The sequence below is a fragment of the Mastigoproctus giganteus genome, chromosome 3, assembly GCF_048544385.1.
Source record: "Mastigoproctus giganteus isolate SK-2022 chromosome 3, ASM4854438v1, whole genome shotgun sequence".
NCBI classification, from domain to species: domain Eukaryota; kingdom Metazoa; phylum Arthropoda; class Arachnida; order Uropygi; family Thelyphonidae; genus Mastigoproctus; species Mastigoproctus giganteus.
Genome location: NC_143577.1, coordinates 232,055,975 through 232,177,870, shown reverse-complemented (window position 1 = coordinate 232,177,870; position 121,896 = coordinate 232,055,975). Strand labels below are relative to the sequence as shown.

At 38.0% G+C, this 121,896-nt stretch overlaps 2 protein-coding genes across 2 annotated transcripts; both read right to left on the bottom strand.

Annotated features, from left to right (window-relative positions):
• Positions 1–1,491: 1,491 nt before the first annotated feature.
• Positions 1,492–75,445, bottom strand: LOC150088839 (carbohydrate sulfotransferase 1-like). Its single transcript, XM_090370336.1, has 3 exons — positions 75,419–75,445; positions 9,455–9,599; positions 1,492–2,684 (listed from the first exon to the last, which is right to left on the bottom strand). The coding sequence occupies exons 2-3, from the start codon at positions 9,585–9,587 to the stop codon at positions 1,492–1,494; spliced, it is 1,326 nt and encodes a 441-aa protein (XP_090226462.1). The 5' UTR covers positions 9,588–9,599; positions 75,419–75,445.
• Positions 75,446–84,286: 8,841 nt separating this feature from the next.
• LOC150088838 (cysteine-rich DPF motif domain-containing protein 1) lies at positions 84,287–98,138 on the bottom strand. Its single transcript, XM_090370335.1, has 5 exons — positions 98,092–98,138; positions 97,806–97,974; positions 96,004–96,118; positions 86,923–87,006; positions 84,287–84,322 (listed from the first exon to the last, which is right to left on the bottom strand). Exons 2-5 carry the CDS (start codon positions 97,934–97,936, stop codon positions 84,287–84,289), a joined length of 366 nt encoding a protein of 121 aa, XP_090226461.1. The 5' UTR covers positions 97,937–97,974; positions 98,092–98,138.
• Between the last annotated feature and the right edge of the window lie 23,758 nt (positions 98,139–121,896).

Here is a 121,896-nt window from a genome sequence, read left to right as displayed (position 1 = left end):
AAAAAAAAGGAAACAACACTGCTAGGAAACATACAGCATTCCATGTGGAGGGATAAGTCACTAGGTGTCACTAAATAAAACCAAAATGTACTAAGGAAAGGGCAATTTAGATCAGAGAAACTGTACATAATACTAACTCAAAAATTAAATAATGAGCGAATGAAACTATATCGATTTAGGAATAAGAGAATAATAACAAAATTGCTAAAGAAATTTTGGTGCTGAGGTTTCTTGGACTGGATTTCTACATATTGATACATATCCATTATGATGAAGAGATCAGAATTAGGAATAAGAGAAAGCAATATCTATCCCAAAATAAAGGAAATGTTTTGGTCAGTATATAAGGTGAGCAGTCCAATTTTCTGAGAGGAAAAACTGTGCAGCCTTTGTCTCAGATTAACAAATTCAACCAAAGTATTGGAGAGAGAAAAAAAAAAAAGAAAAAAAAAAGATAAAAAAACTCCCACATCTTTTCCAAGCCATTTAAAAAAAATGGCAGTTATATCCCTTGTGCTAGCTGTTAGGGAATTGCATAAAAGTGGTTTTTGATCATTCTTTTTCACCATATTTTCCAGTCTGTTGTGATGACATTTTGATTTTGCTACAAATAACACACAGGACTTGTGGTATACTAATAGAGATGCAGCATTAAGTATACACATTTGAGTGGAGTGGTTAGGCAAAGATATGCTTCTTTTCATTTTCAGAAAATTATTGGTAGATTGTTATCCGTGATACATTTGTTCACAATTGGCGTATACATTTGCTCACAATTAAGAGTTCATTTGAGACATTAACCAAAGAAAACGATTTCTCTTGAACAGAACTTTCAGACATTACCCAATTGATATAATATAAAGCACTCCTAAAAGTCCATCTTGGTAGAGCTCCAAGTAGAGATAATGTTATTTTTTTTTTTTAAGGAACAGTTATGCAGATGAGATCCACCCTGATGCTGGGGTTTAAGCACATTAACAACTTAGACCATATTGCACCATTGTTTATTATGTCTGTAGAAGTGTGTTCGCAGGCTGATTTGCATGTTGTGCAGGCCGAAAAACCTGGAATAACTCATGAAGGAATCCTACTCCCTCTATCTGAGATCAGCTAATTAAAGCCTCAATTGAAGAGGACTTTAGAAATTCCTCCAGCCATTGACTGGAATCAAACCCAGACCCCTCCAAATGAGTGACAAGTGGAAAAACTACCATACTGTGATGAAGGACAGCTGAGGTCTTGTTACTTTGTGTTTATTATATGATTAATTGTAACACCAAATGGATTTTGTGTATGTGCAGTATGAGTGTATACAAATTTGTTTAACATATTCAAAATTATGGTAGCTTAAGATTTAATATATAAATGAAGATGACTTTATTTGAAATTTTATAACCATTTAAATTATTTTATAAAAAATATACAATGTAAAATATTGTACTGATATACAGATATGTGCTTTGTTTTACATTTCTCTTATATCACTAAATGTCATAAAGGACTTTTTAAAATCAGAGGAACTTCCTTTCCTAGATCCTGTGGTGATGTTATTAGTTTATAGCCAAGTTGTTGCAAAACAGATGAACACAGAGACTGAATTTTGATGATGTCACCATAGCTAAGACGGTGTTCCCATTCAAAAGGCACTTTAGAAGAGTTCCTTCTTGTAGAATATGGATCAATATTGGCTGTTTTACGAACTTGTGTGTGAGTTTTTAAGAACTTGTCCACTGTACTTGAGTAGGGTATACCAAGTTGATGATATAAATTTTGCGTTTCTTGAACAGGGTTAATACCTAGATCCTCAAACCGTAACTGGATAACATCAGTACTGTTATTTTCCTTCATTTGTTGGAAGATTTGAATATCTTGTGACATCTCATCGCATAATTCTCCTGGATCCACACATTTTGTTTTGTTGCACCAGTCAAGGACTTTTCTTGAGTTTATGATTCCACGTGGATCACGAACTAGAAAGATTACTTTGACCTTAAGACCACGGTTCCGATTGAGGAGCTTCTGAATGTGCTGAAGACTTAGTCGTGTTACTTTCATAACCTGTAGTGGTGATCGCTGGCACGCTTCTGATATAAATTTTGGTGAAAAACAAGAATTAGAGTTCATTTGACACATCGACCAAAGAAAATGATTTCTCTGGAACAGAAACTGATGACTTTCAGGCATTGCCCAATTGATATATGTTAAAGCATTCCTAAAATTGCATCTTAGTAGATCTCCAAGTAGAGATAATGCTTCAGGAATTCTGTGTTCTGAAATTCGAAGAGCTTCACTCATGTAATGTAATGGTTCAAAATGATAGAATGTCCTCCAGTTTTGCTGAAGAATATCACCAAGAAATGTAGATCCAGATCTAAAATAGGTTGCTACAACTACCCTGATTACTTCAGTGCCATTTACAGTAGGAATGACATGAAGAGGATTGAAATTGTCAGGAATTTTTGGTTGAAAATTCACATGTGTATATGCTGCATTAGGAATTACAAGTGTGGGAGTCCTGTGCAACATTTCTGGTTTTGAGTCAAAAGTAGATTGGGTGATTGTTGAAAACTCAAAAGAAACAACTGTTTCATTATTGTTAGTATCACTATAGATCTCTTCATTTAGGTCCCATGACTGGTTATATAAAGCAGAAAGATTGGCTAAGGTATGACTAGGTAGGTGCTCTGCAAAAAAAAAAAAAAAAAAACACCAAAGTTATATACTTAATTTAGTGGGATATTACAATTACTAAAATGCAAGAATACAATCAGTAAAAATACAAATATTGTATTATGAAAAGTATATTTTAATTTTCCATACATAAGGACAATTATGCAGCTCCATCTATCATGTTGAATGCTACATCATTTATGACAGTTTTAAAATAAACCTAACTCTTACAATACATCTGGTGATACATACATTTTATAATGATTTTGTTTGTACAGTATCTGCAGTTGTACAATGTCATGTTTGGTGGAAGAGGACATCAATCAATGGTAATCACGTTCAGTGTTCTTATATTCATTGCAATTGAAAAGGAGAAATTTATAGGTTCCAAAGCTGCAAAAGACTGTTTGACCTTATTCACAGATAGTAATGCAACTGGTGACTTCAAATCAAAGCTACTTTTAGTGTAAGTGACATAGGGAGAATCCATGGGCTTTCAGTAATGTTTCAGTCTTTGCTGCCAGTGATTTGGAAATATATTAAGAAAGCATAGATTACTGCTTTCTGCACTGTTTTGTATCAGATGTTAAAGCATTTGAGGCATTTTTAATCCTCGACAGTTCTCCTGGTCAGCTTTCTCATATTGTGGATCCTCACCCTCAAGTTAAAGTAGTGTTCCTTTCCCCCAAACACCTTACTTATTCCAGCCTATAGACCAAGGGGTCATTTTTACCATCAAGCAGATTATTTGAGATGAACGGTGGCTTAGGCTAATGCTGCTACTGACAGGAAGGAAGCAACAACTCTCGTGCAGTTTTGGAAGGAGTATAACATCTTTATAGCAGTGAGAAACATTGCTGCAAGCTTGAAAGATATCAAGCAGTCCACTATGAAAGATTGCCTTTCCCACAGTTTGTCCATAACTGTGAAGATTTCCAAGATAATGCAAGAAAATATCACAGTGGAATTTTAGATATAGCAAAATACCTTAACCTAGAAGTGGATACCAAATATATAAATCAGCTGTTGGAATCTCATGACCAATGATTTGATACCCAAATATCTCTTTGCATAAATATGAATTCTATTATTCCTTCAGTATGTTATTCAATTTGATCTACATTATTAATTATTTCTATTGGAAAGTATAGTGTAAAAAAATTCTTCATTTGTGTATAAAGTGTTTTGCACTCCCATGTTAATTTTCCTGTATTTCATATACTTGCTTCTCAATGCAAGCAGCCAAATGAAGCAGTCAAAAAATAAATTTTTTTGGATAACAAGATATTTATCCAAAATAGTATCAGAATAAAATTTATTCTGATACTATTTTGGATAAGATAATTGATCAGCATGACATAGCATACAAAGCCAGTTCAAATAATGCATCATCCACACCTTTTGAAAAGAAGGGAAATGAGAAAATTCTTTGTGTAGGAAACACATCCAAAGATAACATTTCTCCATAAAAACGACAGATTCTATCATTTCAAGCCCTACTGATGTTACACGTTGCTTATATAATATATACTCCAGCAACTGCTCTCATACACTTTTTTACTCGTTTTGGACATAATTTAATCGACAATGCTACTATCAACTGTTGTTCAGAGATTTTTTTTTACATCCTTGGGGTCATCTAAAACCAAGTAAATCTGATTGGTCACAAAATATGCGTCACTGAAATGGCATCTTCTGTGGCTTTCACCAGAGGTGCTTCCCATTCTCCCACCACTAGTTTGTGCTGAGCACTCACTAGTAGTGTGATGCATTTTTCATGACTGGTACAATATCTCAAGTTCTAGTGAACTGATTTACAAAATTCAAACGCCATTAGTTTGAATGTCATTGAACTGCATTAGAAAAATGCAATAAAACAAAAAAAAAAGTGCATGTGTACCTTGTACACACAAAAGATGTTTTGTTTTATGTGAAAACATGTTTGGCTTGGAAGACGTTAGCAAAATCCAAGTCTATTACCCATTTGATTGTAGCTATTTGTTGAATAGTATGATTGCAACAATACAAGTATTTGTCATATGACATATGTCGTATTTGTCATTTGACTGCAACAGTACAAATCAAAATACCTAAAAGAAACTCGAGGGATGTTTCACATAAAACCATCTACCATGCATGCTCGGCACACGTGCAACTTTTTTTTCTTTTTTTTCTATTTGTGTCAAAGTAACTATTATGTGAATTGGTTAAGCCACCTTTCAACTGTTTGAAATAAAGGGGTGCTCTTACGAATAAAGGCTTTTAAGTTCTGCAAATTGCAGAATCTGGAGACTAGGCACCTGCAAGGTGATCTGATTCAGGTGTATAATGGATTGAGCAGGTTCAATACTGATGGGATTCTTCCTCTTGCTCAGATTACAAACCTGAGCGGGCATAAACTGAAATTGAGGAAAGACAGTTGTCGAATAGATGTGCGGAAATTTGCCTTTAGCCAGCAGGTAGTTGATTGCTGGAACAAACTTCCATCTGTCATTGTGGAAGTTGATAGCTTAAATAAATTCAAGGCAGAACTAGACAAACATTTGGAATGAATGGTTGGGTGAAATGGGAAGTGTTTTTTTTTTTTTTTTTTTTTTGGCTGATGCTGTATAAGCTTGCTTTCTTGCATCGTAGGCCTCTACTAATGCCAATATTTCTTGGCATTATTAGCATATTACCTTGTCAGCTGAATTACTAATCATTTTAGAATTGTATAAATGCATCATCTTTGAAACAAGTCTGCAAAAATATTAAATTAATTATTTCATTTAAGAAAATAAACATACATTTTGCTAATCATAAGGAATATGAGCATTTACTTATAAACACAGTTACATAACAAAAGCAGTAATAAGCCCTCTTATTAAAAATAATCCTTAACCAAATCTGCCATGAACTTAAAGTAAGGGTGGACAGAGACTGTAAAATCATATGGAAGGACTATTGGTTTCAGGATGTTATCTCTGCCAGGTGGTATCCAATTCATCCATTCATCTCTACCAAAATTTATGTCATTCCTGGACAAGGAAGGATTTATGAGTTCCACTAAATTCACACTAAATCAAGTGAATGTTTTTGAACTGAATTCCATGGATTAGAGATATGCCAGTGAAACAAATTATTCATCAGTGGACATAAAATTTCTCTTTGTCAAGGCATTTCTGTGTGAAGTTGACTGACATCTGTATAGGACTATAGAACTCACTAGAACAGTACCTTCTGCCATCCATTGTCACCTCTTGGTAAAGTTTATGGTGGATTTCCACTTGGCCTCATCTGTTGAAAACACTTTGACAGTCAGGCCATATGTAGCACATTATATACTTCCAGTCTATCAATGGCTCTTCAATTAGAGATTTTGGTAAATCATATTGAGGGAGGTATCATTCAGCAATAATTTTATGAGTTTACAATTTCCCCCATTTGATTTGGAGTGATGCTTCAGTGTAGTGTTTTTCACATGACAGCCATGTCATAGCATGTTCAAGCTATTCTTTTATACCAGGAGAGGCCTAGCATGTTTCGTCCATGGCTATACTGAAATTGCCACAGTGCTTAAGAATGCACACACACGATAGTGCATTCAGATATGTGCTGCAAAAGAAAAAGCATTGTTTTCCCAAAGTTTCATGATAATAGTTATTTAGTTCTCAGTTGCTGTTGCATCCAAGTTTTCCTTCTCTGTATGGACTTAGTTCACATTTAAAGCATTACTACATGTTGCTTCCACCTTTCTGTGGAAATTTCTTTATTTAATTACATACAGTGTTGTTACAGTGGAGCTTGAAGCCAACAAAGGTAATATTAATGTTTAAAACTTTCATTTAAATCACATCCACTGGACCGAGGTAAAATTTGGGGGGGTGAGCAAGTAGTTTCTCTGCAGTGAAGCAGATTTTTTTTTTGTAGTTATGCCACAGTTTGAGAATAATTCAGGGTTTTTATAGAGGTGTAAATAATTTCATCAAGAGAAAATCTGTGCAGTAAAAATCTCAGCAATTAAAACTCTATTGGGGTTTTTTTTTTTTTTAATATTATTATTAAATTAAGCATTTTCTGGACCATCTTATAATGCTCAGTTGAGCATTCTGCCTTTCTCACATTTATAAATTGTAACAATTTACTTTTATGGATAAGTGAAAGGTAGTTCATCACTAATAATATTTTTATGTAAAAATGTTGACCAGCTTCAAGCCTGGAAATTACTTTATAGCAAAATATGTAGTGGAGTTCATTGGGGATCATGTTTTGAAGAAGCTGTAATTTACATAATTTGTTTCGGTCATTTACAAAGAATCTTATAGACACTTAAATGTGGTATGTTCAGTTGTTTTTTTTGGATGTTTTGCGAGTGGATTTGCCCAGACTTAACTGGTAGGCTGTTTAAACTGCAGTTAGCTGAGCTCCAGCAATGGTTGCTTCCTGGGACTCATCTTACAAATGCAAATGAAGAGTCCTAGAATAGATTTTTTACATAGGGAATCTTTTAGGAAAGTCAAACAAAAATCTTGACTTGCACCATTATTTTCAAACTGACTTATGCCACAAGTTGCAACATTAAGAAATTCAAGTGGAGAAACTGTCAAGCTTGATGTAAATTCATTCAACAGTACACCTATAGCAGAGGCTATATGAGCTAAATCCCCCAATAGCTCACAAACAGTAAACAAAAAATTCAAATTTCAATTAATTTTATTACAAGTCAGGGCATTTGTAGTACTAACATTTTTACTTCTCAGGGCAGTCTTCTTGTAACTCCACACACTTGGCACAGCAGTACTGGAGTGCTTTAATCCTGGCTGCATAGAATATTTTATGAAGGTCCACCCAGAGCTGCCATAAACTCATTGCCAGGGACAAGATGGACAGCTGCCAATTTGCTTTTTTAAGGTAAGGAAAGAAATTAAAGTCAGGCAGGAAGGCTGGATCAAGCAAAAGGGAGATGTTGAAGTAACTGAAGCCCATACTTGTAGACTGCAGGCACAATAATGATGGATATGTAACTTGGTATACTGTCCTGCTGAAAGAGTGACTCATTCACCAGTTGTTCTCATAGCACTTTTTCTTCATTTCGCCTTTTAATTGAATCAGAAGGTTTGAATAATATGCTCCAGTAATAGTTGTACCTTTTGGAGGAAATAAACTAACACCACTTCCCTCAGAATCTCAAAAGGCAAGTGTCATGACTTTTCCAGTTGAAGGAATGGACTTTACCTTCTTTTTTGGTTGGGAGAGAGGGTGGAAGTAGTGTTTCCACTGTTTAGATTTAGGCTGCTATATAGTCTTGGGTTGGAAGTAATGGACCCATGTTTTTGTCCATTATTATGAAATGACATAAGAAAAAGGAAAGCTGTACCTATACATGGATCTGCTGTAATTAGACACAAATTTTCCCTTGACATACTGAACTGACTAGATTATTATATAACAAATACATAAATGCTCCTTCGTGGTCAGGTGCAGAACTTATAGAGGATCCGCTATAAGTTCTATGGCTAACCAAATTGATATGAATGGTGTCTTAGAAAAAAAAGTTAAAGTAATGCAGAACTATCTGGACAGGCATGAGTTATACTGCAATCACAGCATGGATTTGTTAAAGGGTGGTCTTGTCTAACCAATCAAATAGGTTACTATGATGCAGCGACCAAGGAACTGGATGCAAAAATTATATACTTGGATTTTAGAAATGCTTTTGATACTGTTGCATGTAAAAGACTGCTGTACAGACTGGAGCAATGTGGCATTAAGAGCAAGTTACTGCTATGGATAGAGGGATTGTTAAGTGTAAGAAGACAGAGTAGTTATCAATGGGCACTGCTCTTTGTGGACTAATGTTATTAGTGGAGTTAAAAGTTCAGTGCTGGGGCTATTGTTTTTTTCAATATTTATCAATGCTATTGATGAAGCTATATCAGGCTTAATGTCTAAGTTTGCAGATGATACAAAGATTGGCAGGGTGGTTAACAACAGTCATCAGGGTGAGCTACTGCATCAAGATCTAGGAAAATTGGGTCAATCGGCTGAGAAATGGCAGTTGATGTTTAACATTGACAAATGCAAGCTACTACATATGGGTGATAGTAACGCCAGAGTAACTTATCAATTGTGTGGTACTACACTCAGGGTAACAGAGAATGAAAAAGACCTGGGGGTAATTGTGCAGTCAGACATGCTGCCAAGACAGCTCATGGGATTTTGTCAGTGATATACAGAAACTTTACTAGTAGGGATAAGGAGGTGATTATCCCTTTATATAAGACCATGGTTAAGCTGCATCTTGAATACTGTATACAGGTTTGGAGGCCTCACTTTAGGATGGATGTAGATCTGCTGGAATGAGTGCAGAGAAGGGTAACTAGACTGGTGAATGGACCAAAAGGGTGCTCTTACCTAGAAAGGCTTTATTTTTGCAAATTGCAGCATCTTGAGACTAGGCAACTGCAGGGAGATCTGATTGAGGTGTTTAAAGCCTTAAATGGTATTCTTCCTCTTTCTCAGACTACACACATAAGGGGGGCATAGATTCAAGTTGAGGAAGGATGATTGCAGGATAGGTGTGCAGAAGTTTGCCTTCAGCCAGTGAGTGGTTGATTGTTGGAACAGGCTTCTATCCGTTGTTGTGGAAGTGGATGGGTTGAATAAATTCAAGGAAGAACTAGACAAATTCTTGGAGGGATATGGATGGGTGAACTGTGTAGGTTTTTTTTTTTTTTTTCGCTGATGCTATATAAGCTTGCTTTCTTGCATCATTTCCCATTACTACTACTACTATATACTCTACCTGGTCTGTCTTTTAATTTTCCAGAATGCCGGAGAGTATTCAGAGATATCCAACGATCAAAACCCACTTGAACCAGCACCAGACATGCTGCTATTCCAACTAAATAAAGTAGGAATGTTTTTGTCCTTAACATAGTTAAGCTGCCCTGCAACAACACAATTATATATTATTACTAGCCAAAAGGCTCTTCAACACAGAAATAATATGATCAATGCAAAGATCATCTATTCAAGAATGAATTTCTATTTTAGTAAAACATTACAAAAGGTGATTATTTATATGCAAAATGCACTTCAAATATACATCTGAAATATAGAAAATTTGAACTCTGAATAATTTCAGCTTTCTATAAGAATTTAAAAAGTCGTGCCTGCACCATTTTATGTCATGTTTATGTGTAAAGGTCCACAGTCTAATAACTAGATGCTCTATTTTTATTGAAATAACAGCATTAGCATATGTTCTGTTTCATGGGATGCATGTGTATATGAACACATAAACAAATTGCATTTTGTTTTAATGAAACAAATAGTGAAGTCCTGGTAACAGTCTACGATGAAGAGCAACAATAAAATGAGCACTCTTTCATAAATGGAAGTAGGGTCTACAGTCAGTCAGCTGCCCCAGGCCTGAATATTGTTTAAGGGGCCCTGGACATTGTTGCAAGTTATGGACAAGTTTAGTTAATGTATGCAGCGTGTTACATTTTAGCACATTATGAAATAGTAATAATTTATTTTTTATAACAAAATAAGTGAACCCTTGATGTGAAAATTTTTTTCCAAAGATTCCTAAAATATTCTAAGTAAGCATTGAAATAGATTTTCCCATGTTCCAAATTTATAATAACATTTCTGTAGAGGAAATTGGGAAGGAAATGCTATGAAATTGGAGTTGAACTTAGAACCATTCAGGTACAAAGCGAATACATGTTGAAAATTTGGTATCAATCCACATTTTTCTTGTCGGTTAATACAAAAACATACCTTTATTTATGCCAATTTTTGTAGTGGAGGGGGGAACAAGGGCTATGAAATTATAACTAGACTTGAAATTTTCCCAAGGACCAAAAGAACAGGCTGAAATTTTGGCCTTTATCTGACTTTTTGTTCTAGATTAATATGAAAAATATACTTTCATTCGTACGAATAGATTTCTGTGGTTGGGGGACACTGTGATTGATCATAAAAGCTTTCCAGGGACCAAAGAAACATACACTGAAAATGCGATACTGATTGAACTTTTTTTTTCTATTAAGTAATGTCTAAACATCTGCTAACTTACTTCCATTACAAGTTAGGTAATATACAGGGTGTTTCAGTTAAACGTTTCAGAACTTCTAAGAGGGGTAGGGCACATCCTGACAACTCGAAATCATATAGCAATGTGGGGTCGGAAATGCTTTCCTGAAGTGGTGTTGTACACAGAAGCACCATAAAGAAAAGAGACCGTAAGTGAGAAATCGTTTTAATAATACATGAAAAGAAGCAAAAGGTACATGGATTAAAGTAAGTGTTCGAAGTTTCTTCCACGGGCTACAATGCACGCCTCACATCTCCGACGCATGGACATCCGAACATTCTGGAATACCCCAGGCGAATTTCGAATTTCTTCGGCAGCTACTGCGATTCTTGCAACCAGCTCCTCAGCATTGTCAACAGGGGTGTCACAAACTAGCGATTTCATATGACCCCAGAAATAAAAATCAAGACATGATAGGTCGGGTGACCGAGCAGGCCAACGCACGGGACCACCACATCCGATCCACTGTTGACCAAATGTGACATCCAGGTAGTTACGAACATCTCCGCTATAATGGGCAGGGGCTCCATCGTGTTGGAACAACATTGTCTGTTGCGTCGATGCAAAAAAAATGTGCTACAGATCCCCTTTTTCCTGCTGAAGTGTTTTCCGATGAGGCATCCTTCACAAGGGAAGGAATTTTCAACACGTATAACGACCATATCTGGGCGGTCGAGAACCCGCATGCAATACGACGTCGTGCAGCACAGATTCGATTTTCGGTCAATGTATGGGCCGGTATTATGGGAGATCACCTCATCGGACCTTACCTGTTACCGTGTCGTCTAACCGGACCTATCTACTTGATCTTTCTGCAGCAAGTATTGCCACAACTTTTGAGAGATGAATAGATTTCTGCATCGACGCAACAGACAATGTGGTTCCAACACGATGGAGCCCCTGCCCATTATAGCGGAGATGTTCGTAACTACCTGGATGTCACATTTGGTCAACAGTGGATCGGACGTGGTGGTCCCGTGCGTTGGCCTGCTCGGTCACCCGACCTATCATGTCTTGATTTTTATTTCTGGGGTCATATGAAATCGCTAGTTTATGACACCCCTGTTGACAATGCTGAGGAGCTGGTTGCAAGAATCGCAGTAGCTGCCGAAGAAATTCGAAATTCGCCTGGAGTATTCCAGAATGTTCGGATGTCCATGCGTCGGAGATGTGAGGCGTGCATTGTAGCCCGTGGAAGAAACTTCGAACACTTACTTTAATCCATGTACCTTTTGCTTCTTTTCATGTATTATTAAAACGATTTCTCACTTACGGTCTCTTTTCTTTATGGTGCTTCTGTGTACAACACCGCTTCAGGAAAGCATTTCCGACCCCACATTGCTATATGATTTCGAGTTGTCAGGATGTACCCTACCCCTCTTAGAAGTTCTGAAACGTTTAACTGAAACACCCTGTATATATGGTGCAATACATTTCAGGCACATTCAATTTTTTTTATTTGAATTAGTTAAAATTTGTTTTTTTTTTTTTTTTTTTTTTTCCTCTCTCTCTAATTAACTGAAGTGAAAAGTAAGTAAATATAGTTATCTTCTTATCAATGAATTAATAAGGTTATAACTTTAGAGAACACTTAATAAAACTCTAGTTTTACATTCTTGAAACTTAGCCATTCAATTTTAATTAAAACTATAATATTTATTACTCTCCTACTGTATATTCCTTTCTTATCAATCTCTTTTCTCTATATATACATATATCTTTTCACAAATAACACCACTTTCATGAGTATTACATAATAATACATGCAAGGAGTGAATGGACTGTCCTACAGCTACGGTGACCATACATCCTTTATTTCAGGAAGCTGTCCTTTAGATTTATTTATTTTTCAAAAACCCACTTTTGTCCTTTATTTTTGTTTAGTCATTTAACTTTTATTGTATGAATGGAACCACTTAATACATGGTCTGATTGCACAAAATCCTTTTGTAACACTTGCTTCTTATAACGTTGTGGCTCAGTTAAAATGCATAGTGTCTTTTAGTATTAAGCACGTGTTTCGAGGAAGACCTGGTGTAGCAAGTATGCTTTGCACAGAAAAAGGCTAATGAAGTTGATGTTGAAGTTGTATTAGTAGCTGATCATTAGAATAGGGTCCCCCTCCAAGCTGCCTCAGTCTTAGGTGTTTATTCCCCCCCTTCCCGCTGTTTTAAAATAGGAAAACGAGTTACAGATTTTAAAACAGCGGCAAGGGGGAATAAACACTAACTAATGCTAACCACAGTGGTTAGGCATGTCAACCACTGCCTTCCTCCTCTTCTTCTCGCCGCCATTTTGGAAGGGAACCCTGTTCTGAAGTTTTACCAAAATTTATTCATACTTTTACATCTACACAATTAGAATTGAAAACTTTAAAGAAATATGTGATGATGTACATGTTCAGTAGGTTATAGCAAAACTAGATGGTTGACTCGTTTGCCAGTTTGACTCTTGGAATGTATAAGACTTTAAAGGGAAAAATAAACTAATGATAATGGTATCATTTCCCCTCTCAGATGACATACACAAGCAGACAAACCTAAATTGAAAATGGATGGTTGCAAGATAGATGTGCAGAAATTTTCATTCAGCCAGAAAGCAGTTTATTGTTAGAGTGAACTCTCACCAAATGTTTTGGAGGGAGTATTTTTAATAAATTAAGGTTTGCACAAATTATTAGAAGGAATGAGCAAATTAAGGGATTTGAGGTGGGGGTGAATTCTGGTTTTTAACTATTATAAATCATTTTAAATACTGGAATGGCCTGATTGAAACACTAAGATTTTCATACAAATATATGCAGAAAGGTTGGCAAACATGCCCAATAGCTAAGTCCAAACTAGTTCAGCCACTTAGATATAAAATGGTCAGTCCTGGAACTTTATTGTCAAACCTCATTATGTTCCAAGAAGAAAGTATTAAAGGAATTGAAGATGTTAAAGAAGGGCAGAATAGGCAAAAATCTGGCTGCTGATTATTCATAATTGGCAGCTAGACTTTTTCAATCTTGACATAGAGTAAATAAGTTATACATGAATGAATTGGAGAAAATAGGGATACGTGGACATGCCTTTACTTCATGCAATAAAACAACAGCACTATCTGAATTAAACTTAGCCACACACTCAAGGATTGAATTTAGTATTTGTACTATAATTGTAAGAGGGTGGTGTGAAAAGTAATGCCTCTTATTGCACAAGATTTGAGAGAATAGAAATAAATCAAAAAGAAAAAAATTATACTCATAGATAAGAAAATTAGTATTGTATTAACCATACAGTGACAGAAGCCCCAGTCTTTTGCTACACCAGACAAAAAAATAAAACAAAAATACCTATGATTTCCTCCTGACACAGGCATCCATCTTGCTGACTTCTGTATTTCTCCAGTCAGTCTCAACCACCTACAGAGGCAACTTTGAACTTTACCAAAATCATTGCCTCAACCAGATTGGCACAATTTATTCCAGTGAATTATCTGGGAAATGGAGCCTAGGAGATGTACTTCAATCCACTGCAGGTCCATCTCTTGAACTTGAAGGACATCTTTTCTTTTGACTATGTAAATTTCTATGGTGAGAACCAGATCAAAGATATTACTTTTCCAGAGAAACTCTTTATAAATAATTACACTAGCCAATTTGTGTATTCTTATGATTTCCTTTTGATATGTATGCTGTTTTATTATTTACATATTGGATTGCAGGAAGTTCTTTTAGGCAGCAAGTTGTTGATTACTGAAATAAGTTTTCTCCATTGGCTTTTGCAAGCAAGTTGTTGATTACTGAAATAAGCTGCCCCCATTGGTCACCTGTGTGAGGAGGGAGTCAAACAGGTAATTTATTTTATTGTTTGTTTATTTATTTTATTTTTTGTTTTGGCTGGTGTAGCAAAAGCCTCAGGTTTCCTTACACCATATGATGTAAACATCATATGCATGCCTTGCAGTTACATTACGTACACTTAGATTTGCATGTAAATTAGTCAATACAAGCATTCTTTTCACTTTAAAAAAAAAGAGTGAGGCATTGTTATTCCATACCCACAAGTGACAGCCTTGTATTTTAGTATGTGGTGAATATAATTGTAAGGTGTATTCCTTGTGAGAGACAAGGACTACCTGATATATCTTTAGGATGCAGGTGGCATCTTTGGAACCATGGCATACTACAAATTTGAAGTCAGTTTTTTTTTTTTATTAAGAGTTATATTCTCCTAAAAATAATTATATTTGTAACACACTTTTTTTAAAAATAGTTAGGAGGTTACCACTAGATTAGAGGTTCCCAATGTGTTATATCTTGCTTCCCTTTAATATTTCATATCTGGATTAGTGGGATGATTTGTCTTCATTTCATTAAGTGACTTCATGAAAACAACACACACCCTCCCAAAAAACCAATTATGGCCACCAGTTGTTCTCACACTTTGGAAATCTCTGCACTAGACTTCTGTCAAGATTAATTGCCATAACCTTGTTAATGGCCCAGCTATAAATAATATTTTGTACACTTTTATAACTGCTTACAGTTACTGATATTATTTATTGCTTTGTACATTTTTTAACATCATCTGCATAAGTTAGAATAGTATAACATGGTTTCTAGATGGTATCCAGAAAAAAAAAAAAAAAAAAAAAAAAAAAATTGTCCAACAGTAAAGCTCCACACAGCAAAAAAGGAAAAATATGCTCAGAGAAATAGAATTCAGAAAAAGGGGGCAAACCCCCCCCCCCCCCATAATAAAAATAATGTGGAATTTTTTCCCTTTTCTACTGGATTTTTTGCAAAATAGTCATCTGGTTGATCTAAACCGACACTTTTGCTCTTCCAGGTAACAGGCTATGTGGTATCATCTTTCTTTGTTCTTAGTGAATCTCAGAGAAAAAAAAAAAAAAAAAAAACAGACAATTTAAAAAATTCATTCCTGAGGTTCTTATTTACCGGGGACAAATTTTTCCCAGGGTTATATATGAGCTGTACCAATAAAGTTCCCAGACTGGTGCTGTTGCTGTCATGTTCGATAATTTAAAAATAAACAGAAGTGGTATATTGTAATTCAAACTTCCTCCAGCAGATGGTGGCACAGAGATTATCCAGTAAGCTGACAGGTTTCAAGTAATAATCAGTTTGATGATTCATCAAATTCTGCATGAATATTTAAAGAAAGGACGGTCTGTGCAAAATTTGTGCTGTACAGCTTCATAGATGAGCAGAAGCGACAAAGAATGTCATGCAAAGACTTCATCCAAACTTGTCAAGATAGTCCTAATTTCTTTGACTATTGTCATTGGAGATGAATGTTGAGTATTTCAGTATGACCCAGAGAGAGACAAAGCATCAGAGTATGCAGTGGACTTGCAAAATCATCACCAAAGCCCAAATAGTTTTGTTTACAGAAGTCCAAGATCAAGACGATGCTGGTGCCTCCGTAGCCAGGAGCAGCAGTGCATAGCACACGCTTCTTGATTAGACCGGGGTTCGAGCCCGTGAGCCACCAAATACGGAGGATGCGGAAAGGTCAGAGAATGACCACCACATATCCCCAGAGCAATATGGCCTTAGTTGCTAATGCTCCTAAAAACCAAATAACAACAACAAGACGATGCTGATCACATTTTTCGACAAGCATTGTTTCACAAGGAATTTGTACCTGAAGGGGAGAATGTCAATGCTGCGATCTATGTACAGATGCTTCAAAAACTATTGAAGTATTTCAGTGATGAATCATAGATGAATTCCATAGATAAATCATAGAGTTCCTGTTTCCAGAGACCTCTTCAGTGAACTATTGAAGTACATTTCCTAGGAGAAGCTGAAATTGAGAGAAATGCAGCTGGATTGTATAGATCAACCAACCGTCCTACTCTTCTTCCAATCTAGCACCAATTGGACTTTTTCCTCTTTCCGAAGTTAAAAACTGCCCTCAAAAGAAAGAGATTTCAGAATGTTGAGGACATAAAGAAAAACATGACCAACGAACTGAACATCATCTCTTTGGACATCTTCACTGACTCTTCAGAAATTTTATAGCAGTGTAATAAATCAGGTGGTGATTACTTTGAATAAAAATAAAACCATTTTTGAGTTTCTTCGCCTTGCGTTCTTTTTATTGCACCAGTCTGGGAACTTTATTGTGTGTATATATAATGTTTATACATAACTATTGTCTGAACATGTGTGTGTTTCAAAAGTGATGGTCAATAATTTAAAGGTGAACTGTACAGACTACAATATGCAAAAAAAAAACCTAATAAACATGGGTCCTTAAGTGAATCGTTTTCAAGATATTACACCTTTCAGTTGGGATTCACCACTGACTTGTTTGTTTAGGTTAGGTTATGCTCATTCTCTGTTTCCCCTCTCTCAATGCTCTGAGACATAGCAGGCATACTAGTACTTGTCAAGCTGCCTCCGTGGGCAGGAGCGGCAGTGCGTAGCACACGCTTCTTGATTAGACCGGGGTTCGAGCCCGTGACCACAGAGGATGTGGAAAGGTCAGAGAATGACCACAGCATATACCCGGAGTAATATGGCCTTAGTTGCTAATGCTCCTTAAAACCAAATAACAACAACAAGTACTTGTCAAAGGATAGTCAACATGAAAAGAGGTTACAGCAATGAAGAGTATGCGGGCATGCACTTCGTGTATCGTAAAGCCAACGACAGTGCACTTGAGACTGCACATTTGTACCAAGAAGCATTTCCCCGCCGAAGGCAGCCCAACAGATGCACATTCATCAGGGTACATCAACACCTTAAAGAACATGGGAACTTTGCACATGGAGTATGAGCAGGTAGGCCCAGAAGCATAACACCTGATGTTCAGGAAAGAGTGTTAGAAAGAACATCCTGTAACAACTGTAAAATCCTGTGGTGTTGAAACCAAAAATATATTATCTTATGTTTAATAAAACCACCCTTAGCAAAGGATTCACATCTTTTTTGCTAAATTAGTGCTCCCTTAGTCAGTGGCGGATCTTAACAGAAAATGTGCATTATCTCGAAAATGGTTCATTTGCGGGCCGATGTTCACTGGGACTTTTTTGCTTATTTTAGTTTATACTTTTCACCTTTAAATTATTGACTATCATTTTTGAAACGCCCTGTATACACACTCTCAATGATCATTGCATTGTGACCACCTACCTTATACCTTGTTGAGTCACTGTTCGCACAGATAACAGCTGCTATTCACTTAGGCATTGACTCTGCTGGTTGGCTGACAACATCCATAGATTCTGCAGCCATGCTGCCTGCAAGGCTTTCCACAGTGTCAGAATAGATGATGGTTGTATGGCCATACACCTCGCTTCCCATTTCAAAACATCCCACAGGTGTTCAATTGGATTGAGGTTAGGCAAATTTGGAGTCCAATTGAGATGGACGATATCTCCACTGTGTTTCTCGAACCACTCATGCAGAGTGTGGGTCCTGATGACATGACACATTATCATCTTAGATCCAGTTTCTCTCTAGAAAAAGTACAATATGGCATGGTGCACATGGTCTCCTAAGAACTGGTCAACCTCACAAGTGAAACCAATTGATCCATATGCACCAGAGAGTTCCTAGTTCTTCCCAGTAGAACATGCACCATATTAAGCAACCACCACCGCCACCTGCCTGGAAAGCGGGCACCATGCCTGATACGTCCATAGATTCATGTTACTTGCATCACACACAATGACATCCATCAGCATGTTGCACCACAGGTATTTGGGCTCATCTGACCAGCACATTCATTTCCAGTTCTCCAGTGTGTGTTGTTGTTGACACATTTGCCATCAACAATGATCGGCGGTGAGGAGGAGGCGTCTGCTGTGGAACTCCATATGTCTCAATGAGCAGTGCATCATCATTTGGGATGTTGTTCTTGCATTTCCCTTATTGTATAGCAATGTCAACTGTCACCCAGTGACCTGCTGTTGAGCCTGTACTACGTACTGCACCCTTTGCTTAATCCTTGCATAATCCTTTACAGTTCTGTGTGGGAGGTGATTTGACCCATTCGACACCATTTGTACACCTTAACCACAACAGACCATGAACAACTGACAAGACGTGCTGTTTCCGATATGGAAGCATTCGATGCACGGCTGCCACATTCATGCCCTTTTGTAATATCTTTACTACATCCTATAACTGCCATTTTATCACTTTTAACTCGTACGATCATATGCAAATTACCAGTGCCCTAGTGTATGAAGCTGTTTGACTTTTTATACTGTGAGCTATACTGCATAGTTCATTATTAGCATTAGCATTAGTAGAGGCCTTTGATGCAAGAAAGCAAGCTTATTCAGCATCAGCCAAAAAAAAAAAAAAAAAAAAAACCACTCCCACTTCACCCCTCTGTTCGTTCAAAATACCTGTCCAGCTGAGCCTTAAACTTATTTAGGCTATCAACCTCCACTACAAGGGATGGAAGTCTGTTCCACCAACCAACCACCCGCTGGCTAAAGGCAAATTTCCGCACGTCTATCCTATATCCGTCTTTCCTCAATTTGAATTTATGCCCTCTCAGGTGATTATTCTGAGCTAGAGGAAGAATCCCATCAGCACTGAGCATGCTCAAACCATTCAAGGCTTTATACACCTCTATCAGATCACCTCGCTGGTGCCTAGTCTCCAGACACTGTAATTTGCAAAACTTAAGCCTTTCTTCGTAAGAGCACCCCTTTGTTCCATTCACTAATCTTGTTGCCCTTCTCTGTACTCGTTCCAGCAGCTCTACATCCTTCTTGAAATGAGGCCTCCAGACCTGTATACAGTACTCTAGGTGTGGCCTGACCATTGCCTTATACAAGGGAATAATCACCTCCTTATCCCTGCTGGAAAAATTCCTGTATATCATTGACAATACTCCATGAGCTACTCTTGCAGCCCGTCTGCACTGCTCAGAGAACTTCATATCTGCCTGCACAACCACCCCCAAGTCCCTTTCATTCTCTACCACTGGCAGTGTAGTACCACAGAGTTGATACGTTGCTCTGGGGTTGCTGTTTCCCATGTTTAGTACTTTATATTTGTCAATGTTAAACTTCATTTGCCACCTCTCAGCCCATCTGCTCAACCTTTCCAGATCCTGTTGCAGCAGCATAGTGTCAGTAGTGTCCTTGACAACCCTGCCAACCTTTGTATCGTCTGCAAACTTGGACATTAAGCTTGATATACCATCATCAATATCATTTATAAATACAGAAAACAATAATGGACCCAACACTGAGCCCTGAGGGACTCCACTAATAACATTAGTCCACGATGAGCAGTGTCCATTGATTACCACTCTCTGTCTTCTCCCCCTCAACCACCCCTTTGATAATCAAATCAAGAGCAATTTGCCTCCAATGTCACACTGCTCCAATTTGTGTAGCAGTCTTCCATGTGCAACAGTATCAAAAGCCTTTCTAAGATCCAAGTATATAATATCAAAGCTATTCCCTGCATCCAGTTCTTTTGTGACTGCATCATAGTATCCAATCAAATTGGTCAGGCAAGACTTCCCCTTAACAAAACCATGCTGTGTCCGAGCTATAACTGAAGTCTTGTCTAAATGATCCTGCAGTGCTTCTTTAACCAGTGCCTCCATTAATTTTCCTGGAACAGAAGTTAAGCTCACAGGTCTATAATTACTTGTGTCAGCCTTTGATCCTCCTTTGTGAATTGAGGTCACATTTGCACATTTCCAGTCTATGGGTACCTCCCCTGAGTCCAAGGAAGCTCTCATAATTATGGCTAAGGGTTTGCTTACTTCCTTTGCTGCCTCCTTTAATATAACTGGATAGATCCCATCCACCCCGGGTGCCTTTCTTGTGTTTATCTTCAACAGTTTCTCCTCCACTTTACTCCCAGTTATTTCAAGATTCTGTAGCTTACTGCTAGAGTTGAATACACCTCTGGCATTCCCCTCGCTGAATAACTCCTCATGTGTGAATGTCGATGCAAAATATTCATTTAGTTTGTTAGCTACCTAAACAGGATCATCAACAGTTGACCCATCAATATCAAGTGGACCAATCTGATTCATCCCCTTCCTTCTAGAGTTTACATAAGTAAAGAACTCTTTGCTGTTTTTCTTTGCATCCCTTGCCAAGGATTTCTCGTAATCTGCCTTCGCCTGCCTAACTTCCTTTGTAACTTGGTTGCATATCAACTTGTATCTATCATAGGCTTCTGTGTCATGTGTTAATTTGTAAGTATCCCATGCATTTTTCTTCTCTGCCATATGCCTCATTAGTTCATCTGACATCCATTTTGGCCTAAACCTTGAACAATATTTCTTAGTTGGTATGTAAAGCCTAGTAGCTTCCAAGATAAGTTCTTTGAATGCTTCCCATTTTGAATTTGCTGTTGGTAACATCATCAGTTGGTCCCACTGTATAGAATTTAAATACTGTCTCAGTCCATCGTAGTCGCCTTTACGGAAGCAATAACCCTTCCCTTTACCCCTAATGGTAGTTACCTCTGAGTAAATCCCACTTCAGCACACTGTGATCACTGCCACCTAGTGGTTCATTTATCTGCAGATTCTTAATGCATGAAGAATCACTGCTGATAATCAAATCAAGAGTATTACTCCCTCTAGTTGCCTCCCAAACAAGCTGATGTAGAAAACAATCATCCAATAAATCCACAAAAGCCCTGCTAGTGTGCGAGTGACCAGCCCCCAAATTCCAGTCAATATCTGGGAAATTAAAATCTCCCATTATAAGACTCTCTGATTTACTGGCCCACTCTATTTCCCTGTACAGTTTCTTATTATACTCATCAGAGTCATTAGGCCTATAGCACACTCCTACTCTCAATTTTGATCTCCCAATGCTTATGTCACACCAAACTGACTCAACACTGCACTGTCCAGCGATGTCGACTGGCTTCACTTCCTTGGTTTTTATGTGTTTCTTAACTAATAGCATAACCCCTCCCCCTTCCTATCCTGTCTATCCTTTCTGTAGACGTTGTACTCCCCAAATTCCAGTTCTGCATCCCTTATATCTGTGTGACACCACGTCTCTGATATCCCAACAATATCTGCCTTCGATGTTTTGAGCAATACCTCAAATTCATCAAATTTATTTACTAAACTCCTAGCATTGGTGTACACGCAAGTATACCTGCACCTGTTTCTATTCTTAGCTACCCTAACACAACCCATGTGTTTACTTGTACCGCAAAGGCTCCCAGCAGTCTCTGAAATATCATGCATCTTGTTTTTCAGGCTTCTGCTCATTCTAATAGAAGCAGTGCAAGAATCTCTTTCACCTCTGCCAGTGGCTACTGTCAATCTATTGGTCTTTGTCTCCCCCCCAAGCTAGCAGTTTTCTGACCCACCTAACACTGCCTCGATAGCATCGAGATGGGATGCTATCGATGGGATGGTCATAATTCAGCGATTATAGATGGGATGGTCATAATTCAGCGATCACAATGTATATATTGCAAATATTTTGCTTTCAGCCAGGAGTAATTGATTACATATGATGAATAATTATTTCATGAAGTGGAAAAATTGATTCTTTCCCACTGGCTCAATGAAAGTCCGTGCCCTCGATCGTAAGCATTATACAGTATCATAAAATCCTGTTACAATGAATACTATTTGAACGAGAATTTCATGATGAAAATATTTCTAGATCCCAGTCAACTTTCCTTAATATTAACACATTGTAGATCTCATTTGAGCAAGATAGTAATGAAAAAAAATTCAGTACAACTAATTATTTTCAAGCCCTATATCTAAAATATACTGGTTTATAACTCAAAAAATTATTATTATGAACACAACTATCATGTATATTCTAATACAATTTACTTGAATTAAAAAAAAAAAAAAAAAAAAAAATATGGACATTTCAAAGGACACACCAAAATAATTCATTTTCACTCCCTTTACTAGTACTGGTAAGATGAACCAAACTTTGTTTTTATGTGAACCACTGAACTGTTGTATCAGCCATGGTTTCATTTAATCACTTTTCAGTAACAACTGTGTTCAATACATCAAATGCTCCTAGCTCTATAAGCTTGAGATTGGACTACTTGCTTATATCATATTATTTTAGAAGTATTATTCATTTATTATTATATTATTAGTTTATAATATTCCACAGAAAATCACATAGCTAACAACCTCCTGAAGTCTGGAAATCGTTTCACGGACATCCCATTTGTATTATTTTTTCACTCACGTGGACAATTTTTACCTATGTAGCCATATTTTTGTGGACTTTTTTTTTTTCCCTAGGTTCCTCTAAGAGGACTAATGCTGCTGTCCTATTTGGGCCACCTGAGAATGAACTCATTTGCCATTGTGTAATGTGTCCATAAATTTCATGTTCTCTGGTCAATTTGTCTCTTTTTGATGGGCGAAAAAAAAACCTTGCTGCCCATGCCAAAGTAGTAGTAGTAGTAGTAGCAGTGGCAGTGGCACTCGATGCAAGAAAGCAAGTGTAGGAGCTTATGCAGCATCAGCCAAAAAAAAAAAAAAAAAAAAAATCACACCATACCCTCCAAATTGTTGGTGACTCTATTGTCAGGGAAACGGGGAACATGCTTTGTAAAAAGGATAGGTGGAATAGGACCAGGGTATGTCTGCCAGGGGCAAAGGTTGATGACGTTGTAGAGCGGATATCATCTTTTAAGGGCACAAAAGGTGATATAGTTGTACACGTTGGCACTAATGATATTAAGAGTAGGAGACCGGCGGAACTACTTAGCAAGTACAGGTCACTGTTGAAAAAAAGCCGTGAATTAGGGTTGAACTTGAGAGTGTCTGCAATTCTGCCCAGACACGATAGGAGGGAGTATATGATGAGAGCCTTGTCGATCAATTCGGCCCTGGAGGGATTGTGCAAGGCTCAAGGGGTAGAATTTTTTTCAGCCTGGACTGTACTTGTTAACAGGAGAGATTGCTTCTACAGGGATGGGATACACTTAAATAGAAAGGGTGCAAGAATTTTTGCTGATGCTGTCGAGGCAGTGTTAGGTGGGTCGGAAAACTGCTAGTTGGGGGGGATACAAGGACTAATAGATTAACAGTAGCCACTGGCAGAGGTGGAAGTGATTCTTGCACTGCTTCTATTGAAATGAGCAGAAGCCTGAAAAACAAGATACCGGATATTTCAGAGACTGCTGGTAGTCATTGCGGTACAAGTAAACACATGGGTTGTGTTAGGGTAGCTAAGAATAGAAACAGGTGCATGTATACCTGTGTGTACACCAATGCTAGGAGTTTGGTAAATAAATTTGATGAATTTGAGGTATTGCTCAAAACATCAAAGGCAGATATTGTTGGGATATCAGAGACGTGGTGTCACACAGATATAAGTAATGCGGAACTGGAATTTGGGGAATACAATGTGTATAGAAAAGATAGACAGGACAGGAGGGGAGGAGGGGTTATGCTATTAATTAAGAAACACATAAAGTCCAAGGAAGTGAAGCCAGTCGACATCGATGGACAGGGCAGTGTCGAGTCAGTTTGGTGTGACATAAGCATAGGGAATTCAAAATTGAGAGTAGGAGTGTGCTATAGGCCTAATGACTCTGATGAGTATAATAAGATATTGTACAGGGAAATAGAGTGGGCCAGTAAATCAGAGAGTCTTATAATGGGGGATTTTAATTTCCCAGATATTGACTGGAATTTGTGGGTTGGTCACTCGCACACTAGCAAGGCTTTTGTGGATTTATTGGATGATTGTTTTCTACATCAGCATGTTCGTGAGGCAACAAGAGGGAGAAATACTCTTGATCTGATTATCAGTAGTGATTCTTCATGCATTAAGAATCTGCAGATAAATGAACCACTAGGTGGCAGTGATCACAGTGTGTTGAAGTGGGATTTACTCAAGGAGGTAACTACCATCAGAGGTAAAGGGAAGGGTTTTTGTTTTCGTAAAGGCGACTATGATGGTCTGAGACAGTATTTAAATTCTATACAGTGGGACCAACTGATGATGTTACCAACAGCAAACTCAAAATGGGAAGCATTCAAGGAACTAATCTTGGAGGCTACCAGGCTTTACATACCAACTAAGAAATATTGTTCAAGGTTTAGGCCTAAATGGTTGTCAGATGAACTAATGAGACATGTGGCAGAGAAGAAAAATGCATGGGATACATACAAATTAATGGGTGACATGGAAGCCTATGATAGATATAAGTTGGTCTGTAACCAAGTCACAAAGGAGATTAGGCAGGCAAAGGCAGACTACGAAAAATCCTTGGCAAAGGATGCAAAGAAAAACAGAAAAGAGTTCTTTACATATTTGAACTCGAGAAGGAAAGGAATGAATCAGATTGGTCCACTGGATATTGATGGTTCAACGGTTGAGGATCCTGCTCAGATGGCTAACAATCTAAACGAGTATTTTGCATCTACATTCACGCATGAGGAGTTATTCAGGAAGGAGAATGATGTAGGTAAAGTAAACATGGGCAGTGAGCTGGATGATTTTGTAATAACTGAGAGGAAAGTGGAGGAGAGATTGTTGAGGATAAACATAAAAAAGGCACCTGGGGTGGATGGGATCTATCCAGTTATATTAAAGGAGGCAGCAAAGGAAGTATGCAAACCCCTAGCCATAATTATGAGAGCTTCATTGGACTCAGGGGAGGTACCCATAGACTGGAGATGTGCAAATGTAACCCCAATTCACAAAGGAGGATCAAAGGCTGACACAAGTAATTATAGACCTGTTAGTTTAACTTCTGTTCCAGGTAAATTAATGGAGGCACTGGTTAAAGAAGCACTGCAGGATCATCTAGACAAGAATTCAGTTATAGCTCAGACGCAGCATGGTTTTGTTAAGGGCAGGTCTTGCCTGACCAATTTGATTGGATACTATGATGTAGTCACAAAAGAACTGGATGCAAGGAATAACTTTGATATTATATATTTGGATCTTAGAAAGGCTTTTGATACTGTTGCACATGGAAGACTGCTGCACAAATTGGAGCAGAGTGGTATTGGAGGCAAATTGCTGCTATGGATAAGGGGATGGTTGAGTGGCAGAAGACAGAGAGTGGTAATCAATGGACACTGCTCAACGTGGACTAATGTTATTAGTGGAGTTCCTCAAGGTTCAGTGTTGGGTCCGTTGTTGTTTTCGGTGTTTATGAATGATATTGATGATGGTATATCAAGTTTAATGTCCAAGTTTGCAGATGATACAAAGGTTGGCAGGGTCGTTAAGGACACTACTGATGCTATGCTGCTGCAACAGGATCTGGAAAGGTTGAACAGATGGGCTGAGAGGTGGCAAATGAAGTTTAACATTGACAAATGTAAAGTACTACATATGGGAAACAGTAACCCCAGAGCAACGTATCAACTCTGTGGTACTACACTGACAGTGGTGGAGAATGAAAAGGACCTGGGGGTAATTGTGCAGGCAGATATGAAGTTCTCTGAGCAGTGCAGACGGGCTGCAAGAGTAGCTCATGGTGTCTTGTCAATGATATACAGGAATTTTTCTAGCAGGGATAAGGATGTGATTATTCCCTTGTATAAGGCAATGGTCAGGCCACACCTTGAGTACTGTATACAGGTCTGGAGGCCTCATTTCAGGAAGGATGTAGAGCTGCTGGAACGGGTACAGAGAAGGGCAACAAGATTAGTGAATGGAACAAAGGGTTGCTCTTACGAAGAAAGGCTTAAGTTTTGCAAATTACAGAGTCTGGAGACTAGGCACCGGCGAGGTGATCTGATAGAGGTGTATAAGGCTTTGAATGGTTTGAGCATGCTCAATGCCAATGGGATTCTTCATCTTGCTCAGAATAATCACCTCAGAGGGCATAAATTCAAATTGCGGAAGGACGGATGTCGGATAGATGTGCGGAAATTTGCCTTTGGCCAGCGGGTGGTTGGTTGGTGGAACCGACTTCCATCACTTGTTGTTGAAGTTGATAGCCTAAACAAATTTAAAGCTCAACTGGACAGGTATTTCGAACGAACGGAGGGGTGAAATGGGAGTGGTTTTTTTTTTTTTTTTTTTTTTGGCTGATGCTGAATAAGCTTGCTTTCTTGCATCATATGCCTCTACTAATGCTAATGCTAATGCTAAATGCCTGTCCAGTTCCTCCTTAAATTTATTTAACCTATCAACTTCCACAACGACAGATGGAAGTTTGTTCCAGCAATTAACCACCCGCTGGCTAAAGGCAAATTTCCGCACATCTATTCTACATCTATCCTTTCTTAATTTGAACTTATGTCCCCGTAGGTTCGTATTCTGAACAAGTGGGAGGATCCCATCAGAATTCAGCGTGCTCAACCCATTCAAGGCCTTATAGACCTCAATCAGATCACCGTGCAGGTGCCTAGTCTCCAGCCACTGCAATTTGCAGAACTTAAGCCTCTCTTGGTAAGAGGATCCCTTCATTCCCCTCACCAATCGTGTTGCTCTTCTCTGTACACGCTCAAGCAAATCTACATCCTTCCTAAAATGAGGCCTCCAGACCTGTACGCAGTACTCAAGGCGTGGCCTGACCATTGCCTTATACAGAGGGACAATCACCTCCTTTTCCCTGCTAGCAAAATTCCTATATATCATTGACAAAACCCCATGACCTGCCCTAGCAGCCTGTTTACATTGCTCAGAAAACTTCATATCTGACTGCACAATTACTCCCAGGTCTTTTTCATTTTCTACCACCTTAAGTGTAGTAGCACACAGTTGGTACGTTTCTCTGGGGTTACTTCTACCCATATGCAGTACTTTGCATTTGTCAAGGTTAAACTTCAGTTGCCACTTCTTAGCCCATCTGCCCAAATTATCTAGATCCTGTTGCAGTAGCACACTGCCATTACTGTCATTAACAACCCTGCCAACCTTTGTATCATCTGCAAACTTCGACATTAAGCCTGATATACCTTCATCAATATCATTGATAAATATACAAAACAACAGTGGACCTAACACCGAACCCTGTGGGACTCCACTAATAACATTAGTCCACGAAGAGCAGCACCCATTGATTACCACCCTCTGTCTTCTCCCACTTAACCATCCTTTTATCCATTGTAGCAACCTACCCTTAATACCATTCTGCTCCAATTTGTACAGTAGTCTTCCATGCGCAACAGTGTCAAAAGCTTTCCTGAAATCCAAGTATATGATATCAAAATTATTTTTTGCATCCAGTTCCTTTGTGACCACATCATAATAACCAATCAAATTTGTCAGACAAGACTTTCCCTTAACAAACTCATGCTGTGTCTGAATTATTGCTGCAGTCTTGTCTAGATGATCCTGCAATGCATCTTTAACCAGTGACTCCATTATTTTACCCGGAACAGAAGTTAAACTAACTGGTCTGTAATTACTCGTGTCACCCTTCGAACCTCCTTTGTGAATTGGGGATACATTTGCACATCTCCAGTCCGTGGGAACCTCCCCTGAATCCAAGGATGCTCTCATAATTATGGCTAAGGGTTTGCTTAGTTGCTTTGCCGCCTCCTTTAATATAACTGGATAGATCCCATCCACCCCAGGTGCCTTTCTTATGTTTAACTTCAACAATTTCTCCTCCACTTTGCTCTCAGTTATTACAAAATCATTAAGCACACTGCTACAATTTGATAACCTTCTTCCATTTTCAAACTGTAATAATTCCTCACGTGTGAATGTAGATGCAAAATACTCATTCAGTTTGTTTGCTATCTGAGCAGGATCATCAACAGTCGAACCATCGATGTCAAGTGGACCAATCATATTCATCCCCTTCCTTTTAGAGTTTATATAAGTAAAGAAATCCTTGCTGTTTTTCTTAGCATCTTTTGCCAAAGATTTCTCGTAATCCGCCTTTGCCTGCCTAACCTCCTTTGTGACCTGATTACAGACTAGCTTATATCTGCTACAGGCTTCTGCGTCGCCTGATAATTTATATGCATCCCATGCATTTTTCTTCTCTGTCACGAGTCTCATTAGTTCATTTGATAACCATTTAGGCCTAAACCTTGAACAATATTTCTTCATCGGTATGAAAAGTCTAGTAGCTTCCACGATTAATTCCTTGAATGCTTCCCACTTAGAATTTACTGTTTGTAACATCGTCAGTTGATCCCACTGTAAACTAACTCGGCACAGAGTGAAAAAAAGTCCATCCCGGGCCTAATCCACCTAGTCTGGGGAGAACAGTGGTTATAACCACTGTACTACTTGCATGGATCACGGCCTCTAGGAGTGGAAAATCAAATATGGAGACAACTCTTGATTTTATGCTTTTCCCATCAAATGGAAAAATCTTGGTACTCAGGGCCACCGCATGCAGGTGTTTTCATGTTGGAGCACCCCACAAAGCCACATAATGGTAAAGCCAACGGCAGTGCACTCGAGACTACACATTTGTACCAAGAAGCATTTCCCCACCGAAGGCAGCCCCACAGATGCACATTCATCAGAGTACATCAACACCTTAAAGAACATGGGCGCTTCGCACATAGAGTATGAGCGAATTTTTAAAATATTAAAAATAAGCATGATTAGTCTCATTTTTGTTTGTACTTTACCGTAATCTGTGAAGATAGCACAGTGGCTATAATCACCATCTCCCCACACTGAGCTGGATATCATCATTCTTTCTTTCTTGGCGATTTCCTTCTACTTCTCTCTCTCTCTCACTAATAATAATAACTAGGGGCTTTGCCCCCTGCTCGCCAACCCTGTGCATGCTTTTCTGCATAAGATGTAGAGGTATGACGGAGTAAGTCAAATCTTTTCTAGGCACCTCCGTAGCCAGGTGGGCAGGAGCAGCAGTGCATAGCACACGCTTCTTGATTAGATCAGGGTTCAAGCCCGTGACCACCAAATACGGAGGGGATATGTGGATCACCACATATCCTGGGAGCAATTCAGCCTTAGTTGCTAATACTTCTAAAAACCAAATAACAAACAAACAACAAATCTTTTCTACATAACGACACCTGTCAAAACGCACTGATAGATATCTAATCAGGAAATGACCTATGTAATTATTTACCTCTGCGTTTGTAGTGACGTAATTCCCGGCCAACTTGTACCATGTGACCCACATCCCTCTTCTCCCATTGGCTACCCCACCATGCGGCATTCTCAAAGTCGAATAAATATCACTAGGTAACCTGCATTTACATAGGTTACTTAGGAAAAGACCTTTTGCTTCATGTTCCGTAATGCATGAGGAATATTGTTGCATCTGAAAGAGTAGGACTAAAATATTTAAACTAATTACAAATATACAAACTATATCGGGACGATGGGTCCCTTCATCAGCTGACATTAATAAACAAAAAACGATACAATGGAACATCAAATGATGCCAGGCACGTGCACGTATTAGACAGCAAAGCACGTGCACGAGGTTAGTGAACATTATGGAGGCAGTTGTCTTGAAATGCAACGAACGTTGGCATGCATCCCACTTACGCTGAGCATTTGGAGTGATGTAATTGCCCCGCTCTCTTCTTCCATTGGCTCGAATAAGTGACGTAATTTCCCCGCCCTCCTTCATTGAATCGAATAAATACCACTAAGAGGAAAACTTTTTTAATGTATAGATAGATAGATAGATAATAACTAGAGTTCAAATTTCCTCAATGACGCCTGGAACATTTATGGGCTTTTTTTCATTCTTTGGCTAACTTAATATTAACCATGTAGTGCTAGGAAGCCAGAGGCGTTTTTTTTTTTTTTGCTGCACCGACCAAAAAAAAAAAAAAGTAGATGAGAAAATTCAAATTATTCTCTTCCCTCCTCATTCAATTTCTTCAAATTGAAAATGTAAACTACCTGCGGAGCCAACTTGTTCCAGTAATCACGGACTCGCTAGCTAAAACTTCCTACAATTTAGTCTAAACCTCTTCCCCTGTAATTTTAATTTATGGTCCCTAGTTTTGGAACTCTTTATAACAGTGAAAATACCGCCTTCAATGTTTCATTAACTAATCTCTGAGCCTTATAAACCTCAATCAGGTACCTGGCTGCCAAGCTCTGTAGCCCACATCACCGAAATTTTTTCCTTGTACGATCGGTTTCCTTTTTGCGGATCGCACGTCTTTTGATCCGTTCAAGAAGCTCGTCGTCTTTTTTTTTTCAGATGAGGTCTTACCTTATACAGTGGGATTATGACCTTCCTATCTCTACAAGTGTTTGATAAGTCATCATTAGGACACCATGGGCATTCCTGGCCGCCTGTTTACATTGCTCAGAAAACGTCATATCTGCCCATATCGTAACTGTCGGATCCCTTTCTTCCTCTACTGTTTTTAATTCAACCCCACCAAGCCAGTAAATTATTTTTGGGGTTGCTGTTCCCGAAGTATAAGACCTTGCAATTTGCTACATGCTTTTCTGACTATTCTTGAAGCCATCCCGAAGGAGCGCTGCTTGGCACTGCTCATAAACAACTCTCCTACTCTTAACGTCGTCTGAAAATTTTGACATCACCTCCTTCGTCGAGGTCTTTTATGAAAATGAGAAATAACAGCGGTATAAGAACCGATTCTTGGGGTACCTCACTTCTGACGTTATAAGAATCTAAAGAATATCCATTAATCATAACCTTCTGCCCTGCAACCACCCAGCATCTTAGAATCTTTTAAGTAATTACAATGTGTGCCAGCTTATACAGTAACATCTTGTGAAGGACTAAGTCACTGGCATGTTATTGTCTTGGAAACTTGGGTTTTTCGTCCAGCTTAAGTTGGTTCTTTGGTGTTCCTAATATGGTCCGGTTTTTTTTTTACTTTACTATAAACGTTACTAAAAAGTTACCAGCCCGTTATATTATTATCGTTTTAATATTCCAAATATCGTTTTTAAATTCCAAATGTATTTTAAAAATACATTTGCTTTTTTTTTTAATGTCTGTATATTGAAATAATTGTCTACAATTATTTATTATTATTATTATTTTTTTTGTTGATTTTGAGGAGCAGCACGGATAAGATATTGCACAAAGGCGCCCCATAGGCATGTAGCGTTCCTGGTTTTTAGTTGGGGGGGGGGGGGGTATTGGCCCGATGTGTTTTTTGTGGATGGTACATTGCAATACAGAAACATCCTCAATAAACCCATTCTTTCAGGAATGGCTACTTTAGTATTACATTCCAAAGAATGCCCTATACCATTTTGAAATGTAGTTCGTCCTATCCTCGTAATACTTTGGGTAACAAATGTATATGGATAGAATTTTCAACCATGGGTTTTCTTTTCACGTATCGATGTACTGGATTTCAAGTACTGTGCGAGCAGTGAACCATATTGTAGCAGATATTCTTTCAGGGGTTCACATCTGTGAGTATGGGCTTGGTACACCCAGGGTTCTGAGCTGGATATCATCATTCTTCTCTCTCTCTCTCTCTCTCTCTCTCTCTCTCTCTCAGTAACTTTTTTTTTTTTTTTTGCTGGTGCAGCATAAGCCTCAGGCTTCCTTGCACTATGTAGCTAGTAATAATAGTGTTATCAACTCTAGGAAATGAAAATATCTGAAGTCCAGATATAGCGTCATTTCCTTGATAGCTGCTGCCATTTATTATATCCTGTAGAGCTGAACAAAACAAAAAAAAAAAAAAACTTCAGTCAACATCCTTTGACGGTATCATAAGCGTTGTGTGCCAAATAGTAACAAGACCTATTGCTGCACCACTTGTGCGACATGGCCCACAGCTTAACCTAGACCTGCCCTCTTTCCCGTGTTTGAAAGGCAGTGAAGTGCAGCAAGGCACTCCAGATTTCATAAGTGAGCAATTTCAGCAAAACAGAAGTAATGGATTTTTTTTCTTCTTCAAAAGTATGCTTGGGATGTCACCTATCCAAAGATCAACTCATGTATATTAGCTTAAGAAAAAACAAAGATTCTACACTGAGTGGCCACTTTATTGGGTTACTTACTTTTCATGAAATGGAGTGCTCCTTTAGTAACTGAATACAGCTGCTGTATGTGTGCAATTCAGTGAAGACCAAACATTGAATCCGAAATGATAGTCAGTTTCAGAATGGCTGGTATGAGTATATCAGAATCTGCAAAGATTGGTCCAATAACCAAATAAGACTTGTGCAGAGTAGCAGAAAAGCTTGTCGGTCAAATAACTTCATACAACAAAAATAGCCAAACAAACATTTCAGAATGCGCAACTAGGCATACCTTGTCACATATGGGGTGTTACAACCGACCCGGATTCCAATTCTGTGAACGAAAATCAAGAAGGCGCTTTAGAGTTGGCTAATAAACACCAACACTTAACAGTGGAAAAGTAGAGAAACATTGCCTGGTTTGACTAACCCATGTTCCTCTTGTTTTAAGCTGATGAGAAGACCAGAATATAACGAAAACGGCACGAGTCCCTGGCGCCATTCTGTCAGGCGTAACCTGCATGCGTCTTAAGCGCCAAAGAAACTAAGGCTATGAGGCGTCAGTATATTGGGTCTAAATGTAAATGGCGTATATTCTTTGGTCGATTTTTTGGACGAAAAACCGAGTCTACTAATCCAACTTCATTAAATTCTCTATGAAGTGAATAAAGGTGGACCGCAGAAAAGAAAGACTACGCCAGCAACTTTTATTATGATCATAGGCGCTCGTAAAGTAGGAACTATCGTTGCATGACAGCGGATTTCAACCGTATATCAACGCAGCAGGTGGCGAGGATCTTCGATCTCTGGCTACTGTGAAAACAACCCAGCAACAAGAAGTAGGGCCAGAAAATACTTCACGACCAGAACTATAGGAGTGCGAAAAACTACATTTCCACCAACAACAGCTAGGAGCTCAGGACAGTGGGTCAACACACTATGGCAGTCTGTAATCCTGTCGTGTGGAAAGAAATAGACGAATCCGTTTGGTGGCAGTGATTGGTGGAACATTGGAAACATCAGACGAACACAAGATTCACATTGTTTAGCACTGACGGGCGCATTAGGGTACAAATAATGCTGCGTGAAACAATGGATCCTGAACACATCCTGCTTTATGTGCAGGCTGCTGCTTGTGGTGTTCTTGCCAGAACTAATTTAGTGGTACTGCATGGATCCTTTCCTTATTCTGAAGGACTCCATAACAGAAGTGTACAAGGGGAGTTGTGCATGTTGAAAAAGTTTCTAGCCTCTCATAGAAGGAATGCTGGAAAGTTGTAAAAACTCATTTGCGATCCACCGGCTTTCGTAACCCACTCAAATAAAATTCAGAAATTTTTGACTCAAACCAGTTGTTGACAGCATTATCACTCTCGAATTTCTCTCCTTTCAAGTCCTTTTTGAAATTTGGAAATAGAATAGTCCGATGAAGCCAAATCCGGTGAGTAGAGAGTCGATGCCATAATAGTCACGCAATGTTGCCTGAGTCACAAACGCTGTATGGGCCGTGCATTGTCCTCACGCAAGATGACTGCTTTGGCCAATTACTTGAGCTTCAGTTCCTCGCGTAAACGTGTCAGTAGGTTAGAATAATACTCTGCATTTGTAGTGACACCTCGTTCCAGGAAATCAACCATGATCACTCTTGCAAATCCAAGACGCTCAGGATTACAGTTACTATCGCACAGAGTCGGACCGTCCATTAGGCGAATCTAGGCGATCGCCAAGGGCGCTAAGGTCCTAGGGGCGCATTCCAACAAAATGTAATTTACTTTTTTTAGTGGTTTAAAAAATATATTATTTAAATTAAGGAGGAATTGTAGGGCGGTAAAAATTTAATTTGTGATGTCGCATGTCGTATTTCCATGTCGCATTCGTGCACTGTATTGCTATTATCACATCATACAATAAATCCTAATAATATACAGCAAGCAGATAAATATAGATGAATGGGTGGGAATAGATAAGCTTGTTGGTAGGATGGATGATACAGAATACAACTGGGGCATAAATTTTAAGTCTCGCCTAGGGGGCATGAACCCTTGCGTCAGCTCTGGACATACGTGATGCCAACTAAATCCTCGCTCATGTTAATTAAATTTGACATATAAAAAATTATTTCATAATATATTTTTAAATGGAATGTAACTATTTCTCTAAAACCAATTAGTTAAAAAAAGACTTAATATTTTAAGAACAAATAATATATATTTTATATATATTAATAAATGTATTTAATATATAATAAATAATTAACAGTAACAAAGTACTAAAACGAAAAGAAATATTTCTCAAAATCTATATTGTCAAACAAATATGTACACCAAGAATCATGGGCGCCGGCAGGATATTTTGAAAGGTGGTGCATGTGGGAATAAGTTATTTGTTCACCAAATTTTCGATTATATGCAATATCTTATGTTTCAAGAAATTAATGAAGATATTTAAAATTGTGTATTACTTCTAAATCCAAAGGTGGTGTAGTACCTTGCACCATGCTGCTGGCGCCCATGCCAAGAATTATTATTCACATTAATAAAATGTGCATTATATAACACAGCTTTTTTTTTCTTTTTTCCTACTTGGTTCAGTTTTAGAGAGAGGAATGCTCTTCGAACCATGTTCTAGTCACCATGGCTCTGTGGGGAGACGCATTGTCCTGCTGTAAGAGTCCGTTGCCCTATGGGTTCACGATGACCACAAAGGGATGCAGATGGTCTGCAAGGATAGACACGTAACCTGGATCGTTCAAAGATGCGTCTAGACGTACCAGAGGCCCCAACATGTGCAGTTGAACACGCCCCAGACCATTACCGACCGTCCACCTGCTTGAACAGTTCCTTATTGATATGACGGGTGCATAGCTTCTTGCGGTTTCCGCCAGATATGCACCCTCCCGTCTACTCGAAATAACTGGAAACGCGACTCATCGGACCAGGAAATCCGTCTCCAATCATCCAAGGTCCAGTGCTGTTGTTCTTTAGCCTAGTTGAGGCGTAGAGTCCACTTTCGTGGTGTTAGCAAAGAGACTTTGGTGGGTCGGCGGCTCCCATAACCTATTGCGGCTAATGATCGCCTGATAGTCTTGTTGAAGACGTTTCTGCCACCTCCCTCGTTGAAGTGAGCGGTGATTTGTGCCACTCGCTCTCCAGCTGTATGAAACTATGCGAGACAGACGTCGACGGCCATATTCATCCACCACCTTTCTCCACCCACAGCGCTGTCCACGATAAGATTTTATTCCGGAAATGGCCTATTTCCGATACGCTCTTGACACTTGCGAACGGGTATAGTGCAATTTCTGTACCACCCGCAGGATAGAATAACCCATGCGTCGGTCACCCACTATCATCCCTCTTTCAAAGTCTGTTAACTCACGACGTTTATTCACATTGACATCAAATTACCGTCTACTGAATGCAGTGAACCTATATACCTGCCAAGTGGTGGGTTCGCCCTCTAGCGAGAGGGTGGCAGTGTCGCGTTTCCCAGGAACCAGGTATTCCCATGAATTCTGTCCTTTCAGTGTATTTCGATTAGCCAGACAGTTTAGTGCAAGTTCGGCAAAAAATTTTTTTACTAAATTTATGTTAAATTTTGTACATCTACACTGAATGGCAGTGGCTTTAATTAATTAATTACAAATTGTTTACTTAGCTTACTATTCTCTAAAAGTGTATTTTATTTTACCCCCTCTCGGCTATAGCTGCTTAGCTCTGGTCGGAGTATGTATTCGCCATATTTTCATAACCGTTCCACCTGTTAGCCATACCGTTGTTTGTCCAGAAAAAAAAAAAAAAAATTCGTAGAAATCCCTCCAGGCCTTTGCCCACTTTATCCCACTGTTCTTTACACTGACACAGATGCATTGGTTGCTCACTGCACTGAAACCGTAACTATTCATCCTCCTGAACCCAAAAATTCTAATAATACTAGAAACAACTAAAACAGTCATTTCTATAGAAAATTTGGTTTATTATTTTTCTGTCTGAAACAAATGTAATAATAAATGCTAAGCGTTGTTCTTTACTGCTGATATCAGTGGATTCGTCCACTTGCAATGCAAACATTTTGTAAAGTGCAATTTGATACAAGATTTCCCCTTCATTGAACAAATACTTTTTTTGTTCAATATCGAATGGCCTTTCTTGAATAAGTCTACTAAATTGCGTTGGTAAAAAGAGTAATTTAAATTTCTTTTTCAGCTTCGTTCCTGAGTAAACTTTTTATCATTTAGTGTTTAGTAGTAGATACGATTTTAATGATTTTTGGAAATTTTCGCAACCCACTAGTGTTTTGCAGTGGTGGACTTGGCGCATCATGGCCTTAGTCGCCCATAAAAACCAAACTAAACCAATGAGTTGCCACTGGGAAACAGGTGTACACAAAAGTGCCGAAGACAATGGGAAAATAAATGCACATATCCTATATATAAATCTTCAGTTAAGCACCTTCCATCGGGCAAAATAAATATGCAAACAAACAAACAATTTTAAAAAAATCCAAACTTTAATATTTCTAATTTTAATCTGAAAAATCCTCTCCGTTATTAATGGCTTTGTTGTAAGCTTAAATTTCTATTTGATAAGAAGTTCTTATCGTATATATGAAGATTATTTCCCATCCTGGTAGACGAATTAAATTTCAATTGTGCTGCCAAAACCTTGCCCGAGAACAATTCTTAATTCTACAATTCCTAGTTATAGTACTGTACTGTATATTGATATACAGTGTTTCTTTTGTTTTTTTTTTTTAAATTCATATCATTTTATTATTGATTTTAGATATAAGAGGTTTGCGATGAATTTTATAGGCTTCGTCCCCAAAAGCCACACGTTCCTTAAGAATTCCAGGGGCTCACATCTGGTGAGTATGGGCTTGGCACACCCAGGATCCTGAGCTGGATATCATCATTCTTCTCTTTCTTGGTGATTCCCCTCTCTCTCTCTCTCTCTCTCTCTCTCTCTCTCTCTCTCTCACACACACACACACACACACACACACACACACACACACACACACACACACACAGGGTAACTCGGGAATTTAAAACGTTCTAGAAAAACGATGACAAAAGATGTAAATTGTTAAAGTGGGCATTCGTTCTTACTTTTGTCTTTATGTTTTTTTTAGATCGTTTAGCCTTGTTTGTCAGTTTTATATTACAGGCCAACAGCACTATTGCTCTGCTACAACTCAGTACTATGGTCTGCGTATACTGTTAGTTAAGATTTGTATGCAAGTAAAATATATTTTTAATAGATAAAATCTCTAACGAATTAAAAATTTCTCCCGCAACAGATAAAAACAATCAGCTAACTTATTAACATAAAGTAAAAGTTAAGCACTGCCGAATTCTACTGCTTTTGAAATAGATAGTACGACTAGAAATCTGAGATCACAAGAGCTGTGAGAGGTGATGCATCATGATTGCTCTTTCAGTGTGTGTTCTTTGATCTAGCACTTTAACGAAGCTGTCCTTGTCAGCTTAAAGAACATTAGGCTGTTATGTTTAAGTTCGAAGGACGATATGGAGCGGTATTTTGCACACAGTCCTGTCTGCTGATGCACAATACGGTATATAAATACGTAAGGTGATTGAGAACTCCTACTAAACTTCAGGAGCGTATTTGGAAAATCAATCAAGAAAAGTTTTGATGGACATGGGTTTAAAAACGCCTTACTGCCTATTTTTGACCTGAATGCAAGCCAGGGACGATCGTGTTCAGGAGGACCTGGTAAAAGAATTCATCCTGTGGAAAAGGACAGAATGAAATGAAGAGTTTATGCTTGCCTGGATTTATGGAATTTTCACTCCTACCCAAGAACATACCTGACGCATACTTCATATCGATTAATAAGTAATCGCTACAGACAACACGGTTGCAGTTGGAGGCAGTATACCTCTTGAGCAGCATGCGCTACCCAAATCCTGATTTAACAGCTCAATCCTTTATACCAGGTGTTTTAGATGTGTACACAAAGTAAAACTGGAGGACACGTGTCTGGTGTCTTTTGACCAATCTACTACTGAGGAAAATGCATTTAGTAAAGTCCTTTGCGAACTTCCATAATTCTGAGATGTTCATTCTTGTTCGACATCTCTAGTCTCACAATAAGTGGACGTTTTCCAGTAGGAATTACAAAATATTTTCGAGGAACTTGGTATGAGGGGTTCTAATTTCAGCAATCAATTGACCCTGTGGTAATGACTATGAAAATTTGAAGTTTAAACTCAGAAAGCTAGTTTGCGGGCTCACGTTCATAAAGAAACGTTTCTTTATTACTGATTCATCAACACGTTCCCGAAGTTTGGTAGTAAAGTTCCGAATTATCCTGTTTAGGAATAGTTAGTACATTATCGGGTAGTGGAGAATGTTCCCTTAAGATTTTTAGCTCCCAGACCCTTTTTCAGTAGCCAGTAACTTCTATATCACTTTGATTTTGTATTTGATTGAAGAAAGCCATTGATGCACAAGAAGGTGAAACAACTGTATCTTCACATACTCAAGGGTGCCTTAAAAGAAAGTTCTGGGGCCTGTATACACTGCTGATATAAATGGGCCCTTTTCCTGAAGAAAAATGAGATACAAATCATACAAGTAAATTAAACGAGATAATTGGTACCTGGGTCCTCAAAGAGACGATGCCTCTACTACAGCACTAATATCTATAGAAATATACTACAGCACTAATAGCTATAGAAATAAAGCAGTGCTTCATACACTCTTGAACTGGTTGAGAGGGTTAAAGCAGAAAGCTATCATCAGTTAGAGACCTGAACACTTGGTTACCCAACAACAGAAAGCAGACCATAGGGCAAAAACTTGTGCATAAAGCCAACTTCATCGAATGCTTTTGAAATGTCAAGAGCAACAGCTTGGGTTTCTCCAAACAGTTCAGTGGAGTTTGGACAAAGATGGATGCAGTATATCTCTAATTAAAAGAGTTCTTGTGGATTAAAACTGGCGGAATCCATATGGGCAGCCATTAATCAAATGAGGGTTGTGAAATAGCATAAGAATTTACAGTTAATGAATTTCTCCATTAATTTATAAACATCTCGAATAAGGAAGATTAATAATTGGATTGTAAAATTTAGTCTCCCTAGTCTATTGGTATCCCCTGAGAATTTTTTTTCTCATGGGATACCAATAGAATAAAAATTTAATATCCGGCGCAAAACAGGCCTGAATTCCGGAATACAAAGTTAGACATCTGAAGAAATCCCAATAGGATCTAGAGATTTTGTAGTGTCCAGATTATTATGAATTGTTTTCTCGAAAAATCAAAAGGAGAAATTGTGCTAGGTGTTTTGAGATTGTTCCTCCAGTGCAGTGCAGTGCAGAATAGTGATATTTGGTAGCAAAGAACAATATGTAACGACCGCTTATTTACACAAGTGACATTTGGAATTATCCATTTATTCTTTTATTATTTTTTCCTCTTGTTTGCATATTTTGATGATGAAAAATCAGTCCGCCCCCACTGTAAAAATCAACTTTTGCCAAAGACCTTTTTTCTTTTTAAATCTGTACTAGTTACAGGGTCCCAGACATTAGTAGTATCCACAATTAAATAAGTTTTAGCAGGGGTAAGTTTCGTACCATACTTATAGAAGCTTTCTGATTTTCCTATTAACAGAACTAATTAAAAGTGCTCATTTATTATAGCATAATATTTGAAGTATATATATATATATATATATATATATTGGTCAAAAACAATATTTTTTCAAGCGGTATAAATTTCTTACTGTTCCAAGTAATGAATATATATTGATATTTTTCTTTCTAAAAATATCATTAATATATAATTTTTTTTATTATTTATCATTAACATTTCTGAAGTAACAAATAAATTTGTTACTTTTCCAAGTGACGAATAAATAGTAATGATATCTTTTTAGTACAGATTAGCAACTAAATTTAATTTTGAATGCTAAAATAAACTTAATATCAGCCTCTGTCGAATTTGATTACTGCAATTTACGCATGCTTATATATTATGGTGGTCTTATGATTTTTCATATTGTGGAGAATAATTTTGATATTCGTGGACTGCAATATGAATTTCATTAAGACTAAATAATACATGATTCTCATGATCAGATCCATTTAATGATTATATTAATGCCAGATGTGTTTTAAAACATTTACACGAACGTTAATTATCATGGTCACGTAAATACCTGGGACACCTGGTTTTTGCTTGGAACTTGTGCCCTATGAAATACTGTAATATCTTTTACATCACGCATTACTGAAACTCCAAGCAAGGATTTAGTAAATTCCTTATTTCAGAAAATTAGCTTACAACGAGTTTATCTAAAAATATATATATATATACACTAGTGTTCAAAGAAAGTGCATCACCCCTTAAAATTGTAATTGTCGTCCGAATAACGTAAGTATATGGCAATGTTTCTTACAGATTGCATCAGATAAGATTGACACTCGTGGGTGATGACGTAATATTGCATCATCTGTTACTTTCAGCTACATAAGCACGTTCTGCAAGAGTTGCAGTCATTCCTTGCTTGTGTCAGGATGGCGAGTTACGTGCAGGTGCAGTTGACGCCACGAAGAAAGAGTGCTACTGTTGCTTTACGGGAGGAAGGATGTTCTTCCCGTCATATTGCTTATAGAGTCAGATTTCGGTGAATAGGGGAAACCCTGGAGCCCGCCAAAAAATAATAAAATACTTTGAACTTTGCTTATAGAGTGTCTTGTAATCAATCAACAGTGAGTAGATTTCTTTCGAAACTCAAGAATACTGGATAGGAAAAAAGGAACCGGATGTAAACGAGTCTCTACACCAAAACAGGACCGCGTTTTGAAGCGCTTATGCCTTAAAAACCGTAAAGCTTTTTCGTCTGAGCTGAAAAGAGAATGGGAAGAACACACAGAAGTGGTAACAAGTGCAGTAACAGTCAGAAGACGCCTCTTCAAAAATGGACTTTTAACCAGTCATCATAAGAAGCCCCTCCTCACACAAAAGATGAAAAAGGACCGATTAATTTGGTGTAAGGAGCATGTCAAATGGATCCCCGAGCAGTGAAAGTCAGTTATTTTCTCGGATGAGAAGAATTCAACTTGCATGGTGTCTACAATGAAATTTCCTACCAGCCAAATGATACCACTAAATACGAAGGATGCGGAAAGGTCAGGGAATGACCACCGCATATCCCCGGAGCAATATGGCCTTAGTTGCTAATGCTCCTAAAAAATAAATAAATAAATAACCAGCCAAATGATATGGGGGTGCATTTCTTATTACAGAGTAGGTCACCTGCAGTTTATAAAAGGCTGAATAAATGTCAATGGATACCTGGCTATATTGGAAGGCAAATTGCTGCCAACCATTAGAGACCATTTCAACCTCTCAAGTAACTGCATCTTTCAGGACAACTCTCTCTCTCTCTTGTCATAGGGCGAAAAGTGTAAGTAGGTACTTCTGTGGTTACTTTAGCTTCATTTCTGCATTTTAGCTTCAGGTTCAACAGTAATGTGTTTACATTTGTTACAGGTGAAAAAATGGTTGGAAGAACAGTCCATTACTACTCTTAGCTGGCCAGGAACCAGCCCGGACCTAAAATAATTCGTGTTTGGAACCACAAACTATCAGTTGATTATCTTGAGAAATTGATCTTGTCAATGCTTCGACGGTGTGCTGCTGTCATCAGGGCCAGAGGCGATTCAACTAAATATTAGTTTGCACCTGGTGAACTTTTCATTTTGTTTTCCATTTAAAATGATAAACTGAAGCAAATTTAGGGCTTCTGATAACATTTTAGCCATAATTGTCGTGTTTACCGAAACTGTTGTAAAGGTTGCAAATGCTCATTTTGGAATATTTTGAGAGCACCTGTCAAATATTACTTAGCTTTGCCTTAACTATTAATAAATATCTTTTGTTTATATTTCTATTTGTGATGCTAGTCATTAATGTAACATACCATTGCGAAAAAGGGTTAGAAATGTGAAATTCCTAGGTGTGCACTTTCTTTGAACACCAGTGTATATATATATACACGAGGTTTGGCAATTATGTTCCCGGCCTGTTGCAGAAAAAAAGAATCCAAGGTGAAGAAGGAGATCAAAAATGGTTTTATTTTTATTCAAAGTAATCACCACCTGATTGAATGTAGTTATTATACCGTTCTAAAAGTTTCTGAAAAGAGTAAAGAGAAGGCGTCCAAAGAAGTGATATTCAGTTCGGTAGTTATGTTTTTCTTTATGTCCTCAACAACCTGAAATCTTTCCTCTGAGAGCAGTTCTAACCTTGGAAAAATAAAAAAAAGTTTGCAGGTGCTAGACCGGGGATAATCGATAGTCGATTTGTACAATGCGTTTCGTCAGAAATGTCTTTACAGCAAGTGTGGAATGGGCGGAGACATTGTCATGCAACAAAAGCTAGCTGCCTTTCTCTCTAAATTGGGCCTCCCACAGGAAGTACGCTTTAATAGTCTTTGAAGTACCTGTACGTAGAACACAGCATTGACTCTCTCCCCTTCATATACAAATTCCTCGTGGATCACACCATGTTTGTCGAAAATATGATCAGTATCGTTTTGATCCTAGACTTCTGTAAAGGAATTTTGTTGGCCTTGGTGATGATTTTGAAGTCCACTGCATGCTCTGACGCTTCGTCTCTGGGTCGTACTAAAACACCCAACACTCATCTCCACTGACAATACAATCGAGAAAATTAGGGTTGTCATGACCTATCTGGATGAAGTCTTCTTGTGATGACATTCTGCGTTACTTTGGCCCATCCGTGAGGATGTGCAGCACAAATTTTTCACAGATCTTCCTTTTCCCCAAATCTTCTTTTCCCTAAGTCTTCTTTGAAGACTCTTCTAAAGAGAAGAGTCTTCAAATCTTTATTCATATCCAACTCATTCTGAGCGTAAAAAAACGATTTCTTGCCACAATTTCCCGAAATTGTGCAACTCTGTCCTCATTTCAACAGTTTTAGATTTCATATGACTGTTGCAGATTTTCTCAGTTTAAAGAAAAATCTGATATTCGTTCGTTGCTCCATTTCAAAATCGCAACATGGAACGTAAACGCTACCTATGAAATTAGTTGTTAGTTGCAACCCGTCGGCTTATTGGACAGTCTCTGTAGCATCATCTGTTGGAACTACAGCATACCACTTCTGTTTATTTTTCAAACTCATTGAACATGACCGCAACAGCACCAGTCCAGGAACTTTATTGCCACACCTTGTATATGTATTTTTTTATCGCCTGTTACCAGGATTGTTATTTATCACAGTAAAAGCTGTTTTATTGTCAGTTCCATAGACCACAGGTTGGGAAACTTCGCGGATAAATCAAATCACCAATAGTCACAAGGATATCAGTAGCAATTTATTGGACCATTTGGGCTGATATCATTAATAATTACCTGGTCGCTCCATTCTCCTGCTCCCTACACTCAATTGCCAAAATTACAGATATTTCTTGGAGGAAAAACTGCTTCGCTGGAAGAAGTTTTGTTGGATACACGCCGTCAAACGTGCATGCATGACCTGCATCATTCGATTTAAATCCGTTAGATTCTTAATTATGAAGAGATATCTCGGAGAAGGGAATGTGGATGGTTATCAATTAAATTCAGATTGTCTCTGGTATTTTCGAATACGTTCGGAAAGTTATGAAGAAACTCTGAGGCCTGTTCAAGGAGGCCATTTCAAAAACACTTGCTCTAATGTATACTTAAAGGAATGTTCTCATCGGTCACATAGTGTACATTAATTGCTTTAATAAAAATTTGAAGAAATTAAATAAATAAAAACTTGACATGTCAAGTTTACTTTCAATCTATAAAAAAAAAAAAAAAAAAAAAAAAAAAAAAGAGAGAGAGAAAACGGGCTGTAACTCGGAAGGGAACCTATGTCCATATGAACCTTTTTCTTTTCTTTTTTTTTTTTTTTTTTTTCATCTTTATGCTCAGTAGCGCCTGCACCCAGAATTTGACAGTAACTTTCAAAAACAAACAAACAATATATATAAATATACACACACACACACACACGTATTTATATAAATGTGCACGACTTTTTAAATATACTAGTTGTCTATGTCACATTATGAAGTTGAAACTCAAATGCCCCTAGTTCCACAAGGTTATCAACCTTTTGACACTAGTGTATTTGTACTTCCATGTACTGTGACGAGTGCACCTAGTCCATACGACTAGAAACATCTGCAGACCATGACATCCCCTCCTCCCAGTGGCGGATTACCCATTAAGGCAATGAGGCACGTGCCTAGGGGGGCCCCAGGCTTTGGGGGGCGCCAAGCCAAGACATTTTCCTATAGTGTTCTTAAATAGATTAATGTTTTCAGTAAACATCATAAAAATCTTGATTAATTTAAGCAAAAAATTCAAAAGTACAAAATTTCATTTATTTGCCAACTAACTTTTATTTATTTTTATTCTTTTATTATTATTAATTGGGGGCCCCAAATATGATTTGCCTAGGGGCTCCAACTATCCTTAATCCGCCACTGCCTCCTCCAAACATCAGATGGAACCCACACACTCAGGCATGTCTCTCAACTTCATGTTGAAAGATGCGAGATTTATTCTAGAGAAAATTTGATTTCTTTCAACATGCAAAGAGCGTGAAATCATACATCCAATTTATAGTTCAAGAAAACAATCGTATACGTTACGAGCCACAAATTCTACTTTTGTCTCTTGATTTTAATATCTCATGGAGTACACGACCAAGTACCCTCTTAGCTTCCCACTTAGAAAATAAATGTCCGATATAAATTATTAAAAAATATTACAGATGGCGCTGACCTCAGCAAGTATTCTTCCATTTTGAGACCAGTTTGCTATAATGGTATTCTGTCAAAGCGAAATGGCTATGATTAATTAACTGTCGCGCATTATAGCTGATAAAACAATAAGTAGTTTCAAGTATCTTCTTTTAGAAAAGATAATAAGCATCCTAGTACAGTGCTGTCAAGTATTAATATTATTTCTTACCCTCTGCTTGTATTTTCAGCTATTTTTGGCAAGTTATTTCATATTATTTAGAATTTAAGGAAATTTGTACAAAATGCAGGGGTGAACTGGCAGCAGAATTTTTGGTGTAAAATATTTCTAACCGGTTTTCTATTTCTGTTTGCTTGCGACCCTCTTAGTACTATTAACCTCCTTCGTAAAGTTAAATGGGGTGAATATTTACTTTCTGGTAACACACAATGACTCATCAATGGTAAAACAAGGAATTTTCCTTTATGCTTATCTCTTATAAATGAGGTCATTCTTATTGCGAATTCGTACTATTTTAAATTACACTTTTTTTTAAAAAGAAACTTCTCAAATTAAGCTTAACAGATTATTCTTGTTTATCAAAATACTTATTTTTTTTTTATTTTTTTTTTTTTTGTTTTTCTTTTTTTTTGGCTGATGCTGAATAAGCTTGCTTTCTTGCATCATATGCCTCTACTAATGCTAATGCTGATATTCTAATTACGTAAAAATCTGATTGAACTTTCGTGTTCAAATCACTGAACACGAATCTTCTGTATTAAGTGGATGAATTTTGAATTATTACACTGACATTTCATAGAAACGTTATGAGATTTACTTTTGATTGCAATTATTAAATAGGAATATTTTAAAAGTTCTAAAATTAACTTATCAACGTTTCAGTGTTATTGTTATGTAGATATGGAAATTTTTGCATTGAAAAATAGTTTAGATAAATGCAAATCTTTTCTGTCCTTTTATGATGATTACGAAAAGGCTAAAATTTGCTTCTTTTTGTTTTAACTCCATGAAAATGTTCGATTTACAGTTTTTTTTTTAAGTATTTATTATATAAAGTTAACATTCCCTTTTATTGCAGAAATCTTTTTGGTTTTTGAATGCATGTTATTAGGTTTTATTATAGTATCGTGATCTTATTTTTACACTTAATCAGACTAATACAATAATTTTTGAGTGTGTATATAGTATGTAACAGCAAATTTTATAGTTATTACTAATAGGAAATTTTCAAAACAAAAATCATTACAAAGACTACACTACGTTCAACTTGAACATGTCTAACATACAGGTATGATTGTCCTGTTGGCCCACTTACCAAACCTGTCGAGATCAGAAAGATGAGTAGGAGGATGAGTTAGTCAATAACTTCTTCAAGGTAAAGCAACATTTGAAAAATAATTTATACCACTTGAAAGGGTTCTCTTTAACTTTCGACGTTACTTTTACCATCGTAAACCCTACGAAACACCACTTCCAAATGTAAGGTAGGTTGCACGCGCGCAGCGAGACATTTAAAATTCAAAGTCAGTCGGGAGGGGATGACTACAGGAGCATGAGAAACTTGGCAAGGCACTGTAATCGAGGCTATGACTGGCAAGTCAGGTTTTCAAAAGGCTACCCCTAGTAATCACTTCCCGTCCAGCTGTGAAGTTCCGTTCTTCGTTAATTTATAATGGCAAATTTCTTGCGAGAGTGGGTGAGCCAAATGTTTGGGGAGGGGGAAGGAATATAAGTGAAGCTTAATGGTTATTTTGTGAGATAAATGTAATTTTGCCTTAAATATAATGCAGCTGAACTAATGATGTACAAAACCTCTTGAAATCAGAAGCAGTTAGGCTAACGATATACATTTCTTGAAATCAAAGGCGAAAGTTTAAGGTTTAAGTTGCTTGTTAAACTAAGGACTTTGTTTGTTTGGGGGGGGGGGGAATAGATAATATGGTGGAGGGCGATGTATAAAAATATAAATAGATTAAAAGAATTTCGTAACCTCCAAGATGTTTAATGCTTTATTAATGAAACTTGGAAAGTAGTTGGGGGCCGGGGTATTTCTTTAGCGATGAGGTTGGTTGTGTTATGTTATTACAAGTATTGAACATTTAAATTTTATTAACTAAATTAATTTTATAAAATTTAATTATACTTCTATAGACATTTATACATACGATAGCTCTAAACAAAGGGAATTCGCAAAAGATACTTCTTTAATTTAGGAGATGAAAGTTTGGTAAAGCACTACGATGATACACTCGTTGGCCAAAAAATTGGAGGCCTTTTGCAGTTACCGGCAACAAATAATTAAACGTGTATGCAAATTGTTACATGTAATCACAAGTTCATCTGCAAGAGATAAATACTGTACTCTTTCCAAAGGCTCTTTAGTCGATCCGGTCATTGGGAAGACAATTGAGCTATTCGATATTCAAAAAGCTGTTATTAGTGAAGAACGTTTAACAGCAACCACAATTGAGAAAAGGAAAGAAATCACGTGAATTACTGGTGTGTAGAAAGAAACCATCTGAAAATATACAGTGAGTGTAAGAAGAAAGAATGCAGCTCTAAAAGGAAGTAATTCGCAAGAGAGTCGGTACTCCAAGAACGAGACCGCAGCAATAGAAGGTCCAGTGTGCAGCAAATGACTGAAAAATTCAATTTAGGCAAAGAAAGACATTTTTTGCCAAACGATGCCGGGGAGTAGAAGAAACTGAGATTTTCTCCAGTGGCTTTCTTTCTGTTAAAAATCGAAGGATTCGACTGGAGATGATCCACATGATCTCTTTGCACTGTGAAATAGTGGAAAAAGACCATGTAGTCTGACGAGTCTCGATTTGCACCTTTTTTGCACCATTGGGGGATGGGGATGTGAAAGTATGGCGTGAACCTCATGAAACCCTGCATGCAGACTGGCTTGCGTCCACCCCTCAAGTGGCTGGAGATGTTATCGTAGTATTCTTTGTTGATATATACGGAGTACTGGGTCTGCTCATACCGTTAGAATATCGTGTTACTTTCAGTGAATATTTGTCTGTCTCGTATTGGACAAACTTCACTTGCAGTGCTTCATTTTTATCCTGATTGCGATGGATTCTTTCAAGACAACTCAGCTATCCACCGTGCAAAAATTGTCTGAACGTGTTGAGGAACATTTCCAACATCTACCCTGGTTACCTAATTTTCCAGATCTGAAACCCAATTGCGAATGTGTGGGGTAAGTCGGAAAGGGCAGTCCTGCTTTTCAGTTCCCTACCGACAACAATACAGCAACTAACAAATATCCTGACTGAAAAATGGTCAAATCTGGAGCTAGACTCTTTCAGACACCTAATGGAATTCATGCCACGACATGTACGCGTTGAAAAGGTGGCCATATTAGATGTTGAATAAAGATTAACATCTTAAAAAGAATACGTTTGAAAGGTTGCTATCTTCTGCAACTTTTAAAGGTAGCTGCTGTGTTTTTTTGATACAAGATTTATAGTCTAATTTATTTTAAAATAAATTTTAAAAATGGATTAGTAGAAATATATAAATCATTACTGTTAATTTATCTTTAACTATATTTTGTTACTGAGATAATCAATCACTTGAATAACCACTATCCATAAATGCATTTTGAGAAGTTAAATGACAAGTTTTATCGTTTTAAATAAAATAAGGAATGTCTCTTTGGAATATGTCTTTGGCAGTAAAAATATAAAGACAACGGATGTAAAATTGAAAATAATATCATTTATTAAACAAACACTGAGAAGCATGTATAGATTATTCTATATATTCCCCTTGTTTATCAATACGTTTTTGCCACCATTCCTTCCAACATGCTCTCTCTCTCTTTCTTTCTATGGGTAAAAGGAAGCCTATCCAAAGTCAGCGTATCACTGGATTTTTCAGCTCCTCATCACTCGAAAAGTGTTTTCCACGAAGATATTTCTTCATATTTCCAAATAAAAAAAATAATAATAATTAGAAGGAGCTTCACACAAGATGAAGCGAAACACTCCACCCTAGGTTCTTCAGTTTTCATCTGATTCATTTGGGCAGTGTGGCTTTGTATTATAATGATGTAATGTAATTTGGTGTCATTTTGGAGTTTTCGTTTTTCTGCCCAAGCTTATCAAGATTTTGGCAGTATTTTTTCCTTATTTATAGATTCGACCCTTCTTGGTCCCAAAACACTATGGCTATCATTTTTTGTGATGAACTGGCAATTCGAGGTTTTTTTCTTCACTGGGGATGACGGATGTGTCTATTCCATGAACTGGCGTTTAGAACAAGATTTACAATGGAAGAACCAGGTCATCACCTGTTAGCAGGCCTTTAAAAATCTTCAAAAGTTGTTGCTGTTGTAAATTGTTTTTAGGAGCATCGGCAACTAAGGCCACATTGCTCCTTATATACTGTCTGTAAATTGCGTGTGTTCTGTGGTCAAATTTCTGTTTGCTGGACGAAAAAACCGAGTTTCCGGGAGAAAAAAACAATGCTCTCCCCGCCTGAGATCGACCAACTCAGCCACGTTATGAAAAAGACCGATAAAAATTCCTCCCGTCATCGACGGGACTCACTCGAACTTGGGTCTTTTCCACCCAATGTGGGGAGGACGGCGATCCTACCATCTGTGCTACCACGAGGGCAAAAGCTGTTGCACTCCTACAACAGGTCTAGGAAGATTTCCTGTCTGGAGAATTTAATTTCACATGTTAACAGCGTGGGTAACCATTTACAGAATAATATTTTCCTATAACCCAATGTGTCTAAAATGGTTAATACACTTCTCTTTGAACAGTCTGGTGCTTGCATCAATGCTCATTATTTCTCTCTTTATTATTCTCACTGGCACCAATATCAGTGACTCCTTAAAAACTTGCAAGCCACCTTCAAAAATTGCTTATTTAATAGTGTCACGTTGGTATACTTTCGTCAATTTCATCTACACTGCTGCATTCGTTAAGAAAATTGAACAGCTGATCCTCAGTGACCATCTGATAACAATTAAACAGATAGTTGATGAGATTGAACAAGCTATGGATCAGTGGAGAGCATAATTCATAATGATTTGAACATGAATAAGGTCTCAGCAAGATGGATTCCTCGCTTGCTCGCATGTCTCCAGAAAGAAAAAAAAAAGGCAGGGCTGCTCTGCTGAATTGATTGCTATGTGCGACCGCGATCCTGACCTGTGTTTTACCCGATTGGTGACTATGGACGAATCGTGGATACATCACTTTGACCCAGAAACATAACAGGTTTCAAAACAATGGAAATATTCAACTCCCCAAAAGGCTAGAGTGCAACAATCTGCAGGAAAGGCACTGATGTCAGTTTTCAGGATAAGACGGGCATTATTCGCACAGATTACCTGGAAAGGGTACCACCATCAATGCACATTACTACAGCAACTTATTGAAGCAATTACATGCGCAATTAAGGAAAAGCAACGCCGAATGCTCAGCAAAGGCGTGCTGTTGCTTCACGACAACGCATCACAGCTCACACTGCTATCGCAATCACTGATCATTCTCGGAGGTTATGACTTAATATCTTGCCACACCCGCCTTATTTCCCCTAATTTTCCACCTTCTGACAGCAATTTTTTGGCAATGCAGAGGTAATTCTGTGACAAGCACATTTTCAAGAGCAAAGTGAGACTTTCTACAAAAATGGAACACGCAAGTATCGCAGAAAGTGGGAAAAAAAATGTCTCTTTGGACAGTGACTGCATAGAGGAGTAATATATGTTCCAAATCTCGACCACTAGGAACACCTAGAACATAATCAGGGGGAAAACTTTGATATTCCCTCATATAAAACTTCATGATACTCCAAATCAAAAAACATTGTCGCCCAAGAGGCATTAATTATGGACCGACATTTGCAGGGCCGCGTTAACGCTAAGGCCAGTCTGGCCATGGCCGAGAGCCTCCTCACCCGAATAGGGGTATCATTTTCAGAGTAAATATTTTCTAAAGTAGTGATAAAAATTTCTAATAATAATAAATCAAGAAAATGTGTAATATAAAAGCATATTTAAACTTAACTTGTTAAGTGCTTAAATTTTATTCTTATACCTTTTTATTGTACAATAAATAAGCTAAAAGTTTCTACCAAAATTATTTTTATTAGTACTTTTCAACTAAAAAAAAAAAAAAAAAAAAAACATTTTTGACCTCTTATTTTACAATTTTATCAAGGAATTATTGTTCACAATATAAATATAAAAACATATGTAGGATTTGTATTTATATGTATGTGTAATATATATATATTAAAGGGGCCTCAAATTTAAATATGGCCGGGGCCTAGTTCATCCTTAATCCGGAAACCTTTTCATTGTCTTTAATGCTCCATGCTTAGACCAGCAGTCAGGGCCGTGCCAAAGCATTGGTGTACGGGACGCATTTCTGCTAGGGGTGCAGAAACTAAATAAATTTTAAGTTGTACGAAAAAGGATTATGATCTGTTTGTCCCAGGTTTGGTGTCATTCCTATATATGGTGAGGTTCAGAAAATTAATTTGTCCGTCTTCTTCAAATTCTAGGGTGTACCTTAATCTATTGTGTACTGAATTGAATTTAATGAAAAGATCGTCTATTGTGGATTTTGGTCCTATTAAAAGAATGTCATCTGCATATCCTATAAATAATTTTATATCTGGGGGGTATGGTTGTAGTACATAGTTTTCTATTGAAGCTAGGTAAATTTCAGAAAGGGGGAGCTGAGATCCCCAATCCCATAGGTAATCCGTATATTTGCTGGTATATCTGATTTTATCAAATGTTTGGGAGGTATTGTTTACTTTGAATTTCGAGAATCTGGTGAGGGGGAAGATAATTTTAACTAGGAAAGAAGATAAATTAGTGAAGGCTGATTTACTGAATGATATTATAGGTCGTAGTGGGTGGTTGGGTTTATGAAGTTTGGTAATTCCAAACATATGCGGTAAAATGTTGTTCCGGATGCCAATTTTGGAGGTAAACAATACCTCCCAAACATTTGATAAAATAAAACATATTACAATAACCAACAACGACATAATAGCATCGTTCGATGTAGTCTCATTGTACACTAATGTACATTCACCTTCAACATTACAAACTGTACGTAATTTCTTACCCAATCGCACTTCCCTTTCAATTAATAGTATTCTAGAACTTACAACCTTTTTATTAGATGCTAGATATTTTCGATTTCTGAATCAGATATACCAGCAAATATACGGATTACCTATGGGATTGGGGATCTCAGCCCCCCTTTCTGAAATTTACCTAGCTTCAATAGAAAACTATGTACTACAACCATACCCCCAGATATAAAATTATTTATAGGATATGCAGATGACATTCTTTTAATAGGACCAAAATCCACAATAGACGATCTTTTCATTAAATTCAATTCAGTACACAATAGATTAAAATACACCCTAGAACTTGAAGAAAACGGACAAATTAATTTTCTGAACCTCACCATATATAAGAATGACACCAAACTAGGAACAAGAATTTTTAGAAAAAATACCCATACTGGCAAGTACCTACATTTTGATTCGCACCACCCCCTTAACATAAAAAAAGCCGTTCTTTATAATCAGATTTACAATGCTATAAAATACAGTTCTACACAAAACGATCTCAATCATGAACTTCAATATCTTACAACAAAATTCATATCTAGAAGGTACCCTACTCAATTAATTCAGCAAACCATTTTCACCGTCCAAAATAATATTAACAATCCTCCCAAACACACCTCTAATAATAATCTACGTATTATCCTACCATACCATAGTAATTTTTACAATCAGTTCCGCCGCACATTCAAAGGTACCGACATCATCCTCACATTCTCAACTTATAATAAACTTGGCTCATCATTTAATTCATACAAAGACACACAAAAATATCATATCAGCGATATGAACAATATTATTTACCTAATAAAATGTCAACCTAACTGCCATGCATGTTACATTGGTAGCACAACTTCAAAATATGGTTCTATTAAAACATCAAACACACGCGCGTACTACCACTACAATAGTTTGAAGACAGGCCAAACCAACACAGAACTAGCATTACATGTTCAATCTCACAATCACACCCCCTTAGTAGACTCAGCCATTCCCATTATCAAATTAAAATCTTCCAATATGAAGCCCTAGTCATAGAATGGTTCCGCCACCATTCCAATCTCCAAGTATTAAATACCAAACTACCTTACAACATTGCACCGGCTTGGAATCTCATGCACCTGAGATTTCCACATGTAACCAAGAGCATCATGGGAACTTAGCTTTCTTAAATATACGCGTTCACTCTCAACCCACCATTGCCAACTGAAGACGTGGATAACGAAAGCCACTTGTTATGGCTATTAGCCTCCAGTATTAACTATTTATTTTCAACTTTAATATTGACAACCAAGGACGAAGACGTGCACTTCTACTTCCTTGCGCATATTTTAACTTCTGTTTTTAAACCCCAACTTACTTACTCCTAATTTAAATTAAAATTATCATCCATCCTATTCAAAGATCAATTGCAGATTTAAAAAAAAAGGTGAGTACCATAATAAATTAAGCTATGCTATCATATTAAGTCAATTATAGATGGTATTTTAAGTAATCTACAATTATCGAATTGTTATAATACGTGCTAAAATACGTATCTAAAAGTTTTTTTCCCCCAGTTTATTTCATGTTGCTCATCTAAGGTTTCATTTCAACGGAAATTTTGTAATACGACACAAAAACTGTTTTATTTTTTCCATTTCTTTTTCATGTTGCCATCTAAGGTTTCATTTTGAAAGCCATCTTTATAATATGATACTAGCAATGAGATGTGCATTAGCATTAGTAGAGGCATATGATGCAAGAAAGCAAGCTTATATAGCATTAGCAAAAAAAAACAAAAAAACTTTCCCGTTTCACCCATCCATTCACTCCAAAATTTGTCTAGTTCAGCCTTGAATTTATGTAAGCTGTCAACTTCCACAACAACCTCCAGCAATCAACCACCCACTGGCTAAAGGCAAATTTCCGCAGATCTATTCTACAAGTGTCTTTCCTCAATTTGAATTTATGCCCCCTCAGGTGCGGAATCTGAGCAAGAGGAAGAATCCCATCAGCATTGAAGTTGATGTATTTTAATTCTGTCATTCAAATAAATCCAATCTCCAGTACCCAAGAATCATTAAAAAAACAAGTAGAACTAGGTTAAAAATAACCAGCATGATTTGCAATATGCGCTGTCTTGTATAGACGATTACAATAACCATTATGGGGTAACAGACCCTTGTGGATAGCACAGTTGGTATGATCACCGCCCTCCCCACATCGGGTGGAAAAGATCTGAGTTAGAATCCATCCCGTCAATGACGGGAATTTTTATGGGCCTTTTTCACAAAGTGGCTGAGTTAGTCGATTACAGGCGAGGGTAGCATAGTTTTCTCCTGGAAACTCTGCTTTTCCTGCAGCAAACAGACCACAAATTCACGCAATTTACAGACATACGGCGCAGTATAGCAAAGTCGCTGATGCGCCTCAAACCCTACAACCAACGCGGTAATATTAGCTGAATTGCAAATATTTTATTGTAATAAAATTTTGAAAAACACCGACACGTAGAAATGTTACTGATGTGGCATCCAACCACTAACTCACGTTGAAAGTTCCGATACACGTCTCATGCTGGCTTCTAACGTATTGCTCCTACACAGGCATTACACAATATTTCTGGAAGGAAGGGTGTCCAAATACTTTTGGTCACATAGCGTTACACTGCGTGTAACGCTATGTGACCAAAAGTATTTGGACACCCTTCCTTCCAGAAATATTATTTTAGTAGGACTACCCTTTGCCCGAATTACAAATAAAAATATTTTAGTGGGACTACCCTTTGCCCGAATTACAAATAAAAATATTTTAGTAGGACTACCCTTTGCCCGAATTACAGCCATAATTTGGGCAAAAGGTAGTGATATGAATTCCACTAGGTGTTTGAGGAAATCGAGGTCCAGACTTGACCATTCTTCCATCAGAATATTTGTCAAATGCTGTATTGTGGTTGGTTGAGAACTGCGCTTTCCGGCATATCCCAGACATTCTCTATTTGATTCACATCTGAAGAATTAAGTGGCCATAGAAAATGTTGGAAATCTTGAGAATGTAATGTTCTTCGAACCATTCAAATACACTTTTACACGGTGCATAGTTGAAATAGTGAAGTGAAAGAATCAGTTTCAATCCGGGTAAAAATGAAGCATTCCAGGATGAACATGATCCGATACGACAGAAAGATAGATATTCATTGGAGGCAATACAACTTCTAACGAACCTGATCTGTACCAACAGAACATATTCCGTACCATATTATCTCTTGATGCTTGAGTGATGGACACGAAGCAGTCTGGCTGCATGGCTTCACATGTAAACTCTACCACTGAAGCAAAAAAAGTGTAAAGCGAGACTTTTCAGACTACATGATCTTTTTCTGGTGTTCTGCAATCCAGCTTTGGCATTGACAGCATAGTCATAGTATACTGATGTATATAAGGTGGCTCCTGGACTTAAAGTCCAACTCCACCGTATGATCAGTATCAAGCAGAACATCTACCAATAGCAAAAAAAAAAAAAAAGAAAAAGTCACTCTGCAACCGGGGAGCAACCACCAAATTGGTGATTGCCTCCCGGTGCCCATCCCTAGAGCCGGGTCTGGGTCAACTATTCCTGTCTGTGCACAATGCACGAACTCCACACCCATCGGATGAAGTGCAATACCGATAGGTGTCACCTTCCCCGCATCCTGGCTGCCCACACCAGGAATACAAACAAAACAAAAAAAAAAAAAAAAAAACATGCAAGCAGTCAGGAGTAAATCCCGCATCATCAGTTCGTGATGCCTGCAAAAAAATAAATAAATAAATTTAATTTAATTTAAAAAAATTATTTTAATAATTTTTAAATTTTATTAAAATTAAACCTTTTTTCAAGTCTCCACTCTCAAATTAAACCACTTGTTCTTATAATCTACATTAAAAGTTACATCAGGAATAAACCTCCTGGTCACAGCTCCGGTCACACTGGAAATCCATCTTTCCTGCCAAATTTCTATTAGTTTTGACATAATATTCCTATTAGATATCTTTCGATCAACCTGAATATCATTTCTAACCTGGTAAAATAACAAAATGCCCTAAAAATTATAAACAAATCCAATGGAAGAGCACCCGTTGTTGTTATTTGGTTTTTAGGAGCATTAACAACTAAGGTCATATTGCTCCGGGGATATGCGGTAGTCATTCCCTGACCTTTCCGCATCCTCCGTATTTGGTGGTCACGGGCTCGAATCCCGGTCTAATCAAGAAGTGTGTGCTACGCACTGCTGCTCCTGCCCACCTGGGAAGAAGAAGAGCACCCGCAATAACCTGTATTGCGTTCGTAGATACCGTTTTACACACCGGTAATATAGTTAATAACATATATCTTTGTAATGAATTTAACTTATTCCTAAATTTAACAGTACTCACTCGTAAAAACCAAACAGATGAAGCATATGACACAATAGGCACAAATATAGCTTTGTAGTACAAGGAAAGAACTCTTCTATTCAACCCCCAGTCTTTTCTTGTAATTCTGACAATAGAGGCTGTAAAATTTTTAACCTTACTAGTTAAGTATTCTAAATGAGCCGTAAATGTAAATTTATCCTCCAAAACAACTCCAAGATATTTAACCTGAGGAACAAGAGGTATCTTTATTATCAATAACTACCTTCGGTGGTTATTGATAATATTAATTGTAATCAAGCTTACCTTTCGTAAGCATCATCACTGTTTTAGAAGGAGAAATCTTGAGTTTGTTATTCAAAGCCCAATGAGTAAGACTGTTCACCACTGTTCCAATTTTATTTTCAATTTGTTGTTTAGATTTACCCTCTACCAACAAAACCAAATCGTCCGCAAAAGCTATCTTATGACACTCAGACTTATCAAAGGCTAACCACAAGTTTAAAACCAAGTTCCAAAAAACCGGGCCCAACACTGATCCCCGAGGACATCCTCAGGCATTGGCAGCACCAATTGAATCCTTAAATTTTTTTCAGAAGTATCTTTCGTATAGTTACACGACAACTAAATCGAGATTTTTCAACTCCTGCTGCATAGTTCGGTTGGAAATTGGTCCTTCTTTGCCCAAGTTGAATTCTTCAGTCATTTTCTGCACACCGGACCTTCTGTTCTGACGCACAATTGGCTTTCAGTTCCCGCGGTCTCGTTCTTGGATACCGACTTTATGCCGCATTTCTTCCTTTTAGAGCTGCAGCTGCCTTTCGTCTTCCATTCAGTGTGCACTTTTGAAATGGTTTCTTTCGACATTCCAGTGATTTCCTTTCTTTTCTCAATTGCTAAACGTGACTCTTGCTAAACGTGCTCTACCACCAGTAACACCTGTTTTTGAAAATTGGAAAGGTCACCTCTCTTCTCCATGACCAGATAGACTAAGCCCGAGGAAAGCATACGGTATTTATCTGTTACCAAGGAAGTTGTGATCACACCCATATGACAATTAGCATTTGCATATTGTACGTTTATCCGTTGATGCCAATTATAAAAGGTTTCCAATTTGTCAGCAGCGAGTGTAGTAGTATTAGTAGTATAATATCTAAATTTTACAAGGACGCAGACTTTTTCTGCATCTGTCAAAAAAAAAAAAAAAAATTTTTAAAAAGGAAACAATTTTCTATCATTTATACCTTTCTAGTACCCAAAATAGTGGCAATCCAATTTCACTTTGAACTTTACCAAACTCTCTGCCTCAACCAATGTGTCAGGTAGTTTTCACTCTTGCCGAAAGGTAACTTCAATTACCTTCTGTTACTCATCAAAATTTCGTATTTGGTTCTCCTTCTACCAGCGAAAATATACCTCACCCCCAAAGAAGCCTAATTGTCAAGCTTTGCAGTATGCACCTTCTAAACTTAAAATATTTATAGACGACACTTCTGAACCCATATTGGAATTCTGTTATCATGTCAGTTTAAAACACTAATTATGACTTGCTTTCCGAGAGAAATGAAGGGCAGTAGAACATTATGAGTTCAATAAGCTGATTGACGTAAGTTTTATTCATTAATCTCTTTCTGTTTATTGTTGTCTTTTCTTCGTTACCTTCTTACGAAGTGTGGCAAAGTTTCACAAAGTAAAGGAGCTCAAAATGGGTTTATTTATTTTATTTATTTATTTTTTTCAAAATAATCACCACCAGACTTAATGCACTCATTACACCGTTCTAAAAGAGTCAACGAAGGCATCCAAAAAGATGATGTTCAGTTCGGCCATTAAGTTTTCTTTTATGTCCTCAAAATTTTGAAATTTCTTTCCTTTGAGGAAGGAATCTGCTGGTGCTAGGTCATGACTATGAATTACTTAATTTCTGGACATGGCTTAAGGGCCAAACTAGCATTAGCATTAGTTGAGGCATATGACGCAAGAAAGCAAGGTTATGCAGCATTAGACAGGAAAAAAAAAAAAAAAACACTCCCATTTCGTCCTTCCGTTCATTCGAAATACCTGTCCAGCTGAGCCTTAAATTTATTTAGGCTATCAACTTCCACAACAAGGGATGGAAGTCTGTTCCACCAACCAACTATGCGTTGGATAAAGGCAAACTTCCGCACATCTATCATACATCTGTCTTTCCTCAATTTGAATTTATGCCCTCTAGGATGATTATTCCGAGCAAGAGGAAGAATCCCATCAGCATTGAGCATGCTCAAACCATTCAAGGCTTTATACACCTCTATCAGATCACTTCGCCAGTGCCTAGTCTCCAGACACTGTAATTTGCAAAACTTAAGCCTTTCTTCGTAAAAGCACCCCTTTGTTCCATTCACTAATCTTGTTGCCCTTCTCTGTACTCGTTCCAGCAGCTCTATATCCTTCTTGAAATGAGGCCTTCAGACCTGTATACAGTACTCAAGGTGTGGCCTGACCATTGCCTTATACAAGGGAATAATCACCTCCTTATCCCTGCTAGAAAAATTCCTATATATCATTGACAATACACCATGAGCTACTCTTGCAGCCCGTCTGCACTGCTCAGAGAACTTCATATCTGCCTGCACAATTATCCCCAGGTCCTTTTCATTCTCTACCACTGTCAGTGTAGTACCACAGAGTTGATACATTACTCTGGGGTTACTGTTTCCCATATGTAGTACTTTACATTTGTCAATGTTAAACTTCATTTGCCACCTCAGCCCATCTGCTCAACCTTTCCAGATCCTGTTGCAGCAGCATACTGTCAGTAGTGTCCTTAACAACCCTGCCAACCTTTGTATCGTCTGCAAACTTGGACATGCAAACTATTTGAAAGAGGATTACAATCTGACCCCTACTGTTCGTGCGGTGAGGCTGAATCTTCGAAACGTCATCTTTGATTGCGGATTGTATGCCTCAGACAGGCGGGAATTACTAAATAAGTTACCCAACCTAATGGAGAATAATTTTCCTCTCTTGGTTCAGAGCCAGGGCATCTTTGTTTTGCTCCAGGATTTCTCAGTCAGTCTTTAAAAGAAGACAGGAAGCAAGAATTCTATTGCAGGATACAAGATCACGGAAGTGCTGAACATTTGACGTTAGAAAATTGTTTACTACAGTGAGTACAACTTCTTAGAGGACAAATATAAAACAGGTATTTCTAATATCAAGAATGAATAACAGAAGTATAGTGCAAGTTGATCTTTTGCTCCAGGAAACTCAACTGCAGGCTTGCATTTTTGGATGGACTCTGATTATAGTTAATGTTATTCTAAGTGTATATGTATTTGCTCTTTACATGTAAATAAATGTATAATATTGCTTACGTTTGAATCTCTTTTCAACAAATGTACATTTTTCCTAGTTGGAACCCTTTTTTTAATCATATGAATAATTTGTCCCGAGTTAACCTTTTTTTTTTTGCTGGTCCCCAGGTCTGGGCAACCTTGGGGAAAAGGTTGCTGGCACTCACCGGTATAGCACTTCATCCGGTGGGCGCGAGATTTGTGCAATATAGCACACACACACAGAGAATAATTGCTCCAGGTGTTGGCTGCTCCCTGGTGGCAAAGTGGCCTGACACTTTTTTCAGGTCCGTTTTTCAGAAGTACTGTGCTATCACAGGAGTACTATGTGGAGATTGGCTTGTCTAGGAGCCACCCTTCATAGCAGGACACACACACACACACGCACATGTACACAGGGGTTACAGCATATACACTGATGAGCCAAAACCATTATGACCACCTACTTAATATGATGTTGATCCTCCATGTGCAGCCAAAACAGCTTGTACCCGACGAAGCATGGACGCTACAAGATTTCTAAATGTCTTGTGGTATCTGGTACCAACATGTAACCAGCAGATCCTTTAACTTCTGGAAGGTTTGTGGTTGAGACGCCACAGATCAGAGTTGCTGTTCCAACACAAACCACAGATGCTCGATGGGATTGATGTCTGGGGAATTTGGAGGCCAGGGCAATACCTGGAAGTCGCCTCATGTTCCACGAACCAGTCTCAAACAATCCAGGCAATGTGGCATGGCACATTATCCTGCTGAAAGACTGTACCGCCAGAGGGGAAGACCGTTGCCATGAAAGGGTGTACCTGGTCAGCAATGTTTAGGTGGGTGGTAGATGTCCGAGTGCCCAGCACATGGATGACTGAACCCAGGGTATCCCAGCAGAACATCGCCCAAAGCATGACACCGCCGCCACTGGCTTGTTTTCGTCCCACGGTGCATCCAGGCGCCATCCCTTCCCCAGGTAAATGACGAACACGTACCTGGCCATCCACATGGTGCAACAGGAAACGTGATTCATCAGACCAGACGACTTTCAAATCACCCAACGTCGTTTCGATGCTCACTCACCTGCCCATTTTAGGCACTGTCGCCAATGAACCATGGTTAGCGTGGGCACTCGGAACGGCCTGCAGCTACACAGCTCCATTTTCAGCAGGGTTCAAAACTTTACTGTGTTGTGACACATTACTCCCATCACCAGCATTCCAATTACCAGCGAGTTGCGCCACAGTCGCCCTTCTGTTGCCACGTACCATCTGAGAGAGCCTTCGCACACCTTTAGCATCGATGAGCCGTGGTCGTCCAACACCTCACCAGTGGTTCGTGGGTTTCCCCTCCTTGGACCACTTTCGGTAGGTACTAACCATGGCTGATTGTGAGCACCCCACCACCACCTGTGCCGTTTCAGATATGCTCTGGGTCAGAGCATATCTGAAATGCCATTACAATTTGGCCTTTGTCAAACTCGCTTAAGTCCGCTGCATTTCCCATCCGAAGAACAAGAGTAACATTGATTAAATGGAGCTCAATATCAGGTGTTTTTGTACCGTATCCTGACATGCACACGCTCCATAGTTCACCCGCAGTTGGTTCGATTTGTATGAATCACTTGTCATAATGTTTTGGTTCATCGGTGTATACGAGTATGTATCTACGATTAATATAAATCTTGAGAGAATGTATATAAAATTGTGTGTTAATAAATGAAAATGAAATGCTGGTGCTAGGGTTGATAATTAAATGCATTTCACCTGAAATATCTCTTAACAAGTGCGAAACAGGTGGGGGCATTGTCATGCAAAAATAACCAGCAGACTTTCTCAAATTTGCAGCTCACCCGGGAAATGCGCTTCAGTAGTCTTTGAAAGCACCTGTATATAGAATGGAGCATTCTCTTCCCTTCAGGTAAAAATTCCTTGTGAATTACATACATTTTTATCAAAAAATGTTCGGCATCTTGATCCTCGACCTCTATAAATGAAACGTTTTGGGCCTTGGTGATGACTTTGAGTCCACTGCATGCTCTGATGCTTTATTTCTGGGTTGTACTGGAACATCCAATGCTGATCTTCAGTGATAATACACTTGAGGAAATTAGGATTGACTTGAAGTCTTTGCATGCTGATACTGTTGTTTCTGCTCATCTGTGAAGCTGTGCAACACAAATTTTGTAGACCCTCCGTTTCCTTAAATCTTCATGCAGAATTTGACGAATTGTCTCCTTATTCATCTCTTCTGAGGGTTCAATGACGATGTCACCACAATTTTCTGAACTTCTGAAACCGTGTCATTTCAAGAGTGTAATAGATGCCCACCTCTTGGGTCATTGCAAACAACCTGTTCGTCTTTAAACCACTGATACCATTTAAACACACTGGCACAATGTAGTTTAATCACCATAAAGTTTTAACATTTCATACGTTTCTGTTGCAGACTTTTCCAGTTTAAAGCAAAATATGATATTCGTTCATTCCCCATTGCAAAATCATACGGAACGTTGACGCTACAAGCGAAACTGGTTGTTACAGCTGTCAGCCTTGTCACATGATGTAGTTCAAATGTTCGCAATCTGCCAGGGGAAGTCTGAACTACACCATACCACTTCCGTTTATTTTCAAGCTCATCGAACCTGACTGCATCAGCACCAGTCCGAGAACTTTATTGCCACACTTCGTATGTTTAATGTATCAAAAACGGAATCTCATTATTTGCCATTTATGCAAATAATGACAACAGATCAGTTGTTAAAACATCCCGATTTTAGGGTAAAATAAATCCGTTTTTGTTTCTTTCCTCATATTCTGCTGGATATTTTTCTATAGACCGTTTATTTTAACTTATGTTTTAGTAGGGATATCTGAAATACTGTAATGTCATATTATATTTGTATGTTAGCAAAAAAATTTTAACCACTTTCCAATTTCAGTTCTGTTCTCTGATGAATACCCTTTTAGCCTACAGATTCTACATGTTAATTCATCTGTAGATGAGTGATTCCGGTACAATCACTCCATAAGAGAAAGGGCCACTTACAGTAGAGGCGGTGTTCTCGTCTGGGATGATCTGCAGCAGATCCTCGAACCTTGATTTGGCGCATTATGGCCACAGCTGCCAATGCGCCATTAAAAACCAAACCAAATCCAAATCCTCGAACCCGATGTGCAACTTTTTAGGGGTGCAGTTGGCCCAGATTTTATTTTCATGCACGACGCCACTGCACATAGAGCTGAAGTGCTGGAGGAATTTCTTGAAGTTGAAGATATCTAACTGCCGTGGCCAACATGATTACCACTTAAATCCAATCAAACATGTGTGGGATACCCTAGGGCATTGGTCGGCAAGCTGCGGCTCTTTTAACACGTAATTGCGGCTCACTAACTTTTAGCCCACATGTACAAGCACAGCAGGCGACGACTTGAATATAGCATTAGTTTCAAGCATTTTCGAACATGAACTGTATTTTTAATATCATTACCCGAGAACTGTTTGACAACAAGAAACCGTCTGAACAATGCGAATGAAACTGTCTTAAGTTGCAAAAGCACGTTAATCCATATCTAATTGGAAGTTTGTTACGTTTTTTCAGTATTCATAAATATTTCGAAAAATATAGTTTTAATAAAACCCCTTCCCACTCTATTCCATTTCTTAAAATACTGCCACCCCCAGCTTGAGCTGAAGTGCGACTCTTGGATTTTTTTTTTTTTTAATTAGATCAAAAATGGCTTTTTACTCAAAAAAGGTTGCCGACCCTGGCAACCTTTGCATTTGCATTGTGATGGCATGCATTGTTATGCCCTGGGGCATCACAATGCATGCCAACAGCCAACTCACTTGTTGAGCTAAGGTGTGTGCTGGTGGAAGAATAGGATTTGTTGCAACAGAATCTTATGGACACCCTTATATTGAGCATGGTTCATTGCTATCAGGCCTGTTTAGCCATTGGAGGGGATCATATATTGTAGTCATGTGACCATATTTTTGAGCATCTTGTATGACTTCTGTAATGTGACCTTTTTTGGTAATTCTTATTATATAAACCCTATAAATGTCCCATGTACACATCCGAAGTTTCTTGCTCTCTCTCATTATTCACTGGTACACAACCATACCAAATTTTGTCCCGCTTCATCACAAGCTGCACAAATTACACAATTTCTACATGTTCTGTTAATTTTGTTCAGCAGTATAGTACAAACAGAGCCAGCGCTGGATTAAGCAAAAGAAGCACGTGCTCAGGGCACCAAGAGAAAGGGGGCTCAGTTTTTTCCCTAGCTATCATGTCAACTTTAACTCTTTCACTGCCACACGCTACTTTAGTTGATTTATTGTAATTGTTCTTACCTGCTACGTTTGACTTTTCTCCGCATTGTTTAAAAAAAATTCTCTTCCAAAAATATTAATCTTGTCGTGATACTGAATATTAAACAGAATTCACTCTCATTTAGTGTACTTATTACTAATTTAAAATAGTAACTTTTGCAAGTTTCATATGTATTTTTTAACATTTATTCTTCTAATTTTCAGATCCAAGCTGAAACGTGTTCAATTAAGTTGTGCAAAAAAAGAGAAAACTGGCTAAAAAGAATCAACAAAAGGTTTGGATTTAGTTATTTGGTTTTTTTTTTTCTTTTTTTTTTTTTTTAGGAGCATTAGCAACTAAGGCCATATTGCTCCGGGGATATACGGTGGTCATTCCCTGACCTTTCCGCATCCTCTGTATTTGGTGGTTACGGGCTCGAACCCCGGTCTAATCAAGAAGCATGTGAACGCACTGCTGCTCCTGCCCACCTGGCTACGGAGGCGCCTTGGATTTAGTGGCCAAGACTGGAAAGCTCACTGATTTCTTCACAAAAGTTACACAACCTGATCTTCCAGATCAAAATAGATCTCCGGCATCAAAAGCTACTTGTACTTTATCTATGACAAGATTGAAGATGAACAAAGCTCCACAACCATCAGTACCACTCAGTCAACTTCAAGATCAGAACATCATGATGTTGTTGAGGTGTCACAGGCTGGATTAACTGGCATGAATCTCACTGTTGATCGCACTTTGCCTGTAAATTCTCTCGATATGTTTAGTGTAAATGTTGAGGCAAGTTGCTCTACAAGACTGTCTGAAGTTGAAAAGACTGCTGAAATTGAAAATCTACTGGATCATGGTGAAATGATTCAGTCTGCAAAAGAGAAGTATATGAAGCAAAAGATCCAGGGGTGCGAGATTTTTCTGCTGATCAGGTGGCTTATTGGACTGCTTGCGGACCCAGTGAGCGTTAACACCACAATGGGCCACATGGCAAATCTTGCCAAACTTTCAAAAGTGGCAAACAAACAAGATACTGTTCACAAAACCATTTTTTTGTGGTAAAAGCCAATGGTGAGCAATATAAGAGAGAGTGGTGGTTGTATTCATCATCAACAGGGTCAGTTTACTGCTTTGTTTATAAACTTTTGCTACGTTCATTACAAGGCCGTTCAAACTCACAAACATATCAGAAAGACGGAGATGCACCAGAAGTAGATCTGAATGCCAGAAATAAATTTTGTATCACCACCTTTTACTCAATTATTAACAAACTAGAAACTGAGATGAGAAGAAGAGGAGGTGTACAAAGAAATAGCAGACAGATTTTCCTAAGTGATGTGCCAAATAATGTCACTTCATCTGCTGAAACTGAAAGGTACTCTCACTGCTCTCAAAAACTAATTGATGCTTACCCAGAAGACTTGGACAATAATCTCTCTGCTGAGTTTCAGCAGTTTCACGCACGTGTGCCATAAGTTCAGCGTAACAAAAAGTGTAAAAACCAGATTCAGTCATGCTAAACTTTATAAAATAATTGTAGAAGACAAAATTGATTGTAAATTTCCAAATGTGGTTATTGCCTTGTGTATTTTTTTAACATTAATGGTTACAAATTGCACAGCTGAGCATTCATTTTCTCAACTAAAGCACATTAAAAATCCCACGAGAACAGCTATGCAACGAGACAGATTGGATGCCTTGTGTCTGCTGGGTATAGAAGCAGATTTGTTATGCCTAATTAGTTTTGAGGATTGATCAAAGACATCGAAAATAAAAAAGCTAGAGAAAATGTTTCAAAAAGTAAATAAATATAAACATATAGGCAAATCTTTGCTTATATTTTTTATTACTATGTAGTGTTTTTGTTAAAAAAAAATTAAAAAACCAAAAGTTTTTATTTAATATAGTTGTGGGGTCTTGCCTGGAAGAAAACTGAAAAAGGGTTATACATTTTCAAACTCTCATTTCATGTTCAGCACTTATTGAGTTTTAATGTCTTGTAAGTTAAGCAATGGAGAGGGCACCATTGTTGGGCTGTGCTTAGGGCATCACTTGGCCTTAATCCAGCACTGAACAGAACATTGCACTTTAGCAGTGCTGAACTAGTATTTCATTCCAAGCATATTGGTTAATCAGGTGCAAAATTCATCTTAAATTATGCAAGGTATAAAAACTAAGTTCCAGTTTAGTTTAAAGACAACCAAATGTTAGAATGAAAACAAAAAGCTTTTAATGTACAAAAGAATCAATGCTTGCAAAAGCAAGAAACAAATAATGGCATGAGCTCAAGCAAAAGCCAGCTCAAACAGAAATAGCTTTTGCAAATATGTCAGAGGGAACTTAACGACGCGTTAATGTAATGAACTGGTCCACTGCCAGATCAATGCTAATCACTTCAAGTGCCTTCACCCGAGAGGACTATACCATTCTTATCCCTAAGCAGTCTCTCTGCACCACTACATTCTGATGACGGTGGGATGGCTTCTGAGGTAGATGAAGCAACAAATTTCAAGAATGCAGCTCCACTTTTCATATTCATCTGCTAATTGTGCTCTCCAACATGAGCAGCTGGGGACAGTGGGATGATGTTGGAAATCTGCTTCCTGAATAGTTCGGCAGATCCATTGATTCTTCCTTTCTGGAGTTTTTCTGATGCCACAAGAGCCCTGGCCTTATATCAGAATAGATGGTCACCTAATTCTTTGCCTACTAACAATCGGATATGTTTTTTTGTGCCTTCGATGTGCATTCCTACGTTAGGACGATCTATTATGATCAGTTTGACATGGTAATTTGTTTACATCAGTTATGTAAACGAATTTTGGGGTAAATTCGTCCATTTTTTCTAGATTAAATAATTTCAATGACAAATAGTATAATTATTGTTATTTTAAAAAATCTTACAAAAAGAATATATAAATGAAAATATAATAAATATGTATGGTTATCATTATTAGAGTACTCCTCCTCAGAACTGTGTGGATCACCATCTATTTCATGTAATGCAACGATACTTAACATAGAAGTAATCAATGCCAGGCACTCGTGGGTAGCACTTTTGGTATAATCATCGTCCTCCCCACCCGAGACAGAAAAAACCTGAGTTTAAGTCCTGTCGATGACAAGGAATTTTTATGGACCTTTTTCACAATGTGGCTCAGTTAGTCTGCCTCACACGAGGATAGCATGGTTTTTTCTCCTGGAAACTCGGATTTATCGTCAAGCAAACAGAAAATCAACCACAGAACACAGACAATGGGAAATTTGCAGATAGTGTACATATTTGCAAAATTGCCTATAAATAGTTCCAGGCCCTAGGATCTCTTCATTTCTAGACCTCACTACATACAGCCCTCATTGGGTAGCACCATTGGTACCCACAAGAGCAATATGTCTGTTGTAGACAATGAAAAAGTGGTTGATTTTGCTGCACCCATATTGTCCATAAATACCATCTATTTCATATAACACACTGATACTATTGGCACCTTACAACAATGATGCAATGGCATATCAGTAAATCATAAAGTGAAGCAATCCAACCTAACGGTATTATTTTGGATAATGGAACAGGCCCATTGTCGAAGAGTGAGCCATTCTAATTTTTGGTAATAATTAACTATATGTATGTAACCGCCTTAAGTTTGAGAGCTGTTTGAAAAGTAGTGTTACCAATATTTTCAGGAATAAACTGCCTTTCCCAATAGTGAAACCTCTGGAATAAAGGCACCTTTGTAACGTTTTACTTTTTACAGGCTATACTACATCACTGTTGGTTAGCTGACTAAATGAATATGGCTATTCTACTTCAAACATGAATAGTAATAGTGGTATGTGATGCAAGAAAGCAAGCGTATGAACTTAGGTAGATCATAAATATCTATCAGTGACTGAGGGTGGTGTGTTCCAACAGTCATGTTCAAAAAACAAGTTTTTGGTGCAGTTCATCCAAACAAGGTCGATTCTGCAGTCTGCACACAATGGTGGTTACAGTGTTATGAATGGGAGATGCTTTCTTATCCACCAAAGCCCTTTTCTCTTCTTTTCTGTTTGGAGCTTTAAAAATCAGGCAGGATACCAATTCTGTTAAGTGAAATACTGCATTGAAACCCAGTTGAATGCAAATCTCTGCAGTAGCTTTTTCGTTTTACGTCAAAGCAACTAAGAGAAAGACATGTCAATGCCTGTAAATTGCTTTTCTATGGTTGGTTGCTTTCTTTTTTTTTTTTTTTTTTTTTTTTGATTTGGTAGTTGTTGGCGCATCCGGCTTCTGTGGCCATATTGCACCTCCCAAGGTTTTTGCAGTACTTTGATCCAAGCCCGAGGCGGGAATCGAACCCGCGACCTTTGGGTTGCCGGGCAGGTACTTTACCCACTCGGCTAGCCCGGTCGGCTATGGTTGGTTGCCTATTTTGCTGAATGAAAAACCCGCATTTCAAGGGCCATAAGTGCTTAATAAGACAGGACCTTGTCAAAAAGAGATGTACCTTCATTTCCTTGTTTTATTGATCTGTAAATGACTCTTAAATAACATCCCACTTTACTTTCCAAAGACCCCTCGTATATACACTACTAAAAGTATTCGTACATTATCCCGTTGGATAAATACAAGTTTTAATGAAAAAAATTGTGTATACCAATTTTTTGCCCCACTTACAACCCTAATCTGTCATTAGAACTTTCAACCAGTTTCTTGTAGCAGGCAGCAGAAATTTGTATCCATTACTCCAGTGCAGTTCAGTACTGGTCACCCTGGATTGGTATTCCAGTTCATCTCAAACGTGCCCACCCTGCATTGTTAGACTTTGTTTTCCTTGAAAGAATGGAGTTCTAGTGCAACAATTTCCAAGATGCCAGGTTCACTTTTATCGTTTTCTATGGGAATTGACAATCTTATCCATCATTTTTCCTTGGCCTCCTTTCTGTTTTCTGCACATCTTCATACTTTCATCTTTTTACATTACTTTGCAAGGTTCAAAGATGCAGCTATCACCCTTAATGACTAAGATCTTTCAAAGTCAGTAAGCTGCTTGCTTACTGACTTTGAAAGTAAGTAAGACTTACAAAACTCATATTTTTGGTATCTCTGCTGTATTTTGAAACTAAGTGAAAAAATATTTGGTCAGAATAAAGAAATATTTTATTATTTCATAAGAGGATAGTAATGCTCCAGAAGGGTGGTATTTACAATTTAAGTTGTGAAGCATCATGTGCCCTACCAGTTAGCTATATGAGATATATATTAGAACCATGTCAAAAACTCTTTTGATTTTGGACAAGTTTCAGAAAGCCAACGTCTTTAATAGTTTTACTTGTTTTTTACCGTCTGTAATTTCAGAGCTTCTGCACGAATGGTATTTAGTTGTCGGGTCATGATAGGTAAGCCAAGAAACTGGAGCAATAGGGATTTTTATATGGCTGAGATGGTACAAGTTTTCAGAGACTTGATTTCTGTAGGTAAGATGTCTAGTATGGTTGTTGTGCACCTTCCCAGACTGTCTAATTTACTAAGGATTGATTAACAAGGAAAGTCAGGGTTTTTGATGTTCTTAGCATTGTTTCATGATTTGGAAATACAAATCTCTCTATTTGGCAAATCCTCCAGTGGGGTAGTGTGGCAAGTATATGAATGTTTTTCAGAAGGCTGAATTGTTTCCAGGTTTGGATGTTTGTGTACAATAAGGCACAAATACAAAGATACCCAATAACTCTATTCAGCCATCTCAGGAGACCAATTTTCCAGGCCAAAGTCAGCTTAAAGAAAGCAATTTGTTGATGACCATATCTGCAAAGTGTAAAGTGGTAATGGAATGATATTTAATAAAATGTAATGCATGGCTAGAACAGATTTTGTACATTCTGTTCCCTCCACTTTTGAGACACAGGGTGTCTCAAAAATATTGGTACAAACGTTTAGGGGAGGTAGGTAACATCTAAAGGAATGTGAATCGCATAGTAACCCATAACTGGAAACATCACCGTAAGTCTGTAGACGGCGTGGTAGTCGCTGCACGAAGAGCACACATCGATATACGAACTGTGAGCTGGCAGACATGCACCTAGTGTATGGATTAGCAGAGGGCAATGGACGAGCCGCTCAATGAATTTATGGAGAATGCTTCCCAGACAGACATGTAGTGGACCACTGTTTGTTTGCGCGTGTGCATCAAAATTTGTGCAATTATGGGTCATTTAGAGGTAACAGGAGTAGTGCAGGCAGACCACATTCGATGCAAACTCCTGCCATGGAACAAAGTGTGTTGAATGCCGTCCAGAATAATCCTACTACCAGCACACGTGCTGTGTTGCCTCTGCCTTAGGAGTGTCTCGTTGCAGTGTACAGCGTGTCTGGCATGACGATTCCTTACACTCTTTTCATCTCCAAAGGGTTCAATTACTGCTCCCCCAAGATCATCCTGCACGTGTGGCTTTTGCGCAGTGGTTTCTCCAAGAAAGTGTTCAAGACTTGAATTTTCCAGCCTATGTTTTGGTCACGGATGAGGCTTATTTCACTCGGGAAGGCTTATTCATTCAGCACAATGCTCAGGTGTGGGCTCACGACAACCCACACGGTGTGCGCCCCCATGTGGCACAACATCGCTTCGCAATAAATGTGTGGGCAGGTATGGTTGGTGACTGCTTAGTCGGCCCATACCTGTTACCATCCCACATGAACTCCGCTAAATATCGGATCTTTCTTGAACAAGTTCTACCAGGGTTACGTGACGATGTTCCAGGAAATGTGAGTGTGTTCGTGACCATTTCAACAGGTTGTTTTGGGCGTTGATGGACCCGTTGCCTGGCCCCCACGCTCACCTGATTTATCGAGCCTTGATTTCTTTCTGTGGGGGACCCTCAAATCTATCATGTATGAATTGCCTATGGAGATGGAAATGGATCTCGTGGCGAGACTCGTCTCTGCTGATGCTACTGTCAAAGAAACTCCAAGTGTGTTCGACTGTGTCTGCCAATCCATGCTGTGTCGGTGTCACGTATGCATCGCATCTCGTGGTGGAACCTTTGAGCATCTGCTGTAACATCATGAAATGCATCCATCTCATACTCCATTGTTAATATTATGTCAAATAAATGTTTGCCACTAAATTACTGTCTTGTGTCATTTCTGCTTCTTGAGCCTCTGCTACTACTTTCTCGTGACATTTCCAGTTATGGGTTCCTATGCAATTCACATTCCTTTAGATGTTACCTACCTCCCCTAAACGTTTTGTACCAATATTTTTGAGAAACCCTGTACATGTCACCAGATAAAGTTCTTCTCATTGGTCAGTTGCTAAACAGTAGTATTTAAAAAACTTGATGACATCTGTTTATGTTGAGGTTAGAGTTAAGAGCGAAGAATATAGTTCCCACCAGCTCCCATCTGGCTGCATGTAAGTGCGGTATGTTTTATTTATGTGACAAAAATGAGATGCAAAGGTGAGTATATCATTCCATTAGTCCAAGATCCAAGTGTGTTTTGACTTTGTATCCTTGCTCCTCAGAAAAAGACTTTAATATATATTTGCAGTGCACTTCAATTTAACCAATAAATGAGTTTATTACAGAAAAATTAATCCAGTGTACTAACTGAATTATCCTCCATTCCACTTAAGACAAGGAAAGTCCACAAATTGTTCCCCAAACATCAAGATATCTTGATTATCAATTTAAAAAAGCACATCTAATATTCAATACAAAAAAAAAAAAAATTTCAACTATGCTTCATATTTTTTTTTCATTATTTTAAGAACATAAGCAATATACCACCCTATAAAAAAGCATCCTGACACTAATGTTTCATAGTCCATCGGAACTTCCCAAATAAACAAGTGACTCTGGCAGGTATATAAAGGCAAAGTGCTTGCTTGACAATTCATTCCAACAGTTTACACAATCCAAAGTTGACTACTGGTGATCTTATCGTGAAATGGAAGAATACTGACAAAAACACCATCCAGCAGTGCACAAGATCACAGAAGCTCCCTCTGCACAACTAGAGGGTGTGGGAAGAGTTGAATGATAATGTCATCAGACATCCCTGCAAAAAAACTAATCAGGGATTTAAGGCATCAACAGGTGTTGGATTCTGTACTAACATACTATACAGCCTTGGTTTTCATGGGGAGGGGGGAGAGAGAGCAGCAGCGACACATAAGCCAAAGGTCACTGACTAAAATTGGCATTCTGGCCTTGAATGGTGAAATAAATGCCCTAACTATAGAGCTCCATAAAACAGGTGGTCTGTGGAGTGCTAAAGAGAGCACCCATTTGTCTCATTAAAATGAGACAAAACACCCATTCAGTGTGCAATAATTCTGACTGACTGTATCTAATTCATGCTTACTGTGTCTGTGTGAGTCACTGAACATGTTTCAACAAGTTGGAATTCATTGTAATGCTACAATTTCAAGATATAAACTGAGTGACACAACTTCTTTACATCTTGTATCTCTCTCTACATATGTGTGTAGTTGTTGTTTGTTTTGGTTTTTAGGAGCATTGGCAACTAAGGCCATATTGCTCCGGGATATGCGGTGGTCATTCCCTGACCTTTCCGCATCCTCCATATTTGGTGGTGATGGGCTCGAATCCCGGTCTAATCAAGAAGCGTGTGTGCTACGCACTGCTGCTCCTTCCCACCTGGCTACGGAGGCGCTATGTGTGTAGTAAAATCTATTTTTTCCACTGTTGGTAGTTATAAAACCCAGCCAAACAATTGTTACTAGGGATAAGGACGTCATAATCCCATTATATATTTTTTAATTTTTTATTTTATTTTGGTAGTTGTTGGCGCATCGGCTTCTGTGGCTATAATGCACCGCCCAAGGTTTTTGCAGTACTTTGATCCAAGCCCGAGGCAGGATTCGAACCTGCGACCTTTGGGCCAGGCAGGCACTTTACCCACCCGGCTAGCCCGGTCAGCTCCCATTATATAAGGCTATTGTTAGACCACACTTGGAATACTGTGTTCAAGTATGGAGACTGCACCTAAAGAAAGACATTGTGCTTCTTGAAAGGGTCCAAAGATAGGTAACTTGCCTGGTGAGATTGGCAAGAGGGTGTCCATATGAGGGAAGACTTAGAATATGTGGGTTGCACAGTTTGGAAACTAGGCACTTAGAGGAGACTTGATTGAGGTGTTTAAGGCTCTGAGAGGCATAAGCAAAATGAATAAGGATGAAATTTTCACGGTTATAAATTATTCTAGAACAAGGGGCCATAATTTCAAGTTGTTTACACTGGATTGCAGGAAGTTTTATTTTAGCCAGCGAGTTATAAATTACTGGAATAAGTTACCTACATGGGTGGTAGAGGCTAACAGTTTGGGGAAATTCAAAGGTCAGCTGGATAATTACCTACGGGAGGAGGGAAACACATAGGTTATCTATTTCCTTTTCTCATATTAATTATTATTTTTTTAAAACTTTCTTCTTATTATTATTATTTTATTTTATTTATTTCTTTATTTATTATTTTGGCTGGTGCAGCATAAGCCATAGGCTTCCTTGCAACATGGTGGCCATTGCTAATACTAATATTGAGTGTAGCTCACTGGCCACTTTAATATGATTTATCATTCAACTAAACATTTTAATGTGTGATTGTATGCACCGAAGTTAGTCCCTGGAAATGTCATGTCTTAACTATCTTAACTTACATTGATTACCTGTGCAGCATTGGGTTTCCTAGCTTTTATTTCTTCATAAAATAATAGAATGGTTATTAACGGTCACTGCCCTTCCTAGATTAATGTTTATTAGAAAAGTTGCTTGGTGTTCAGTGCTGGGGGCCCCCTCACTATTTTTCAGTATTTATGAATGATATCGACGAAGACTATGAAGTTTAAGGTCTAAGTTTCCTGATGATTCAAAGGTTGGAAGGCTGTTAATGACAAGAATCAGGGGATGCTACTACAATAAGACTTTGAAAAATTACTTGTGCTAAGAAGTGGCAACTGAGGTTTAACATTGATAAATGCAAGGTATTGCACATATCAGCAGGAGTAATCCCAGAATAACATGTCAATTGGGTGGTACCATACTCAAGGCAGCATACAATAAAAGAGACCTACGGATAATTGTACTGTCCTCTGAAGCCTGAAGTTCTCTGAGCAGTGCAGACTGGCTGCTAGGACTCTGTCAATAATATGCAAGAATTTTGCCAGCAGGGATAAGAGGGTGATTATCCTGTTGTATAAGGCAATGGTTAGGATGTATCTTGAGTACTATATACAGGTCCAGAAGCCTTACTTTAAGAAGGATGTGGATCTGTTGGAATGGGCACACAGAAGAGCAACAAGATTAGTCAGGGCACAAAAGGGAATTATTAACAAGAAAGACCAGTTTTGCAAATTGCAGGTATCTTGAAAGGCACCTGTGAGGAGACCTGATTGAAGTGGTTAAGGCTTTAAATGAATTGAGTAAACTAAACACTAATGGCATCCTTATTCTTTCTCAGACAATACAGATAAGGAGACATAAATAAACTGAAGAAGGATAATTGCAAAATAAATGTGTGATAATCTGTCTGATTGTTGGGAAAAAACTTCCATCTGATGTTGTGTAAGTGGGTGGTTTGAATAAATTCAAGGATGAACTAGACAAATTATTAGAGGGAATGGAGAAATGATATATGTTCCCCCCCTTTTGGCTGGTGCTGTATAAACTTGCTTCCTTGCACCATTTACCACTACCAAGATATTCAATTTACAACATTGTTATTGTTGTATTAACTGAGTGGAAAAGGAGGAATGAAATTATGACAGTTAAAGATCTACATTTGTACATATAAAAGCCATACATTTTTACCACACCTTTCTTCATATATACATTTTGAAATTACTATTTTACATTGTTTTATAATTTTCAATATTACATACTAACATGTTCGCTAACAAGTCTCCTTTCTTGTGATATCCTGCAAGGAAAAAAAAAGAGAAGATACATGTGCAGTAACACGTCACACTCAAAAAATTAATTACATAATTACAATTAGCAGTATTTTATGGCTATGAAACCTTACTGTGAAATAATTTTAAACTACATAAGGGTATGCTTTTTTTTTTTTTTTTTTTTAGGAGCATTAGCAACTAAGGCCATATTGCTCCGGGATATGCGGTGGTCATTCCCTGACCTTTCCGCATCCTCTGTATTTGGTGGTGACGGGCTCGAACCCCGGTCTAATCAAGAAGCGTGTGCTACGCACTGCTGCTCCTTCCCACCTGGCTACAGAGGCGCATAAGGGTATGCGATTGCATCTTCTGTATGCAATTGAAATGAAACAAACTGAAGTTTGAATACAAGAAATCATAATGAACAACTGTGAAATCCGAAATCCTTTAAAGAGCGCTGCCTATCTCTTATACTTTGAATAAGTAACACCTTCCCAATAGAGAAGTCTACTGTTACTTATTCACACTTCAGCATCACCTCCACCAAGATGCCACTGTTTTGAAGTCCGAGGTGTAAGAGCTGACATCCCTGACCAAGTTAAGTCACAGGGTTTAAGAGCTCATATTAACCAAGTTTAAGTTAGAACTCGGTTGTCAGCTCTTAAACCTTGGGTATCTACAAGCCTATTGATGAGAAGTCAACTTCAAAACAGTGCCATCTGAGTTAAAAAAAAAAAAAAAAAAAGGTAAAGTGCAGCCATTATCAACCCACTGCAGGATGGAAGCCTCCTCAACAATTCATGCTGAGGGAAATGGACCATAATTTGCCATGCTGGTCCAGTGCGGGTTGGCAGATCGACTGTATTCAGCAGTCAGGGGCTTGAACCCTGGTCTACTCAAAGAGCGTGTGCTACTGCACTCGCGCTCCTGACCACTCGGCTACGGAGGCCGTTGAAACCCAATATTGGAAAAATGGAAATTGAATTGATGAGGAAATCAATGGTCTTATTCAAAGTATAAGAGAGAAATAGGCAACTCGTTGTGAAGGCTTTCACAATATTAGATTTATACAGAAATAATGCAATTGCATTAAATGGTATGCAATTTATATACTTACCTAATTGCTGATTTCTGTTTATTTTAAACTGGAAATTAAGAACTTTGTGAAATTACTATTTTAGATTGTTTTATTAAAGTCATACACAATATATAAAAGTCATGCGTAATAAAACCATGCATAATATATAAAAAGTATGTCTGTATAATATTGTAAATAATGCCAAAAGTATAACATCTTTATAAATATATTGTAATTAATTTCTGAAACTTATTCTGTTGTTGGCTGTGGAGGATGAACCGGAATCTTGATGTGGGCCCCATTCCTCAAGACCTTTGTCCACCAGCCAATATAAAACCCCTGGCATTGCTGCTGTGAAGGGTATATTGTATATATCACTTTTGTATACAGTAAATATTATATATATATAAACTTTAAGAAATGATCATAAACTGAAATGAAATATTAAAGCTTTGATAATATACAAGGGTGAAAAGGTTTGAGCCTAGGCGAGAGGAGAAGTACAATCTCTAAATGTTGTGTGCAAGATACTTAATCCTTCACATTTCATGACCAAATCTGAAGGTTGCATAAAAATGTATATACAGGCAACCCCCATATAATATGGTACTTCTACAACACAGTTTCGCTCTAACATGATTGATAAATTGCGCCAATCCTCGCACAACACGGTACTTATATAACACGGTTTCACTCTACCATGGTTAGAGAATTGAGGAAAACTTCTCATAACACAGTATTTTTTTAGCTTTTGTGTGGTAGAAACCCTGCTATTATGTTGGATGTTCATTCTTTTTTGTGAATCCCTGCTGTTGACACGCTAGTTGTTATGCAAAAAAAAAATTATTGAGAAATCCCATGTTAGGTTCTGTGCTATTGAACTTGTGCTTGTTTAAGACCAAAAAAAATTGTGACTTTGAAGTGTGCAGTAAGTGACTTTTAAGGTTTTTGAAATTTTTGTTTTTTATTTGATAGTTTATAAATTTTTTGGGGTATGTATTACTAAACTTTGTCCTTATAAATATGGTTGAACCGCCAGAAAATGGAGTCAGTGTGATAGTAGAACTTGCTAAGTCGGTAGGAGGGGAAGATTTGATGATATGACTACTATACTGAAGATGTTCAAGAATTACTAGTAAAAAAAGAGGCTGACAAAGCAGATTTGGTGGAAATGGCATCAGAGGTAAACCAAATCAGTTCAGAGGATGATAGCGCAGGTGAAAATTCTGAAGTTCCTTTACACTAAAAAGCATACTGGAAGGCATAAACTTAGCTGAGCAATTAGAATCTTATTTTTTGAATGAAGATTCTTTAACTGAAAGCAGCAGAAACTTCAAAAGGGAGCTTCAAAACTGCTTAGCTCCATACCATGAAATTTTCAACGATCTATCAAGCAAAAGCAAACAAACCCAGATTACTGACTTTTTTAAAGAGACCAGAAGATACACAAAATCTAGATGCTGCAGAAGAAAGTTCAGAAGGTGAACATATTCTGCAACAGAGAAAAAGTTCTCGTTTGATTGTGCTTAGCAGTGATGAAGAGGAAGAAAATTAAATAATGTGCATTATCTGACATACACTGAGTGATCACTGAATTATAACCACACCTAAAAAAACTGAATGCGACCCGTTGACTATGTGAGGTACGAGAGTGCACAATTAGTCGACCTACGTAGCATAGATAAGGTGTCAGTGGTTCAGTAGGTAGTAAAATTCCGAGCATGATGAGTAAAAGGAAGGATTTATCGGACTTTGATAAAGGACAGATTGTGGGTGCTTGACGAGTTGGTGCCTCGATTTCCCAAACGGATGAACTGGTGGGGTGTTCGAGAGCTCCCTTGTTGAAGTGTGCCAAGACTGGCATCAAAATGGTCAAACAACGACCCAATGGCAAAACTGCAAATGTCAGCAAAAGGTTGATGTTAGAGGTGGGTGCTGGGTTCGACGACTCGTACAGGCGCAGCACCGTTGAAGAGTTGACTACCCAATACAACATGATCTAACCCGGAACAATATTTGGCTCGACCGTGCATTGCACGCATGGGCTATACCAGCACACGACCCCTACGGCATCCTCTCCTAACCAAGGTTCATCAGCGTAAAAGACACGCCTGGTGCAAAGAGCATGCAAGTTGGACGTTAAAGGACTGGAAGAAGGTGTGCTGGTCGGATGAGTCATGTTATTTACTCTACACCGTGGATGGTCGTGTACAGATTTGGTATCGACAACATGAGACTCTTGATCCATCATGCATGGTAGCAAAAGTACAGGCTGGTGGAGGCAGTTGTATGGTGTGGGGCATGTTTCATTGGCAGGAACTTGGACCCCTGGTGCATGTGGAACAACGTATCAGTGGTCTCCGCTATCATCAACTGCTTGTTCACTGTGTACACCCTGCTATGTACACAGTCAGCAAGCAGTGTACACCCTGCTATGTTACACTTTTTCCCGAATGGCGATGGTGTCTTCCAAGATGACAATGTGCCGAGCCATCGGCACTTGTTGTGCAGGAATGGTTTGAAGAACACAATTCTGACTTCCAGCATATCGATTGGCCTCCGAACTTCCTCCAATATCAATCCCATACAGCACTTGTAGGACACGATGGAAAGGCATATCGGGCGTATGGACACACCAATCACCTCCATACCTGCGTGGCTGACCGCATTACACACAGCTTGGTTGGCCATACCTCCCAAACACTTCTGACACCTTGTTGAATCAATGCCAAATCGGATAGCTGCAGTACTGAGGGAAAAGGAGGACCTATGAAGTATTAGATAGGTGGTCATAATTCAGTGATCACTCGGTGTATACGTATCAGTTTGTAAGATGTTTGTTCAGTTATTACTATTTTGAATAAAATAAGTTTCCGATAGTTATAAAAAATGGTGTATTTTTGTTAATTTTTGGAACGTAACCCCCTTTTAGTACTAGTTCTTAGTCCCGTATAACACAGTTTAGCACTACACGAGATTTTATAGGAACCTAACTACTGTGTTATACGAGGGTTACCTGTATTTTATACCGGTGCCCAAAGTGGTAAAAAGTTGAAAGCAAAAAAATTAGGCTCATGAGTTAACTGATTATCATATTGTGAATATGTGATGATGACTCATCATACATTTATGTAAAGGCAAAAATATATGAATTACATATATTTATGCCTTTTTAGGTATAAATATATGTATCTGAATTATATCTGCAGGTATAGCTTGAAGCTAATTCAAGGTTGGAGGCCTTCAACTGTCATCACAACTGAAACTGTCAAATCCACTAAATGATAATGGAAGACTCACCATCTCTATGTAGCTGAAACTCTTAAGATGTGACAAAAAAAGAATATAGCACACTAACATTTCTTTGTTCACTTGCTGTAGCCTTTCCTGTCTAAACAAAATACTCCAGAAAGTAACATGTGCATGTTACATAGAGACCATACTTTTATTCCCCATCATTTCCAAGATTACATAAATACTATTTGGAGAACAATCTTCCTTTGACTTATATCACTGATTTTCATCAAAGAAAATGAATCAACTCATACTGACACTTTAAAAAAAGCTGCAAACATGTCTCAGTAACGAAATTGGAGACTGAAATTATAATTTGAGGGTAGGGCTTATGTACTAACCTCACGGCAATTTCTGCAGCTATAAATGCCTTACATCTTCAGCAGAAATAATCATCCATTTGTGTCAATACCTTACTCTAAGTGGTAGCATTGCATCAAAAGTCTCAGTCTCTCTCTCTCTCTCGGGTAACAGTGGGTGGCCATAAATGATTATTCTTAAAGTGGACTTGAAATGACAATGGAACCCTTGAAGATCAGTGCTCAAACTGCTCTAGTTTCTCACTTATCTTCTTAAATATATTGTTGAGGAATATAGCAGGACTGTTAAAGTCTGCTGACAACTTAAATGTTGTAAGGGTGATTAACAATCAGAACCAGGCTAAGCTGCTTCAAAAGAATTTGGACAGACTGCAATTTTGGTTATGCTACCAAGTGTCAAATATTACATTTGGGAAAGAGAAACCCAGGAGTAGTTTATACATTAGAGGAAGAGGAATTAAAGGATATACTGGATGAGAAGAACTTGGGGTTTTCAATACAGAAAGACATGAAGTTCAACATGCAGTGTAATCAGGCTGTAAGAAGGACACATGGTATTATCTCTGATTTGTTGGAATTTTGCAAGTAGAGAGAAGGAAGTTATTATCCTTCTCTAAAAGATAACGGTAGGACCACATTCGCAAAATGTTACATCTAGATCTGGATGCCACATCTAAAGAAAATCATTTATTTAGTTGATTTTCAAGTAACAGAATACCTCAAACATCGCAGTGAAGTGACATATTTTTTATAAAGCCATCAGCAAAAGTTAAATTTCACTATATATCAGAGGCATAGCATACATGTAGTGAGCAGTGCCCACAGCCAAAGGGAACTCCCAAATGCTCCTGAAGTATTGAAAGGACCATGAATCTGGGGTCCCAAAATTGAAATTTTTCACTGAGGGGTGCCCCCACATATAAATGTGCTTTGCTTCTGCAATAATTGAATGCTGGCAAAAGTGCAAAAAAAAAAAAAAAAAAGTTTAAAAGCCTTTTTCATCAGGTTACCCATTGATAGTTGAAGTGGTTTTGTTTTTCAAGTTTACACATGGAGGTCACTGCAGCTTAGCAGTTTTAATTATGTTTTAAAATTTAACTTTTTGCATGAAGTTTGTTTTTAATTTCAGGAAAAGTTTTAAGAGACTGTCTTTTATGTTGAGATTTTCATCACTGATATGCTTATGTTGTATATGCTGTATATAATATGTTGTTGTATAATATGCTGATACGTTGTATAATATAATATTATAGGTTTGTAATAAAGATTTTTTTTATTTTTATTTATTTAGCTTCAAAAAATTTCATTTACACTTAAAAACACATCTCAACAGTATTAATATCTAGCTATTTACCATGCAATAACTAGATTTCATAAATCAGTGCTTTAATAATAATAATGTTATTGTGCTTTAAACCATGAAGTTTCTACTCAAGTAAAGTTAAATCACAGTGTCTTCCTAAAGATTGATGAACCTCAATCAAGCCATGAACTCTTAACTCTAATCATCAAAAAAGCTATTAAAAACAATTAGAAAATTATCTTCACTTTTATTTCTGTGGTATAAATTAAAAGGAGGATTGTCAGGAAAATAGTTTCCTTTAACCGAGTGATGGCAAATCATCAGATCACTAGCACTAGTGCTAAACTTAGTACTGAGTAGCACTTATAAATAGTATCAATTTTTATAATCTCAAAAATTCAATTCTGTTGAGAATGATAACTTTTGAAATTTTTTTTGAAAATGAAAAATACTAACTGGATCCTCATAAAATTAAAATGCATAGTGAGACCCAATAAACCACCTTACAAATGAAGTATGGGCTACATGTACAACTTTAAAAGCAAACTAATTACAGGCCAAGAATTAAAGACCCAACCATAAATTTATGAGAAGCATTTGAAAAAGTTTGTTTCCCGAGTGAGAGTGTTAAAAATTTCTGTACTTAATGTATAACACTTCAAATAGTAACCCACCATGTTTCATGCAATTTCAATAATGTCTTTTTTTAATTACAGGTTCTGGCATCAAAGAAGTGTGAACAAGGAAAGACGATAAAATCAGCCACCATGCAGTCATCCAATATTTGGGGAAAAAAAAGGACTAACATTCTTGAGGATAAGGTTACAATACTGAGGGAGGAGCCCTTCCTATTCCCTAGTTAAGAAGTGGGCAGCAGAATTTAAATGAGGGAGGGAGAGCCTGGAAGATGGCCCACACACACTGTAGATTATTTTCCAACTCCATCACTCCAGAATTTGTTGACAGTGTGCACAATCTTGTGATGAGTGATCAACTGACAGTTTGACCAAAGGGTGACAGTTCAGTAAAATGCCAGTGCCTTGAGCATCTCATCTGAAATGTGTACCACATAATAACAGAGGTTCTCACTATGGAAAAGATGTCAGCACGAGTACCAAAGCACCAGTAAATCACTAATCTGTAAAAGTAAGGAGTGAAGTTAGTAACTACAGACTTGTTAGTCTGACTTCAGTGGTAGGGAAAATCATGGAGGCAATGATTAAGAAAGCAATATAGGGTCATCTATACAGGGTGACTCAAAAATATTGGTACAAACGTTTAGGGGAGGTAGGTAACATCTAAAGGAATGTGAATCGCATAGGAATCCATAACCGGAAATATCACCGTAAGTCGGTACACGGCGCTGTTCATCTGTTCGCGAGAGGGAAAATTTCTGATTTACTCATTCAAGCAGTAGTCGCTGCATGAAGAGCATGCATTGATATACGAACTGTGAACTGGCAAACATGCACCTAGTGTATGGATTAGCAGAGGGCAATGGACGAGCCGCTCAATGAATTTATGGAAAATGCTTCCCAGACAGACATGTGCCGAACCACCGTTTGTTTGAAAGTGTTCAAGACCTGAATTTTCCAGCCTATGTTTTGGTCACAGATGAGACTTATTTCACTTGGGAAGGTTTATTCAATCAGCACAATGCTCATGTGTGGGCTCACGACAACCCACACGGTGTGCGTCCCCATGCGACACAACATCGCTTCGCAATAAATGTGTGGGCAGGTATTGTCAGTGACTGCTTAGTCGGCCCATACCTGTTACCATCACGCACGAACTCCACTAAATATCAGATCTTTCTTGAAACAGTTCTACCAGGGTTACTTGACGATGTTCCAGCAAATGTGAGACGCAACATTTGGTTTCAACATGATGGGGACCCTCCCCATTATGGAAGGTGTGTTTGTGACCATTTGAACAGGCGTTTTGGGCGTCGATGGATTAGCCGTTGTGGACCCATTGCCTGGCCCCCACGCTCTCCTGATTTATCGAGCCTTGATTTCTTTCTGTGGGGGGCCCTCAAATCTATCGTGTTTGAATCGCCTGTGGAGACAGAAATGGATCTCGTCTGCGCTGCTGCTGCTACTGTCAAAGAAACTCCAAGTGTGTTCGACCGTGTCCACCAATCCATGCTGCGTCGGTGTCACGTATGCATCGCGTCTCATGGTGGAACCTTCGAGCATCTGTTGTAACATCATGAAATGCATCCATCTCGTACTCCATTGTTAATATTATGCGAAATAAATGTTTGCCACTAATTACTGTCTTGTGTCATTTCTGCTTCTTGTGCCTCTGCTACTACTTTCCTGTGACGTTTCCGGTTATGGGTTCCTATGCGATTCACATTTCTTTAGATGTTACCTACCTCCCCTAAACATTTGTACCAATATTTTTGAGACACCCTGTATATGAACGGGTTTGTCAAGGGAAGTTGGCAAGGTTTTGTAAAGGGAAACTCTTCTTTTACTAACCTGATAAATTATGACACTCAGAAGTTGGATACAGTTGACATCAAAGATCTGTAGTTGGATGACAGAATAGTTACATGATAAGAAGGGAGGAATTGCAATTAATGGCTACTCTTCAGAATGGGCTAGGTTTAGAAATGCAGTCCCTTAGGAATCAATACTAGTAATACTTCATTTCTAATTTTTCAAGGGATACAGGGCTTGATGTGAAAATTGGGAGAGTGGTTAATGATCAGCATCAAACAGCACTCCTTCATAATGACTTAGGCTTCAGGGATGGTCAGATAAGTGGCAGCTACATTTTAATTCTGCAAAATGCAAGATTTACATGGAAATAACTCCAAAATAATGATTTAACATAATTAAAATGCTCTGTACCATGTTAAGATGCTGAGGTGGTGCCAAATGCTGCCTGTGCCTAAGTGAAAATAAAAAAATTAACTTCTTAGAAACAATAATTGATTAAAATACCAAATAAAGAAGATACAAAATAAACAAGAAATATGTGAAGGTATGCACAACATCAACCCAATGTGAAGGTATGCACAACATTATCCCACACAGTATGGCAGAGATGCTGTATACAAAGAAATCATCCACTATACCACACCAAAGGCAAATACCAACACTCACTAAATGGAAATGAAACAAAACCTAACTGTCAGGATAACCATATTTGAGATGTGTTTTTTAATATCTGTCTTCACTGCTTGCATAGGGGCATCCATGGTCATTTTGTTTGTTGGCCATGACAGAAATGCAGGTATTTTGGGAATTTCTACAAGGCTGATCCCTTCTTGATGAAGTAGTTACTGTAGTTCCCTAAACTTTTATTTGTTTTATTTCTCTTTAAGCAAGTGCCACCTTTTATATGGTGCAGTGGGTGACTTCCTTACATGTTTTCAGGCAGCGATTTCACCATATTATACATGATATATAAGGCCTCTGTCCATCCCTTTATTTTGGGTATTTCAATTGAGTATTCTTTCTGCAGGAAGTTTGATTTTTTAATGTTTGCTTAGTAGGCAGGTAGCAGTTGGCACCTTTTGCAGTCTGCAGCAATCTTAACATGGTACAAGCAGTATTAAACTTAGTATTAAATTGTTAATTGATCACACACCACATTTAATTTTATATTTTAATGCCAAAATAACTTATTAACTTGGAGGAATTGAATTGAAAACTGAAACAACAAGAAAGGGATTGGGATGGGGGTCACAATATGGGAAAACACAAAATTCTTTGTACAATGCAGGCAAGTGGCAAGGAAAGCCTGTGGTGTCCTGTCAATGATTTGTTGAACAAGAGGAGTGCCACGAAGAAATCCTCAAGCCAATTGAAGCCACACATCCCCTTAGCACACATGGACAGTGAGATTCCAGCACCAATATTGCCAATAACAACACAAGTGTGGAAAAGACCTAATCGGGCGTATGGACACACCAATCACCTCCATACCTGCGTGGCTGACCGCATTACACACAGCTTGGTTGGCCATACCTCCCAAAGGTATCTTTGTATCAGTATCTTTGTTGATTGAGGAGGCAAATTTTATCCACGAGTCTTTTTTCGCCTTCCTGGATTTTACTGGATTTTATGCAACAATTTAGTCTTTTTTGTAAAAGAGTTGATTAGATACTAGTTTATTTTATCATAATTGGTCCAGCAGATACCACTCTGTACAATTTAATGCATTGAGATATTTACGTGAATTTTTAGAAGCTTTCTAAAAATACTGGGAACAATTCTGGAGATACATTAATCTTCCATCAATTAGGCAAGGATTCAAACTGAGACAGCAATTCACCTTTCTGGGAAAAAATAAAGAAACTAAATGGTAAATACCATAGGTTGCCTTCTCCTATTATTAATTGGAATGGGAAGGAGATCTCATCTGTTGATGAAATTGCCAATGCCCTAGGAACGGTGTTCTGTGAATTGTCCGCCTCAACTGCATATCAACCATCTTTTCAAAAGATCAAAGCTGAAGCTGAGAGAAGGAAACTAAACTTCAAAACTGCATGTTCTTTTACCTATAACCAACCACTCACAATATCTGAACTGAAAGAATCTATATATACCTCAAGAAACAGCTCTCCTGGCCCTGATGGAATCTACAATATAATGATTCAACACCTCAATCAGAAATCACTAATTTCATTGCTAAACTTTTACAATAGAATATTCTCAGAACATATATTCCCTACTTCCTGGCGACATTCTTACGTAATAGCCATACCTAAACCTGGAAAAGACCATTCGATTCCTAACAACTATAGACCAATTTCTCTAACCAGCTGCCTGAGTAAGACTTTAGAAAAAATGGTTCACCATCGACTCACCTGGTATCTTGAATCCGAAAACATAATCAGTGATAATCAGTTTGGCTTTCGGAAGAATAGATCTGCCCTAGACCTCATGACCAAAGCCGAATCCAACATAAGAAATGCATTCATCAGAAATCACCATCTCGTCATGATATGCCTTGATATAAACATCTGTATATATCATCTTGATATAAACATCTGTATTCAGAGCTGAAAAAAAAAAAAAAAAAAAACTGAAATCAAACGATAACACTATTATTTTCAGTTTTTTTTTTTTTTTTTTTTCAGCTCTGAATACAGATGTTTAGGAAAGTTCTTGAATTTACAAAATACCTTAGAATAAGTCATAGGTAACAAATTATTAGGAAGTCGCACCTTTAAAAAAAAAAAAAAAGTATTGAGCCTCTTGAGGTCCAAAAACAAGCATAAATAGACCTAATGAGACAGGCAAAGGCAAGCCATTTGGAAAATTCAGTAAGCCTTCGAATTTTCCTGATGGCTTGGAAATTTTTCAAAGGCTTGCTGGATAAGTAGTGCCAGAGCTTGGTTACTTGCTTTTTTTGTTTGTCACCAAATAAACAAGTTTTTTTTTAAATGAAAGCAACTCAACTTTTTCAGAAACCAATTTCAATAAAGATACACTTGTTATTTAAATTGTTACAATTACAATATTTCTATTATGTCCTCTTACCTTTTTTATTTCATCTGGAAAATGCTCATACTTATTTTGAGCACACATCAAACAGAAACGCTTTGTATAAAATATGCTGCACTCCTGAAAAATAACAAATAAAGACTTCTTTATATGAAAGGCTGCAGCCATATACTACTGATTTAGTAAAATGAAGTTAAGAAATATATCACTTTTACTAATGGAAAGAGAGGGAGTTGCAAATGCAGATAATAAAGACTCAAAAATGGCAACCTTGGAATATGGAGATAGTGATTTTTATGATTGGGAGTTTATTGGTCTAAACCACTTTTGAAATTCAGCATCCTGCACTCCTGATTAATAACCACTATCCCTATATATTTCTTGTAAATCACATGGTAAGTAAAAATATTTCAGAAGTTAAAATATAATACATATATAATACATATATGCAGCCTTATATTTCAAAACTCCTTTCCGTATTTTATGATGGTGTTTTTCAACACAGAGTTCCTTTTTACTGTATGATTGCCAACTCTTCCAGTATTTCAAACTAACTTATCCATCACATAATGTGTTCATGCATCTTTTAAGTCAATTTTTTAACTTATATTATCTTTCATACATTCAGTATTACGTTACCTATATCCATTCAAATATCTCAACACTAAATTTTTGTGCTCATTTCTCACAATGTACATTGCATTTCTGTGCTGTCCTTTCCCAAGGGTGGAATTCGGAGTGGAAGTGTAACAAAAAATATTCACAAAAAACCTCTTCATATGAAACTAAATCCAATTTACTTTTCTGCATTGGGGGGTCTGCCTAGTAGAAAACATGATAAGCATCCTTTTTCTTCAGAAGCAGTGATTTTAATTTGAAATGCAGGTTCAATACTGAGGCGACACATGGTGATTTGCCTTCACAATGTAAGTTTAACGTATTTTGCAGCACACTTAAGTCTGCTTGTAGTTACAAAACTGAGACTTTAATTGACCAAAATTAACCCTACCTGTTCAGTAATGTTTTATAGTTCTCATATAACTGAGGCTTTTTCTCTGATCTACTTGAGCTTTAACTAGCTGTACCATTGAGCAGTTTTTCATTTTTTTTTTTTTTTGTTAGTTGTTGGCACATCGGCTTCTGTGGCCACAATGCACCTCCCAAAGTTTTTGCATTTTACTCTGATCCAAGCTCGAGGTGGGATTCGAACCCGTGACCTTTGGGTTGCCAGGCAGGCACTTTACCCACCTGGCTACCTGGTCGGCTTGAGCAGTTCACATACTATGGATATATCATCACTGCATTGTCAGTTCTTTCACTGACAGTGCTTACCTACCAACCAGTGAGATACTAATGTTAATGATATGCATCTTAAATAAACAGCAGAATATTTCTCCTTTTGGAGCAGTGCTTTTTATTTAAATGTAGGTGCCACTGTGAAAGAAAGTCACCATCAGTGACTTGTCTTCACAATATGAAATTAGTGCATTTCATATTGTGAAGTAATTTCATAGCTGGTAGGCTGCTACTATAGTGTGCAGCCTACCAGCATTATCGGATGCTATAATGTGAGAATACACTAGAGCAGTGGTTCCCAAACTGTGCACCCCAATTCGCAGCGAACTCACAGGAGTCCCGCAGTATATTTTAAATTTTCGAAGGAAACACAGTGATACTCAACATCTGTCGGACACCGCGGTCTGTGTGAGTAGCACAGTAGTATTGTCACTGTCCTCCCTACACTGGGTGGAAAGGCCCAGGTTCAAATCCCATCGATGATGCAAGGAACTCCGGCCCCGAGTGCCAAGCGATAGTGACAAGCGATTTTCTTCCTGCGAATATATAGTGCTCTCCCAAAGTGTTATAGTTTTGATTCTTTTCTAGCGTCACCTGTTCTTTAGTTTACTTGAAGAGGTTCTGTACTTTAAAGGACAAAAGTAAGAACCGAGAGAGGAAATCTACCTTTCTTTTTTTATTCTATATATTCATTACTAACCCTTTATTTTCTTCAACAACCGCTTGGTCACTGGTGGCACCGCTCCTGCCTCCACGTGGCGGGGCCAGTAACCTGGGGGATAAGCCAACCCCCGGGGCTAAAAGGAGCAGAGATGGAAACAAGTGACTTTCCACGCTTAGAGCCAAAGAGCTCGCAAGCAAATGACATACACGACACTGACCATGACTTCTCTCTATCGAAGAGAATGAAGAAAGACATTGGCAGACAGGAACTACCAGCATTCCTGATAATACATTCTCTGTCAACACAACCTGTGAGCAAGCTCTCCCCCTTTATTATTCAGAGATGCCTCGAACATGCCGCAGGTTCACCAAAAATGGTGAAACGTCTCCAATCTGGGGATTTATTAATAGAGACCACCAATTCTCGACATTCTGAACTATTATTAAGTATGACATCCTTGAGTGGAATCCCAGTTCAAATCACACCACATAACACCCTCAATTCCTCAAAGGGAGTGATCACTGAATGGGATCTATTAAACGTTCCTGAAGATGAAATAGCCCAGGAACTTAAAGAACAAAAAGTCACCCAGGCAAAGAGGATCATGATCCGAAAAGATGGCAGTTTAGTTCCTACCCGGAGTATAATTTTAACTTTCAGTTCTCCAAACCTACCAGCTTCAGTCAAGGCAGGATATTTAAACTGTCGCGTTCGGCCATATATTCCGAACCCCCTAAGATGTTTTAAATGCCAGAAATTTGGCCATTCCCAGACAGCATGCCGTGGAGACGCAACATGTGCAAACTGTGGGTGTAAAACTCACACACAAACAGAGTGTAAGGCACCAACCCCACAGTGTCCAAATTGCAAGGGTACCCATCCGGCATACTCCAAAGACTGCGACCTCTGGAAGTTGGGGAAAAAGATACAAAAGTATAAAGTTGAAAATAAAGTTTCCTACCAAGAGGCAAGAAAACAAGTAAGATTAAATAATCCAAAATGCACTTATGCCTCTGCTACTTATAGTCACCAGTCAGTAGGATGTCAGACAGACGTGTCAATCCCTCCAGATACATCGATCTCAGACTGGGCTAGATCAGTCCTCTCGGTCCAACATCCATCAAAGGCAGTCGATCAATGCAGTAATACGCCACTGACAGTTCCATCCCAGAAACTTCCCCATTGTCAAGCAGCGGAAAAATTAGATCCAGTTGAGGTGAAGCAATCTCACCCCTCAAGCATGGACACCGATGATACCACAAACTCAGAAGATCTGCTTGAAATACATGCAGATGATGATAAGGAAGAAGACAATGACTCAAGACGCCCAAATTTTTCAAAAAAAGAAAAATCAAAACACGACAGATTTAAACAAGCCTCTCACAAAAAACAAACAGACTCCTCTTCCGCTCACAAAACCAAATAATGGAACAAATCATACAATGGAATTGCAGAGGTTTTCGCAGCAATATTGATGATATCTATGAAATAATTAACCGTTACAATCCTGCTGCCATATGCTTGCAAGAGACAAATCTAACAACAAAAATATCTGTTTCAGTCAAAAACTATACTATCTTCAGAAAAGATCGATCTGAAACTAACAGCCCCCATGGAGGAGTAGCTATACTAGTGGAATCAGGAGTTCCCTCCAGGCACATTCCACTACAAACACCATTAGAAGCTGTTGCTACTCGTATAGTAATCGGTATCACACTGACACTAGCCTCAATTTATCTTCCACCGAATCAATCATGTACAATTCAGCAACTGTTAAATCTAATTTCTCAATTACCACCTCCTATTTGTTTACTAGGAGATTTTAATGGGCATCATCCATTATGGGGATCTCTGGTCTCAGACGGACGTGGTGATCTCATTGAAATGTTACTTGACCGAGAAAATTTGACACTATTGAATAATGGCTTACCGACATATATCCATTTTCCTACTGGGTCAACCAGTGCAATAGATCTCTCAATTTGCTCTCCGATCCTCTTCCCAACTATAGAGTGGGCAGTACATGACAATCCTCTAAATAGTGACCACTATCCGCTGATCTGTAGTATTCAAACCACCCATTCCAAACAAACTGAAACAAAAACAAAATGGAAATTTTCCAAAGCAAACTGGACGAAATTTACCAGTCATGTATCTTTTGATGATGACACCATAGAGTCTTCTGCTATTGACACTGTCACCGATCATATCACAACGCAGATACTAACAGCAGCAAAAGCCGCCATCCCACAGTCTCAAATAAGAAACCATCGGCATATCAATTACTGGTGGAATGGTGACTGTAATAAAGCGAAGAGAGAAAAAAACAAAGCATGGAACGCCTTCCGCAAACATCCCACCACTGCCAACCTTATTAACTTCAAGAGACTGAGAGCTAAAGCTCGTTATATCCGGCGGAAGGCGAAAAAAGACTCGTGGATAAAATTTGCCTCCTCAATCAACAAAGATACTGATACCAGAATAATCTGGGAAAAAATAAAGAAACTAAATGGTAAATACCATAGGTTGCCTTCTCCTATTATTAATTGGAATGGGAAGGAGATCTCATCTGTTGATGAAATTGCCAATGCCCTAGGAACGGTGTTCTGTGAATTGTCCGCCTCAACTGCATATCAACCATCTTTTCAAAAGATCAAAGCTGAAGCTGAGAGAAGGAAACTAAACTTCAAAACTGCATGTTCTTTTACCTATAACCAACCACTCACAATATCTGAACTGAAAGAATCTATATATACCTCAAGAAACAGCTCTCCTGGCCCTGATGGAATCTACAATATAATGATTCAACACCTCAATCAGAAATCACTAATTTCATTGCTAAACTTTTACAATAGAATATTCTCAGAACATATATTCCCTACTTCCTGGCGACATTCTTACGTAATAGCCATACCTAAACCTGGAAAAGACCATTCGATTCCTAACAACTATAGACCAATTTCTCTAACCAGCTGCCTGAGTAAGACTTTAGAAAAAATGGTTCACCATCGACTCACCTGGTATCTTGAATCCGAAAACATAATCAGTGATAATCAGTTTGGCTTTCGGAAGAATAGATCTGCCCTAGACCTCATGACCAAAGCCGAATCCAACATAAGAAATGCATTCATCAGAAATCACCATCTCGTCATGATATGCCTTGATATAGAGAAGGCCTTTGATACCACATGGCGCTACGGTATCCTAAGAGATCTCCATTCTATTCATATGAGAGGCCATTTACCATATTTTATTCAAAGCTTCCTTCAGCACAGATCTTTCCAAGTGAGGTACCGGCAGGTTTTATCTCAAACATACATTCAAGAAGAAGGAGTCCCACAAGGCTCTGTTCTTAGTGCCACTCTGTTTGCAATACGAATAAACAACATCACAAACAGCATTCCAAATACCGTTGACTCGTATCTCTATGCAGATGATCTTACCATATCCTGCCATTCCCAGAACATGAACTATATTGAGAGACATCTACAAATATCCATTAATAACATTGAATTATGGATTGCGCAAAATGGATACAAACTGTCAAGCCACAAATCTACAGCTATACATTTCTGCACGAAGCGCGCAATGCATCCTGAACCCGAGTTGCATTTGGCCGATCATCCACTAACAACTGTGAACAGTATTCGCCTTGTAGGGCTAATTTTTGATAAAAAGTTAAACTTCCAGGAGCACATCAAGTACCTAAGAACCACTTGCACAAAGAAAATGAATATACTCCGGGTCATCTCCAGTACATCTTGGGGCGCCGATCGTTATACCCTGCTCCACTTATATAAATCTCTAATTAGATCTCGGTTAGACTACGGAGCACCTGTTTATGACTCAGCTAGGGAGAGCACCTTGGCCCGTCTTGCACCCATTCAACATTCTTCTCTTAGGATAGCCCTAGGTGCATATAGAACATCACCAGTTCAAAGTCTTTATGTTGAGGCTCACGAACCTCCGCTTAGCATCAGAAGAAAGATGTTGCTGGTAAACTACTCAGCTAAAATTAAAAGTCTGCCTACTCATCCGGTTTGGCCACTGTTGCATAATCCTCAATTGAAAACCCATTATACAAATAAACCTAGAGCAATTCGACCTTCTGGCATCAGACTGCAGAATCTAACAGAAAGCTGGAATATTCAGCTTGATAATATCATCAGAGAAAAAAAAAAGATCCGGATCCCCCTTGGACTAACTTCACACTTTCTTCTGATGAACACTTTGAGCAATGGGGTAAAGACTCTATAGCAGATACTAACATCCAACAACTACATGTTGCTCACTCACAAAAGTACCCCCACTTTACTAAGATCTATACTGATGGTTCGAAGTCTGACAGTCGAGTGGGTGCAGCTGCCGTCTTCCCTAATACAACTGTCTCAATTTCACTTCCAACCGAATGCAGCAGCTATACTGCTGAACTCCATGCCATTAAGATTGCTCTGGAAAACATCTCGCTAATGTCAATAAATAAAAGTATAATATACACTGATTCACAGAGTGCTATTTTAGCTTTGAAAAGGACTTCCCCACCTAAAAATCCTTTACTAAAGCTCATAAAACATATGCTGACACGTCTTCATGAGCATCAGAAAACTGTTATCTTTTCATGGATCCCTGGACACAGTGGTATTCCAGGAAACGAATGTGCAGACAGTGCTGCCAAGTGTCCTTCCATCATACCCTCAATAAACGACCTAGTCCCATATCCTGATTATAGGCATAACATACGGCGAACATCTTTTGAACAATGGACACTTATGTGGAAAATGCAAACAAATAACAAGCTATTTCAAATAAAACCTGAACCACAATTATGGACTTCTAGCCTTCGTAAAAATAGAAAAGAAGAAGTAATCTTAGCCAGAACTCGTATAGGTCACACTCACCTCACACACCTCTATCTGCTTACAGGAAATGATCCTCCGCAGTGTGCACACTGCTCGCAACCACTTACAGTAAAACATATACTCCTTGAATGTAACTTGTTCAGCAATGCCCGACGAATGTCTTTTAGTTTCATTTCAGATCTACAGCAACCTCTCTCTCTCTCTGAATAGCATAATAGGCAAAGAAGCAAATCTCTCTGAATTCTTTTTCTATATAAAACAAATAAAAATGTATGACCGTTTCTAACTGCTCACCGTGCAGTTATCATAAGTACCTTAATTAATTTGGAAGGCGCAATATGGTCTAAGTAGCTCTTGCGCCAGAAAACACCACAACAACAACAACAACAACAGCAAGGAACTTTAATGGCCTTTTTTCACTCCGTGGCTGAGTTAGTTGGTCTCAGGCGTAAATAGCATGGTTTTCCCCCCAGAAACTGGGGTTTTTCATCCAGCAAATCAGACAAATCGACCATAGAACACACACAATTAACAGACATAAGACACACAGCATGGCAGATGAATTTAATTATTCGGGTGGCCTAAAAATAGTTTGGTTTTGTTTTTTTGTCAGACAGTGCGAATAAATAGCTCGAGGTAGTTCACAGTTTCAACATTACTTATTAAGTTGTTTGGACCTAACAATTAACAACTAACTATTTAATAAACGGAACTATTAGGTATTTTTTTTTGGCCTAGGGGCACCGCAAAAAAATTACTGAGACACTAAGGGCACTGTGAACCAAAAAAGTTTGGGAACCTCTGCACTAGAGCATTCTACCGAATGCCATAGTACGGTAGACCACACGCTATAGTAGCACCCATTTCCACTAGTGTAAAAAGGTCAGGTTGGTTTAAGCCACCAAATTCGGGATGGGGTCAAGTGAAAAGTGCATACTAAACATTATGGACCCCCCCCCCCCAGCACTATATAATGTGCATGTGAGGTGTGTGTCAGTACACAGCTTGCAGAAAGCTACGCAAAGCATAATTTTATAAACGTACTTCAAGTGAGAGATGGTGTCCATAATGTTTAGTATGCACTGTTTTTCACTTGAATCCATCCCAAATTTGGTAGCTTAAACTAACCTGACCTTTTTACACTAGTGGAAATAGGTGCTACAATAGCATTCAGTAGACCATCACACTGTAGTATATTCTCACACTACAGCGTGCTGGTAGATCGCAAGCTATAGTAGCACCAAGTTTTCTTATATATAGATGGGGCTAAAAAATATATGGTATGCTTTCTTTAATGTTACTGGTTTCTCTCATTTATTTTTGTTTGATATTTTTTTATTTGGTTTAGCAAATCATAATTAATAGATCACCATTTTTAATTCATAAGAAAGTTAATTGTTTATAATTACAACAAAACTGGATAAACAGATGCCACATGAGTGTACTTGTTACAACTCAGGGTGCAAGTGAGTGAAGGTTAAACCTTTTATGCCACTCAAAAACTCATAATTACTACATTCCCATATACTTCTTTTAACATGTCAAGTGTTTTATTTTGCTTAAAATAATGGCCAATCCCTTTTACACCAAAGAACACAACATGCTATACCATAGCTGCTAGCACAAAACTGATTTACTTTAAAAAAGTACTGTTGCTTGATAGTGTATAGTGGGAGGCCCTGCAAACCCTGCATTTCAGGGGTCTAGTATATAGGGGAGGGAGGCTGAGTAATTTCATAAATAAGATGTTTTATTATGATCAGTTCTGTGCCACTTCTCTGGATTTGCACTATGCCAAAGTGAAAACATGTGCACCATGTCCTTGCTATGATTATCTGTATTTTGCTTCCATAAGCCATGCACAAAATTCATGTTACTTTAGTTATGCCTCATATCTATAATTTAATAATAATAAAAGTTAATAATAGTTTTTAATAATTAATTAATAATAAAAGCTTTAATAACAATAAACACCAAGGATATAAACAAGTGACCTTAGTTTCTGTAAAATTTCAATTAATTTCATATAATTTTTCAATAATTTTAATTTCAATATAGAAACACAAAGAGGTATGAAAAATTCTAAATATGGGAGGGGGACAAGATTGCTTAATGATTTATAAACTTAAATAACCTATAGATGTAGACATGTGAATTACTGACATAACAATTTTATTTTATTTATTTATTTTTTTTCATTCACATAACATAATCAAAATGGTCCAATGAACAAAAAAATGCTGTATGCATATGTTATTTATATCTATTGCATGTATAGAAGGTGAAATTTTCACTTGCCTTTGCTTGACAAACTAACTGATTACAAACAGCACAGTGACTTCCTAAGAAAAGGAACATTCCCTCTCCATGAGCAGCAAAAGGATCTCTAGAGATATAGACATCTTCTAGAAAGCTAGATAGAGAGAGAGAGAGAGAGAGATATGTAAACTTAAACTGATACTGTTTAACAAATAACCTGTATATCTGAATTAATGGAACTTCCTTAAGTACTTTTAACAGCAATTTAGAATTTTGGGAAATTTGAGATTGCTGGTAAAATAAAAATTCTGAATTTCTCCTTTTACTAAATGTCCATTGAAACAAATATTAGATATTACTATTTTTTATCATACACTGAATAATGCAGCCTACAATATTACTTGGTTAACAAGTTCATTACATCTTTTAATGCAAATACGGGGCTTCAAATTAAGCCATCCTACTCTTAAAACTTTTCCTTCCAATTTTACAGGAGAAAAACCAGATATTTTTGTCAAGCAACCTTCACTAGGGATTGATAAATTCAGTCATAGAAGAAAGCACAAAAATGTTTCTGCCCTTTTCAGTCCAAATTGACTCAACCCACATTGTTTTCAATGCTGAGTCAAAACCATCATCAGAAAAGGCAGCAGCAAAAATGTTAAGGAATTTTTACTCTTATTGTAGAGAGAACTGTCACACAGCAACACCTCAGAGAATACATTCTACATTTATGAACACACTGCACAAGTACCATATACCAATGGTCTCCAAAGTTTTTTGGTTGCACACCCTTATTTTACTAAGGACTAGTGTGCACCCTGGAATAAAAAATTAAATATAAAAGTTTAATATATATTTTTTATTTATAAATCATTTACATGGAAGGCACTATATCTGAAATCACATATAATTTGTGATTTTATGAGCTGTACCAATGCTTGTGGCAGCGGTACAGCTCAGCAATAGCAGCAATTACAATCCATCCTTTCTTGATCTACATATTGAAATATTAAAAAACATTTATTTATAATTTTTATTTTCAATTATGTTTCAAAAAACTAAAGTTTTCATAATTAATAAATACTATTTTTTGCAGAATATTCGCGCACCCCTAGGGGTGCATGCGCCCAACTTTGGAGAGTTGGATGCATGAATTAATGAATTTATATAATTCATTACATTAGTAATGAATTATATAAAACTGAAGACAATCGGGCAGTGATGTTAATTTTACAGCATGTTATAACACGAGAAATATTAAAGGATGTTTTTATGTTTGCATTACACCCACATTCTTCTTATATAGAGGTTGCTTTAGAATAACTTTAAAATATACCTGGGATGGTGCTGTCAGAAACATAAGCTGAATACTGCTGGTACTGATAGTCCACTTTTAAAAATTTCTTAATTAAAATATCTCTGGTAGACAGTGTTGGATTGGAAAGATCTCTTCCCCAACCCCAGGAAAGTAAAAGTATATTTTTTTGAATTTGTAAGCGTACAGAGCGCCTTAGCAAGTTACCTGAAATGGCTGAACTCCCTCCCCGAAATTATTCTCATAGATATCTTTCCCATTCCATTTCAAACGATTTCCTGTATATAAATGAGTCTGTTTATATTTAAAAATGCGACGAAAAAAGAAGCAATGGTTCCGGTTCCTGTATAAAAAAAAAAAAAAAATTTTTTTTTGCTACCTGCCTATTCTGGCTTTTTTTTCTTTCTCCTCCCTCTATCTTGAAAGATACTCCCACCAACGTTGCAACTAAGGCAACTTGCAGCCCCGAGATAAAGTCATTGCAAAATACTACTAAATGAACATGATCAAAATGATAACATACACAAAACCTTTCGCAAAACCTGGCTTTCTTCCATAATATTGATATTTCTCCGTTAAGCCACATAAAAAACATCTAAAAGTTCCTTCTTGTGAATTACGATCCTGTTTGTTAGATACGGGACCTTCACTCATGTTGTACAGCAGAATGTCTTCCCTTCATATAGAATCGTCTAAAATAAAAAGACCACGTTAGTGCTCTCCAAGTAATTTTAAAAAGTAAAAAGAGAAAACGCCATTCTACAGTAACATATTTTCAATGCTTAAAGTCATCATTTAAAGAATCATACATAATTACGATACTATTCCATTGCCTCCATGATGTAAACAACCACAGAGTAACCGAGTAAGAGGCGTCCTCTGTCACTTACTGATATGATCACAAAAAAAATATAGATTGCTTCAATCACATTAAATAAAATAAAATAATTATATTAGGGTTACCCGTAATTTAATACATTAACACGTATTTGTGTCTGTAAATTGCGTGTGTTCTCTGGTCGATTTGTCTGTTTTGCTGGAAGAAAAAAAACCCAGTTTCTGGGAGAAAAAACCTTCCATCTACGCCTGAGACAAACTCAGCCACGGAGTGAAAAAAAGCTCACTAAAGTTATTCGCGTCATCGATGAGATTCGAACCCGGGCCTTTTCCACCCGGTGTGGGGAGGACGGTGACGATACCACTGTGCAACCCGCGCAGACACAGATTAAATAAGAATTTGTGGTCCTCGTGGACAGCATAGTTGCTATAATCACTGTCCTCCCCCACACCGAGAGGAAGGAACCTGAATTTTAATCCCGCCAAGGACACGAGGAATTTTTATGGATACTTTTCCGAACTTTGCTGAGTTAGTCGGTTTCGGGCAATGGTATCATGGTTTTTTCTCCCAGAACTTGGATTTTTCATCCAGTAAATCGACCGCAGAACACACTCGATTTATATATAAATATAAATACAGCGCAATACGTCGCAAATGCGCCTGAAACCCTAAGAAAACCAACAACTAATTTGTGGTTAAACACATAAAAGACATGTGGTTAACACGTTGGAATTTTTTTTTGAAAATTTTCAAAAGTAACATTTGAAATTTAGACATGCCTATAATTTATGAACTTGAAATACAATTTATAAAAATTAATGAAGCAAAAGAAGAACTTTTCAAAACTTTTTATTAAAATTTTGGATTAGATAATTGGAACACAAATTGAATAAATCTATAAATTAATTCTTGTTGCCTTTAAAAACAGCGAAAGCACGGATTACGTTTGTCATATCTAAACTTTTGTATAACTGCTTTTCCATGTCGTTATTATAATTTTCTTTCTCTAAATAGCTGTTGTTAACATTGTTAGGAGCATACTTTATTTTTAGAGTACTTTTGTACATTAATCATTTAATTGTGGAATGAACCTATCTTAATTTGAATCTCATCGCTAAGGTGTGCCAGTCCTCTCATTTTTAGAATTAATTTCCTTCGAAATTAATTGAAATTGCATCATTGAAATTTAGACATGCCTATAATTTATGAACTTGAAATACAATTTATAAAAATTAATGAAGCAAAAGAAGAACTTTTCAAAACTTTTTAACCCACAAGTAGAAGCATTCCCAGAAGCCATTTCTTGATCAGTTTTTGACAGTGGTCGTTGTGGACACAAATTCTCCACATCCTAATAGCATCGGAATATTCATTAAAATGTGCCTGTACCATTTGAAATTTTCAGTTTTCTTCAAACACTTGTCCCCGTAAACTTTTCCTTCGCGTAGTATAGTGGGTATAATTATCTTCTTCCCCACACCGGATGCTAAAGGCCTGGAGTGGAATTCCCTCAATGACATGAGGAATTTTTATGGTTTCATCTCCCGTAAGCTTTGTTTCTCACCCAGCAAGCAACCTTGTTTGTTGTAGAGTTTTATTATATTGCGTATAATGTACACAGCCTATGTTCTGTGGTCGATTTGCCTATTTTCCTGACGAAAACCTCAAGTTTCCGAGAAAATAAATCAATATTAACTTCGCCTGACACCAACTAACTCGGCCACGTTGTGAAAATTCCTCACGTCATCGACGGGATTCATACTCTGGTCTTTACTACTAGGTATGGGGAAGTTGACGATTCTATCAACTGTGCTATATGCGAGGGCTGAAAGCAAGCAAATAGACCATAGAATAGACGCAATTTATAGACACAATATACTGACGTCTGATAGCCTTAGTTGCTTTCGCGCTTAACACATTCACCACTCCCTTCTAAACCCCTGATATTCCACCGTCTCTGCAGTACTCATTCCAAGTCAAACACGATAGCGAATAACAAAACGTCGAGTCTTCAAACTTATAATGCAGCTTAAAAAACGTTTCATACCAACAGCACGCAACTTAAGGCCATTTTGCAATTACCAGATAACATGTCAGAACTTGCAGATGTGTCAGGGTATTCCTGGAGACATATTCACCTGCCATATACTGGCAGTTTGCTGAAACATCAATGGTTGTACGGTCATACTGCCATTCCATGAATTAAATGATCGGGCTCTGTATCGTTGATCAGGATTATACAGATTATACAGATAGTCAACTGGGACAGTCAACTGGATAGTCAATATTAGAGCTAAGTTATGTAGCCACCGCAGCGCGAGGCAGACATTGCGCAGCGCAGTTTGGGGTGGCTACACGGTGACATCGGCAATGAGTTGTAGTCTACTGCAGCGCAGTTTGTTTTTCATCTTGTACTTAGCGTCTACTTAGCTGATATTTCTCTCCCACCACATCAATTGGCCGGCTGTTTCAGAAATACCACTCCCGCTTCTCGAAAATACGCGATGTAATTTATTCATATTCACAAAATGTACGATCCACAGATTACTAGCTCTCGTTAGTAGCGCAGTTGGTAGAGTCGCCGTCGTCCCCACATCGGGTGGAAAAGACCTGAGTTCGAGTCCCGTTGCTGACGTGAGGAATTTTTATGGGCCTTTGTCAACGTGGTTGAATTAATCGGTCTCCGGTTTTTCTTCCAGCAAACAGAAAATCGATCATTGAACACAAGCAATTTACAGACAGTATACAAGGAGCAATATGGCCTTAGTCGCTGATGCTCCTAAAACCCTAATACAACAACAACACAGTTCGAAATATTAATCAGTGATACGACCATCCCTTAAATACAAACAAAAGAAATGAGCATTTCGCCAATATGTCAAGCTAGGCGCTGCAAACACACGTTACTGAAGCTGGCAATCTGTACTTCTTAATTTGTGAGTAGGCTTGGCAACTTTCAAAAGTGCTATGAAAATTTTAATGATTTTGGCCCTTATCACATCTGCGCGGTTGCACAGCGGTATCGTCACAGTGAGAAAGGCCTGGGTTTGAATCCTGTCAATGATGCGAGGAACTTTTATGGGCTTTTTAACTGCATGGCTGAGTTAGTCGGTCTCAGGGCTTAGATAACAATGTTTTTCCCACCAGATACTCGGGTCTTTCGTCTAGCAAAACAGGGAAATCGACCAGAGAGCACACGCAATTCATGAACATGATACACTTTGACAGATGAATTGACGTTCCGGGTGGCCCTAGTGTGATATATATGCATATATTAGGTATATGTATATATATCACATATATATACACTGGGTGATCACTGAATTATGACCACCTTCCTAATACTTCATAGGTCCTCCTTCTGCCCTCAGCACAGCAGATATCCGACGGGGCATTGATTCAACAAGATGTCGGAAGGGTTGGGAGGTTGGACCAACCAATCTCTGTGTAATGCGGCCAGCAATGGAGGTGATTGGTGTACCAGACGCCTGATATGCCTTTCCAGTGTCCCACAAGTGCTCTATGGGATTGATATCGGTGCAGTTCGTAGGCCAATCGATATGCTGGAAGTCAGAACTCCTCAAACCATTCCTGCACAACAAGTGTCCGATGGCTCGGCACACTGTCATATGGGAAGACACCATCGCCATTCGGAAAAAAGTGTAACATAGCGGGGTGTACACAGTCAGCAAGCAGTTGACAATAGCAGAGACCACTGATACGTTATTCCACATGCACCAGGGGTCCAAGTTCCTACCAAAGAAACACGCCCCACACCATACAACTGCCTCCACCGGCCTGCACTTTTAATACCATGCATAATGGATGAAGAGCCTCATGTTGTTGACGTCAAATCCGTACACGACCATCCACGGTGTGTAGTAAATAACGCGACTTATCCGACCAGCACACCTTCCAGTCTTCTATATGTCCAACTTGCATGCTCTTTGCACCGAGCGAGTCTTGTACGCCGATGAACCTTGGTTAGGAGAGGATGCCGTAGGGGTTGTCTGCTGTTATAGCCCATATGTGCAAGCGTGCGACGCAAGATCATGCCAGATATTGTTCCGGGTTGGCCCATGTTGTATTGGGTAGTCAACTCTTCAGCACTGCTGCACCTTTACGAGTCATCGGACCCGGCGATAACCTCTAACATCAACCTTTCGCTGACCTTTGCTGTTTTGCCGTCTGGTCGTTGTTTGACCATTTTGACGCCAATCCTGGTACACTTTAACTACGGCGGTTCTCGAATACCCCACTAGTTCAGTCGTTTGGGAAATCGAGGCACTAGCTCGTCGAGCACCCACAATCTGTCCTTTATCAAAGTCCAAGAAATCCTTCCTTTTATCCATCACGCTCGGAATTTTACTGCCTACTGAACCATTGACACCTTATGTATGCTACGTAGGTCAACTAACTCCGCACTCTCGTACCTCACGTGCTCAACGGGTCACATTGCTTTCATAGGGGTGGTCATAATTCAGTGATCACTCAGTGTACATACATATACATAATATATGTATATATTATTTATCTGTATTAGTTGAATGAAATTATACTGCACTGTACATGGGAGTGTTATAACTTCGCTAAGAGAAAGAATACAACGTGTGTTCTCGATCTATTTGTTGCTTGCTGACAAAAAAACAGAGTTTATGGGAGGAAACTCCCATAAAAAAAAAACTATTAAATTAGGCCACCCGAATATTTAAATTCATCTGCCTTGCATTGTGTATTATGTCTGTAAATTGCGTGTGTTCTATGGTCGATTTGTCTGTTTTGCCGGACGAAAAACCCCAGTTTCTGGGGGGGGGGGAACCTTGCTATCTACACCTGAGTATCTCAGCCACAGAGTGAAAAAAGGCCATTCAAGTTCCACGCGCCATCGACGGGATTCGAACCTAGGCCTTTTCCACCCGGTGTGGGGAGGACAGTGACGATACCACTGTGCTACCCATGCAGACCGTCGCCTAAGACTGACTAACTCAGCCACATTGTGAAAAAGGTGGTCATAAAAATTTCTCGCGTCATTGACGGGATTCGAACTCAGGTTTCATTTAGTCGCTGTTGGAAGGACGATGATTATACCAACTGTGCTACCGCGAGACTGAACGTGGCATGGTAGCCGGCGTCAGACACGTCGATATGAGTATCACAAAAATTGCAAGTGTTTTGGCGCTTTCATGTATGACTATATTTCGGGTGCACTGAGAGTGGCCCAATAACCAAATAACGTCCAGCCAATGGCGTTCCAATTTGTCGTTGGGACAGCCAACGGAGGCTGACAAGACTTTCACAGAGTAACAGAAAGCCGACAGTCAAACAAATAAGAACTCAGTATAACAGTGATAACCATAGAGATATTTCGGAACGCACAAAACGTCATACGTTGCTTCAAATAGGGCATTGTGCCCATGAACCAAAAGTGCATTCTTTTCCTGTTAGTTGGGAAAAAGTTGCCTAGTCTCACGATTTTGAATAAATTTATTATGAAGTTATTCAGATTGGTCAGGTCCTCTCTAGAATTGGCAATGCCTACTGTATTTATTTATTTAGTTTTACACTGATGGAAGGAGAAGAACATGACAAAAATAGCATGTACGTTTTAATTAGTCCATCAAAAGGTCCTACCAAGTGTCAACAATGTAGGCTGATTGTGGCAGTATAATGGTGTAGGGAGTGTTTTCGTGGTGCACATTGAGCCCCTTGAAACAATGGAACAACATTTGAATGCCACTGGTTACCTATAAATTGTTTACACCCAGGTTCATCCCTCCATAACTGCAATGTATTCAGCTATGAATGGGTTCTTTCAATCGGACAACGCACCGTGTCACAAGGCCAGAATTATACAAAAGTTGTTCTATGTGCATCTGATTGAGTTAAGCCTACTGTGGTGGCCTCACTAGTCACAGATCTAAATCCAATCGAGTATCTAAGGAATGAGGTAGAACAAGTTCTTCAGAGTACAGATCTACAACTACCCATTTTGCAATAACTGCAGGAAGCAATTGAGTTAAAATGGACCAGCATCCCTGAGGCACGCTTCGACATTTTGAGTCCACGTCACAACGAATTCAGGCTGTCTGTGGCTGAATGACTTATTCGTTCTTCTTATTGTAGGGTTTTAGGTGCATCAGTGACTTAAACCATATTGTACCTTTATGTCATATCCTGTAAATTGCATGTGTTCTGTGATTGATTTGCTCCTTTGCTGGACGAAAAACCCAATTTTCTGAGAGAAAAAACATGAAACCATCACCTGAGTGTGACTAACATTTGTCACATAATGTTGTGATTCAACATTTGTCATGAACATTGTCACAGGCTTGTCTTGCCATCTGCTAATTCTCAACTGTATGGAAATTGCTTCCCCACCTACTAGGAGTGCTGCCAGGTTAGACAGAATAATTTCTAATATCCAAGTTGCCGTAACAACGAAAATCTACCAGTTTGCTTGTACTCTGGTCACGTTCCCTTACAAGCTACAAAGGCAGTGTCTTGCCGTCTTACAACCCCAAACCTTCTCCTGTCTCTCAGCAAGAAGTTTTATCACCAGTGATGCCTGTTTTGTGCGGCTCGCTTTTATTTCACCTGTGACAATATCTAGGTACTGTAGGTTCTGCTCCCAAAACAAACCCCACTATGGACATGCAATTTATCTATTCTTTTTCGGAACATGCAGAAAGCATTTCAACTGTTTCGAGGGCAGCCTTTTCACAAGAGGTATACTGATTTCTCAGCCGATTTCCCTGTTTAATACAGCTAAATGAATAACGCAACAATAACTGAATTTATCAATGCTCGATCTCAAAAAGGAAAGAGGATCTTTTCTCAAAAAAATTCACATCTCTTCTTCAAGGCTTTCAATTAGAAGTCTGGGCAGATTTGCTCATTTCACCCATCGGTACATGCCATGTTCTGGTCCTACTTGTGCATGTCTAAAATTTAAATTTCATCTTCTGACTTCAAATGGCTAATCAACTTACTTTCAAACTTCTCTGCAATAGAACTGAATATAATAAACAGTTGGAATTTATCTAGGCCTACTACTATTGTTCTTTCAGAAGATTATTGATTACTTCGATGATACGACCTTTCTTGACGCTAAAATTGTTTATTGACTGTTTTGGCTCTTATTTCCTGAGCGACATGGTGATTTTGTGCATTTTTCCTAATATTAGCACAGGTTTACCTATTCTTGAAAAATATTTCTTCCACGTTCCTGAACTCTGTGTGCATGGTGCAATCCTTCTACTCTATATAAATATTACGTGTTCTTAAAGGCTATGTTTACTTTGTATTTAAATTATATGTTAGATCTGTGTGGTAATTTCAAAGTCTTGGAGGCTACTTTTACAGCTATCAAATCTGGTGGTTGGGTTATGTGAGTAAAGCACCAAAGCAACCAAGGCTATGAGTCCACAGTACATCGTGTCTGTAATCGTGTGAATATTCCGGTCGGTTTTAGTTTGCTGGATGAAAAACTCGAGTTTCGGGGACAAAACTCCATGCAACCGCCTGAAACCGACTAACTCAGCCAAGCTGTGAAAAGAGCTCATAAAAATTCCTCGCGGCATTGACGGGATTCCAGCTCAGGACCAGGTGGTTCTTGCTTACCAGTTTCCAACAGTTTTGTCCATCACAATCACTTATCATGTTTACTTATATTTTATTACTTATTTAATAAATAACATACACAACAGAGTACAACTACAAAACAATGAATAATCGACATTAAATTTAAAAAAAATTGATGGATTAAAATTCTGTATATTATTTCAGGAGTTTGATTATACAGGGTGGTCATAAAGTCTTGCACCGGTTTTAAATTTTATTAACTAACGATATACAAATCATTAAACTATTTAGTAAACATTATATGACAGTCAAGTCTTAAAGTTTTATTATTAATGCAGTTTTTAATTATCACACTTCAACATGGCCGCCATCATTGATCCCAGATCGTGGTTTGTCATTAACTGATCAAGTTTCTTTAAAATTTTTCATCCATCTACTTTTGACTTTTTATGGGGTGCATCTTTTTTTATAATGAGTAGTGAACTTTCTTCTCACAGCTATTATTGATTTAAACTCGGCAAGCCAAAGCACGCAGTTAACTTTTTCTTCAATTGTCGCCATTTAGGGTCATTCAATATCTGCAAATAAAAGAGAAATTGATAAAATATAAATACAACAAAAGAAAATCAGATTTACATGGATGAAATTATTATATAAAAAACTTTAAGACTTGAACTTTCATATAATTTTTACTAAATGGTTCTATCATTTCTATAACTTTAGTTATTAAAATTTAAAATCGGTGCAGGACTTTATGACCACCCTGTATTTAAATTCTTAAGCCATAGATTTACCTCACTTGCGAAACCAGCCCTCGTGAGTATAATCACCATCCTTTCCACAGAGCGATAGAAAAGACCCGAGTTCGAATCCCGTCAATGACGCGAAGAATTTTTATGGGCCTCTTTCACAACCTGGGTGAGTTAGTCGGTCTCAGGAGGGTCAGCATGGTTTTTACTCCCGGAAACTCGGCTTTTTTGTCCAGCAAATAGCAAATCGACCACAGAACACACAAAATTTACAGACTTATTATGTACGGTGCAATATGGCCTAAGTTGCTGATGCACCTAGAACCCACAACAACCAACCAACCTTGCAAAACCTACAGGATCAAGAAACATGACCAAATTTAACTTATTTACAAAAGTTAGTGAAGTTAGTAAAAAGAGACTATTTTTTGCTTTAAAGATTAAAATTACGAAAGTTGACTGTGGTAAAAAAAAAAAGTCATGACTATTAGTCGATTACCAAATTTTCTGGCCCGGCGGCGTTCGGCTTTGGCCACGGGAGCCATTGCACCCCTTGAAAGAAACTTCTCTACTTTCATAAAAAAATTTCTATTTACCTTAGATTTTAATATATTTTTTTAAATTAAAGTCTAAACATTTTTGATCAAACTTTATATTTCTTGAAATAATATTAATTTTAGAATTGCTCATCAGCCACTGGTTAGTTGCAACAGTTTCTCTCTTCCAAAGTACTTCGATTACTTTTGAAATATATCAGAATAAAAACTAAAAAAAAAACATTTTATAATTGTTGGTGTTTATTTTATTTTGAATGGTCAGTGTACAAGTAGGGAAAATAAAAATAAAAAATAAAAAAAAAGAAGAAGAAAAATAATAATCAAAAATTCTTTGTGCGCTAATAATTATAACTAAATACAGTTGCTTTCCTAAATAATGTCAAAGTTGCTTATAAAAATTTTTAATCAATATCTAATTAAAGCAAAAAAGAAAAGAAAGAAAAAGCATTTTCACTTACGTCATTCACTCTTAATAACTTACCAATAGAACTTTCATAGCTTTCATAAGCCATGAAAGTTCTGTTTTCAGGTTTATGTGAAAATAAGCTTTCACGGCTTATAATAGAGAGAGAGAGAGAGAGAGAGAGAGAGAGAGAGAGAGAGAGAGAGAGAGAGAGAGAGAGAGAGAGACGCGCACCTGAAAATGATGAGCACTGTTACAAGTTTATTAACTGCCTCCGAGATGGAGATACAAGAGACGGGATGACGCCTCTTTGGTTCAATAAATGCTCTGGATGCCCATGAGGTAATCAACAATAACCAGCCATAGTTCGTTAGTGACACACACACACACAGACGTAACTGAATGCGTCTGCAGCATGGCAGGCGCCAAACCAACTGACGGTTTCCACGCCTGATCGGCAGCGTTTGGACAAGCGCCCCTAACCTTTACTTATTGAGAATGAGAAATCCGGATTGTTGATGAGATACAGAAAGCTTTGTATAAGGGTTTTAAGTGACGACAATTCACAAATATTCGTGACTAACGTTTAGTCCAAACATTTTCAGATCGGAAAACTGCAAATTAATAATGGGCCCCTTAAAACAGACAATAATGGGAAAGGTGCGTTGAATTATCCATATTTTGGGATTTTATTTCTTTTAAAAGTATGGCTTCCTAAATGCGGGGAAATCAATCTTCGGTCTGAACATTTTTCGTCTGCTTGCTAAGCAGACGAAGTTTCGTCAAGACGATATTAGCAAGCCAGGAATATAAACTATTGAAATCTCCTTTAGATCCAGAATATCCTTAAAAGTGGGAAGGGAGCAACTGGTCTGGAAATGACGCAAGGGTACCTTTTAAACTAAGAATGAAGAAATTTCAGTGACAATAGCAAAAGACAAGTTAATATACATAATGCGTTATATTTCAGTTCCGTTAGCACATAGTAATAATTTATGATTGATAACAAAAAAAAAAAAAAAACCGAAAAAGCAACGACTTTTATGCGCGAACTGAGAAAATTTCGTTTCTGCGCATCCGTCACATTGCCTATTCATTCTTCCAACCAACATATGCCAAAAAACCAGTGCTTCAGTTACAATATATAGTATACAGGGTGTTTCAGTTAAACGTTTCAGAACTTCTAAGAGGGGTAGGGTACATCCTGACAACTCGAAATCATATAGCAATGTGGGGTCGGAAATGCTTTCCTGAAGCGGTGTTGTACACAGAAGCACCATAAAGAAAAGAGACCGTAAGTGAGAAATCGTTTTAATAATACATGAAAAGAAGCAAAAGGTACATGGATTAAAGTAAGTGTTCGAAGTTTCTTCCACGGGCTACAATGCACGCCTCACATCTCCGACGCATGGACATCCGAACATTCTGGAATACTCCAGGCGAATTTCGAATTTCTTGAACAAGAACGCCAAGTTAGTAGGATGGATGATTACACGAACGCAGAGTTAGCCGATATGCATTTGGCGTACGGGGCTGCAAATTGTAGTGGGCCAGCCGCACAGCGTTTGTACGCGGAACGATATCCGACGAGGCGTATTCCCAGTCATAATTTCTTTGCAAGACTGCACCAGAGGTTAGCTGAGAGAGGTTCATTTGAAAGAGCTGACAGGAACAGGGTAAGAACAGCACGGACTCCAGCCGTCGAACAGAATGTGCTGCAGCATGTACAGGGGAATCCAAGAACGAGTACACGAAGTCTAGCAAACGCAGTCGGGGTTTCCCATTGCAGCGTCTGGAGGATTCTCCGAGAACAAGACATGCATCCGTTTCACGTGCAGCGTGTCCAGACACAGCAACCGGAGGATTATGCACCTCGTATTGCTTTCGCACAGTGGTACCTTGGAAAATGTGCTACAAATCCCCTTTTTCCTGCTGAAGTGTTGTTTTCCGATGAGGCATCCTTCACAAGGGAAGGAATTTTCAACACGCATAACGGCCATATCTGGGCGGTCGAGAACCCGCATGCAATACGACGTCGTGCAGCACAGATTCGATTTTCGGTCAATGAATGGGCCGGTATTATGGGAGATCACCTCATCGGACCTTACCTGTTACCGTGTCGTCTAACCGGACCTATCTACTTGATCTTTCTGCAGCAAGTATTGCCACAACTTTTGAGAGATGAACAGATTTCTGCATCGACGCAACAGACAATGTGGTTCCAACACGATGGAGCCCCTGCCCATTATAGCGGAGATGTTCGTAACTACCTGGATGTCACATTTGGTCAACAGTGGATCGGACGTGGTGGTCCCGTGCGTTGGCCTGCTCGGTCACCCGACCTATCATGTCTTGATTTTTATTTCTGGGGTCATATGAAATCGCTAGTTTATGACACCCCTGTTGACAATGCTGAGGAGCTGGTTGCAAGAATCGCAGTAGCTGCCGAAAAAATTCGAAATTCGCCTGGAGTATTCCAGAATGTTGGGATGTCCATGCGTCGGAGATGTGAGGCGTGCATTGTAGCCCGTGGAAGAAACTTCGAACACTTACTTTAATTCATGTACCTTTTGCTTCTTTTCATGTATTATTAAAACGATTTCTCACTTACGGTCTCTTTTCTTTATGGTGCTTCTGTGTACAACACCGCTTCAGGAAAGCATTTCCGACCCCACATTGCTATATGATTTCGAGTTGTCAGGATGTACCCTACCCCTCTTAGAAGTTCTGAAACGTTTAACTGAAACACCCTGTATAGAGAGCCTATGTGATATGTATGAAAAAATAAAATAATAATAATTTCCCGATATCTATTGGTCCTATTTTAATGAAATTTGGAATAGCTTGACAAATCTTTTTATAAAGCCCGAATATAAATTTTCATGAAATTTTGTCCACTGGGAGTCAAGTTGTTACATGTGGACAGACAGACGGACATGGTGAAGACAATAAGCGTATTAGGCAGATATGCTAACATTGTGGATGGAGTTGCTAGGTCTCCCGTTTTGACCAGGACAATTCCGCATTTGGGCTTAGTGTCCGGTAAACAATTTGAGAAGATACCGGTATGTACGTGTCCGGTATTTTCTAATTAAGTAAGTTTTATTATAATTTTATAAGTTAGTTTACTTTTAGTTACATACAGGTTTCATTATAGTAATAATTTACTAATGGAAATTTAAATTATAAGTTGAAAGTTTCAATTTAGTTCCATTATATTTTATACTAGTATTTCTAAGTACATTGAGTGGCCACTTTATTAGGTACAGCTACCTAATAGCGAGGCCCTCACAGACAGCAAAGTGCATATAAACACCATATTCCCTGCACCGGGTGTTAAAGTCCCGGGCTCGAGTCCTGTGGGGAATTTTTATGAGATTTTTCACAACTTGGCTGAGTTATTCGGTCTCTGGCGAGGATTGCCTGGTTTCTTCTCCGAGAAACCCGGGTTTTTCGTCCAACAAACAGGAAAATCGATCACAGAACACGCGCAATTTACAGACATAATATACATGGCGCAATACGGTCTTAAGTCGCTAATGAGCCCAAAACTTTACAAAAACAATTCACTAATAGCGAGTAGGTCGCTCGTTATGTCTCCGAACAGTCTGAACTGAATTCATCGTGCCATAGACTGAATAAGGTGTCGAAAGATTTCCACAGGAATATGCTGGTCTATGAGTATATGCCCCCTGCTCTGATGAGCTCGTTCCATTTCACCATACAGGTACTCAATTGGATTAAGATCTGGTGAGTAGAGAGGCCATCACAGTAGGCTGAATTCACTCTCATGTTCCTGAAACCTGTTGAAAGAACCCATTGCAGGAAAACTAGTATCAAGGGGCACCAAGAAAGACTCCTCACGCCATTGCACTGCCATTAACATCCTGCACTGTTAACCCCGACGAGGATGAATCCATGGACTCATGCTGTTTTCTTCGTGAAACAGCAGAATTCAGTAATTCGTCAGACCATGCAACGGTTTTCCAATCCTATCCAGTGTTATTGTTCCTGAGTCCACCGTAACCGCACTTTCTTATTTTTTGCGGACAGAAGTGGAACCGGGTTCGGTATTTGACACTACGATACCCCATCAGTGAACGAGCTGTTTCCAACCACAAGTTCACTTTTGACTGGATACTGTTTAGCTATTAGATCAAACTCGATATATCCCACACACAAGCCATACGTGAAAATCTCAAATATGGCTGCAGTATGGTATACTCATAAAGCGTTTCAAGCCACTTCAGTCTTTCGTCTTGCTAATTCTCGAATTGAAATTCACACATACAGCAACCCTACACATCTGCCCAGCTGCTTTACACTGAACAGTAAACACGTGATGCTGTTGAAGAAGCACTCCATTTCGTGAAAGTGGTAGGTGTAGCTAATAAAGTGGATACTCAATGTATAAACTACCCTCTTTACAACAAAAAATTTTTTCTTTGCGCTACACTTTGTGTGTCTAGTATTTTTATAGAAATTGTTCACCAAACCTATTTATTTTAACTTACCTGACTTGAATACGCGATATCTGAAGTTGTGGATATGTAAAACCGATATCATCCGGTTTTTCTAAGGAGGTCACCTGGAAATACTAATTGCGCATCACCCCAAGGTAGGGAAGTTTCACTAAAAATTTTTTGTCAACTCTTTCGTTTCCTTTACATAGCCTAAAAATATGAAAAGCAACAATAATCTACCATCAGCGAATGAAAGGCCCATAACAGGCTGGTATAGTAAATATTGTCTTATTGATCGACAGTAAGGTTTAGTTAAGACTGGTTACCCTACATTAAGCCACATAGATACATAATAATTAAATTTATAAAAATCGTTAGTCACCACTCCTCTCGTGAAGAAGGCATGTTTTTTAGTTTTAATTCATAAATGGAAGCCAAGGCCGAATTTACTGATGTGCAGTGGCGCAGTTTTTTCTAGTTGGATCCAAGGTCTTTTGGAATCCTGGAACAATGCAATTCCTGTTGGATCGGGGTTGTTGTAATAGCGGTTATAGGAGCATCAGCAACTAAGGCCATATTGCTCCATATATATTGTCTGTAAATTGAGTGTTCTGTGTCGATTTTCTGTTTGCTGGACGAAAAACCTGAGTTTCGGGGAAGAAAAACCACACTACATTAGCCTGAGATCGACTAACTCAGCCACGTTGTGAAAAAGCCCATAAAAATTCCTCACGTTATCGACGGGACTCGAACTCAGTGCTGGGAGGACAGCGATTCTACCAACTGTTCTACCCAAGAGGGCTGTTGGATCGGCGCTCCACGACCTTATTTTATGGCCTCCAAGACTTTGTGTGCCATAGACCTCAGATAAATCGTGATTTATAAGATTTAAAAATTTAACTAAGCACATTGCCTATTTTGATAACGTGGAATTATTCTTAGCCGAGGGTAGATAGGTACCATTAGTTAATGGTACCTATCCACCTTGGGCTAAGAACTCTTTAAAAAGAAAAGAGATATGAAAACTTGTGTTGTTTTGGGGAATATATATATTCCTCCAATCTCCGACAGAATTCGAACCCAAAATCTCCAAACAAGTGACAACTATTGCAGGCACCAGCATGTGCTTTAAACACCAAGGTAGCTAATGTCATGACGCATCAATTTATCACGTCTGTAATTGCGCGTGTTCTTCGCGAGTTTGTTTTCTGGAAGAAAAACCCGAGTTTCCGGAAGATAAAACCGCATAACCTCCCAGGAGAATAAATTCGAATTTTTGTAGTAAAATCGTAACTGAACCATGAAAAATCCCTCCTTCTATTCAGATGGGATTCGAACCAAAGCCTTTTCTGCATCATGTGTGTGTGCGTAGTGGTTACGAACAGAAAATAGCTTGAAAATTTGACTTTCATCCTACTTTTCGTTCTAGAGTAAGATGCGAAATATACTCCATTTATATTTTGAAGACTAAATGCACAAGGCATTTAGTCCATTTATATAAATAGATTTCTGTGGTCAAGGAGGGGGCAAGGGGAGCCTATGTTTGATCGTAAAATCTTTCCAGGGACTAATGAAACATGCGCTGAAAATGTAACATCGATTGAACTTTTTCTTATTAAGTAATGTTAAAACATCCGATAACATACTTCCATTACAAGTTACATTTCAGGCGCATTCTATTTTTTTTATTAAATTTTTTTTTATTTTTCTGTGACCAGTGAAATTTAAATATTGTTATCTTCTTATCAATTAATTATTAAGATTATAATTCTACAGAACACTTAATAAAACTCTATAATTTTACGTTCTCGAAACTTACCTGTTCACTTTAATTACAACTGTATAATATTTATTGCTGTTCTCCCATATACTATTAAGTCTGTTTTTTCTCTATATACTGTATATGTATCTCTTCACAAGTGGCACCACATTCACGAGTCTTACATAATAATACACGCAAAGCGTGCACGGACTGTCTAAAGCCAACAATACTACTTTAAAAATAAATTTAACCTATGAATTCCTTTTTTATATACAAATTGTACAAAAAAAAAAAGAAATAATAATTGCCGGATTTGTATCTGTCCAATTTTAATGAAATTTTCGATGGCTCGAAAAATATTTTTATATGAAACAAATATAAAATTTCTGAAAATACGCCCTCTGGGAGTTCTATTAGAAGCAGACGGAAGGACAGATAGACGGATGGACATGACAAAGGCAATACGCGTTTATGCACATATGCACATATTACATTTAACTGGGAATAATGAAATGTTCTTTACTCTTTTAACTTTAATACAGACTAATTGTGTTTATAAAAAATATTTTTGTATGGGTAAGGTAAGTAGCGCAGTAAATCTATAGAATTCACATAAAATGCAATAATTCCGTCTCCCTTTAAAAGATAGTTTAAACGGGGGAATAGATTTGCTTATTTATTATACAGGAGAATCAAAGGATAGATTACGCATCTCTATGGAGCTAATGAATGTTTCTCAAGAGATTACGCCAGTGCGCTGCCTCGGTTTTTGGAATGATGTCATACTTCATTACCCTGCCTTAAAGCTGTCGTTTAGTAAATTCGGTGTCTCTGATGGGGCGACCGCTTTTATTACCCCTGTCTGTCTACCTGGTATCCGGACAGCCGTCGAGACCTTTCTAATCAGCGGATAGTCTCTCTGTCTGAAACTCTTCACTGATCATTAGGCCATCATCCAATGCAGGTCTTTGTTCTTTTTAAAATCCATTTCGAAAATCATGACAAAATTTTTTCTCTCCATTATATTTGACAGACTAATTTTACTTTTCGTGGGGGTGTTTGAATTGGTCTGTTTTTCGGCCAACAGGTTGGAAAGCAAATAAAAAAAATTTGTCCAATATTGTGGTTGGCCGCACTGGTTAATATTCCGCTTAGATGTGCTATTTGGAGATAATCCCGTAATGCCCTATCAAACACAAATTTAATTTGTGCATCAAACATTTGTAGCAAGGTGTTTGTAGGGGAAAAAAAATTCAAACCTGTTCAAGGATTGATGTTGTAGATTAATTCAGGATATCTTCATTCATTTCAAATCCATCAGTCGGAAATTTTAAGATTATAAATACTTAAAAATTTGAGGCCTTACTGATTTTTAAGACCATGACGAGGGAAAAAAATAAATAAAAGTAGTACAGCTATTCAATATAACACCATTTTGGTCCCGATAAGATCGATGTGGCAGGACGAATGAAGATCAGATCGGAATAAGATGCTTAAGTCTAAAATAAGAGAATTTCCAACATAATAATCAGTGAAGACTAAGGATCGAACTGCACGATTCCAGTGGAAGCGACATAATTTTCATTTCAACGAGTTTAGAAATAAGTTTTGTTGAGCCAGAAAGAAAGAGAATCGATGACTTTGTAAAGTCATTAATCCAGTTGCCGCTCAACAACAGCAGACTGAAAAAAATACAGTTGACAGGGCGTTAATGCAAATAATAAACAAAAGCGGTCCTAAGTATGAGCCTTGAGGGACACTTTGTGAAACAGTATATGAAATTGATGGAGTAGCTACAATTATTAGAGACAGTTGGCTTTAGAGGAGCATGCTAAGCGCCAAAACACCTAAGGCTGTGAGGCATCAGTATATTATGTCTGTAATTACGTGTGTTCTTTGGTCATGAACATGATCAAAGAACATACGCAATTCCAGACATCTGAACATGCTGTTTGCTGGGCGAAAAACCCAGTTTTCTGGATAAAACCATACAAAACACAACAGAAACAGACTAATTCAGCCATGTTGCGAAACAAAAAAAAAAGAAAGTGTATCAAAATTTGCGTTATTAACGGGAATTTAAACTTGGGCCTTTCCACACAGTGTGGAAGGACGGTGATTTTATTTGTGCTATCCGCAAGAGCATATAGTTGTCAATTACTAAGCAGTGTAGCCGACCGGGCTAGCCGAGTGGGTAAAGTACCTGCCCGGCAACCCAAAGGTCGCGGGTTCGATTCCCGCCTCGGGCTTGGATCAAAGTACTGCAAAAACCTTGGGAGGTGCAATATGGCCACAGAAGCCGATGCGCCAACAACTACCAAACCAAAAAAAAAAAAAAAAAAAAAACTAAGCAGTGGATAAGTAATCTAAAGATAATTGGATTACATATTAAAGGAATAAGTAATCTAACTACCTTTATCCAAATTTGTTCACAGAAAATGTAAGAACAAAACAAGATTTGAAAGAGTGGATATCATTGGTAGAAAAGCATATTGGCGATTATTAATAAAAGGGTTGAAGTAGGAACTATGATATTTATAGAGTAGGAATTCAAAAATTCTGGCAGTTTTGTTCAATACAGTAATGGTTCGATAGTTGTTAGGCTTTTCTTTTCACTTTTCCCCCCCCGCGAAGATCACCTGTCTATTCTTCAACATCGCAAAATTTTCCATAATAGATATGTACGAGGTGTGGCAATAAAGTTTCTGGATTGGTCCTGTAGCAGTCATGTTCGATGAGTATGAATATAAACGGAAGTAGCATATTGTAGTTCAAACGTCCTACAATAGATAGTGGTACAGACATTGTCCAATAGGTTGACAGGTTGCAAGGAACAACCAGTTTCGTTACTAGCATTAACGTTGTGTGTCACGATTTTGCAATAGGGCAACGAATTAATATCAAATTTTCCTTTAAACTAGAAAAATCTGCAACAGAAACGTATGAAATGTTAAGTCCTACAAGTGTGCCTGAATGGTAAAAGCGGTCAAAATCAGACATGAGGATATTCACAATGACCCAAGAAGTGTGCGTCAGTCAACCTCTCAAAATGAGCACACAGTCGCAAAAGTTCAAGAAATTGTGGCAAGAGATCTTCATTTAACCCTGAGAATGATGGCTGATGAGTTGGATATGAATAAGAAGACAATTCACCAAATTCTGAACAAAGATTTAGGGAAAAGGAAGGCCTGTGCAAAATTTGTGCCGCACAGCCTCACAGATGAGCAGAAGAGTGAAGAGTCTCATCATGCGAAAACTTCATCTAGACAGGTCAAGACAATCCTAATTTCCTCGACGCACTGCAGATGAGTGTTGGGTCTTTTAGTACGACGCAGAGACGAAGCATCAGAACATGCAGTGAACTTAAAAACCATCACCAAGGCCCAAAATATTTCGTTTACAGAGGTCCAGGATCAAGACGGTGCTGTTCATGTTTTTTCGACAAACAGGGTGTGATTCACAAGGAATTTGTACCTGAAAGAAAGAGAGTCAATGCTGCATTCTGCGTACAAATGTTTGAAAGACTATTGAAATATAGTTCTCGGGGAAGGCAGCGATTTCTAGAGAAAGGCAGCTGGTTCTTGTTGCACAACAATGCCCTGCTCATTCCGCATTTGTGTGAAAACAATTCTTACGAAACATGGCATTGTACAGATCAACCATACACCCTACTCTTTTGATCTTGCACCAGTGGACGTGTAAGATCAATTTTCTCTTTCCCAAGGTGAAAACTACACTCAAAAGAAAGAGATTTCGGGTAGTTAAGGCATAGAGAAAAACGTAACCGCCGAATCAAACATCATCTTCTTGGACACCTCCGATAACCCTTTTAGGGTCAGAGGAGGAGTCCAAAGAAAGTTTTATAATGGTGTAATAAGTGCATTCAATCAGGTGGTGATTACTTTTGAATGAAAATAAAACCATTTTTGAGCTACTTCACTTTGTATTCTTTTTATTGAACCAGACTAGGAACGTTATTGCCACACCTCGTATATACATGGGGATAATGTCGGCCACTTTGAAAGCTGAAGGGTTAGTGTAGAAGACAGTAATTAAAGAAGTTCGTAAGAACAGGTACTAGAGAAGGACTCGTTTTCTTTTTCTTTTTTTTTTTAAAGAAAAGAATCTGGAAGGTGTCAGAAATAGGAGCAGTGAAATCTTTAAGATAGAAATTGCTGCCTAGATGCCATCAGATGTAAGGATCATCTTCGACAGACTAGTGGCCCTCCTTTAAAACTTGAAAACCACTATAAATTCTTCGAATCATACATTCTTTTGCAATTTTTCCTAATTTTAAACAAAATTTGATTCGAATTCTCTACTCAGTAAAATTATTCATTTTAAAATGCGACGAAAAAGTCATCGAACGTGTTGTAACAAGTTGCAACTCACTACTACATCACAATTTCAAGATTCCAGAAATAAGAGTATGAATAAGTCCCACAGGGGGTTTATAAATGGTGCCAAAAATACAAAGTCCGTTTTTACCTGGCAAGTGTATTATAAAATGGAGTGTTCAATTCTGATATTCAGATTATAAAAAATAGCTATTTGTATTCACATTATAAAGAATTATAGCTTTATTTACGTATTAGTTATGTGGTTGTTGTTGTTTGGGGTTTAATGGCGCAAGAGCAGCTTCGGCTATATTGCGCCTACGTATTAATTACTTTGTATATTAATTACGTATAGCCTTAGTTACTTTGATGTAAAACAACAAAAAATATGATTTTTTTAAGTTGAGGCTTTCATTGTCAAATTTTTAAACGTAAAACAAGTGAGCAGAAAACAATGACGAGTAAAGAAATACTGTCATAGCTATATCACAGCCTTTTAAATACATAAAGGTGATTTCATGAATAAATTGAATATACATAAAATATGCAAATAAAGAATTATTATATCATTCAGAATTTCCTTACTGGATTTATACTTTTATTTGAAATGACATTATTTTTATCCAACTTCTTACTATGCTATAAAACTTATATTTATTTAAATAAGACGGTATAAATAAAACTCCTCAATGTAGTTTCGAAGATACAAATCGTATGGTTTTACTTGCAATTATGTACTTTCTCTCGCATAGAATACGCATTAATAAAAGTATGCATTTAAATATTTATGTTGCTTACTTTAAATTTTGCCATTTGCTTCTTTTATAACATCAAGATATGCTACTCACATTCATTGAAGTCTGGCATATTCATATATTTTTTAAACATATTAATACTTGAAAAATCTCTTGAACATTAAGGTTTAACATTGGACTAGTGCACACTAGCGCCATCACAGAATTTTAACCCAAACTTTTATCTATTCGCAATAAATAGCCAAATCCATCTTCGTAAAATGATAATAGTGTCTTGCATTTTTATATTTCGGATCAAATTTTAATTTTTTTTACTTTTTTTTTACACGTATAAATTGTGCATAAATTTACGTCCTCATGTCTCTTCCTTGCCTACATTAATTTCTTAAATTCAGTATTTCTTTTAATTGTTTGTTTTGTGTAATTTGTTTATAGTGTCAAAGCTCACAAAATATAGCACATTTAATGACAAAAGGAAATTGGTATTTCTGTGTTTTCACTGTATTCTACTTGAAAGCTAAATTTCGCAGACATCGACAAGATTGCTTATTATATACATCTTAGGTCGAATGAGGATATTACCCTTCTGTATCTTGTAATGGGAAATACAGACATCCCCACAAACAGCAATAAAGAATATACTTCAAGATTTCCTTCTTTATTTATTATCCATAAAACATTCGAAGGATGATGGAAAATCGATACATAATTCAGCAGTACAACTATTTATGGTCGAAGAAGTCGTGATTTACTATTCGTTGTCATGCTAAAATGACAAGCGGATAGTCGCAATCCTGTCTGAAGACATAACAAATAAAAATAAATACAAAATATACATACTGTATTTGAAATTCTTTAAGATAAAAATAGCCTCCTCCCAGTCGATTCATAAGGTTACTGAGTAATTGGTATATTATACTATTTCGATGCAGCCAGTCATCATTAGACAAAATAAAGCATAAAAGTTAGTACTGTATTACTAAATTAGTTATTGTTATGTAGTTGTCTGATTGCTATATACTGTACATTAATTTTTAGATATATTGTATTAGTCTGGAGACAGCACCATAAAATAAAGACGTAGAACTTCTCCTTTGTAAGCGAGACACGAACAAGGGAACACAAATATAAAATCTCAATGTATAACAGAAAATTGGATCTTATTTACTTATTATCAACTTCGTTGCAGAGCAGCGGGTTGTCGAACGTTTCCTCCCAACGTGACAGAGGCAGCTAGTCTGACTAAGTTCAAAACGGACAAGCTTGGCTAGGTTCTAAGAGTGCAACAGTTTGCAACATAAATTATATAACTCGACAAAATTTAGCATGGAAGTGTATTAAAGATGCAATTTCACCACTTGTAATGTTGCATCATAATGTGAACTTATGGGTAAAATATGCCATTTCTAAAATTCACACATTAACTTTTAGGTATCTAAAAATGATTATCCAGCAGAAGGGATTGTTGATCTTAAAAGAGGGTATGGTTATCACTGACAGCTAAGCAATACTGACCTTCTAGGGCGAGAACTGCACGTTCCTCCCCCTCCACTGAGGAATTCGGGTTTTTTGTCCAGCAAATCTGACAAATCGACCGTAGGATACACGCGTTCACAGACAGAATATTCTGACCCTCATAGCCTTAGTTGCTGTGGCATAAAAACATAACAACAACAACAGTAACACTCACGATGGGCTCTCACTCTATTGATCAATGTGTTCAAGAGTCTTGCTGGTATTGCAGCTCACTCTTCAAGGAAAGCAGTTCATAATTCTTATACAATTATGTTGATGGATAATGACTCGAAATTTGTTCTTCCCTAGAGTATTCTATAAATGCCCAATGGTATCGAAGTCTGACGATTTCAGTGGTCACTCCATTCGAGACATATCCATCCTCATTCCGAAGAAAGTCGTCCACCAACTGGGCTCTGGCTCTATGGAGGAGGAATTATCGTCCATTAAAAAGAACTAGGTAGACTACTGCCCCTATAAAAGTCTGGAGTAAGAATCAAGGATTTCACCACTACACCTCAAAGCAGCCACAAATCTTCTCTCGAGGATTTGAAACTCGGTACACGCATTGCATATTATGCCTGTTCAGACCATTATACCATCCCTTCTATAGCGGTTCTTTTTCTCCGATGTATATGGATTAGTTTAGGATCTCTTCTCTCTGTTCATGCACAAAGAAGTGAGTGACACACACGTGTAGTCAGGCAGATTTTAAACCACCTATATTTGCATATCAGAAATATACACTCATGTGCTTATCTGTGTGCACAATTGCAGTTCAAATGACAAATAGCAAGTATGCAAACTCGACTATACCTTAACTTTTGTTAGCCAGTGTATTTTCTGATTTTTCAAAAGTTATTGTATAGAACTCAAATTTGATATGCAGCTTACTCTAATAACTTATGAAGATACCCTCCAGAGAACTTTGAACCGTCTAAGCTAAACGAAAAAAACAATAACAAAACTGGATTGCGGTTTTTAAAAATGAAGAATAAGAATTTTTTTCGAAGCGAGTTCAGTCTCTTAGATAAGCCGTGTATTTTACCTAATGTAATTTACTCTTTATCTAATTAGCTGTGAGCTTTGTGCTAGCTGTAGCTCCCCTTTTTGTAATATCCGCAAGCTATTAATTCAAGTTTAAAATATAGCTTGTATAGTAATACAGTATTTAAATAAACTAAATGCAACAAGGCATAATATTTAAGATTATTAACTCCACAACTGGGTTATCATATTTGCAATACCAGGGTACCTGCCCACCCACCGATGAAAAGCCAACTAGCTTTGAAACGGTGCCGTCTGGGTGGTGGTGCTCACTGAGAATAAGTAACAATAGTCTTCTCTATTAGTGAAGTGTTACTTATTCGAAGTAGTGCAATACATGGCAACTCGTTGTGAAGGATGAGCACAGTATGAGATACAGATGAAATTATGCCTTTCAAACTACTATCGTAGTTGTTCTTTAAGAGTTATCTATGGTATATCTACACCGATATTATATAGTAATACAGTATGTACAAAAAAAACTGTTCAAAAAGTAGTGGCAACACTGCCATGTACATACCAGTGTTTACGTATAAAAGGCTGGATGGTTGTAGCAATTTCATAAATTTACATGAATAGGAAAAGTATTTTGCTAAATGGAGAAGTG

Coding starts and splice junctions, on each gene's coding strand:
- LOC150088839 (XM_090370336.1), bottom strand. CDS start 9,587: ATGTTAAGGACAAAAACATTCCTACTTTATTTAGTTGGAATAGCAGCA. Junction 2,685..9,454: donor AAAATTAAAAGACAGACCAG/GTAGAGTATATA, acceptor TTTTTTTTGCAG/AGCACCTACCTAGTCATACC.
- LOC150088838 (XM_090370335.1), bottom strand. CDS start 97,936: ATGAGTGAAGGTCCCGTATCTAACAAACAGGATCGTAATTCACAAGAA. Junction 96,119..97,805: donor GGTTTTGCGAAAGGTTTTGT/GTATGTTATCAT, acceptor CTCTCTATCTAG/CTTTCTAGAAGATGTCTATA. Junction 84,323..86,922: donor TTCCAGATGAAATAAAAAAG/GTAAGAGGACAT, acceptor ATTTTCACTTAG/GCACAGGCAGCATTTGGCAC.